Raw genomic sequence first — 142,791 nt, 5'->3', positions numbered from 1 at the left:
TTACCTAGCATTAGTGAGGCCACACATGGATTATGCGGTTCAATTCCTGGTGTCCTATTATAGAATGGACATAGATTCTTTGGAGAGAGGTACAAAGAAGAATGACAAAATGATCCATAATATTAGAAACCTTCCATATGAAGAAGAAAGACTGAAAAGTAGGCTTGCATTCATTAGAGAGGCGAGTCTGGGGAGATATGATAGAGGTGTTCAAGTGGGTAAGTGGGATTAACAAGGGCAAAATGGAAGATGTTCCCTGAAGCTCAGTAATAACGAAATAACTAGAACAAATGGCTTTAAATTAGATAAATTCCGATTCAGAAAGGATATAGGCAAGCACTGGGTTTGGTAATAGAGTACGGATATTGGAATAGGCTACCGAGTGCTATGGGTAGTAGGATCGGGGACGCCAGGGAGCTCAAGACGAAGTTATAAGAAAGTGGGATACAGGAGGCGACTGGCCCCATGAGGCAGATCCGCACCCATCCCAGCACTTCCATGTGCCTATCAACTTCGTCTTGAAGCTCCTAGCGTCCCCGATCCTACTATAGCACTCGGTAGTCTATTCCATATCCCTCTATTACCAAACAAGTGCTTGCCTATATCCTTTCTGAATCGGAATTTATCTAATTTAAAGCCATTTGTTCTAGTTATTTCGTTATTACTGAGCTTCAGGACATCTTCCATTTTACCCTTGTTAATCTCACTTACCCACTTGTACACCTCTATCATATCTCCCTAACTCTACGTCTCTCTAATGAATGTAAGCCTAAGCTTTTCAGTCTTTCTTCATATGGAAGGTTTCTAATATTATGGATCATTTTGTCATTCTTCTTTCTGCACCTTCCAAAGAATCTATGTCCATTTTATAATAAGGACACCAGAACTGAACCGCATAATCCATGTGTGGCCTCACTAATGCTAGGTAAAGTTTCAAGATAACGTCAGCAGTTCTGTTACTCACAGACCTAGATATGAACCAAGAATCCTGTTTGCCTTGTTGCGAACGCTAATACATTGTTTTCTGGTTTCAGTCGTTGCTAACAAATACACCTAGATCTTTTCACAAACTGAGTTTTCTATTTCCGTGTTACCTAGTTTATACTTAACGTTTGTATTCGTCTTCCTATCTGTAGTACCTTGCATTTATCAGTATTAAAATTCATTTGCCAGTCTACTGACCACTCATGTAAGGTATCTAGATCTCTTTGAAGGTGTTCAAAGTCACTGTCTGAATTTATCACTTCCCATTTTGTATCATCTGCAAATTTACTAATCCTACTAGTTATGCCTAAATCAAGATCATTAATGAATATAACAAACAGCAGAGCTCAATAAGATCCCTGGGAACCCGCTTTTGACCCAATCTCCAGTCTGACTTTAATCCATTTATGCTGACTCTTGTTTCCTACCAGTTAACCATGACCTAATCCATTTTAATACTGATCCACCTATTCCATGTGCTTCTACCTTCATATCAATCTCTCATGAGGACTCTATCGAATGCTTTACTGAAACCTAAATAAATATATATCATATGACTTATCATTATCTACCGCTTCATATACTTCTGAGAAAAAGCTAAGCAAATTTGTAGAGACAAGAACGTCCTGGTGAACCGTGCTGAAAAGAATGAATTAAGTTGAATGTTTCAAGGTGGCTTGATTTTTGTAGCAATAATTGACTCTAGCAACTTGCCTATGATTGACGTGAGACTAATGGGACGGTAATTTGATGCTATTGATTTATCACCTTTTTGAAAATCGGAACTACATTTGCAAGTTTGCTTCTGGCACTAGGCCCGATTCTAATGACATTAAATAAAACTGCTAATGGATTACTCAACTCATCTCTACATTCTTTTAATATTCTAGCATATACCTCGTCTGGACCAGGCGATTTATGAGGCTTCAGTTTGTTAATTACCTTACACATCGTTACTAGTAATATTGATATTCATCAACATATTTTCTATACTGTCGTTATATACCTTATGAACTTCTGGAAACTGTGCTAGGTTTTCATTTGTGAATACGGAGCGAAAATGACTATTTAACGTACTACACATTTCTAACTCATCATCAGTCATTTCTCCTGTCGTAGTTTTAAGGGGACCTATTGTATCTCTAACCTTTGATTTATACAGTTGATAGAAGCGTGGTTTAGTCTTGTTCAGTTTAGTTTAAATTGTGTTTAGGTTAGGTTGGGTCATGTCAGGTACAGAGTTTGACCAGGGTCAGGTGGGGTTAGGTACAGAGGCTGGCCAGAGTCAGGCATAGAGACTTTCCAGGGTAGGGTCAGGCACAGAGGCTGGCCAGGGTTGGGACAGGTAGGGAGGCTGGCCAGGGTAGGATCAGGTAGGGAGGCTGGCCAGGGTAGGGGCAGGCAGGGAGAGCCCGGGGGTGGCGGTAATGAGGGGAGGGGAGCCGGGGTCATATTGATCGTGAGGGCGAGGCAAGGCGCGCCGCCATCGCTGTCCCACGCCACCATCCCCCTGCCCACCACGCCCCCTTCTGCCCGCTCCCGACACCACGCCCCCTTCTGCCTATTACCACGCCACGCCTCCTCCTCTGTCTACTACTGCAACACCACGCCCCCTTCTGCCTACTACCACCCATATTATGTTAAAATATACGGCTTTTATGATCACTGTTTCCCAGTTCGCTCAATCCCAACATCTTTACTAGATTTTCATTATTACGAGAACCAAATCGAGGATATTATTTCTTAGTGGGCGAGTTTATGAATTGATATAAAACTATCCTGTACTACTTCTAGAAAAATCTTTCAGATTCATTATCGCTAAGTTGATTTTTTCCAATTTATGCCTGAAAAAGTTGAAATCGCTTCAGAAATACATACATTGTTTCTATCAGATGCCTTCTTTTATTTCCTCCCATAGCAATTTACCATCGTTCCTACTCAAATTAGTGGTCTATATATAACACCAATGACTACGGATCTCCTGCCGTCTCATACCAATTTCTTACCCAAATACTTTCATTGTCGCTATTTGTTTAATGTTTGATTTATTGCAGCTTTTTAGACGACACCCTGATATACACTGCTACACCGGCCACCTCTCCTTCCTACTCTGTCAAATTTAAATAGTTATATCCTGAATATGAAATTCTGCAAAAAATGCTTAAGGTTTGAATTTAGCCATGTTTCCGTTATTGCAATTATATTCATGTTTTCTTTACTAACAATGGCCCTGAGCTGGTCCATTTGTCACACAGTACTTCCTAATATTAGTATAATAAACACTCAATATATTTCTCCGTTTCTATCTGTTTACATTTATTACTTGATGCTCTGTTATTTATGACTAACTATATTTTCAGCATTATTCACTCTCTGTTTCAATTACTTCCAGGACCTCCTTGACTTATTTTCCCGACCCTCTCTACTGGCGAAACCCCCTTCGAGTGACAATTTTACGCTCCAGGGATGCAGATAACTCTTTACCCCTCACGAGACAAGTGGTTAACTGAGCCTTCAGGTCCACTTTCTAAGGTTAATTTTTGAAGAGGTTCTGATTTGGAGAAAGGAGGAGATCATTGTTAGGACAGTGTGGTGATTAGTGACGTGGTAACGCCGTACTCGGAAAAAATAGCACAAAAAAGTGGCACCAAAATAGGGCACAGAAAAATAGGGCAGTGGAAAAATGGCACTGGAAAAACGGCACAATTTTATACTAGGAAAAACGGCATAACACATTTCACTTCGACCCCCACGAACCACAAACGACCTCGGCAATTGCATGATGATGACCAGGTCCAAGCAGTACATCTGCGTCGCATCCCTCCACGGTACCCCAGAAATGTGGAACGTTCATGAAGTAACTCTCAAGTATAAATCACGCACGGATAACATTTGTGAGGGTGGAACAACCGATACAGCAGGTTGGTTGGGCATCATCATCGACAGCCATTGTTAGTCTATGCATAATGGTTTATTAAATCCTGAAGATTTTTCCGTAACTTAATTGATGGTATAGATGTGATCAGTTGTGGAGTATCTTGGCTGGTTGGAGTAATTACTTTTGTAAAGAGCTCGTAAACTAGAGGAAACAGGCTTATTGGTCGATAGTTTTAAATCTTTGTTGTATTCTTCCAGGCTTTTGGAACAGTGTGGGTCTGTAAACATTTTTGTAAAGAGTTTGACGAGTTTACCTAATACAAAATCTCCGCATCTTTGATCAAGTCAGTGGTTAAACCATCTTTTCCTCCTACTTTGCCCTTACTCATAAGCTTTCTTTACTTTTTACTTCCTCTACTTCGAGGTTGGTTGCCACAGCCACCCAACTATCTGACCATGCTATTGTATCATGTCACATCATCAAAGAATCTCTTGGTGAGCCACGGAAGCGCCAAAAACGTGTTACAAGAACCTCCAGAAAGGCTGAAGACCCTCTGCCAGGACCGCCAAGCTGGACGCAATTCATTCCAAGAGTTTTTGCAAGGCGCTGGCTATAGCATTCGTTGAAATCTTAAATAATAATATGCAATGTGACATTTTATATTTTTATTAATTTCTGTACGAGTTTCACTAACATACGGTAGGATGTTTAGTTAAAAGGTAATAAATGTTTTATGTTATGACGTTGATATAACTCTAAGTAAGTTTCAGTAACAACCATTATCAAATTTAAGCGAAAACATGTCATAAAATTAATGCGCCATATTTTCCTAGTCTGATGATTATGGCTTTTTTTCCGCTGCCACATTTTCTATTGTCATTTTCTCCTGTGCTATCCCACATTCGCGTAACGCCCGACCCAGCCGACCCGAACATCCCTCCCCACACGCTGCTGCTTCCGCAAAATAGCAATATTCTCGGCTCTCGAAACAATTTCTTTAAAGATCTTGAACTTTTTATTTAAAAGTATTGCCGTATTCTGCTTATAAATATGTTCTGTTTCAACCGTGAAAATTTTGTGGCAACTACTTAAAAGTGGTGGGTGCTGCCTGCCGTAGGGTAACCTGTAATGATTGGCCTGTGACTAGTTAATACTGGTGGGTGCTGCTTGCTGCGGGGTGACCTGTAATGTTGACCTGCAACTAGTTAATACTGGTGGTTACTACCTGCCTGGGGGTGACCTGTAATGTTGACATTGTAACTAGTTAATAGTGGTGGGTACTACCTGTGACAGGGTGACCTGTAATGTTGACCTGTAACTAATCAACACTGGTGGGTACTACCTGTGACAGGGTGACCTGTAATGTTGACCTGTAACTAATCAACACTGGTGGGTACTACCTGTGACAGGGTGACCTGTATGTTGACCTGTAACTAATCAACACTGGTGGACTACCTGTGACAGGGTGACCTGTAATGTTGACCTATATCCTTCACGTTTATCCAGTGTTGTTCTTAAAGCTTTGTTGCAGTTAATAGTAACACAACTAATAAACAACAAATTGTTCAAACTACTGGACAAATGTTCACTATCAACATGTAATAAAACATATCTTTAGCAGACTAATATAACACAAGATGAAGACAATGTCACTTACCTGTCTAAACACTTGTCCCACCATGCCTGTCTACACTTGTGATACTAGACAGTTACTGTCTACACCTGTGTTAATAGACAGTTCACGTCAACACCTGAAATACTAGAGAGCTACTGTCTACACATGTGTTAATAGACAGTTACTGTTTACACCTGTAATACTAGACAGCTACTGTCCACATGTTTAATAGACAGTTACCGTCTACATCTTTGATACTAGAGTACTGTCAACACCTGCAATGACAGTTACTGTCAACACCTGTAATGACAATTACTGTCAACACCTGTGTTAATAGACAGTTACTGTCAACATTTATGTTAAAAAGCAGTTACTGTCTACACCTGTGATACTAGACAGTTACTGTCAGTACTTGTAATCACAGTTACAGTCAACACCTGTAATACTAGAAACTTACTGTCAACACATGTGTTAAAAGACAGTTACTGTCTACACCTGTGAAACTAGACAGTTACTGTCAGTACATGTAATGACAGTTACTGTCAACACCTGTAATGACAATTACTGTCAACACCTGTGTTAATAGACAGTTACTGTCAACATTTATGTTAAAAGACAGTTACTGTCTACACCTGTGATACTAGACAGTTACTGTCAGTACTTGTAATGACAGTTACAGTCAACACCTGTAATACTAGAAACTTACTGTCAACACATGTGTTAATAGACAGTTACTGTCTACACCTGTGATACTAGACAGTTACTGCCAGTACATGTAATGACAGCTACTGTCAACACCTGTAATGACAATTACTGCCAAAATCTGTGTTAATAGACGGTTACTGTCTACACCTTGATACTAGAGTTATTGTCTACACCTTGATACTAGAGTTACTGTCAACACCTGTAATGACAGTTACTGTTAACACCTGTAATGACAGTTACTGTCTACACCTGTGATACTAGGCAGTTATTGTCGGTACATCTAAAGACAGTTACTGTCAACACACGTGTTTATAGACAGTTACTGTCTACACCTGTGAATACTAGACAGTTACAGTCAGTACATGTAATGACAGTTACTGTCAACACCTGTAATGCACATACAGTACACTGTTAAAACCCGAGTGTACACATCGTAAATTTTTTCATCAAGAAATATAAAACTTTTCAAAACCTTTCTAATATTTTGAAGCTTTACAGGACACAAAACCGACATTTACATGATGTCTTTCCATTGTTAACAATCAAGCGCTTAGTATATAATATAAATGAAATTCATCACATTACAAATGTTTGATAAACCAAGAATAATGTTGTGATAGCAATAGTAATATCGAATGATACTAAACCAAACGTTAAAAAGTATTTAAGAAAATTAAAACAGAAATATAAACCAACACTAAACATCACGCAGGAAATATCGAGAACTTTGGCAGACATTATTTCTCTGTCGCTTCCTATCTTCCAAAATAAGGTCTCAGGAGAGCAATAATACCTTGTGGCTTGAGGCTCACAGTCTGGGTCCAATGTTTCAAAGTGCGCAAGTGCAGGTCCAGATAACTCCAGTGTCTTGCCTTAACCCTTTCTACTACTAAATGTTGTTTTAATATTTACTTATAATACATTACATCTACTTAGTAATGAATGATGTTACGTTAGAGTTGTTGTATCAATATTTCTCGAAGGTAGACGACAAAACTTAAGTCTAAGAAAATGAAGCATAAGACAAACTCTCTCTCTCTCTCTGTGTGTGTGTGTGTACGCTGCTTGTGAAGTAAGTGAGGCTGCCACCATCAACAGCCAGAGGACCTCAAAGGTAAGATGACCGTCCGGAGACTTCACGAAATCCAAGTGAGGTTTCCATTCGACACCAGAGACGACCAGTGACACACTCTGTTTGAACCTGTACCATACACCATTATATCTACTGCATCATACACCATTATATCTACTGCATCATACACCATTATATCTACTGCACCATACGCCATTATATCTGCACCATACACCATTATATTTACTGCACCATACATCTTATATCTGCTGTACCATACACCATCATATGTCTCCTTTATATCTCAACCTGCACCATTGTGTTTCTCACTATAGACAATATTTTCCCGCGTTATTCACTAATATATGTTTCAATTATGCACCAGAATGTATTTTTGTAACAACCAACATTAAGTCTACTGGATAAACTGAAGGTGTAGGTGGGTTACTAGTGGGTTACCTGAAGGAGGAGGTGGGTTACTTGAAGGTGGGTTACCTGAAGGTGCTGGGGTTGGCTAGCAGGTCTGGTAGACATCCGGGTCTTCTAATACTTCCTTCAGCGGGCGAGCCATCGTGTCTGTGGGTAATATTGTGTTAACTCCCGTCTGGTATCAGTGTGTTAACTCCGTCTGGGAACAGTGTTAACTCCCGTCTGGTAACAGTGTGTTAACTCCCGTCTGGTAACAGTGTGTTAACGCCCGTTTGGTAACAGTGTGTTACTCGTCTGGTAACAGTGTGTTCACTTCTATAAACACAGTATTTCCACAGGACTGAACACAGTGTTACCATCAGAACTAAACCCAATACTTGGACACGGACCACCAAGAAGAGGACCTTAACAGTGTTACCAGGGAAGAATAAACTCATCATCATCACTTTCACCACTGACATCACCACCACAACCAAAATCACCACCTAGGCCAGAACTATGATCACTACCATCACCAACACCATTATCATCATCACCGTCATCAGTTATGCATTTGCATATTTCATATGCAAATGCATATTTACGTGATTTCTATGATAAGTGCATATTACCTAGATAACTGCATATAAATGCATATTTTGGTAAAATATTCATCTGGCAGTATCTCTTGTTGCCACTGAATGAGCACACGTGGTACTGGGAGGTGGTGAGGTGTGGTTAGGTGAAGTGAGGTGAGGTCACGTCGCTTTAATCTGTCGTTTCCACACCTGGTCATGACTCATTGGACTAGTGAGTTAGTCAGTCAGGAGCAGTGCTGCTGTGTGGGCTACTCTCTTCTGCTGCTCGTGAAAATGCCGAAAGTACAAAGAAACCAAAATGAAGTGCTGAGATCATATGTAAGGAATTTGATGCATTTACTACTGATGGAAGTGTACTGTTTTGTAAATATTGTGAAGCACAGTGACAGCGAGCAAGAAATTTCAAGTATATTGCTTAATAAACATTAACATTAGCTTATATTAACTATTTTGTTTCCGTATAACCTGCATTTTTGGCTTTATAAGTGACATTTTTAGTGCATATAAATGCATATTTCCCCTGTTTTAGTGCATATTTGCATGCATATTTCATGGTTTTTTAGTGCATAACTATCCGGGCCCTAGTCATCACTATTATCATGACTACCAACACAACTACCATCATCACGTCCATCTTGACTACCAACACCACCACCAAAACCACCACTCAGCTCTATTCATCATCACTAACACCACTACAACCAATCCTCCCACCATCACCATAACAAACACTACCCTCACCATCACCATTATCACTAGCACCACCTTTATCACCATCAATATCATTACTACCACCATCACCAAAACCACTACCACTACCACCACCATCACAGTTACTATCATCACCACTATCACCACCACCACCACCACCACCCACCTGCTTGTGTTAGAGTCCTGACAGCTCGACCCTCCACCACCAACACCAACTGTACATATATGGGCGTGGCTGCCGCCTTCCCTCTATATATGCTACTTGGTTGAGTGGGAAGGTGAGCAGAATGTGTCATGCGCCTCCTACGTCACTCCAGGTTGCTGGCTTCGTCTTTCAATCATTAACACAACGTAATGAATCATACAGTGAGACTCAGTATAAAGTCTCTCTTAATGAACAAGTGGAGTGTTGGTTTTGTTTATTAAGGTGTACAAGTTGGGACTTATGAACGTAATGTGTTCTCTCAGGTCCTAAACCCACGACTGCAGCCATCAACCACAAACCTCTAACGGAGAAAATTAAACCATAATACCAAATAAGAAAACCTAATTTTCCGAAACTTTATATAAAAATGTACATTATTTTGAACTTATTGAGGAACTAACTCTCTATATCTCCTTAATCTATGACCTGGCGATTTCTTATATGATTTTTGTCTGTGAACAAGATTATTCATATAAGAATACCAGAACTATAGGAAAAGTCTGATTTATCTCTCCACAGGCTTAAGTGCTTCACTAGTATGCTTCAATCCTGATCAACATGTTCATCATCTGGATCAATACCTCCAGTTTCCCAACAGTACAAGCTTGTGTACATTAATGTTAGTATTTCCACGTTTAACAGCACTCCAGAATATCAGTGTACTTAAAAACATCATATCATTTCAGCAAAAAAAAAAGAGACAAAATATTGCACTATAATGTACAGTTTCCTTCACTAGAGCGTTTACAGGGGTTCGTCATATAAACATTCCACAAATCATTATCTTTAAGATATTTGTTTTAATATTGTTTTGATTTCATTCCATAGTGTGTTTACTATTGCGAGTTTCCTTTTTGTCGAATGTAAACAAACACAGGCCTACCACACTGCACAAAACCTGACGACCCCCTGTAAACGCACTAGTGAAGGGGACCGTACCTTACCTAATGAAACATTTGGTCCCAGTGTTTCTAAGTTAATATGACAGATGTCACCAAACATTACCAGGTGCTTTGACGCGTCAATTACCACACTGACACACAGCAAAACCATCACGATGCTGCCTGGTGTGTCAACTACCACACTGACACACACCAAAACCATCACGATCGCTGCGTGTCAACTACCACACTGACACACACCAAAACCATCACGATGCTGCTGGTCAACTACCACACTGACACACACCAAAAACCATCACGATGCTGCGTGGTGTGTCAACTACCACACTGACACACACCAAAACCATCACGATGCTGCCTGGTGTGTCAACCACCACAGACACACACCAAAACCATCACGATGCTGCGGTGTGTCAACTACCACACTGACACACACCAAAACCATCACGATGCGCCTGGTGTCAACTACCACACAGACACACACCAAAACCATCACGATGTTGCGGTGTCAACTACCACACTGACACACACCAAAACCATCACGATGCTGCCTGGTGTGTCAACTACCACACTGACACACACCAAAACCATCACGATATGCGGTGTGTCAACTACCACACTGACACACACCAAACCATCACGATGTTGCCTGCGTGTCAACTACCACACAGACACACACCAAAACCATCACCATGCTGCCTGGTGTGTCAACTACCACACTAACACACCAAAACCATCACCATGCTGCCTGGTGTGTCAACCACCATTGACACACAGCATCCCCACAACCATCACCATGCTGCCGGTGTGTCAACTACCACACTGACACACAGACCCCAAACCATCACGATGCTGCCTGGTGTCAACCACCACACTGACACACACCCAAACCATCACGATGCTGCCTGTGTGTCAACTACCACACCGGACACACACCAAAACCATCACGATGGTGTGGTGTGTCAACTACCACACTGACACACACCAAAACCATCACGATGCTGCGTGGTGTCAACTACCACACTGACACACACACCACAACCATCACCATGCCGTCGGTGTGTCAACTACCACACTGACACACACACCACGACCATCACCATGCTGCCTGGTGTGTCAACTACCACACTGACACACACATCCCACAACCATCACCATGCTGCCTGGTGTGTCAACTACCACACTGACACACAGCACCCCACAACCATCACGATGCTGCCTGGTGTGTCAACTACCACACTGACACACACCCACAACCATCACCATGCTGCCTGGTGTGTCAACTACCACACTGACACACACCAAAACCATCACGATGCGGTGTGTCAACTACCACACTGACACACACCAAAACCATCACGATGCTGCGTGGTGTCCAACTACCACACAGACACACACCAAAACCATCACGATGCTGCGTGGTGTGTCAATCACTACACTGACACACACCAAAACCATCACGATGTTGCCTGGTGTGTCAACTCACCACACAGACACACACACCAAAACCATCACGATGCTGCGTGGTGTCAACTACCACACTGACACACACCAAAACCATCACGATGCTGCGTGGTGTCAACTACCACACAGACACACACCAAAACCATCACGATGCTGCGTGGGTAACTACCACACTGACACACACCAAAACCATCACGATGTTGCCTGCTTCAACTACCACACAGACACACACACCAAAACCATCACCATGCTGCCTGATGTGTCAACTACCACACTAACACACCACACCATCACCATGCTGCCTGGTGTCAACTACCACACTGACACACACATCCACAACCATCACCATGCTGCCTGGTGTGTCAACTACCACACTGACACACAGCATCCCCACGACCATCACCATGCTGCCTGGTGTGTCAACTACCACACTGACACACAGCATCCACAACCATCACCATGCTGCCTGGTGTCAACTACCACACTGACACACAGCATCCCACAACCATCACCATTGCTGCCTGGTGTCAACCACCACACTGACACACACCACAACCATCACCATTGCCTGGTGTGTCAACTACACACACCACAGCATCCCCACAACCATCACCATGCTGCCTGGTGTGTCAACTACCACACTGACACAGCACCCCCACGACCATCACCATGCTGCCTGGTGTGTCAACTATCACACTGACACACACACCCAAAACCATCACCATGCTGCCTGGTGTGTCAACTACCACACTGACACACAGCACCCACAACCATCACGATGCTGCCTGGTGTCAACTACCACACTGACACACAGCATCCCCAAACCATCACCATGCTGCCTGGTGTGTCAACTACCACACTGACACACAGCATCCCCACAACCATCACCATGCTGCCTGGTGTGTCAACTACCACACTGACACACAGCATCCACAACCATCACATGCTGCCTGGTGTGTCAACCACACTGACACACAGCATCCCCACAACCATCACCATGCTGCCTGGTGTGTCAACTACCACACTGACACACAGCATCCCACAACCATCACCATGCTGCCTGGTGTGTCAACTACCACACTGACACACAGCATCCCCACGACCATCACCATGCTGCCTGGTGTCAACTACCACACTGACACACAGCATCCCCACGACCATCACATGCTGCCTGGTGTGTCAACTACCACACTGACACACAGCATCCCCACGACCATCACCATGCTGCCTGGTGTGTCAACTACCACACTGACACACAGCATCCCCACAACCATCACCATGCTGCCTGGTGTGTCAACTACCACACTGACACACAGCATCCCCACAACCATCACCATGCTGCCTGGTGTGTCAACTACCACACTGACACACAGCATCCCCACAACCATCACCATGCTGCCTGGTGTGTCAACTACCACACTGACACACAGCATCCCCACAACCATCACCATGCTGCCTGGTGTGTCAACTACCACACTGACACACAGCATCCCCACAACCATCACCATGCTGCCTGGTGTGTCAACTACCACACTGACACACAGCATCCCCACAACCATCACCATGCTGCCTGGTGTGTCAACTACCACACTGACACACAGCATCCCCACGACCATCACCATGCTGCCTGGTGTGTCAACTACCACACTGACACACCAGAACCGTCAACATATTCCCTGAAGTGTTAACGAGAGCTTCCTGGTCACACTTATCCATAGAAAATTCGCCCCATACTATAAGAGTACATTAACCCCCTGCACGAGGTGGATACTAAACGAACTGATGTTTTTAAGTATTTTTTCTATTCTACCGGTTCTTGAAGTACTTCCCTTTGGAGATTTTTTTCCCCAATAAAGAGGTAATATCTCTACAATACGTGATGTTGTCTGTCCTGAGTCAACATACAGGGTGAACGAGTCTGAGATACCTTCCTAGTACCTCCAAACTCTCAATCCTTAGAGGACAGGCACCTCGGTTGCTTGTTCTGAGAGGAGACCTCCTCAGTCTTTCACACTCAAGAGTTATCGACTGTGACAACCTTAGAAAAGTCGTCCAATACCTCCCACCTACATTAAACACAGGAAGAGGAACAACTTCTGTGTCACGGGAAGGGCCAGAAGCAGGTGAAGGGACGAACTCATAATGGGGTCTACAGCCCGAACCAACTGTGAACTCAGAATTACCTCAACTCCTAGGAGCGCTGACAAGGAATCAAGGCTTCAGTATTATGTTCCACCTATGGTAAAAGAACAAGTTCTAAACCCTTACAAACCCGGATAATTATATCCCAAGGTATACATGAAGCTTACTCTTGTTTACTCCATTCTGTCATTATGGAAAATTTCAGCTTCTTTAGAAAATGTCGAGGATTTTCTCCACTACACAAAATATAATCAAGCGTCTTATCACAGGATCCACATTGTCTCGGGTCAAAGTAACTTACAAAGACGCAACTTCCATGAAAGGAACATTTGATGTGACAGTGATCATTATAGCGGTCGTTTATATATTCTGCCGCCAAGATTTACTTTAGCCTAAAATAAATAATTTCAACCTTTACGGTTTATAATCCCTTACCATTAATGTTTTCTCCAGCCGTTATTTCTCCCGTCCTAAGCTTCAATTTCCCGGCATTTTTTTTTTAGTGACTTTCCTTTAGTCTGTCTACATTTCTTATATTTTCGTTGTTGAGATTCCTTGCAAGCCTCACCTCTCTCTGGCCAGCTTTCTTATCATAATCATTTATTTTACAAACTCATTTGTATATTAAATTTTATCCTATTTTCCAATAGTTTTTTCCTCTCTACATCATTAATTTTCTTATACTAGATTCCACTGCTCAGCCAATAGGATCCTTCCTTCTATAATATCACTGCTATAGTCCTCATATTTTTATTCCAACCTCGGGCCTCTGTTTTCATCATTTGAAAAGAACAATAATGTCTTATTAATCTTGTAAATGTGACCGCAGCGTGAGACTGCAGGTGCTGAATAATTGGTTGAGGAAGGCGGTAGTCAGCGCAGCACCGGACAACTAATTACTTGGTTTAATGGAACTGTTAATATATGTAGTGTTGGTAATCAGTGAAGGTAGTGATTCCTACATTTCCAATCCCTCTTCAGAGAATAGTTTAAAGAATGAAGGAATAAATTAGTAGTTGGGAGCAGAGAAGCACGAGGCTGGTGCAGGTGAACACGTCAAGATAATTAACTAGAACTGGTCTTACCTAATATTAATGAAGGAATTTACTTGTCCTCGCCTCTATCTCACACAGGTATACGCTCTTTGTAAACCTCAGAGTTTCCTTCTACACCAGCTGCACCACTGACCTGCCTGCAGTATATTATTCTATCACCGCTGTCACCAGGTAAAGTACATGTAAACTGTCACCAGGTTCATGTAAACTCTCACCAGGTATATGTAAACTCTCACCAGGTGCATTGTAAACTGTCACCAGGTACATGTAAACTGTCACCAGGTACATGTAAACTGTTACCAGGTACATGTAAACTCTCACCAGGTACATGCAAACTGTCACCAGGTACATGTAAAGTGTCACCAGGTACATGTAAACTCTCACCAGGTACATATAAACCTCACCAGGTGCATTGTAACTGTCAATGTACATGTAAACCGTCACCAGGTATTATAAACTTCCTCACCAGGTACATAAACTGTCACCAGGTACATAAACTCACCAGGTATATAAATCCTCACCAGGTGTATTGTAAACTGTCACAGGTACATGTAACTGTCACTAGGTACATGTAAACTCTCACCAGGTGTTACGTAACCACACATGTAAACTGTCACCAGGTACATGTAAACTGTTACCAGGTACATGTAAACTCTCACCAGGTACATGTAAACTCTCACCAGGTGCATTGTAAACTGTCACCAGGTACATGTAAACTGTCACCAGGTACATGTAAATTGTTACCAGTTACATGTAAACTGTCACCAGGTACATACAAACTGTCACCAGGTACATGTAAACTGTCACCAGGTACATGTAAACTGTCACCAGTGGCGTAAACTGCCCACCAGGTGCATTGTAACCGTCACGGCACATAAACCGTCACCAACATGTGTCACCAGGTACATGTAAACTGTCACCAGGTACATGTAAACTGTCACCAGGTGCATTGTAAACTGTCACCAGGTACATGTAAACTGTCACCAGGTACATACAAACTGTCACCAGGTACATGTAAACTGTCACCAGGTACATGTAAACTGTCACCAGGTACATGTAAACTGTCACCAGGTGCATTGTAAACTGTCACCAGGTACATATAAACTGTCACCAGGTACATGTAAACCAGGGGTGGCCAACCTTTTGTGTGATGTGATCTACTTTTTCCACAGTTACCCTGACGCGATCTACCAGCCTAATATTCACCCATTGCGATAAAGTACTCCTCAATATCGAGGCGACTTTTTCATTACCAAATTCATTAATACAAGGTTTAACGTGTAATTGTAATCTTATAAAAGCAAATACCTGCCTAGTTTTAGCCTACAACTGATGACAACTTGCTGATCAGTTTCTTCGCCAGGAACCAGCAAGCACCGGCCCGTATGGACGCGAACACTTCCTATCAGGTTCCGCCACACACAGCATGGCACAGTCGGAGTTTTTTTGTATGTATCGCTCTGATGTGTCCATAATGATAATCTATTCCCAGAAAAAAATCTAAACAAATATAATATCCCAATGATTATGAGTAAAATTTGAAGAGGATTTTTGTATGGACAGCTTAAGAAGGATGGATCATTAAGTTTAACTTTGCCATGCGATCGACTAGAGAAGATCTTGCGATCGACCAGTCGATCGTGATCGACAGGTTGGCCACCCCTGTTGTAAACTGTCACCTGGTACATGTAAACTGTCATCAGGTACATGTAAACTGTCACCAGGTACATGTAAACTGTCACCAGGTACATGTAAACTGTCACCAGGTACACGTAAACTGTCACCAGGTACATGTAAACTGTCACCAGGTACATGTAAACTGTCACCAGGTACATGTAAACTGTCACCAGGTACATGTAAACTGTCACCAGGTACATGTAAATTGTCACCAGGTACATGTAAACTGTCACCAGATATATGTAAACTGACACCAGTACATGTAAACTGTCACCAGGTACATGTAAACTGTCACCAGGTACATGTAAACTGTCACCAGGTACATGTAAACTGTCACCAGGTACATGTAAACTGTCACCAGGTACACGTAAACTGTCACCAGGTACATGTAAACTGTCACCAGATATATGTAAACTGACACCAGGTACATGTAAACTGTCACCAGGTACACGTAAACTGTCACCAGGTACATGTAAACTGTCACCAGGTACATGTAAACTGTCACCAGGTACATGTAAACTGTCACCAGGTACATGTAAACTGTTACCAGGTACTATCGTGGACAAAAGTTCGCTCCCTGTAGTGAAACAGACACGGGAATGAGTCTCCGAACTGACTTACCCTGATTGTTATCTGGTGCGGGTGTGCTGTGCGGGTCGATACAGCTTCAGTTTGGGAAGGAGCGAACTTTTGCCCACGATAGTACATGTAAACTGTCACCAGGTACATGTGGTCAAGTGTCATCATCACAGTGTTTTTGCGTTTAGGTGTGGTCCTTAGAGTGAAGGTGTGGTCCTCAGAGTGTAGGTGTGGTCCTTAGAGTGAAGGTGTGGTCCTCAGAGTGTAGGTGTGGTCCTTAGAGTGAAGGTGTGGTCCTTAGAGTGTAGGTGTAGTCAGGTGTGGTCCTCAGAGTGCATTTATGATCGGGTGTGAACCTCAGAGTGCATGTGTTATCAGGTGCAGTTCTCAGAGTGTAGGAGGTATCCTCAGACAAATAGATGTGGTCAGGTGTGATTTGAGAGTGTGGTCATAAGAGTGTGGTCAGATGTACTAAAGTATGGATATAAAAAAGTACTGTAAATGTGGTCACTTGCGGCTTTCACAACTCCCTTAATAGCTTCATACACCATCGCAGCACATCATACTTCATCGGTGCCTTTTATTGTAACCAGACTGCCTGTGTCTCAGTCTTCCTTGACATCAAGGGAGCCTTTGACACTGCTCATCCTACACCCATTTTAGCTGAACTTACACGGCAAGGAGTTAAAGGGCGGCTTCTTCAATGGCTCGCCTTTTACCTTACTGGACGTCAAGCCCGGGATCGCGTTGAAGGTAATATGTTTCCTGTTCAACAAATGAATCTCGGCACCTCTCAAGGGGGAGTCCTGAGTCCCACTTTGTTTAACACTCTTATACTCAGTTGCATCTCAACCATAGCAGACAGGCGTTGTCCACTCAGGATATGCCGACGATGTCCTCCTCCAAGCCACTGGCCTCCCCAGCATGCAGGAAGCCCATGGTCTGGCCTCCAAAAACTGTGACTCACTTAGTGTTTGCCTTTTGACTGCTTTTGACTACGAAAACAAAAGCCATATGGCACGGTAGTGTTGCCCATCCTCCCATTCTCCTGTCTGGAAAGCTCCTGGACTGGGTTAATGAGTCAAAATACCTAGGTGTGTATGTAACTTGCAGACACTCTCAGATCCTTGAAGTCTGCTATTCTCGAGACCCCTATTTTCGACATCTAGCACCCGTCTCTACCATGAGCAAAGGTCGCCTTGGTGCAACCATCCCTGTGCTTCTCACCTTGTGCAAGTCCTTTGTCTGCTTCTGTGTTAGGTATGACGCCCCTGCCCTTGTTAACATTTGTCGGACTGCTGTCAACCGCCTCGAAGTTATCGAGAGGAAAGTTGCTACTATCATCCTTAGGGCCCATCAGTGGACACTTTTACTTATTTAACTTTTATCCTCTTCACCACTGATAGGCTCGTTAGGCGCTTGGGCGATCGATCACGCCTCTGATTACTTTTCCTTTTCTTTTATCCTCTTCACCAAAAGATCAGCTCGTTAGCCGCTTGGGCGACCGGCTACGTCTCTGTTATGCACTGTTGGCAAGTATTGGGCATGCACCGGCTCCTGAATGTACCTGAACCTGCTCCAGTGTTGGTCAAGTCTTGTCTTGAAAGAGCTCACACTAGGTGCCGTCACAACACTTTCTGGTAGATTGTTCCAAGAGTTCATAAGCCTCACTCAGAAAAAGTTTGCCCTCACAGTTTTCTGGACTTGCGGCTTCTTCAATCTTGAGCTGTGACCCCTTGTGGGGCGAGCGTCCGCCAGCTCCAAATAAGGACACTCGACTGAGTAGTGCCCCTTGAGATGCTTATACACCTCAATTAGGTCACCCCTTGCCAGTCTGTAGTATAAGCTAGGCAAGTTCAGGCGCTCCAATCTCTCAGGGTATCTGAGGTGCCGAAGTGCAGGCACCAGTCTGGTGGCCCTCCTTTGAACATTTTCAACCAACTGACAGTCCCTAGCATATCTCGGGGACCAGACGGGGTGACAGTACTCCAGATGGGGAAGCACTTCACTCTTGAAGAACGTTACGACCTTCTTATAAAACCCAATAATTTATATGCCTGATTTACCTTCTCGCAATGGCCAGAGAACTTCAGCTCATTGTCAACATACACACCGAGGTCCTTCTCACATTTAGTCTCAAATAGTGCAGTTTCTTCATCCTGTTGAGACATATGATACGCTTCCTTACCGTTGGTACGCCCCAGGTGCATCCTCTTACACTTCTGACATTGAATCTCAGCAGCCATTTCTTCGACCATTCTTGGTGCCATGGTCACGTTGACTGCTGATCTATTTGACTAATGATTCTTATTTAACTCCACGACCGCAAAACATGAGTGAGGTAGCGACCCCTGAGAAGACGTGTTTTTCCCGATAGACGCTACACTTGTGTTTCCCTCCTAGTTTGCCCAGCCTTTGTGAAGACAGTTATCAATGCGTTGTTTATTCCACTTTCTCCTGGGAAGCTCAATCTTGAATTAGTCTGTGTAAATCAACTCAAGTAATTCGCCAGACCTTTGTCAACTGAGGGTCATCCTTGAATGAGTAACAGTCAGGGTTGTTTGTAATTATTGTCATTGCGTGAGTAGCGATCACTGGCAACTCAGGGATATATATACCCAGGGATGAGGCAGGGAGAGCATCCCCTGACGCCGCTCCAATGTTTCTCCAGGTATGTTTATGTGTAGCCATTCAGTTTGATTCAGTCAATTATAGTGAATATCAGTGTTCATCAGTGTTCATGCTTTAACAGTTGAATTGTCATTCACCCAGTGTGAGAAGTAATATAACGTAAATATGTCTGTCGTCTAGACAAGAGAGTTGTTTGTGTTGTCATGCTTCCCAGTCCGTCCCCTGACGCCGCTCTAATGTTTCTCCAGATCCCATTGTGATTCTTGCATCGCTCAACAACTGCCCTGGATGTAATAGATACCCAGCAGGGACCATATATGAAACGATGGCACCGATGCGGCCTGATTAATGTGCTCAACTGTCTCGTAGTGTTGACCCCAGACTCGCCATGTGTCTGGCTACCACCGACCATAACACCGGTCGTGAATCTCAGTGTTCTACCCTGGGACGCACCCTGGAAGTATATGTCCACAAAGAGTGTTGTAACATGTATGTTAGGGATAATTAGTTGGAAATAATTATCCCACGTTGGGTAGTGGACCCAGGTATCGGCTGATGTCATTATTAACGTGTATGTTGAGTAAGGTCTTGTAACTGTACTGAGAAGTACCACTTGGATGTTGAGTAAAGTAATCTACAATGAGTGCCATGTACTATGTATTGTGAGTAGGGCCAAGGAACTGGTCCTGCCATGCCATGTAATGTAACACCAGTAAGGCTGTGTGCAGTAAGAGTGTAAGATCTGAGTAATTACTGTTGAGTAAAGAAATAAGAAAATAAGTAAATAAGAAAATAAGTAAAGAAGAAAGTACTGAGTCTGCAATAAGCCCAGGAGTTGAGCCTGGTAGTTATATGATTAATAATACATCTTTTCCCTTTGATTTCATATTTATAATTTTATTTTTAGAGTACTTTAGGTGTATTCATTTCTCCCACAGTATTTTACCTTTATTTCCGTCCAAGTGACTTGATACCAGAATTACCATACCCATGTGCCTAGACCCTCGACCATGCTATCAAAAGAATGTCCATGCTACCAAAAGAATGACCATGTTACCAAAAGAATGTCCATGCTACCAAAAGAATGACCATGCTACCAAAAGAATGTCCATGCTACCAAAAGAATGTCCATGCTACCAAAAGAATGTCCATGCTACCAAAAGAATGTCCATTCTTCCAAAAGAATGTCCATGCTACCAAAAGAATGTCCATGCTACCAAAAGAATGACCATGCTACCAAAAGAATGTCCATGCTACCAAAAGAATGTCCATGCTACCAAAAGAATGACCATGCTACCAAAAGAATGTCCATGCTACCAAAAGAATGACCATGCTACCAAAAGAATGTCCATGCTACCAAAAGTATGTCCATGCTACCAAAAGAATGTCCATGCTACCAAAAGAATGACCATGCTACCAAAAGAATGTCCATGCTACCAAAAGAATGTCCATGCTACCAAAAGAATGTCCATGCGACCAAAAGAATAGGTGACAGAACCGAGTAAGAGTAAGAACTAAGATAAGAGAAGTAAGTAAGATAAGGGTGGTGTAGGTGTTGGAAAAAAACACGCGCCCTCACATTGGAGCCCAAAGAGGTCCTTCTGCAGCTCTTCACAGTCCGCTTGGTTCTTGATTTCCCGAAATAACTAGGCGTCATCGGCAAACATTTGTATGGAGGAGTGTACAACGTCAAGCATGTCATTTATGAAACAAACAAACAACAGCGGGACCAATACACTGCCCTGTGGTACCCCGCTTGTGACAGGTACGGATGATACGGATGATGATTTCGTGCCATTAGTCACCACACACTGCTTGCGGTCATGTAGAAAGTCTTCCATCCACGCTAGGACATTTCCCCAAATTCCTTACCCTTCCAGTTTGATTTTCAGCCTTTCGTGGGGTACACTGTCGAAAGCCTTGGCAAAATCTAGGTAAACATTGTCGATATTACCACCCCGTTCCAGAATATGGGTCCAAATATGCAATACCTTGAGCAATTGTGTTAAGCAGGAGCGCCCCGGCATAAAACCGTGTTGGCAATCTTTTACAAGGTTGTTTCGTAGTAGACGTCCCATCGCGGCATCTCTGATAATACTCTCAAGTACTTTACATATTATGCTGGTCAGGCTCACCGGTCTATAGTGTTCGTGGAGTGACGATCGCCCTTCTTGAAGATAGGACTCACATAAGCCACTTTCCATTCACTGGGAACCTTTTGTTCATCCAGGCATTTACAAAACAGGATCTTCAGGGGCTCGGGAAGCTCGTTGCTCAACTCTCTTAGCACTCTAGGATGCACCATGTCAGGGCCGGGACTCTTATGGACCTTTAGCTTTGACAGTTTATTTCTAATACCCTCTTTTGTGAACACAATGTGGGTCAGTGCTGTGTCGAACCGTCTGTCCTCAAACGCAGGAAGGTTAATCGTATCCTCTCTTGTGAACACCGAGGAAAAGAAACTGTTCGACGCCTCCGCCTTGTCCTGGTCGAATCAGCGTAACTACCATTTTAAAGCCGAAGGTCCGAAACGGATGCATCACTGATCAGCGCCAAGTGCAACATCTCCCAGGCATTTTTTTTTACGGGGAATAGCCCACGCCGGCACAGATCATTAACCCACAACGGGGCCTAAGGGGCGAAAAAATAAGAATAAAAATAAAGTGTATGGGGGGAAAATTCCCTGGACAATTTATCTGTTTATGGCAAAGCGTGGCAGATCTCTAATAATGTCAAGTGGCAGGCCTGTCTCTAGGAGGAGGGATATGTGGACAGGAAGGGAAGAGGCGTTGGTAACAGGATCATCAGTGGTTTGTAGAAAGAAATTAAGAATATACAAGTAAAAGCTTATATAAATCTACACTTATATGAGGGAGTAATAGTTTCTTCCCCTATTATTTCTTGGATACACGCGTTACAATACACAGTCACAGTGGCGGCTCGTGCATAGGGCTGCAGAGCTGCAGTCCCCCCCAGACACTCACTGCCAGGCGTATGATTCCTTTAGAGAGACAGCTGAATAATACACTACCAACAAATATATCATTTTATATGTTATTTAATTATTTTCAATACGTTGCTAAGTGAATTTTCATTAAAATCAGACCAAAATTTAAGTTACTTTCATAGTTGCTGTCAATGCTGTACGATTCATGTCTGTTATTAATTGGCGCCGCCGCCGCACAATGAGCTGCACTTGAAGCAGCTCAGTCTCGTACAACGTGTGGACGGTGTGGTTAAATCGTGCTTTCTTTAATTACCCTTTGACGATGGAAAATCGAGTGAAGTATTTGCAAAACATCAACTTTTCCCAGCTGACATTAAATGAAAAGACTGAAATCAAAGCAAGAGGAAGACCTACACCAGTTTTATCCATTCAACAGAACAGTACAAGCAGGAACAAAGAATATACACGCCAGTTTAACATGAGTGTTTATCAGAAATGTGAATGGCTCTGTGGTTGTGACGAGGCAAATACTTTATTCTGCTTTCCATGCTTATTGTTTGGTGGGGATGTAATGGTCATGATAAGAGCTAACCTGAAAACCTTAAGGATTCATATTACGCTCAAACGTCCACAAAACCTTCCGAGTCCCCAGTGGAAACGTCCCCCGTTTTCTCTGTTTCCCCCGCCTTTGTCTATGGGAGCAGACGCTGTATGCTGGGACCTGTTGCCATCCATTCCTTTGTAATCAATTTAATTCTGCTTTCGATAGCTGAGTCAGAGCATTGTTAGTGAAGATAATAGTAGAGAATGAAAATGAGTTCATAGGCTCAATTTCAACGTCAGAGGGTACCGTAAATTAATTCATTGGAATAGGAGTAGCTGGACTCCCTGGTCTGGTTTGAGTGAGGGCACGCGGGCATTTTAACCGTTAGTAAGTGCCCGTCCCTTCATCCATACAGGTATGCCATTCCACGCTGTGTTGTAATTGCCCTTCTTTAAGTGATTTGACCCAATTAATAGTTGATTGTGCAAGTGTTACAGTAACGTAGTTGATATGTTCTGAGTAAAGTCATATTTACGTCTTTAACGTCCCCTGAAACGTGTTGTTGTTGTCACCAGTTAGTAAGTGCCCGTCCCTTCATCCATACAGGTCCCTAACGCAGCCTAGGCCGTGTCTGTAGGGTGGATGTTGTATCCACTATGTCTGGGGACATGTCCGAGGTCCAGTAGGATCAGTTACCTTCGTGAGACCCGGCCGTCAGACACTTCAGACCACCTATAGCCCCCATAGCTGGCTCGTCTGGCCCTAACGCTCGGTCCACGAGGTGACCCCGGACCACCAAGCCACACACCACTACCAGCCCCCATCATTGGTGGATGAGTGTCTACCTCAGTAGGGCTATATTTGTGTGGTGGAATTAACCCACTGGGATCTCCAGAGTTCGTCGGATAGTACTCCATGGTGGCTGGACCCCATGGCTGTTGCTTGAGTATCACTCCTGACGACTGAGTGTTGTAGTGGCAGTTGCTCTAATATGTATGGTGCTAAGTGACTATCCTAGTTGTGCTATTGAGCATGTCCACCCAGTAGGGTTGGAAGTGTATTGATTATGTCCACCCAGTAATGGTGTGAGGATGTTGTGCCTGAGGGCCTAGTACGAGATTTCGTCTGTTAGTACAAACCAATTCTTTCTTCTAATTTCATATTCATGTTTAAATAAACTTTGTATTTGTATAATTGTGTATATTATTTACCTACAGTATTTACCGTTATTTCTTCCCTATTGCTTGATACTATCATTACACCTACCCACGAGCCTCCTATCGTCACGCTACCAATGGTGATATATAAGAGTAAAAGGAATTGTTACTGGCACACAGGCCCTCATGAAGGGTGGCAGTAGCAGCCCTCATAAATGGTGGCAGCTCAGTGCCCTCATAGGGACTCGGCATGGACGAAAAGTGGTGTGACTGACTTGAGGCATTTGCCACAGAAAATAGTGAAACATGAGCAGTTAGCCAAACATATGAATAACATGATTAATTAATCGTTGCTGGGTAAAGTGAACATTGCAGCTCAGATTGACACAGCATACAAGCTCTCAGTTGCAAAACACAATGAACAGGTGAAAAAAAACAGAGATGTTATCCAAAATCATAAACTGTGTAAAATTTTGTGGAAAATTTGAACTCCCTCTTAGAGGACATGATGAAACAATGAGCTCTAAGAATCCGGGAGTATTTCGTGGATTAGTTGATTTTGCTTGTGAACTGGATTCTAGCTTAGATGCTCATTTAAAGACCGCTACAGTTTTTAAAGGAACATCTAAATCAATACAGAATGAACTTTTAGAATCAATGTTGGAAATTTGCAAAAATAAGATCAAGGAAGAAGTAAAGAATGCAGATTATTTGGCAGTTATGTGTGATGAGACAACGGATATTTACGATAACACACAGATGGTAATTGTTCTAAGGTATGAGCTACAAGGGAAGCCTGTTGAGAGATTCTGGGGATTTTTTAACCCTATCAATCAGACAGCAGAAGCCTTATCAAGTGTGTTTCATAAAGAGCTCCAGACTTTAATTGGTGATTGTCCACACAAGCTCATTGCCCAAACTTATGATGGTGCAGCTGCTCTAAGTGGAGTCAATAAAGGTGTGCAAACCAGAATAAAAGAAGTGTATATCAATGCCCACTTTATCCACTGTTATGCCCACCAACTGAACTTGATTTTGGGAAAGGCAACATCACAGAATACCAATGTTCGTGTATTTTTCAATAGCTTGTCAGGAATACCAGCATTTTTTTCTAAGTCTCCACAAAGAATGGCTGCATTGGAGAATGTTGCTGGTCATCGAATTCCAAGGCCATCTGCAACACGTTGGAATTTCAAGAGCAGAACAGTCAATGCTGTGCATGAAATGAAAGATGCACTGATTGAATGTTGCAGCACACTGGAAGCATCTAACTCAAGAGAAACTGGATCTGCAGCAGCTGGTATCAAAAGAATTGTGAATGATCCTGAATTCGAATTTTGGTTGGAATTTTTCTCCAAAGTAATGCCTCATGTTGACATCATGTTCTCTCAGCTTCAGTCTAGAAATATTGATGCAGCTAAGGCTAACGCCTCTTTAAAAGTTTTTAATTCCGCAGTTCAGAAGTTAAGAGACGAATGTGATGCGATGGTGTTGCTGTTGCCTCCTGAGCAGAAAAGAAGAAAATTTAAAACAGACAAATTAGCTGCTGCAAAGGAGGTCTGTGACGTAATTTTGCTGCAGTGCAGAGAGAGATTCAGCTTTACTAATCATTTGGAAGCAAGCAAGTTACTTTTAGTGAATAATTTTCCAGTGTATGCCAAAAATTTCCCGAGTAATGAACTTGAACAAGCAGTTGCAGCATATCCCATGCTTGAAAAAGACAAATTGAGAACTGAACTTACTGTACTGTACACAAGAGAAGGTTTGTGTAAATCAGAAAGTCTCATAGACTTGTTGGAGATGATGAATGACAATAATCTACAGTCAACATTTTCAGACACTCAAGTTGCTGAAAATTTTAATAACAACTCCAATGACAACGGCAGAAGCAGAAAGGTGCTTTTCAACTTTGAAGAGAATTAAAACTTTTTTGCGCAGTACCATGGTGAATGACAGACTGTCTGCTTTAGCAGTGATATCCATTGAAAATAAAATGATAACAGAAATAAAGGATTTTAATGAAATAGTAATAAACAATTTTGCTACATCGAAGAGCAGACACGCCGACTTTATTTTCAATTAATACTGGTCCATCACCACCTCGGCCATCCCTTCTACCACCAACACTACTACCATGCCCTGGGAATTCGTGGACATCAACTACAACTCATACCTGAGGTAGGTCAAATTTGTGTATCCTACTGTTGTGTGAGGCTTGCAGTCCCTCCATTTTATTTTTCACGAGCCGCCACTGGGAAGAGGTGTTGGTAACAGGATCATCAGTGGTTTGTAGAAAGAAATTAAGAATATACAAGTAAAAGCTTATATAAATCTACACTTATATGAGGGAGTAATAGTTTCTTCCCCTATTATTTCTTGGATACACGCGTTACAATACACAGTCAGTCTACATTCATTAAATTGCAAATGTTTGATGAAAGTTTTACTTTCGGACAACCTAAAAATTACCTAACCTAACCTAATCTCCCAACCGGGGGCCCCGTGAGGAAAAGGTCATGGAAGTGTCTAGAATGGTCTAATCTATTGAATATTTCGAAAAATTCCTAAGGTTCCATGTTGTCAGAAAGTACAATAATACCGAAAGTTTAGGTTCAGAGTGTAAAAGTGAATATTCCGCACGATATGGACTTTTTTTTATCTTTTAGTTAGAAATTTACAGTTTACATATACATACATACAGAGATATGTGGACTAGTACGTGTAAGTTACTGAAGGTAATATTGAAGTAACACGTCCACGACCTGTCAGTCTACCATGGCGTGAGCTTCCTTCGATTCCTCGGGTAGATCAAATTTACCACAAAACAATCTTATTTTCGACTGATCTAAAACTGATAATTATTAAAAAATTTTACTTAGTGTTATGTTTTAGCTTTTTATTGAACTCAAGCTAACAAATATTTCAATAATACAGCATCTTGTAAACGTATATACAGTACATAAATTTAATGAAGGAATTGAAACGCAGTGTTGACGTTAGACGGCGGCAGCGCTCGCCACCAGCACGTACGTTTAACTTTGTTTAAAAGGTTCCACCATATAGGTACTTCCTGGCGGCCGCTGTGTATCATAAATATAATTAAAAGCCACTGTCACTGTTGTCATGTGGTGGAAGACACAGTGGATGTCAAGAAGTGAGTCATAGCACACGGCGGTGAACAGTAACTGATAACACACTCTCCAAGTAAGTGGACTGTATTACCTAGTCCTTAGGTAATATGTAATACAAGTGGCATTATCCATACTGTATTGGTTTTTCGTCATGCTTTATTATTAGGAAGTATAATTTTAGTAGTAATTTCCATATTAAGAACACACTCGAGTCGTGAAAATTTTGCGTTGGCTTCATTAACACTACCATTCGTTAGTCCATCTGTACTACTACCTACACCCCTTCACCACTGTTAGTAAACCTTTATTGAACTATGTTTTAATATAACAGGAGCAAAGCAACCAGTGCTGGCAGAGCTTTGTGGGGTAATACTTCTCAGCAGTTGTTCCTCTTAAGTTCTTTAACCCCACAGCTTGAAATTAAACTAGAATATAAATGGTGTCTTATCGGTATTGTTGCGTTTACACTACCGTTCATTCCTACCACTAATCTATTATCATATTTAAATAAGACGTCTAATTATAAGATAATATTCATCTATTACATTACCGGCGGAAATGTATAATAACGGAGATCGCTTTTCCAAAAAAATTTCTATTTTCTTCCATTAACCTCCCGCCATTATCGTCTGCCTCTCCTCCAACACTGAGTGTCTCGTGTCTACTTCATAAATCATCACGCTCATGCGTTCCCGTACACGTCACACGGCCAATCAAAAGCCTTTTTATTTTGAAACCAATTAAAATGATTTTGGGTTTAATTTGCAGTATTTTTGGCCCAATCAAATTCGAGTATCATTTTGGGTCTCATATTTTGAAATTCAAGTTCAGTTCCGACCATGGAAGTCTGCGATAGGTGTCACTTAAAGTATATGGAGCTGATAGCGAGTTTTTGGAAAAAAACGTAGAAACTATAGCATTTTTTCGATCGCATGGTGTTCTTCCAACCTCAGTAAAGTGTACTAAGAGCAAGACAATGTAAATATCGCAAAGACCAACATATGTGGCGTTGGGTAAGAATCCCAGAATGTAACGACGAACAAGAACCAGGCCAATACGGTAAGAAATAAATGATTCCATCATAAGGTTAGTTTTTTGTTTTTCTAGTGTTTTTTGTTTTTTGTGTATTTTTGCCATGATTTTTTTCGGAAAATGTCCAACGAAAAAAAAATTGAAAAAAACCCGGCTAATTTCCCCCAGAAATGAAGGTCATATTCGGTCTAAGCACACACAAATACACTAGAAAATTTATTTTTGACTTTCTAACAGAGAACGGTGTGACAATGCAAATTTACCGTCTTATCTCTTGAAAAAAAAAGGAGGGGGGAGAATGATACATTAGTGACGATACTGGGAAATTAATAACCTTAATAGGCTTTTCTTATGTTTTTCATGGTAATTTAATAGTGGTGAAAGTGGAGGAGTACTAATTAGTTGGCAGGGCATGAAAGAACAATGAAATAATGGGATAAAAACATTGTGAACAGTGATCATCATATGCCAGTAATTTCACGTCCACATTCTTTGTAGGGGAAGAAATAAAATTTCTATGGTAATGTCTGACAACAGCTGTAGGTAATTTATGAGAACACCGTTACCACCAGAAGGAGTTGTTAGATTTCATTAATTTTCTCCACATATTTTCTTATTATAATATAATAATAATTATTTAAAAAGGGGCAACAATTACTCGAACCTAATAGAACCTGACCTAACCAACCAAAGAAACCTTCCTTTAGATGTGAATAAATGGAAGTCAGGGCTGAACAAATGGGACATTACAAAGGTACTCAAACTATCCAACCAGGAGCGAACTCGTAACAATGGTTTTAAATTGGACAAATTTAGATTTAGGCGTGAAATAGGTAAACAGTGGTTTGGAAATAGAGTAGTGGACGAGTGGATCAGGTTACCAAATATCATCATTAACTCGAAAATGCTGGATAGCTTCAAACATAGGTTGGATGGATATATGAGCAATAGGGGTTGGGTGTAAATGGGACTGCTCAGCATGGGCCAATAGGCCCGCTGCAGTTTCCTCCATTCTTATGTTACTAACCTTACCTAACTTCCTAATCAGGGGGCTGACCCCCCATCATATTAAACATAAATTACTTATTTTGAGATCTGATACTAATGAAATCAACTTTGTTGAAGCGTCATGGTGTAATTTTAAATTTTTTGTGTATGTGAGTGTACACTCGGACTGAGTGGGTCGGTTGTAAATAAATAGGGCAGACGACAAGACATGCTGACTCAGCAGATTTTTTGGAGGAGTACTTATGGTAAATAATTTATTTCTTCACATAAACGACACACAAACAACACTTACCGTCAAATGATCGCCTTTTGCCGTGTTTTACGTCACATTTTTCCTCATCCTTTGTGCTCTGCCCACTACGTAGATCATAGATACAGCGTATAGAAAACTAAAAAATAAACAAATAAAAATACTTTTAGTTAAAATAAAAGAGTTTTTATCTTTTAAAATACTAAATACAGTACAGTACAGTATAATGATAAGAACATATGTGGAAAAAATGAACAAACTGGAACAACTCTTGTGGTGGTGGCAGTGTTTTGAGACTTTATCTAAAATATTTACCATGGTGGCCATGTTTTGGTCCACATTGTGTGAGTGTCTGTGGTCTTTGTTTACATGTCAAGAAATGAAGGATGATCTCATGGGTCATGTTTATTACAATTAATATTGGATACAAATCATTCATTATTTCTAAAGATGTTTGGAAGATTGTCAGTAATGAAATTGAAATGACAATGCACAGGTCAGGAGGTCAGGTTCTAATGGGTTCTGTGCATTCTTGCTTCCATATCTGTGTTTGTTATCATCAAATAGTGTGTCCAGAAATTTTGGTTTAATTCCATAAGATTTTTCTAGTGCTAACAGTCTCCTCCACCTGTACCACCTGTACCATATATATATATATATATATATATATATATATATATATATATATATATATATATATATATATATATATATATATATATATATATATATATATATATATATATATATATATATATATATATATATATATATATATATATATATATATATATATATATATATATATATATATATATATATATATATATATATATATATATATATATATATATATATATATATATATATATATATATATATATATATATATTTTAAACTTAGATGTAGCACCTCTTCCTAATACGTTAACCAAGATTATTAATTTTTTTTTATTCGATGCAGCCATCTTCATGGAAGAAACATATTGTGAAGACCCTGAAGGGAGTGATGCAAGTGGTGCCACAGAAAATCAAGTAAGTTATGGTAACATTTTTAATGATCTTTTCTGGACACTGAGACATGTTCTCATACCATGGCTCTTGTACTTATCATATAGAGTACATTAAAGTACAGTTTTAGTCTTTGACTTTGTTATTTTATGTTTGCATAACCTAGATACCTGTATTCATGTTTTATGTACACCCACTCCAAAAGTATCTTCATGGACAGGATCGATCAATTTCACAATGAACACTGTGACTCCTGTTGTCTTGTTAGTGTTGTCAGAATCCTCCATCCATTATGTCAACTAATTTGCAGATTAATAGAAGTTGCATACAATTAGGTGTATAGCAGTGTAGAGGTGTGGCTGTCATTCAGAATCATTCAAGTATCTGCAATGGTGATTCTGATGTTACATTGCTGATATCCAAAACACTTCCCAGGCTGTTCGCACGATGCTGATGAAGGCTGTGTTGGTGACATAGGCTTCAATCTTGAGGGAGGACGGGGCTTGAAATATTGTTTTATGTGCTAAGGAATAAAATGTTTTTGTATCTTAAACAGTGATACTTTTCATAGATACCATTATAACAGCTTAAAATAAAAGAGTTTGGGATGCTAGAAATTAATATTTGGGCAGCAACATAACAGGCGATGTAACCAACACAGGTATTGTGTGAAGACTCAGGGGTGTGGGACTGTATGTGGCAGGAGAAACACAAAGGGAATCTGAACAGTTACAGGTCGAGCGGCTTCTGTCTGGATTAACCAAAATCTGGATAATAGGGATCTGAATTATCAAGGATTTACTGTATTGTATTCACAGTAGTGTCTCCTTTTTACAGTTTTAGAAGTTTATATTTTGTATACTACTTTGACAGGAATGTGATGTCAACTTCACTGCCAGACCCTACCAGGTAGAGCTGTTTGAACATGCAAAGAAACAGAACTCTATCCTTGTTCTTGGCACAGGATCTGGAAAAACTTTCATCTCCATTCTACTTATCAAAGAACTTTCTGATCAGGTAAGAATTCTGTCAAGTGAAAATCTTACAATATACATTCTCTCTATCTTCACTAGCTAAAAGTGCACTTAGAAGTCCAATACAGTATAAAGTAATATGTCCAGGTCCCACTCTGTAAAGGTGGTTTGATGATCTGAAGGGTATCCAGATGCAACCCAGACACCGTGCCATCAGTTAGTGACAGCTAACCCATGCAAGCATGAAAAATAGCTATAAGACGATGATGGTGGCTCACTGCATATTGATTGAAACAACATAAGTATTACTGGTGTACCTCCTTTAACTCTAAGGATGTCTGTATATTCTTCCCTAAAAGACGTCAATACTCCCTGGTCAGTTATTGACAATACCACTTAGCTGTGGTCACACTATGGTTTTTACCCAGAATAAATCACAATAGCATTGATTTTTCAATGAACTCCTCATGTTGTCTCTACAGCAGCAACTTATTTGTTGTCAAAAGTGGGACGATACAGAGCATCTGAAAATCCATGGTACAGTTGGTTGACATTTGGTATAGAGTGCCTATTGTATTAATGAAATTTACACCGTTCACATTTTTCTAATTAATGTTAAAATGTACAAAATATATGAAAAGTGTATTTTAATAACAAAATTCAAGCAAAAATGTCATAGTAGATAACAAATAATAATACAGTACAGTCGACCCTCGTTAATTTGGACTAATAGGGGGGGAAGGGTGTCTGTTTTAGCCGATTGTCCGAATTAACCGATTTAGGGGTTAATTTTGAATTATATTTCAAAGAAAATGCAGTGAGTTTGTCCTTAGCCTTGCATACCGTATAACTCGTCTATAACCCCCCCCCCTCGTTTATAGGTCGACCCTGATTTTTTGACCAAGAAATCGTTAATTTATGATATTCCTCGTTTATAGGTCGACCCACGTTGAGGGTAATGGAACAACAAAACCTTCAGTAAAAACGCTCTACGTCCTATAAACTGAGGCTCGCTGTGTCTGAAACACCGAGTGCCAAAGGCAAATTGTTTACCATTTATTATTACGACACTTTACACTGAAACGCGGGTAGTTTCAACAAAAATATTGTATATTTCCATTCAAGTATTTATTCGCGTCAATTAGGAGGGAATATTATTGTAATACAACAGTTTTTTAACTAAACCATTCGAAAAGCGATTACGGTAACATCTTTTGAACGAAAGAAAGCGAGTCAGTGTTTTCGTCACGATTTCATCCCACTTTCCACTGTAATACGTACGTAATTTCAGCAAAAATATTACATTTCCGTGAATGTATTTTATCAAGCACAGTATGAATAGAATACCATTGTAATATAACAGTATTTTAACCGAAAACTATTAAAAAAACGAATAACATCTCAAGAACATCGGAAGCTTAGGTAAGGTCTTTTGTTTCGTCATGTATTTTATCCTATTTTACATTGAAATACATCACGTTTCAGCAAAACTACTATTTATTTCCGAGAATATATTCATTCAGGCGCAGTTTAGGTAAAATATACATGTGATGTAACAGTTTTTTAACTGAAAACGATTCGAAAAACACGTGTACCGTCTAGCCTTGTTCAAGGAGAGGACTGGGAGAAGCTGTTTGGTGCTGCAGACGATGACAAGGAAAATGATTTGGATGGATTTTAATGAAAATATTCAGAAATATGGTATCGTAGTATTTATTCAAGTCAATTAGGATAGAATATTATTGTAATAAAAATTTTTTAACTGAAAACCAATCGAAAAGCGATTACGGTAACATCTTTTGAACGAAAGAAAGCGAAAGTCATTGTTTTCGTCACGATTTTATCCCACTTTCCACTGTAATACGTACGTCATTTCAGCAAAAATATTACATTTCCGTGAATGCATTATATCAAGCACAGTATGAATAGAATACCATTTTAATATAGCAGTATTTTAACCAAAAACTATTATAAAAACGAGTAACTTCTCTTGAACATCGGAAGGTTAGGTAAAATCTTTTGTTTTCGTCATGTATTTTATCCTATTTTACATTAAAATACATCACGTTTCAGTAAAACTACTATTTATTTCCCAGAATATATTCATTCAGGCACAGTTAAGGTAAAATATACATGTGATGTAACAGTTTTTCAACTGAAAACAATTCGAAAAACACGTGTACCGTCTAGCTGATACTCAACAGCTGGTGGTGCGTCATGCGTTGTTGTAAACAATAGGAGGTTGAAGTAGATTACCGGGTTAGCGTGGGTTAGCGCCAGGGTCGCCAATAGTGCATCAAAACACGACTTTTCCTCCTCTCTTCGTGTCTCCTCCCTCTGAAGTTCCATTTCTCTGCGTCTGTCGTCCATCCACCTCAGAATTGTGGCAATGTCCGTCGCTGGAGGTGGAGGATGAGAGTCTGCGCCCGGTGGAGGGGATGGTGGTGGGGAGTCGTGTCTTCCATCTTGACGTTGTCCCTTCTTACCGCCCATCTTAGTATGCTTGAACTGCGTTGTTTAGTATATAAAGTGGCGGCTTATCAGCTCGAACCACATATATATGACATAAACAGTACAGAAATAACGCATAGAGTCCACTGTTCTGTCCGTGAGTACGTGCGTGTGTGTGTCTCAGAAAGCAGAGCTTGGTGGTGGCTCGCGGAGGCAAGACCGTCAGTGTCTCCCCGGATGTCACACGAGAAGGGTGTACGCCTGCGTGCTCCGTGGGTACCACAAAAAAGAGGCCAATGCTCAACTCTCAGCTCTAGACACACTAATACACTGACACTAACACTGCCGCCGTCACTAGAACGCACTGTGACGGCGCAACACTGCATGTCGCGGCAAAACATGAAGGTTCCAAGTGTTCCCTGAAGAAGGCAGTGATGGGTAGGGAAACACCGGGTAACACTGAAGTCCATCTATTAACGGATAGGAGAAATACAAGTGGTGACTAGCGTGTGCCATGCATGAGGCACGGAGTCAGACTGAGACTGCCTTGCCATATGGCAGCCTCGGGGCAATGTTGCCACATAACATGTGCAGTGTTGCCACGTAATTATATACAAGGTTGCTACTCGGCACAGTAGCTTAGATACATAACCTACAGTTTTTATTACCGGTATTTTTTGGAGATCAATGAGAACCGTGATCAGGGCTGTGGAGTCGAAGACAAAACCTTCGACTCCGACTCCTCAAATTTTTATGCTTCCGACTCCGACTCCTTGGCCTATTTGTAACAACTATTTCTACCATCCTAATTGTAATTTGTATGTTGTAACCTGCATAGGTAAAAAGTAAAACACCGTGGCTATACTGCTACAGCTTTAGTAATGATCTGGACGATATTTAAGAACTACAAAAAGATGATAGGCTTGACTTTCAAAGTTTCAATCAAAAGAAAAATAAATTTATTAAGAATTCAAGATATTAACTAGAAAACACCATTTACATGTATATCTAAAAGTTCGATCTCAGCATATGAATTTTGTTTAAGCTCATAATCTGATGTGGATCTAAATGATGATCCTACAATTCCTTTTAAAGTAAAGTTATATATTTATGTACATTAAAGAAATGAATACCTTATTAAGGAAAATGGATAAACCTTACATGACTAAGTTATTAAATTAAATTTGCCTTAATCTCACCAAAAACAGGTTGTAGCTAATTGTTTTGTAGCTGAGAGCCTCTGTGCAGTTTTCAACGAAACAAAATTTGATATAATTCAAAATTTCAAATGGTAAAGAAGAGACTATCGTCCAAAATTATAGTGCTATACTGTGCCTGCTACAATAAATTCATAATAATGCTTATAAAATGGAAATAAATTCTTTTAATAATTTAAGAAAATTAGTGGGATCAGTGGAATCACTGCAATGAATATGCCTGAGTTCATATATTTGTTCTTAGGAACAGAATAGCTTGAGTCGGAGTCGGAGCCTGGACAATTTTACCGACTCCGACTCCGACTCCACAAGCCGAAATTTCCTCCGACTCCTCGACTCCGACTCCGACTCCACAGCCCTGACCGTGATACCGTATATGATATGATAAGTTAGCCTGTGCTAAGAACTTCAACATAGACGACTGAAAACACGTTGTAAGGTAATTTAGTCTATTGTAAGTTGGTGAGCTTCATTTGTTGAAGGAACTGCACAACTTTTCATTACTAATTGGTACATATTTTAATTTTCCATTGTTTACTGGCAGTAAATGGTAAATATTTTTCATGTCTGAAGCTAAAAGTTGCATCCCCCCCCACACTAGTGGTGGAGATGTTACATTTAACCAAAAAGACGCTGGTGTTTTATCCCAGCAGTGGGTGGACCAGCATTTTAGCTTAAGGTCTGCATAGGTAATATTCCTACAAATCTAAAAAAAAATCAGATTTGGTCCGAATTATCCAAAATCCGGATTAAAGGGGTCTGAATTAACGAGGGTCGACTGTAATAAGAATACATAACGACGGGAATTTCATTTGACTCTAGAGTACTTGTGTCACTCATAAACAATCATCGCTTAGACACTACAATCGTTTCTTTTTCGTCTTGGTCTTTAACAGGACCACACATCTCACTAAAGTGGTTAATGCTGCCATAGAAACATACAATGAAGCCATCCTGCTCTCCAACTGAGCTCCAACTAGCCACGCAAATTGGGTGCCTGGCCAATGGTACCTTTCGCCAGTGTAACCAGTGTGCAGATTGTACCATTGTCCAATTGCCTGTGGATGAAATGCTTTCGTAGATTTATTGCACGTTAAACTCTGATGTGACCGCAGCTGTAGTAGACACCCTAATACATAATGTCTATGCAGTACTTGTCTTTATACTGTATACAGTATGCTTTTTTTTTTCAGATCCGTGAGCCGTTCTCCAAAGGTGGAAAGCGTACAGTGTTCATAGTAAACACTGTTCCTCTGGTTCATCAGCAGGCTCTTGCTATAGAGACCCATACAGCCCTAAAGGTTGGCAAATATGAAGGATCAATGGGGGTTGACTTCTGGACTGCTGAAATGGTGAGTATTATTATATTTTGTGTTGATGGAAATTCATTATTTGTGCTAGACGTTTTTCTTTCGTTAATGTATAGGAGAATACAATTTCTTCTCTTATTTTTTGTACTGCTCTTGAGTTACATAAGAAAGTAAAATAGAAAAACATCCTTTCATTTCTTTTTTTGAGAACTCTTGAAAGTTTGTAACATTATGTACTGTATTTGCTGTCAACTTTGAAACAATAAAGAAGTTTAGAGCACAGTAAACCCCCAGGATAACGTTCACCTCTCTGTTATCTTGAGGGTTTTTTCATTAGGTTCAGGGTGTCTGTTAAAACTGGGTTCCATTATATTGTATACAGTGCTTGTTATACTGAGAGTTTACTGTACTGTTCTCTTGTTTCAAGGTGTATTTTGATGCCAAATTAGGGGTCACTGTGGTTCCTGATCAAGCTTACGGTAAGAAGTATATTGCTGACTAGTGTGTAGTTGTGCATTCAGATCATTGTTAATCTTGGAGTTATTGGAACTGGCACATTGGTCTTCTTATCTTGATACTGGACATTTTGCCATTTTTACAGGCTCTCTTGGTTTGTATATACAGGTTGACAACCCTTTATCCGAAATTCCGAAAACCGAAAAGCTCTGAAAACCGAAAGTTTTTTGTGGAGCAAGTTTTTTTTTTTTTTTTTTTTTTTTAACAGGTATTAGCCCACCCAGGCATAGATCACTGACCCACATCGGGGCCTGGGGGGTGAAAATGTAATAGTAATACTAATTATAATAATATTAATAATAATAATTATAATAATAATTATTCATAGTAAATAAAAGTTTTAATTAAAAAATACACCAAAATAAAATAATAATGATAACAATAATACTGTTTTAATAAAATAATAATAATAATAAAGAAATACAAGAATGAAAAAAAAATATAAAGTGAGTAACACGACCTAGACCTATGAATTATTATTATTACCTGTATTATTATTATTATTATTATTATTATTATAAATATTATTATATTTTCCCCCCCAGGCTCCAATGTGGGCTCAGTGACTTGTGCCCGGATGGGCTAATACACAAAAAAAAAGAAAAAAACTAACCATTCTGAAAACCGAAAAATTCCGAAATGCCTCTGGTCCCAAGGATTTCGGATAAGGGATTGTCAACCTGTACTGGTAAGTCTTACCAGGGCAAAAGAGGGAATCTTTCTTCAATGCTTGAAATCTCTTTTTGTAGCCTTTGTCATGAATGGATAACCCAGATTACTCTCCCACATCACGAGGAGATTCCTGTAGCTGAGGCGCTTGGTGAAATGCCGACGTGTGCATAAAAATCAAGTTTTGAGATAATCTAGGTTAAATTTGGTGTACGTTGTTTTTATCATTACTCCGTAACCACCCACACATTTTTAGTGATTCTGGTGTCAAAAGATATACTTGTACTTGTGAATACTGTGCCACTGCATGTACTGTAGTCATGGGAGTAGGTGAAGACTTTGGCACTCCACAAATTCATGGTCATTTGAACTCATAGTACTAATTACACAGAAAAAATGGAGAATCACTCACATGGTGTCTGATAATAGCAGGGGTCTGAGAAAGACCGCACACATCCTCGTATTCTGGACCCTAGGTTCAAGCTAACGTTACAGATAATCACTACTAGGTTCAAAGGTTCGGTCCAACAGATGAGTAGTTTATGATCTTTCTTCCACATGAGAAAGTTGTAATGAATAACTGAAATCCTATTGTGTGGTATTGGTAGACTGCCCAGTCCAGTTAGATCTCATGGTGCAGTCTGTTCAGATCATTTGCTCTTCTCTATAACTACAACAAGGGAGTCATTCCTCCCTCTACCATAAAATATCATTGTTGGTGTTACTGTATGGTTTGGTATGGGTACAGTATCAGCTGAAGGACTGTTGATTAATGAAAATGAATTGTAAATTACGAATATGCTACAGCAAGAGAAGAGAGTGAGTTTCTATATTTTGAACCGCAGAATGTTGTATTGTTGAAGTAACCCGCCAGCCTCAGACAGCCCAAGTGCAATGTAATTCTTGTCGAATTTATAAACAACAACTTTGAACTATTATGCCTATAGATATACTATCACTATTTACAGCTTAAGCAAAGGTCCCTCTGGAAGTAAGCATCTGACAGCTTTGTTGGCTGTCCTTGATAAAATTGTCTTACTGTTTACTATTGTTGTATACAGTGAGACCTCCACATAACAGACTATATGGGAGGGTCGTCCATTTTATCGAGGTTCATTATACAGTATGTGAAACCTCCATATAACAGACTACAGACACTTTTTGGGTTACGGATGGGTTCCGTTCCTGGAGGCTATCTGTAAGCCGAATTATCCATAAACTGGAAGTGACCCTTCCATAGGTAATTGTTGAACATAGTACACACAATGTATACAGTATACAATTACTATACAGGTATGGGACCATTTATCTGTATATGGGAGAGCACAATCTGTTATATCGAGGACCATTAGATGTGAAACTGCCATGTAAGAGTCTGTATCCATTGAATGGAGTTTCTTTTTTACTGTACTTACACTGTCTACTCTAGGCACATAGGAAACTATATACTGTACTCCCACTGCATACATGCACTGTTCACTTACATTGTCTATGCATGCTGACCGTATTTATATAAATGCTTACCCAATTATAAACATGTAAAGTAAGTCCTCAGTATATGCGAGGGATGCGTTCCTGAAAACCCTCGTATAAACTGAAATTGTATATAACGAATACTTGGTTAAACAGGGAAAAATCTGATGCTTTCCATAACAGAAAATTAAAATGTTCCAGACCCATTTTCAAGACAAATAAACCATGAAACTTATTAATACAATATTATTTTTAAAGTAATAGATAAAGCAAGTGTACAGTACAGTAGGCCCTTCTAATTTAAGGGGGTCAGGTTCTCAAAATGGCCGCGAATTGCCAAATCCACAAATAACATTTGCTATAAGAACAGCCCAGTCCCAACCATTATAAAAGTTATCAACAACTTGTAATGAACCAGTGTATGTATTCACTCCCATCCAGTCATACCCTTTTGCACTGTTACAATGTTGAAATGCACTGTAATATAACTTTCTCCCCACTTACTTATATATCATATGTGTATCACTTCTGTTATTTGTCAATCAAGTGACCTTTTCCCCTATTATGTAACTGTATATTTTCAGCCTTCCGATGACCATGCTCATTCAATAAACCATTAATTGTTATTAATATTAAAATGCATACAAATAAATAATAATGGGGAAATCCTTTCACAAATACCGTAATAAGAAACACGACAATAAAGTGTAATATAGAAAAAAATGCAAGTCTACCCTCGAGTCAACTCCGTGTTTGTTATTACAGTTGAGTTGGTCGAGTTGCCATACAATGCCAGCACCAGCTGGGCTGATACTGTAATTGTGGTGTAATACAGTACTTTTTCACAATAAGTATGTAAGATGGTGTGTGCATGTAAATGAGTAAAAATATATGAAGGTTACTTATATCTTCCCAAAAATACGAGTTGAAAAACCATAACACCTCAAAGCTTGGCCCAGTAGCCTGGTGGTTACAATGTTGAGCTAACCTGGCTACAATGACATGATTAATCACTGTTAAGCACTATTTTATCAGTAAACACTATTAATAACAGTAAATCCAGTGAAATATGGCAGGGAGCGAGGAGAGTTACAACTGCAGATGACGCGCTAACTAGCAGTCACTCCACTCCCCTTACCCGCTCCCGTTGCCAGACGTACAGTATGTATGGGAAATGCTAGGTGTACCTATGGAAGAAAATCCTATTTTGTAGTCTACTATGAAAATGGTTCGGGTTCAGTGATAAACAAATTATATAAATCGTTCATTTTCCTACAATAACATAATAAAAAACAACTGTTATAAAGAAATAGATTAACACTCATGCTGGCTGTTTCTGTAGATCCCATTTTCATCTCCCCTGCCACCGACGAATATCACGATGAATGATAATGATGGTGATTGAGGTCGTTTGGGAGCCATAACAAGCACGAGGAGCACAGTTATTATGAGAGAAGAGTAGCACATGAGCGAGATGTGCAAATGTTTAGCCCGGACTGTGGCGGAGGGAGCAGGGCGCGCGTGGGCCAGCCTTCCGGGACAAAAGAGACACCTTGTGGGATGCCACAAAACTCGTGCGCTCCCCCGTACCGGCCGCGAAAATGCCGGCAACTTTAAAACTGCCTGCAGACATTCTTGGGTACATCCAAGGTGTCATCCACGAATAATAGAGGACCACGAAATGAAAATCCGTGAATTATCCGGGCGTACTGTACAGTTTACTTAACAATAAAAACAGATACATCAGTTTGGGTAGATAAGATAATGGAGGTGATGGTAGAGGTTTTGCATAGTGGGTGATGGTGTTGGAGTGACATCTGCAGAGTCATCAGGGTTGGAAGCTATGTCAGGGAGGATGACATCTCATATAAGGCTTAATTTTGCTCATAGTAATTGAATTGTTGGTAGGAATAGTGTCTTCACATGCTGAACTTGCTATATCGAGGACTTCCTGTACAATATTACCTCAATAATCGCTAGGTTTCTGGGACATCCACAAATGTAGAATTTTGGAAATGACATTCTTAAATATCCCAACTTTAATATTATAGTGCTACCCTCATTGTAAGGGTTACTCGTGCCAAAATTTGAAACCGAGAAAATTGTGTTTAAAGTCTTTCCAACTTTCAACAAGCATAATTTTGTTTTGTTTTTTGAGATACAGCATTCATTTTTGATGCTTGAAGCTAAAGGACTGTACTTAGAGTTGGTAGGTAGTGCATCATGAAGTAATGTACTGGGTTGTTGCAATGTTGACTTAAAGCAACAAAATTCCCACCCGCTTATGGTTTTTTTTACTTTAATTGATATCAGAGTGTAGATCCCTCCACAACAAAAGAGAACTGAGGGAGAGGGGGATTCTGCGCTCATTGGCTGGAGGAGCTGTGGCATAGATAGCAGACACTCACTGTCATTGGCCGAAAAGGAGAGGAGGCACCTGACGATGCGAAAGTCAAGCCCATACTTTCCTGTCTGCCACAAATCGATGTTACACCCTATTTTCAAAGGGCTTTCAACCTTATTTACAGTCTAGTAAGGAGATCTTATCCACTACCATCATATAGAGCTAGGCTGAAAATAGTGCTTTCCAAAAAAAAAAATGGGTTTTGCCCAGGTGGTCTGAGTTACCCTTACGATGCGGGGGGCCTCAAATTAAGGACCAAAATTAAATACAACTAGAAATATATTTTTTGTTTAAGCCCTCTAAATACTGCACTAACGGGTGTCTACAGTTACTTTCTACACTTGTATTATGAGTTAATTAGAAATAAATTAAATGAGAAGCAAGTAATTGTGGTGTGATGTTAGGGAAGTCAACTGGATTGCAGTAGTGGCGACGAGTCATTTGCTGCCTGCCTCACACAGCCTGTACCCGCACCACCACCACCACCACCACCACCACCACCACACGCCTGACACGCAACGCTGTGAATAAAACGGACGTACATATTGAATATTCGGTTTTTCTGTAGGAAACTTATGACGAGGAAAAATGTATAATTTATCCCAGTCATAAGTGTAATATCAACATAATGGGAGAAAAATAATAAACGGTGTCACTTACGTACATAAAGTGCACTTTTCTTACCTTGCAATGAGCTGCTGTAGAAGCCTCAGTAATGATACTGAAGATATTACTGCTCCTCCTTTAAGACCTCTGGACTGGGATCATCCAGAATGTCAGATGAAGGGCTGGCAGGTGAATAATTTGTATCGGTGGAGTGAAGGGGAGAGGCAGGCCTTGAGGGTGACAGGTGGTGCAGACGACGCCGGGCTGGTTGTGAGGAGAGAGACGGTAGTGGAGGGAGGGGATGGATCTCGGCGTTAAAACATTGTTACTGTATTGGGAATTGTTTGGGTTTATTTTTTAGTTCTTTATAAATTTCTTGATACAGCTGTAAAACATTCTTGATATTCTGCTTCATTTTGATACTTAATTCCATTGATGGGTCATACAGTAGTTGTAATTATATACAGGTGCTCCCCAACTAACGACGGAGTTAGGGACCCAAATTCAGGTCGTAAGTCCGATTGGTCGTAAGTCCGACATAGATAAAAAAAAATAAAAAATAAAAAAGTATTTGTCAAAAAAAACATCTACAATTAAATACAGTACAGTAAAAGTAATAAATAATGAAGAATGGATACAGTGTGACTGAGCACTTACCTTTAATGTAGTCAGCTGAATCCACACGGGGCCCCCATAATTTTCTAATTATACATGGAGACTACATTAACTGGAAGAAGCAAAGGAGGAGACAGGGCTGGGTGGGTCATCAATGTCGCTTTCTTCAGACAGGTTTATGTACTGTGGAAACTTGCTTGTTGAAGGTATTGGATCATCTTGAGGGAGTGAAAAGGCAGCACTGGTGGGGCATGAGGAGACAGCACTGGGGGACTCAAGTCCCTCGGAGTTCCTGCACCTGAGCTCTTCAGTGTTTACACAACATTCATACTTCCCAAGCTCACCTATGCCTCCCCCACCTGGTCTTCCTCCCTAAATGCCACACAACGTAAACACCTAGAAAAAGTGCAAAAGAGGGCATGCAAGATTATTCTCTCCCCTTCCTACTTCACATATCAAGAAGCGCTCAACACACTGACCCTTTCGACTCTCACTGACCATCACCACGACCTCATCTGCAAATTTGGTAAGAAGCTTCTACACCATCCTCGACACTGGCTCCTACTACCACCTGAGATCCCTAGCCCGAGAATTGCTGTTCGACACCACAACCGCATCCAGCCCATACGTGCACAAACTGATCGCTATAAGAACAGCCCAGTCCCAACCATTGTAAAAATTATCAATAACTTGTGATAAACCAGTGTATTCACTCCCAGTAAACACTACTCCTTGCACTGTCACTATGTTGAAATGAACTGTAGTTTGAGCTTTTCCCCATCTAGTTATTATATATCTTATTTGTATCACTTATGTTACTTGTATATTATTTGTAATTCGAAACCCATTCCCCAAATATGTAACTGTATATTTTCAGCATTCTGGCTGCCAAGCTCTTTCAATAAACCGTTAATTATTATTATTATTATTATTAAAATAGATGTCCAATTTAGATTGCACAGTTTATTTTTTCTTTTCATTATAAATTTCTTTGTAGCAAGCAAGTGCATCTTGGATCATTCTGTCAACTTTGGCATAACGCTTATAATTTTGATCCATGCCATCAAACATTTGCATTCCTTTATTAATTGTAGCAAATGCCTCTGCTATTTGTTTCACTGAAAACTTTTCGGTGGGTGCAGGTTCTTCTTCTACATTTTGTCTCTCTTCTTCCTCTGCAATTTTCTGTGCATCTAGTTCAATAAGATCCTCATTACTGAGCTTACTGAGGTTGGATGTGAGTAAGGCGCATGGACCGGACGGAATACCCCCTCGTGTTCTGAGGGAGTGTGCTGAAGCCCTGACCCCTGTGCTTGCTCGCCTCTTTTGCCTTTGCCTCAAAACCAAAACTTTTCCTTCTTCTTGGAAGCATGCCTTGGTTCAGCCCATCCCGAAGAAGGGTGACCATTCTAATCCCTCTAACTATCGCCCCATTGCCCTAACTTCATCCCTCTCTAAGATTTTCGAAACTATCTTGAACTCCCATTTTCTCCGTCACCTTGAACGCCTTTCTCTTTTGTCGGATCACCAGTATGGCTTTCGGCAGGCAAGATCTACTGGTGATCTGCTTTATTGCACCCATCTTTGGTCATCCTCTCTTAGGGATTATGGGGAAACTTTTGTCGTGGCCCTCGACATCTCCAAAGCATTTGACAGGGTATGGCACAAGTCTTTGCTATCTAAACTTCCCTCTTTTGGTTTCTCCCCCCCACTTTGTTCTCTCATCTCTAGCTTCCTTGAGAATCGATCCATGGCAGTTGTTGTCGAGGGATCGATTTCCCGCTCTTTCTCTACCAATAGTGGCGTCCCACAGGGTTCTGTTCTTTCACCAACTCTCTTTCTTCTTTTTATCAATGATTTACTTCACACTACAACTAATTCTATCCATTCTTACGCCGATGATTATACTCTTCACTCTTCCTCACATTTTCCCCTTCCTCCTAACTCTCAAACTAGATCTGTTTCTAGAACTGATATCATTACTTCTATCAACGCTGATCTGTGCAGCATCTCTGAATGGGGAGATACAAACTTGGTTAAGTTCAATAGTAACAAAACTCAATATTTATCAATTACACTTTGTAAAGTAGACGATCTCCCACCAATTACATTTCAGGACGCTATCATCCCCCCAAATTCTGAAATAAATATGTTAGGCCTCACCATTTCCTCCAATATGTCCTGGAAATCACACATCCTTAGTATAACTAAAGCTGCCTCCCGAAAGTTGGGAATGCTGTACAGATGCCGCAGCTACTTCACTCCTGAGCAGTTGCTCCAAGTATATAAGGGATTCATTCGTCCTAACTTGGAGTACTGCTCTCATATCTGGGGTGGCTCTTCTTCTGTCCAACTATTAGATAGGGTGGAATCAAAGGCATTTCGTCTTATTAACTCTCCTCCTTTAGTCGACAATCTCTCTCCCCTTTCTCTTCGCCGCAATGTTGCTTCACTCTCTCTCTTTTACAGGTACTTTAACGGGCAATGTTCAGGGGATTTGGCATCCTGTGTACCGCCGGTAAGGCCGTGGGTTCGTAACACACGTCTTGCCCGCGGTGCCCACCATTTCTCTGTGGATATCGGTCACACGAGAATAACCCGTTATAGTACCTCCTTCTTTCCTCACACAGCCAAACTGTGGAATGCTCTGCCTTCTTCTGTGTTTCCATGCTCTTACAATCTGTCTCACTTTAAAAAGCTGGTTTTCCGGCATCTTCGTGGTGTAGATTATTACAGTATAACCTTTTTTTCTATATTTTCAATTTCTTTCCGTTCTTTCTTTTCGCCCCCCAGGCTCCGTTGTGGGTCGTTTGACCTGTGCCCGGGCTGGCTAATTCCCGTAAAAAAAAAAACTGTTCAACATCTTCATTATCAATTTCTAACTCCAGCTATTTAACTAACTCCACTATCTTGTTACTAGTATCCAAAATAACTTCATTTTCATTAAAACCTTTGAAACTGTTCACATATCTTTTCAGGATTTTCTTCCATATTCCATTCATGCAATGTTTTGTAACCTGATCCCATGCTGCACTAATGTTCTTTATACATGACAAAACTCTCTGAGCGTTTTCTCACCTTCAGTAGCAGCAACAGCCTGAGCGAAGGTCGTGCGTAAATAATACGCTTTAAAGGCAGCAATAGCACCTTGATCAATGGGTTGGATGATAGAGGTAGTGTTAGGTGGAATGTAGACTACCTTAACATCGGGGTGCATGCCGTCCAGGTGTGGTGGGTGTCCCGGAGCATTATCCAAAATCAGCAAAATCTTGAATGGAATCCGTTGTTGCAGATAATACTCCTTGGCTCGTGGAATGAAACAAGTCATGAACCAATCCTCAAACAGTGCTAAGGTCATCCAGGCTTTCTTGTTACTGCGATAAAACACTGGCAGTGTGTGCTTGCTGACATGTTTAAAAGCCCTGGGGTTCTCTGAATGATAGATCATGAAGGGCTTTAGCTTGAAACCAGCAACATTCCCCCCCAACAGAAGTGTAATTCTGTCCTTGAATGCCTTGAATCCTGGCATTGTTTTCGCCTCTTTGTGGATGTATGTCCGCTCAGGCATGCGCTTCCACAATAATCCAGTCTCATCCACATTGAATATTTGCTCAGGCAAATAATTCCCTTCCACAATCACTTCATCTAACTCCTCCTTAAAAGCTTCGGCAGCACCAACATCGGCATTAGCTGCCTCTCCACTCACCTTAACATTGTGTAGATCAGTGGTTCTTAACCTTTTTTGAGTCACGGACCCCTTTGAGAATCTGGTGAAAGCTAGCCCCCCAAGAAAAATGCTCAGAAGCACATAAACACAACTTTGCCTGCAATGAATATACTTTATTTTATTGAAAATTCATTGCCTCATACAGTGTACGACACACACAAAGTATGAATAAAGTCAACAATCTTAACAATTATGTTTCACACTTTTTTATGCAAAAATTAATGGCCACTCCATACAAAAATGAAATACAATCATCTTGTGCAAATTAAACAAAACAAAACTTTAAATCTGCTGAAAAGTTCATTTCAATGAGAAGGTTGTTGTTGCTTGGCTTGAATAAGATGATGAAACTGTAGAGTGGGCTTTGACAAGGTAACACGCATCTCATCTTTGACATCCAATCGATTTCGACTTTTCGTTTTGATAGAAGCAAGTGCTGAAAAGCCTGACTCACAAAGGTATGTAGTAGCAAACGGAATCAGAGCACCCATAGCTCGCTTTACCAGACGAGGGTAGGCTTGTGTCAACGCACACCAGAATTCTCCAAGGCTCTTCGAGTTGAATTAATTTCGTAACATTTCCTTTGTCTTCAGGTCAATGAGGTCATCTTTGGCAATGTCTTCATCACTGATACAGTCTGTGTCGGCAAGGAAAGGATTACGAATCCATGTTTCAACTTTAAGGTCACCTGAGCAGAAGTAACCTTTGAAAGAGTTCTGCATAGTATCCAGATGTCTGCAGAATTCTGCCTGCAGAGAAATTGACAGGGCCTTGTCACTCTCGGTTCCATCCTGCAGAAGCACTTCTTCTAACTTTGGAAAGTCTGCCTCCAACCTCCTCTTCCACAGTGGCAGCTTGATCAGAAAAGCTTGCAGTCTTTCAGCAGCATCCATAATGGGGACTCCAGGGCCTTGAATCGCAAGATTCACCTCATTCATATGGCCAAAAATATCCGCCAAGTAGGCCAAGCCATGAATGAACTCTTCACTGTCAAACTGTTCTGAGAGTGGGCTTTCTTTTTCTCTCAAAAAAAGTGAAACTTCTGCTCGAAGTTCAATCAAGCGCTTCAAGATTTGTCCTCTGGAAAGCCAGCGAACTTCTGTGTGGTAAAGTACTTCATACTCTGCTCCCATTTCTTGACAAAACTTCTTGAAAACGTGATGGTTCACAGCCCTGGCTCTGATGAAGTTGACGACTTTCACGCCAGTAGACAAGACTTCTTTCAGAATTGCTGGCAGAGTCTTTGACGCCAATGCATGCCGATGTAGAAAACAATGGGTTACGATGACCTGAGGAGCTTCTTTCTTCACCAAAGCAGCAAAACCAGATGTGTTGCCAAGCATTGCAGGTGCTCCGTCTGTGCACAGAGTACAAAGATTTTTCTTCCCAGTCGAAGTTTTGCTTGGCAAAGAAACTATTCACCATTTCTAAGATGTCGCTGGCCTTTGTAATTTCCAAAAGGGGCTCACAAAATAGGAATTCTTGATGGCATCAGCATGCATATAACGGACGAAAACCAGGGGCTGGCTGCACTGAGAGATGTCAGTAGTTTCATCCAGTTACATGCTGAACGGAAATGGCGTAGCTGCCAATTCTTCCATTACTTGCTTCAGAATATTAAAAGAAATGTCAACAATTCTAGAGTGGATGACATCATTTGACAAAGGCACTGCTGCAATTTTCTTCCTCTCCTCCAAGCCACAAACCAGCTCGACCATTTCCAGGGCACCTGGCTTTACCAAGGTCTCTCCAATCGTATGTGGCTTCTTTTGCTTGGCAATGTGATAAGCAGCCTTGTAGGATGCTTCAAGACAAGGCTTTTGTGTTGGGGCAAAAATCCAAGTTTTGGTAAAGTTCCAGCTTTCTCAAAAAAAATTTATGTAATTTATATGGAAAGCCGTAATTAATAAGCACGACAGGCAGACAGACAGACAGACCGACTGATGGACAAACCTTTCCAGACAGACAGAGAGACAGACAGATAACCCTATTTTCAGTAGCATATTACGGATTTCTCAAGGTTCCCCTCAGAAAATATATGAATGATACTGACTGATGACTTCGTGTTTTCCTCCCCTACTGACGCACCCAGACCCTAACTTTATCCATTCTCTCTCTATTTATGCATCCCTACTCTAACTACGTGCACCCAGTCCCTAACTTTGACCAATAAATAATAACAGACTTGTTGTGAATAATGGATAAAACAAATAAATACAGCGCACCAACCGTTCTTGCTTTTTCACAACACTCGCACACGCCTTTCACCATATGCTCCCACATACTCACAAACACATATTCACACACTGTACACCCATCACTCTTCAGCCACACTCTGAAATTGTGGTCAGAAGGCGGTCGGAGGTCTCCAACCTCGGCTGGTACAGCTGTAGTAATAATAATTAAGGCCCTCTTCGCTACCTTCACCAAAAACATAACCATAGGTAATTGAATATATTTAGGAAAAAGTATGTATTTGAAGATACTATGGCCCTCAGTTAAGCCTTACCAGTATATGAGAAGAGTCCCAAGCCGTGATAAACCGTGGAAAATGAGAAATAAGCACTTAATGTGGAGTGGCTCAAGATGGCGGTTGTGCAGAGAATGATGCTACCAATTTAAATGGTAAACATGGGCCACCAGAGACGCTTAGCGGTCAGCGCTATATGCAGTGGCAGGGTACGTTTTCTTTAAATTCTTTCAATGGGAAACCATTCTAGAAGTCAAAACCTGACGACGATGACGATTGTATGTTACCTGACCGTGTACAGTAGCATCCCATGCCACCCTACAGATTTACTGGTTTTCTTCAGTAACCAAAAATACATACATATCATCTGATATATATTGACAAAAATAGAACAACTTAATATAAAAATATAGTGAATATAAATGTTAAATTTTTATCTGACCTTCACGGACCCCCTGAAGCCCATCCATGGACCCCTTGGGGGTCCATGGACCCCAGGTTAAGAACCCCTGGTGTAGACTGTAGCGTTTTTTAAATCTATCAAACCACCCATGACTTCCTGTAAAGGTTTGATCACATTCATCTCCTGCCTGCTCCTTCAGGCTTTGGAACAGGCTTCTTGCTTTAGCCTGTATGGTTAGAAGGCTTAAGGGTACACGCTTCTGTATCTGGTCTTCTATCCATATTACCAATAATTTTTCCATATCGTGAATAGGACCTTGTCTTTTCTTTGAAATTATAGTTCCCTTTGTAGTATCTTGCGTTATTTAATGGGAGAATGACGAGTCACATGGTCTGTCTGGCTGGTCGTTTATTCTCTGTTCTTGGTTACCGCGTGCCTAACACATTTCGTGTTTACACAAGCCTAAACACTTTCTGACTTTGGTAAGAAGTAACATAATATATAATATATATATTCAATAAAGGCAGCATATAAACATACATATATATAATACTATTTCTCCCTTTCAAAAGAGAGCATGGCTGCTGCAAATCCTAAATAAACAAAACTTACAGAATTACATATGGCAGGGAAGAAGAGAATAGAACACAACAAATATAACTTCCTAACTAAACAGTTTTGAAAGGCCTGTTCACAATTCAGATAATTAGAGGTCTAATTTAATTACAGGTCTCCTAACTCTGTTTGATCTTCTAGGACTATTCCCTCCATCAAGTTTTACAGGGGTTTCACTTGCACTCTGTGCATTATCAGTGACAGACATATCATCACTACAATCAGTTGACACAGTGAGTGGATGCTGGGAAACATCATCTTTGACATGATGATGATGATGATCATCTGAAACTGTGTCAAGTTTATCATCATGTCCTGGTGCTACATTCATCTCGTCATGTGCCTGAATGATGTGATCCACATGAACATATCTCAAAGAGTTACCACATTTCACTAAATTGTCCTAGATCCACATACCTTGTCAATGACACCAGTTATCCACTTTGCATGTACAGTACCATAACCTTTAGCCATGTTCCTAACTCTCACCCTATCATTTACCTTGAACGCTCTTTCACTGGAACTCTTATCATGATACATTTTTTGTTGAGCTTGTTTCCTCTCTACAACTTCAAACAGACTTGGCTTAACAAAACTTAATCTTGTTCTCAACTGTCTCTTCACCATTAACTCTGCAGGAGTACATCCTGTCACACTATGTGGCGTGGTACTGTATCTGAGTAAGAAATTTGCTAGTCTGTGTTTCATTGATTTTCCTACAGTTCCTTGAATTACCTGCTTGGAAAGTGCTTCCTTTACAATTCTAACTGATCTCTCAGCTGCACCATTAGAGGCAGGATGATAGGGTGGGGTCAGTACATGCTTTACACCGTTGAATCTCATGAAGTTTTTAAACTCTGATGATTGGAATGGAGGACCATTGTCGGAAACTACCTCTTCTGGTATTCCATGTTCAGCAAATATTAATCTTAATTCATCAGTGGTGCTACCAGCATTAGTACTGTACATGTGCTTAACATCAATCCACTTTGAATGACTATCAATTAATACAAGAAATTTGTCTGTTCCCTGATCACAGAAGTCAATGTGTACTCTTTGGAAGGGACGGGTAGGCCATTTCCAGGTTTTCAAAGGTGTGCTGGGTGGCATACTCCTAACATTCTGACAAACAGAGCACTCACGTACCATCATTTCTATTTCACCATCCAGTTTAGGCCACCACACAAAACTTCTGGCCCGTGCTTTCATAGCACATATACCTGGATGTTCAAAATTCAGTTCATTCAAAATTTGCCCTCTAAAACACTGTGGAATTAACACCCTTATACCCCACAACACACATCCCTGTTCTACTGATAATTGACTTCTCCTTAAATGATACGGTTGAAAGTCTAAGGATGGACAAATCTCTGGCCATCCATTTAGTGTATACTCCAGGACTCTTCCTAATACAACATCTTTCCTAGTTTCATGAGCAATCATTCCGGAGGTAACTGGAAAATCTTCTGCTATCGTGGCTACAGCATAAACCTTAGGCTCTACTCCATCATTTGATCCATTACCTGGCAACCTTGACAAAGCATCTGCATTGGAATGATCATCTGAACGTCTGTACTGTATCTCATAGTCATATGCCGACAATATCAAAGCCCATCTCTGCATTCTTGCTGCAGCAAGTGTAGGAACAGGTGATTTAGGACCCAAAATTGCCAAGAGAGGCTTGTGATCAGTTATCAAAAACAAAATTCCTCCCATATAGATACTGGTGAAATTTCTTTACTCCAAATATGATAGACAAAGCCTCTTTCTCTATTTGTGCATAATTTTTCTCGCTTTGGGTAAGAGTTCTCGAGGCATATGCAATGGGTCTTTCTTCACCGTTATCCATTATGTGACTTATGACAGCACCTAATCCATAGCCCGATGCATCACAAGCAAGCTTTAGTGTTCTACTGGTATCATAGTGGACCAAAACATCAGTACTAGACAGAGCAGCTTTACAATCTTCAAATGACTTCTGAGTTGCACTGTTCCATTTCCATGGTATCCCTTTCTTTAATAGTTCATGCAGAGGGGCTAAAACTGATGAAAGTCCACTCAAGAACCTTGAATAATACTGTATCATACCTAGGAAAGCTTTCAATTCACTGACATTTTTTGGAGCAGGTAAATTTACTATGGCTCCTACTTTATCTTCTACAGGTCTCAGCCCTTCTGCATTCACTTTGTAGCCAAGATAAGTTACTTCTTTAGCTAGGAATGAACATTTGCTCTTGTTGAGCCTGACATTGTGTGCCAACAATCTTTCGAATACTGTGGCTAGGGTTTTGACATGATTTTGGATGTCACTGTCAACAATAAGGACATCATCCTGAAAACATAACACATTGGGAAGACCCACAAGAATTTTGTCCATGATGCACTGAAATAACTTTGGTGCACTTTTAACACCATAAGGCAACCTTTTGAACTTATACAATCCTTTATGAGTGTTGATGGTAAGGTACTGTTGACTTTCAGCATCAACAGAGACCTGAGCATATGCTTGGGACAAGTCTAACTTAGTGAAAATGGTTCCACCTGTTAGTGCAGCAAACAAATCTTGAGATGTGGGTAAGGGATATTGCTCATCCTCAACAGCTTGGTTAATGGTAACTTTATAATCACCACATAGTCTAACAGATTTATCAGCTTTAGGTACAATTACTATTGGAGCAGCCCAATTGCTCTTGGCGGTTTTCACAATAATTCCCTCACTCACAAGTCTGTCTAATTCCTTCTCAACCTCACCTTTCAATGCATAAGGAACAGGTCTGGACTTAGTTTATATGGGTGTAACATCTTTGTCAATGGTGATATGAGCTTCATAACCCTTTATACCACCCTGTCCCTTTACAAATAAAATCTTGTATTTTTCAAGCAATTTCTCAAGACCTAGAATACTGTTACACATTCTAACACTAAATATCTCCTTCCAGTCCATCTCAAGTTCACACAACCAGTTCTTACCTAACAAAGTTGGTCTATTCACATAACTAGCTATAATTAATGGCAACTTTAAATTCTGATTTTTGTAATTTACCTCACACTCTAATTTACCTTCTGTGTTCAAAATCTCTCCAGTATAAGTTCTCAACTTGACACCTGAGTCTTTTAAAGGCACATGCGCAAATAGGTTCTCATACATATCTTTACTCATTATGGAGAAATCAGCTGCAGTATCCATTTCCATGGTTACAGGTGTGTCATTAATACACAAGTCCACATTATACCTATGTTTAACTTTCTCTTCACGACTGGTGTAAATAGTAAACACATGGGCACTCTCATCATTATCAGATCCAAAATTACTAACACACTCATGAATACTGTTTTTCATTTCCTTCTCTCCACCTTCTACGGCATATACTCTACCTTTATCACTTCTACAGGCAGGAGCAATATGTCCAATACGTTGACAATTGTAACATTTTGAATTCTTGAACTTACACTGAAAGCTTTCATGTTTCCCTCGGCACCTCTTACATTTTAAATCAGCATGTGTTCCTTGTTTTGTGGCATACTTATTCCTTTTAGCTACAGTTACTTTACACACTGAGCCACTACTGCCAACTGTTTCACTACCAGCATTGGAAACAAATTCTCTGGTGTTTTTCTTGGCCAATTCCATGCTTGTAGCTATCTGACATGCACTTTCAAAAGTTAAGTTAGTGGTGTTCATTAACTTATTCTGTATTTTTTCATAATTCAGGCCTATTACAAACCTGTCTCTTAGAGCTCGGTTCAAGACCTGTCCAAAGTTACAGTGAAAGAATAACTTCTTCAAAGCTACTATATAATTACTCACTGATTCATCTTTACCTCTATCTCTGGTGCCAAATCTGTAACTTTCAGCGATCTCAAGTGGAGCAGGATCAAAATTTTGCTTCAGAATCTTGGTAATCTGAATCAGTGAGGAGTCTTTGGGTTTGTCTGGAGTAAGCAGATTGACCAGAGTAGAATAAACATTAGCTCCTACCTCTGTCAAAAAGATTGCTTTCCTTTTCTCTTCGAGGACTCTTTTTCTCTTAGCATCCCCACCGTCGTCCATTAATTCATTTGCCAGAAAGAAGAAGTCCATTCTCTCACAATATGATGTGAATCCTTCCTTGTCTGCATCATACTCCCCCACTCGTCCGATGTATCCACTGACGCCAGCCTTGGTTGCTCTCTTCACTTAAATTCTCCAGGTTCAGAGTAGCCTTCCCTTCAGTGGTCACTATCCTCTCTTCAAGGACTTCACCAACACTTTGTGAATCCCATCCTCGTCGCCAGTGTAGTATCTTGCGTTATTTAATGGGAGAATGACGAGTCACATGGTCTGTCTGGCTGGTCATTTATTCTCTGTTCTTGGTTACCGCGTGCCTAACACATTTCGTGTTTACACAAGCCTAAACACTTTCTGACTTTGGTAAGAAGTATCGTAATATATAATATATATATACAGTATTCAATAAAGGCAGCATATATACATACATATATATAACACCCTTTATAGGTGTTGTTCCTTTCACTACATCACGAATACGTTCCTTGTCCTACAGAATAGTGGATATAGTCGAGTGTGAGAAACCTAGGTCACTTGAGATTGTTGCTACAGTTTTTCCATTCTCATGCTGTGTTATTATCTTCATTTTCATCTCAAAAGTAATTGCCTGTCTCCTTTTCTTTGGAGCACCACCAGCACTCTCACTTTTATGCTTTCCAGTCAGTATAAAGTCAATTAAATACGATAATAACGAAAGTTCACAGTTCGATCAGTATAGGATACGATAGCCAAACACCAACTAAGCGCTGTACTGAGTGAGTGTACCCACGCAGCGACCCAAGCCGCGCCACGCTCTCGCCCGGGACAGAAACGTTTCGGTATAGAAAATGCGCGCATCATTTGAAAATATTTTTGGTCACGACTGCCGCGGTTGTATGTCCTGACGGTCGTAAGGTCAGAGCAGGTCGTTAGTACCGATGGACGTAAGTCCAAGCAGTCGTAAGTTGGGGACTACCTGTATGTTAAATTTTTGGCACACCTGACTCATGTCCTCAATCCATACACTTAACTCCTTCTCCATACCCTTATCACATATCTGATGTGTATCTTTAGTACTGTGTGGTGCACTGTTAACAGCACTACTTCTAATATCCTTGCCTTTCATCTTTATGGAATGAATGGTTGACTCATTCACTTCAAACGCACGGCCAACCGCTGACACACTCCTGCCGCTATCAAGTTTATCTAAAACTAAAATTTTCTGCGTCAGAGTAATGACATTCTTCATTCTCTTTGCACCAGATGCACTACCAACAGTTAATGGCCTTTTAGGAGCCACAACAGTTATAATTAATGTTAGATTTGCTCTCAGATGAGACTGGCGGGTGATGTGGGAGAACTCAGACGAGACTGGCAGAAGTGAATGGCCACGCAGGATGCAGCATGATGCCATGATGTCATATCATGGTGGATGCCTGTGGTTTCTAAAATGAGCACCTTACTTTTTAATGTTTTTTAAAAGAGGTCGTTAAGGGAAGTCGAATTTGCAAGAGTTGAACTCGCATATGTTGAGGTACTGGTGTATGAATTTTACTGAATAAATTATATCCTCATTATTATAATGCTAACTTGTTCTGACTGACTCTATTTTGTATTACAGTGGAAGGAGGAATTGGAGAAGAATGAAGTGCTAGTATTTGTTGCCCAGATCTTTCTTGACCTAGTTCTTCACGCCAGCTTGCCGCTGTCAGCCGTTAACCTGCTCATCATGGACGAGTGTCACCATACCGTAGGCAACCACCCCATGCGAGAGATCATGAGGCAGTATGAAGGCTTGAAGATACAGTCCCCAGAGAAATGTCCAAGGATCATGGGGCTAACAGCTTGTGTCATTCACCGTAAGTGTAGGAAGTCGGAAGTGATGGATACCATGAAGAAACTGGAAGCTGCGATGGACTCTGCTTTAGTGACCACTACTTATCAGAAGGAAGTTGTGAAGTGCAGTACTGCTCCAAAGGAAAAAGTAATTTGCTATGGAACTGATGAAATTTCTGAATATCAAGAATGTATTATTGCACAGTTAACAGGAATCTCTGAGGAAGTAAAGGAACGCGATGATATACAAATCAAGTACAAGAAATTGGTGAGGAAGAAAATAATTAATATTATAAACATCATGACAACGCTAGGAGATTGGTGTGTGGCCCGGGCAATTAAATATGAGATGGATCATTTTGAAGATATTAAGAAGATTGAGGATGTGCCAGTTGTTCGGGAGTTGATGACATTGCTCCAAAACAGGTTACAAGAAATTTATTATATTTGTGTGGTTGAGGAGACAAAGATGGAGAACCCCATTGATTATGTTACCAAGAAAGTTAAGAGGTTATTTGAAATATTTCGTGCATGTAATAGAGAAGTATACGGAATAATTTTTGTTGAGAGGAGAAACACTGCCAAGATCCTATATGACCTGCTGTTGAATGTTGCTGATACTAATGAGGACCTTTCATTTGTAAAGCCTTTGTACGTCGTTGGTTCAAATGCTTATACCGGCACTGACATCCGATTGGCTGAACTAGAACTTCGCAAACAGAGGGAAACATTGGACAAGTTTTGTAATGGAGAATGTAATTTCATTGTTTCAACCAGCGTCTTAGAAGAAGGTGTGGATATTAGAAAATGCAACATAGTCATTCGTTTTGATGAGCCAGCAAATTATCGTGCATTTGTACAATCAAAAGGGAGAGCCCGTGCATTACCATCTAGGTACTTGCTCATGGTGAACGAAACAAAACTGCAAGAGCTGAAAGACTCAATTGATTTATACAAGGAAATTGAAAAAGCTTTAACTCTTCTCTGCCATGATCGCCAGTTGCCAACATTAGAAGAAATCCGTAAGCATTACGTAGAGGATGAATATATTGAGCCATACTTACCATATGGACCTGATGGTGCCAAAGTGACCTTAAATTCTGCTATATCACTAATTAATGTCTATTGTGGGAAGTTACCTCAGGATAAGTTTACAGAATTGACAGCAGAAGTTGTTTATACAAAATATGAGGAAGGAGTGAAGGCACAGATAAAACTACCAATGAATGCCCCCCTGAAGGTTCCTGTGATTGGTGACTGCATGGTAAACAAAGAACTTGCCAAAAAGAGTGCTGCCATATACCTTTGTAAAAAATTGCATCATATGGGAGAATTAGATAATCGGTTACGACCAGCTGAGGTATTGGATGATAGCATACTGGAAGGTTTAGTGGAAGTTCCACCTGAAGAAGCCTTAAAAGACGATGCACCTGACCCTGGTACAAAGAGCCGACGTCAAGTGTACACCAAGGAGGTGTGCTCAGCCTTTACCCATAATTATGAAGGAAACTATCAGCTTTATTCAATTGTTATTCATCCCAAAAGTAATCCACCAAAAAATCTGATTATTAATTCTGATAAAATGGATTCTACAATTGGATTCATATGTAAGGGAAACTTGATACACTGTCCATTCCCACTATATTTTTCCAAATGGGGAGAAGTGGAAGTTAGAGTTGAGCATATAAAGGAACTGACAAACCTTGGTCTAGAGCTATTTTATAAAATTGAACACTTTCACAAACTCACTGTTGAGATGCTTTTACATATCAATACTTCTCTGTTTGAATTTAGCTCTAGGGATGCAGGTGTATTTATTGTGCCAGTAAAAGAAAAAAACATTAACTTAGACATTCTAAATCGGATAATGCCATTAGCATCTTTAAGGTCACCTGTGGTGAACACAACAGACTCACAGAGTTTCTACTTTGAGAGGTCTAATTTTGAGGATGCCATAATTTACCCTTTGTATGGACCCCAACCTGACCAACTGTTTTATGTTACACAAATCATGGATGACACAAATCCACATTCAGAATTTCCTGATTCAAAGAAACAATACAGTAGTTATGCAGAGTACTTCCTCCTGAAGTACGAATTGAAAATAACTAATATACAACAGCCTTTGATCGCTGCAAAGCATTTACCAAAGGAACTCAAATACTTGGAAATACCAGCAGTTCCTTTGAAAAATAACACAGGAAAGGTTGGACGGGATCCCCCCAGATTTCTTCCCGAGTTTTGTGGTGTATTACCTTTAAAAGCATCCCTGTGGTGGCAGATTATGTGTGTCCCTTCCATCTTCTACCGTCTTAATAGTTTAAACTTGGCTCATCAAGTGAATACTCTGATGAACATTGCAAAATACCAAATCAAAGCTGCAGAGCACACTACTGTGAATTTTGGTTGGCCTGAAGAGTCTGTTAACAGATTATTGGGTCCTTTTGGCAACAATTTGGCAGCTTGTTTGTTAAGAAAGAAGAGTAACTTTATCCATCCTTTCATGTTAGTACATGCTCTCACACTTCGTGGAGCTCATGATGGCTTTGATATGGAAAGACTTGAAGTTCTTGGTGACTCTTTCCTTAAGTACATTACTGCAGAATATTTATTTTTGAAGGACAATAAAGATCATGAGGGAAGACTTTCACTGCGTCGTTGCAAACTTGTTTGTAACAGAACTTTATATTCTTTGGCAAAGCAAAGAAAATTGCCAGAGAAAATCCAGGCGATTAATTTGTCACCTCAGACAAATGGTTTCTTGCCAGGATTCTCTGTTAAACCCATGATGGATCGGAAGCTGAGAAGTTGGAACATTCCCCATAACAAATGGTCACAACTCCCTCTCCTCGATCACCCAGAAGACATACTAGAGGTATATATGTGTTAAACAGTCGTATTATAAGCTCTTTGTTTCTGTATTTTTATCTTTTCACTCATCTCATAATATTAGGATGATTGATATATGTACAAACAAAGTAAATACAGTATATAAGTAAATTGTAGCAGTGTGTGGTAACAGTGAGATATATGTGAGGGTGAGTGATTGAGGGGTGGGGAGGGGATGAAAGACTGAAGTGGCAGTGAAGATATGATGTAGGATGACCTCTGCTACACTTGATCAAATAGCCATAGTAGGCATATGGAGATGGGGAATAAACACATGATATGACAGAAACAGAAATAGGATTTAAGTGACAAAACACTAAAGATATAGGAATATTAACAACAAGAAGAGAAATACCGGGGTACCTCCCTCACTGTGCTGCCAGACCACATACAGCTAAATAAGTTTAATAGTGTTCTTCTTTCAGTTACTTTAATTTAGCAATATAGCCTTAATTATTGAAGCTCCTCCTAAATTCTGTGTCAATTGTATTTTGGAGAGAGATATAAGTCATGTGTATCAAGCTACCAACACAGTGAAAAAGCCTTCCAAATTATTACTGAACAGGAACCTCATATCACCAGGGTTGTGTGCTCCTTGAAGCTCATTAAGTTTTGAGATAGCTGTCCATGGACCTTGAAAAGTAGCCACTACTCCTTGAGAATAGAGTCTTATGTTCTTGAAAAAACAGTTTAACCAGAATATAATTTTGCATTTGTTACAGGAAGTTAGCAATTTGTGGATAAGAGATGCAGAAGATGATGTAAGCTACAAAGAAAGGGGGATCATGTTACAACCCTTGGACACATACAGAGTTATCGGATAAGAGTATAGCAGATTGTGTTGAGGCGTTGATTGGGGCTTATTTACTTATTGGTGGTAGTGAGGCAGCCATCAACTTTCTTCACAGGAGGGCTTGGTGTATATAATGTAAGTATTTGTTTTTATTTCTCCTGACTGTATGGAGAAAAACATGTACAGTCGGGTCAAAAGTTTACTCACTCCCAAACTGGGAAGCAGCATTGACTCCAAATGAAATAAAACAGCACATCTGCACCAGACCAGAGTCAGGATAATTCACAGAATCCTTCCCATGACTGTTTCACCACAGGGAGTGAACTTTTGTCCTTGACTGTACAATATTTTGTAATTGCTGGTTGTGTAAATGGTCTAAGACCTTATCGATGTACCACCAGGATAGTCAGCGATGTCTGAATGCTGTACGATGTGGTTGGATGGTCGCATGTGTGTGCAGAAGATGCTTGAACTTTACAGTACAGTGCTCTCGGTTATGAACACAATTCGTTCTAGAAAGTTGGGTTAGCAAACCATTGTTTCAATGGGATTTTGGGTAATTGGTTCCAGCTCACCGAAAATTACATACAAACTAAAAATAAATGCAGTAAAGTACACTTACTTTGAGGTGTGCATGTAGAAGGCTCCTGGTTGATGATGATGATGATGATGATGGGAATTAGAATGGGACCCATAAAATTTTAGTTCACTTGGTGTAATTCAAGTTATTTTTTGAATCAACACTGCACTGCATTATATACAGTATTGTCAATATGTAAAATATATTTCAAAATGACCAATAATTTGACTGGAAACACAGAAAAAATGCATTTTTATGTTGAAGAGTCTCAAACAAGATGTTCCTTCCTCTGAACTGGTAAACAAACTGGCATAGCTTGGTGTGTTGAGTGGCTGTTTGGCGGCATAAAACTAGTTTCCTGTACTTCAATTATGTTCAATAATTGTTAAAATAACGAAAAAAATTTAAATAAACTTTTAAAATTATTGAATAGTACAACCTTCTTGATATTTACTAAAATGGTAAAATTTAAGCCCTAAAACCGATTACTGTATTGGCGGACTAATACTACACTGGTGGAACCAAATGCAGGCGACTATGTTGGAAAAAAAATTAGTGAAATTCGCTAACGAGGTTGCGTTAACAAGTAAGAAATCTTGGTAAATAATGCGTACTGGCGCTCGTTAACCGAGGGTACTGTTCTGTGACCAAGACTAACAGCTGGTGAGCAACATGGCAGAAAAAAATTAAATGAAATTCGTTCCAAAATTTTTTCGTTAACCGAAGTGAAGAATCTTATGGAAGGTAATTCGTAAACCGAAATTTCGTTAACCGAGGGATCACTGTGTTAATATTTTCCATTAAATGTAAATATAAAGTAATAATTGTTACATTCAATTTTCATATGTACCAGGAAATAAACAAGCAGTTGATTGTTCAATGTGAGAATGTGAGGGGTGGAACTGCTCTACGATTTACGTCAGTAATTTTTTTTATTACTGTCATTTTATTTATTTTTTTATTTTTTGCCATCCATTGCCAACCAAAATGAAGTCAGTGTCTGTTGCTCAAATGGTGTTTTTTAGAAGCTATCTGCAGTGAGCTCCATGAACCTTTTTTGAATGTGAGAGGTTATTTGACATGTGGTGAGATTGATGAAAAAGTTCCTATATCCACTTAAACTGCCATCTGGTTAGAAGTATCCCTGCTTATTTTCTGCTCCTGCTAGGTACCACCTGTGGTGCATGTACCACTATTGATTACTTTGGATAATGAAGAAGCATTAAACTTTGCTTTAAACCTGTTGACTACTTACTACAGTACACAAACCAGAAATGTAAGTTCCACTAATCCAGTTAATTTCTTACTCTCAGAAAGAATCTTTACTGAAGTTAAAGCAGTACCTTCACCTGTGATGATTGAAACTCTGGGCAAGTGATGAGATCTCGAGACTCTACAAGAAAGCTTGTCTTGATCGTTTGGAAGATAAGATTGACTACAAATTCAATGATAGAAGTTTCATTGTACAAGCAGTAACCCACAGCTCATACTCTCAGAATAAGGTAAGGCAATACTGTATATGGCAATGCTTTGTCACTAAACACACGCACACAATGCAACACACACACACCACACCACACACACACCACACCACACACACACCACACCACCACACACACACCACACACACCACACCACACAACACACAACACACCACACACCACCCCACCACACACACCACACACACCACACACCACACCACACACACCACACACACCACACCACACACACACCACACCACACACACACCACACACACACACACACACCACACAACCACACCACACAACAACACACCACACACACCACACACCACACACACACACACACAACCACACACCCACACACACCAACCACACACACCACACCTGACACACCACCACCTGACCACCTGACCACACCACACAAACCCCACACCACCACACCACACACAACCTACACACAACCACACACACCCCACCCACACACAACACACCTACACCACACACACACAACACCTGACACACACACCTACCACACACACACACACAACACACACACCACCACACACACCACACACCACACACAACCACACCTGACACCTACACCCCACCACACCACCACACACACACACACACCACACACCACACACACCACACACACACACACACAACCACACCACACACCTACCTCCACACACACACCAGCACACACACACTGACACACTACCACACACACACACACACCAGCCACACACACACACACCACACACCACACCGACACACACACACACAACCACACACCTGCGCACAACACCACACACACACCTGACCCACCCCTACACACACACACACACCCTAACCCCACCCCACCACACCTAACACACACCTGACACCACACCACACACACACCTGACACACCACACACACCAGCCACACCACACACCACACCTGACACACCACACACACCACACCTGACCACCACCTGACACACCACACACCACACACACCACACCCACAACCACCTGTACACACCACACACACACACACACACACCAGCCTACCACACACCACACAACACCACCCACACCACCCCACAACACACCCCACACACACCACACACAACCACCTGACACACACACACCACACACCACACACAGCCACACCTACACCTGACCACACACCACACACACCGCCACACACACACAGCCACACCACACACCAGCACACACCCCACCACACACACAACACCTGCCTACCACCCCACACCACACACACACAAGCACACACCTGACACCACACCACACACACACCAGCCACTGTACACACACCACACACAAACCCCACCACCTGCACCACCACACCACCACACACACAACCAAGCCCTGAACACACCACCGCCACACACAGCCACCCGCACCACACACAACACACACCACACACAACACACACGTACCACACACACACACCCACCCTGAACCCTGACACCTGACACACACAACTTACCTGCCTAACACACTGACCTGACACACACAACCCACACACAACCACACCCACACACACAACACACACACACACACCACCACACACAACACACACAACCCCACACACAACCACCTGTACAAAACACACACACAGCACACACCAGCCACACTACACATACACACACCACACTGACACACCACACAAGCACACACCACACACAACCCACACACACAACACACACACCACACCTGACACACACAACACACACACCACACACACAACACACCAACCCCACACCACCCTGGCCACACACCACACACCTGACCACACCACACTAGCCACACACCAGCCACACACCACACACACACACACCTGACACACACCACACCTAGCCACACCTGCTACCACACCACACACACAACCTGACACACACAACACACACACACACACACACACCACACACACCACACACAACACACCTGACACACACACACACCTAACACACACACACCACACACCACACACACCACACACAACACACACACCACACAACCCCCAACCCACACCAACCCCACACCTGTACCACACCACACACAACACACACCAGCCACAACACACACACACAACACACACAACCACACCACACAACCACACACCACACACACCACACACACACCACCTGTACACCTGACACACCTGAACACACACCACACACAACCACACACCAACCTGACACCTGACACACAACACACACCACCAACACACACACCACACACAACACACACACCACCACCACACACACAAACCACACACCTGGCAACACACCCACCACCACACCCCCTGACCACCCTGCACACACAACCGCCACACAACCCCTACACACACCTGACACACAACACACACAGCACACACAGCCACACACAACACCCTGACACACACACAACCCCACAACCTAGCCACACACACAACACACTGACACCAACACACACCAGCACACACCACACACACACTAGCCACACACACACACACACACACAACCACACCGCACTGCCCCACACCCCAACCCACACCACACCCACCACACCAGACACACAACCCCACAGACACCTGACCACCTACCGCAACCTGCAACCCCCTGCTACCCTGACCACCTGACACACAACACACACAACCCCACACACCCCTGACACACACAACACACACACTGACCCCCTGACCACCTGCCACACACAACACACTGACCACACCACACACACCACACACACCAACCGCAACCACACCCCTGGCCACCTGACCTGCCTGGCCACACACCACCCAGACCACACACACCACACACACACAAACCCCACACACACACCACACACACAGCACACACACCACACAACCACCTGACACACCCTGACACACACAACCACACACAACCCCACACACCTGGCTACCCCTGACCACCTGTACACACACCACACCTGGCCACACACCACACACAACATACACCTGAAAGCACACAACCACACACCACACACCATACACACAACCCCACACACCTGACCTGCACCTGACACACACAACCACCAACACCCACCACACACCTGACACACACAGCCACACACAAACACACACAACACACACACACAACACCTGACACACACACCACACACACCTGACACACCAACCACACCAGCACACACACACACACCTGACACACTGACACAACACACACACCACCACACCTGACCACCCCACACACACAAACACACACAACCCACTGGCCACACACCACCCTGACACACACCAACACACTGACACTGGCCACACTGACACACAACACACAACACACAACACACACAACACACACAAACACTGACACACAACCACACACAACACACTGCAACACACACACCTGACACACACAACCCACACACAAACCCTACACACAACCTCCTACAGCCTAGCCACACACCACACACACACAACCACGCCACACACCTGGCCACCCCTGACCACACACAACACCTGACCACCTGACACACAACACACACAACCACCTGACCCCTGACCCTGGCTTACCCCACCGACACACAAACACACACACAAGCTCGCCTGACCACCTGACACACAAGACCTGACACACACACACACCCCCTGACACCCTGGCCACCTGACCCTGGCCACACACCACACACCCCTGGCACCACACACCTAGCCTACCCTGTACCCCCTGACCCCACCTGGCCACACCTGAGCCCACAACCCCACACCACACACAAAACACCACCTAGCCTGACACACACACCACACACCTGAAACCACACCACACATGACCACACCACACACACACAAGCACACACCCTGACCTGACACACAACCTACCTGAAACCCAGCACACACCACACACCTGACACACCACACACTGTACACACACCACCTGACACACACAACACACATACACACACCTGCACAACCCACACCCTGGCTACCCTGACCACCTGTGCCCACCTGACCACACAACACACACACCAGCCACACACAACACACACCAACCTGCCTGAGCACACTGAGCCTGACCACACCAGCCCCACGCACACACAACACACAAACAACACAACACACACCACAATAATAAAACACACAACACACACAACACACACAAACACAACACACAAACCACACACACAACACACAACACAATAACACACACACACACACAACACAATAATAACACACACAAACACAACACACACACAACACACACAACACACACACAAACACAACACACACAAACACAAACACATAAAAAACACAAAACACACAAAACACACACAAACACAACACACACACAAACACAACACACAACATACACAAACACAACACACACAACACACAACACACAAACACAACACACAACACACACACACAAACACACACAACACACACAAACACAACACACACACAAACACAATAACAACACACAACACACAACAACACACACACACAACACACAACACACAATAAACAATACACACAAACACACACACACACAACACACACAAAACACACACAATAACACACACAACACACACACACACAACACACACAATAACAACACACAACACACACAAAACACAACACACACACAACACACACAACACACACAACACACAACACAATAACAACACACAACACACACACAACACAATACAACACACACAACACACAACACACAACACACACACAACACACAACACACACAACACACACACACAACACACACACACAACACACACACAACACACATACAACACACAACACACAACACACACACACACAACACACAAGACATACAACACACACACACACACACACACACACACACACACACACACACACACAATACAACACACCACACACACACACACACACACACACACACACACACACACACTGAATATTTTTTATTCTGCATTTTTCTTAATACACAAAAGTCATGAATTAAACTTAGTTACTAAACACAATGTTGAACAGTGTTGGAAGTGGTAGTGTATCAAGTTTCTCATAATTGGCTTTATTCATCAGAGGGGGGTGGGGGACTGCTAGGGCACATGGGGTATGATACATATGCTGATATCCAACTGTCGCCTGAGTATAGAATATCAACAGGGCACTGCCAATGCATGTATTTCCACTACAGGGCTTCAAACAACCTTTACCAAATTCACATACACCCACAATGGAGATGCCACTTTTAATATTTTATTTGACTAACACCAGACAATTTTATTCAGCTCAAAGGGGATCCCATACACAAGGGGTTAACAAACACTCGCTAATCACTTGTGGAAGAACCAATAGGTTGGGGCCGAGGTCCTTTCAGGATGAGGGAGACAACTGCTTTCTTCAGAATCTGGACTGGAGTGTAAAATTTTTTTACCTAAGAGTACTGAGATTCAAACCCAGACCACCTTGAGCTGCAGATGAGTAGCTCAGGAGGGGTCCAGTGAATCTGTCTGACTGCTAACTTTGGTGGTCCAGGTTCAAATCCTGGCACTCATAGATAGAATTGTTTGCATTTATTTACTGTACTTGTGTACATTACAGGTTCTCATACAGGCATATGGAACATAGTGCTTCCTCTGCTTTTTGGGATGGTATTTATTTGACTTTGTCTCAAGACCAAAGTTTACTTTCCGATGGAGAATGAGAGTGAGTTTCCTCTGTGTGGTTACCCTGTCTTTTATTGCTTTGGGCAACCCTGGCTTTACCTGTTATAGGAAAGCCTCCAATAATGACAGTTCTACTAATGATGATTCATATTTAAAACCCTGGTTACTTTAGGACCCGATTCAATTTACACCGTCATTTTACTCATATTTATGACGAAAATGGAATAAAAAGTATAATAAAATTACACATAATCAATATTATGTGTTAAAGGAATATCCTTCCTTCCTTAGGCTTTAGTAAGCCCCTTTATAATATTTATACTGTATATACTTTTCACACTTGCCAGATGCTTCTGGTGTCATTGTACAGGGGTACCTAGTGACAGCACTAGGATCCCGCTTCCTCTATCAAGGAATAAACAATTGAAATTGAATTGAATTGAATAAAATTACAATTACATATAAATAATAACTAAATCCCGATATGGAGAGGGATAACATTAACAGGAATAGTATCGAAGGTTTTCTGTCTGGTCATACTGAACAGGATTCAAGAATCCTTAGACCGAAGGCTAAGAGATGAATAGGCAGGGTTCAGAAAATCAAGAAGCTGCAGTGATCATATATTCGCACTACGTCACATAATGCAGCAGTGTGTGGAGTTAAGAAAATTGTTGATAATGGCATTTGTCGATTTTGAGAAAGTCTTTGATAGTGTACATAGACCAACTATGTGGAAAATCTTACGGAACTATGGAATGCCAGAAAAATCGTTCATTTGATAGAAGAAATTCATAAGGGCAGCAGATGTCGAGTGAACGTTGATGGCCAACTTTCCCCAGAATTCAATGTCAAGAGTGGGATGTTGCAAGGTAATGTTTTGTCTCCATTGCTGTACTTATTGATTTCGGAATGAAACAAACAGTGGGTGATGAAAGAGAAGGGATCGAATGGGTCGACAATACAGTTAACCCTCACTTTACGCGGTCCCACATTCCGCGTTTCCACGTTTACGCGGTGCCCTGCCGGAACCCAGGATGCTCACATTCCGCGGTGCGTGTACCCCTTTACGCGGAGAGCGGCTGGCGAGCCGCGCCATTTTTGGATCCAAACCTCCCGCCATCCGCCATGTTGTGTAAGCTGCGCGAACATGGTGCGCACAAGGTCGCCCAGTCATCAAAACATTACCAGTTCTTCACCCGCCACCCACCACAGCCGGCCCAAGTCAGTGATAGTGATAATTATGGTGAGGATATGGACTTATATGGACTTGGGGGAGTTTGACAAAGAGGCCCTGCAAGCCTCTGTGGTGGATAGTGATACAATTGATACAAGTGACACAGGTGAGGGCCAATAATCTGCCCTCTGCCTCGGAACCAACCGCCCATCCCCGTGTGCCCAGCCATTTTTTCTACTAATGTAAGTGTTAAAAAACCTAATATTATTGATATTTCTCTTAATTATTAATTGTGTGTGCATACCATCATAAAGTTAAGATAATATTTTTACTACAACATAGTTGTGTGCCGTCAAAAAGTGGAGTTTGGGGATCGGCCCGGACTCCATTTCAATTCATCCCATATGTTATGTTATTCACTTTACGCGTTTCTCACTTTACGCGGGACCCTCCGGGTTACATTAACCGCGTAAAGTGAGGGTTAACTGTAAATACCTTGCAGACGATGTACTGTAGTACTGATGAGCAGATCCATTCAGAATTTGCAAACTATGGTTAGCAGACTGGGGGAAAAGGGAAGAGGAGCTGGATTAACGATTAATGTTAGAAAAACAGAGGTTATGAAAACAGACCAAGAAATTGAAGAGAACATTCAGGTGGAGGACCAAATAATGGAAGAAGTTCCTGTGTTCAAGCACAGGCATCTGGGGACACTCGTCAAAAACGATGGATCACCTGAAGATGAGTTTCAGGACAGAATAAGAAGAGGTTATGGGTATACTGGGCAAAGTGTGGAAGTCACATAGAATAACAGTCCATACCAAACTGAGCAGTGGTGGGCACAGCTAAACGAAAAGTTAGCTTCGCTAACCGCTAATCTGCAAACTAAAAAGTTAACTTTGCTAACGCTAAACAGTTAAAAAAATTAGCGGGAGCTAACGCTAACCGCTAACTTTTATTATATGAATTTAGCTTCTTTTTTGGGGGGGGGGGGGCTCTAAAACCCTTAAAAACAGACCTAGAGAGCTGAAATTTTCATATGTTGTCTTGTAGCTTAGACATATAGCTTTCCAAAAAGGTATAGCATGCCAAGATCAGATGATGATCAAGGTGTACACAAATAATTAAATGAACAAATGAAATTAAACATTAGTTTACATTCAAGTTTCAACATACACTTTATAATCTTTATTTACTGTACGAAAAGACAGAAAGTATTAAACGAATCCAAAAACTATAGTACTGTATAGCATAGGTAGCAAATAGCATCATGCCAAGATCAGATGATGATCAACTTATCAAGGTGTACACTGAACACAATTTCACAAATAATTAATTTGCATTCTCATACAACCTATCAGCCTTATTCATTATTCATGTAAATATGCAATACCAACCACACACACATTATACCAGTGCATTTTTATATAACTTCTTGTTGTTCTTAGTCATTATACCAGTGCATTAGGCAGGGCCAGCGCCAGCCTATTTGGCGCCCTTAGCAGGACTGCAGCTGGCGCCCCCACCCACCTCCCACTTCACAATTGGGTTTGACCACAAAGTAATCAAGGTACCATATTGAAGAAACTGTTACCTTATACTGATCTATTCTAATTTGCAAATACAGGTACTCCCCGACTTACGACGGGGTTAGGGACCCAAATCCAGGTCATAAGTCGGAATGGTCGTCAGTCCGACATAAATTAAAAAAAAAAAAAAAAATCTACAATGAAATGCAGTACAGTAAAAGTAATAAATAATGAGGAATGGATACAGTGTGACTGAGCACTTACCTATAAAGTAGTCAGCTGAATGCACACGGGGCCCCCAGAATTTTCTAATTATACATGGAGACTACATTAACTGGAAGAAGCAAAGGAGGAGACAGGGCTGGGTGGGTCATCCATGTCGCTTTCTTCAGACAGGTTTATGTACTGTGGAAACTTGCTGGTTGAAGGTATTGGATCATCTTGAGGGAGTGAAGAGGCAGCACTGCTGGGGCGTGAGGAGACAGCACTGGGGGATTTCTTAAAATAGATGTCCAATTTAGACTTCACAGTATGCTTTTTCTTTTCATTAAAAATGCAATGCCTCCTCATTATTACTTTGTAATTCAATTGACAATAGGAACATTATAAAATCCAGTCTCATTAAACATACCGAAGCAGTCAACATGAATTTGAGTAATGGCATGTACAAACTGGACAATTTTGTAATTAAGAAGATTTGTAACCAGGTGAGAAGGTTGGGTCACCTTACCCTCTGACCTGACTACCGACCGTTGCCGTGCTATTTAAAGATTAGTAGGGTCATTACCTAATACCTGACCATTGTGGACCTGGTCTCACCCTCCTCTGTATATAAACACCTTGTTTTGTACTTTTCTCTTTAGTCTGTACTCACCCCTGAAGATGTGAATTACACGAAAGCGCTTGGGAACTTCGTGTTTTCTTCTTTCCTTGTGGTTATCAGCATATACCTAGATCACGCGCACCTACAGTGATTTACTTGCATATATATATTTATATTCATATTTATAATATATTATATTATATTATATTATATTATATTATATTATAATATATTATATTATATTTAGGTGACTGATTGCTACCAAAGGCTGGAGTTCCTGGGAGATGCTGTGTTGGACTACCTGGTGACTGGGTTTGTGTTCTCTCGCCATGCTGCCTACTCTCCTGGCCAGATGTCGGACTTGAGGTGAGAGAAGATGAAAACTGTTTCTAATTTTTTTTGTATCAAGAGGCAGAACACATTACTGTACTTTCTATGGATTATCATTATTCGTAGGTTCAGCTTTTAATATAGTCATTGTTCTTTTATATTTGTGATTAGGGTGCCCCCCCCCTTCCTATATTCAGTCATACCAGGAACCTAAACACACCCCCCCTTTTTTTTATCATGGAAGTAGTTTATGCATTCAAAAGGTTGTTAGAAAGAACCTATCTTCTGTCTTTATCAAGGGTCTACTGTAGTACTTCACCAAAGGTTTGTCCTCTGTAATTTCAGTTTTTCTTAAGCAGGGTAATGATAGATCCTGTGAAATCTTCTGTTAAGGTAAGAGAAAGAATAGATAGATACCTGACCTGTCTTCTTCCCCACAACCATTCTTTAGCTGGTCGACTGATCTGTCCACTTACAAACAAACATATTATTGTGACTTAACCCTTAGGCTTCGGGCCATGTCATGTGACATTTTAATGTTTTGCGGGCCTGTTTCTATCCCCCCAACCTCCAAGCACATGTCTAGTACTGTATTGTGGTCAGTTATTGGAGCAGTAATAATGATAATTGTATAAATTGTAATAACATAGGAAAACGAGTGTCCTGTACCTCATACTGTATGCGAATTAGTGTTGTTTACCTCGTACTGTTGCGTCACACACTCAACTCTTCCTAGCCCGTGTTGTCAACCTGTGGTAAAGACATTTATTTATTTCCTGTTTATATCTTGCATGGCAAGTTTGTAAGACTCGAACTGCTTTTTATTTGTTTTTAAATGTTCCCAAATATCCCTACATTGGGGGGGGGGGTGATTAAAGAACCTTAGATTGTTTAATTAGTCTCAAACTCCATTTTACCTATTCCTTCAACAAAGTGTGCAACATACTTTTTAATGAATTCCATGTGGCTTGCTTGTGCAGATACTGTAGGCTGATTAGAAACAGTGCTTTGCAATTGACAAGATACTTGGTAGGAGGCAAAGTATAGCATCAGCCTCTCCTAAATACAGGAAATTTACAGGGTTATTCCTTACTCTGCTTACTGCTGGTAGTAGGCAGCTACCGAACAGGGAGGTACTACCGCCTGGGAAGATATTGGAAGCATAATGTGCTGCCATATGGCATCACGAAAATTGTGACCAAGTCCCAGGTTGCTGAGCTGACTTTCTGCCTCATTTACACACAATTGTAGGGTCTCAATTGTTTCTATTACATGACAAAACAACATACATATATAGCGTTTCTCACTGTTGATTTTTTTCATTCTTGCATTTCTTTGTATTTATTATTATCACAGTGTTGTTATTATTATTATTACTGTATAATATGGACACAAAGTAGTACCTTAAGCTGTGTATCCTTATATTACTCTTATTAATTATGTATAGTAAAGTATTACAGAACATGTATTAATCTTATGTAATATTTCCATTTATTGTGCACCATGTTATGTATATGAATTATCATATTTATATTTTATGTATTCAGCTTGTGAATGCTGGCATCTGTACAGGCCAGCGCGCAGTGATACATGGAGTGGAGACTACCAGTCCCTCAAGTGCGGAAGCGAGCTTCTTGGTCCATTTGTATATATCTCCCGTACGAGAATAAGAACCTATCTTTTAAGATAACAAGTGTTTGTGTATGCCCTCCGTAGTGTAGAACATTTTGGAGGTACCAAAAGACGAACATAGATGGCGCAGTGGATAGTTCTCAGTGAGATACAGTGGACCCAGCCTTCCCGCCTGGACTGTGTTAATGGCGTCTCGTCTTCAGCTTCACCAAGGATTTACAGCAAGACTACAAGCCTCTAGACTTACAGTGTTATGAAGTGCTATGCTGTGTACAGTGCTGTGCTGTGAAGTGAAGTGCTGTGTTGTGTATTTTAATCAGAATTGTCTGTGCAAATTGCGGTCAGATGACTAAGGGAGCGGCCCGACAGTACGTGCTCTCCCGCCTCTGGTCTGAGGGTAACTGAGGGACCAGCGAACGACTCTGCCCAGTTGCCAGCGCTCGCCAAGCCTCCCCTCCCGCCATACACACACACACACGCATTCACAGACCCACCTTATATTAAATTCTTGTGAGTTACTTCAGACTTCTGTAATTCTGTGCATAGATTACGAGGGGCTGACCCGGTCTTTTGCACAGATAGAGTACGGAAGCTGTCGGCATGTCTCACAGGGATCAAAATGATACCCTGGACGATGGGGTTATGAGTATAAGTCTGGGAGACCTCTCTCCACCCACACTCGGCCCCACGCTCCCCACAGTGACAACGCCGAATTACCCACAGAATCTCCTCGTTCGTCGCGAGCAAGCTCTCCTGCAATGCATGCGTCCACAGATCTCCTTCAACTGATTAAGTGGATGGAAACTTCTCGACGCCAGGACGATATTGCAAGAAGAGAAGAGGAAGAAATTCGGCACAGACAGTCTGAAAAACGGCGCCATGAAGAGGAACAAACACGCAGAGAACTCGAAGATATACGTAGAAGCGAGGATGACCTGAGAAGAAGAGAGGATCAAGCCAGATTTGAAGTCTTGATTTCTCTGTTAGCCTCCCCACAACGATCTACTGTACAAGATTCGTCTGCTACTACTAAAGCTGATACGACTAGAGGTACGGGTACCTCATTTCCCAGAGTCGATTCAACAATTCCTCAAAAGGCTGCAGCACAAACGCCTCCCTCTCTGAAGTCTGACGCTTCCTATCAGATATTTCGGGAATGGCGTCGACGTTGGCAAGACTATGCAACAATGGTTGACTTGTCAAGTTTACCACAGCCTAAACAGATGATACAGCTTCGTATGTGCTTGTCCCTAGAGACACAACGTACTCTCGAGCACACACTTCAAGTGCCTCCTACGACAACTCTGACTGTAGAGGCCGTTCTCGACAAGTTACAAGAACATGTTAAGGGACAGTGCAACGAAGCACTCAGAAGAAGAGAACTCCTCCAATGTAAGCAGCTTGATGGAGAATCTTTTGATGCATTTTTTGTAAGACTCAAGAGATGTTCAGAGGAAGTGGATGTTTGTCCTGGAAATTCTCAAGTCTGTGAAGAGACACAACTCAAGACAATCGTTTTAACGGGTGTTCGAGATGAAGAGCTAGTTCAGCGTCTCATTTCACTTGACCCCACTTCCTCCCTTCAAGACGTTGTTACAAAATGTCGAGCGTACGAGGCCGCCAGGTGTGCGACTTCAGCTTTATGCTCACAACCTAACCAGGTGAGGGCGGTGTCTTCCTACAGAAAGGGTAAGAAGCAGCAAGGTAACCCCACCCCTCACCCTCCACCTACACCTTCAGCAGCAGCTTTGTGTAACAGCTGTGCGAGACAGCATGATGCCTCCCAGTGCCCAGCTGCTCAAAGCGTATGCAGAAGTTGCGACCGCCAGGGTCACTGGGCTTACACAGTCAAGTGCCCTGCTAGCAAAGTTCAGTGCAGACTTTGTGGTCGTGTGGGCCATTATGACAAATGTTGTCGTAAGAAGACACAGAAAGGACACCACCTAGGATCCAAGAAGTCATCCTCAGGTAGTGCTGGTGCGCCCTCTCCTTCTGGCAAGCATCAAGACGCTGTGTCCAGTCGTTCCTGCCGTCGTGTACATTGTTCCACAGACACGACGCCCCAGCACATCAATGTTGTCATTTCTTATGGTAACTTGTCGTCCAGTCTTCAGATGTTACCTGACACCGGTGCTGACGTCTCAGTAATTGGTCCACAACACCTAGCAAGTTTGGGAATACCCCAGAGCAACCTACAGCCCCCTCCTCAGACAACGAAACTGACAGCTGATGGTTCCAAGATGGCTCCAGCTTCGGGCTCTTTCTGGGCTACTCTTACCTTTGGTAAGCAGTCTTGCTCAGCCCGGATTGATGTTCATGATGGTATCCCGACTCCGCTTTTATCATATGGCCATTGTCAAGAGTTGGCCATTATTTCCAAGGAATTCCCCAAACCTATTTTAAAGATCACCCATGTCAACAGGTTGAAGGAATTCCCTATCTCTACTAACACGTCCCCTTCTGATGCAAGAGCTTACCTTCTCAAGGAGTTTGCTGACGTGTTGGTTACGAAGGAATCTTTGGGATCCACACCACTCAAGCCGATGGTGGGTCCACCTATGAAGATTCATCTTGAGGATGGTGGGTCCACCTATGAAGATTCATCTTAAGGATGGTGCCACACCTTTTGCCATCCACACCCCTCGTTTGATTCCTCACGCCTACAAGGAGCTAGTTAGACAAGAGCTTGACTCCATGGTTGCTCAGGGAATCATCAAGCCGGCCGGAGACGAACCTTCACCTTGGTGCCACCCTCTCGTCCCCATCGCCGAACCCCGTGGTGGAGTACGAATCACCACCGATCTACCAAAACTTAACCAGCAAGTTTCCCGTCCAGCCCACCCTTCACCCACACCCTTCGCAGCTGTTCGAAATGTGGACCCGAAGGCGAAGTTTTTTACAACAATGGACGCCTTATGTGGTTATTGGCAGATCGAGTTGGCCGAAGAAGACCAACATTTGACTACATTCATCACACCGTATGGAAGATATCAGTATTGCAGAGGCCCCATGGGATTTGCCGCTACGGGCGATGCATTCTGTCAACGTGGTGATGCGGCCCTTCAAGGAGTCACGAATTGTGTCAAGGTGGTCGATGATATATTACTCCATGACGAAGACTACTGTGCCCACCTCTCCCGAATTTATGAAGTTCTCACCAGATGTCGAAAATACGGGATTACCCTCAACGCTGACAAGTTTGTAGTCGCCGCACCATCAGTGAACTTCTGTGGGTACACTCTCTCAGCATCAGGTATCGCAGCTGACCCGGAGAAATTAAGTGAAATCAGGGATTTCCCAACCCCTGCCAACCTGACAGACTTCCGTTCTTTTTTGGGTCTGGTTAATCAGTTGGCTGAATTTTCACCTGACATCTCCGCCGCAGCCCAGCCGTTACGCCCCCTGCTGAGCCTCAGGAGGACATTCCTGTGGACCCCAGATCATCAAGAGGCCTTCCAGCGAGTCAAGCAGGCCCTCGTAAGTCTACCTGTCCTCGCCTGTTACGACCCAGCCCTACCCACCGTCCTCCAGACTGACGCCTCCAGACTCTACGGCGTTGGTTACGCCCTTCTGCAGGACTATGGCGGTGGACAACTCCGCTTAATTCAGTGTGGATCCCGGTTCCTGACGGACGCCGAGACCCGATATGCCACGATTGAGCTGGAGATGTTGGCTGTTGTCTGGGCGATGGCAAAGTGCCGCTTCTACCTGATAGGACTTAAGCACTTCACCCTCTTCACGGATCATCGCCCTCTTATACCTATTATCAATCACTACTCTTTGGATGCAGTAGAGAATCCTCGCCTTCAATGTCTGAAAGAGAAGCTCTAGCCTTATCTCTTCACGGCTGTGTGGCGTGCGGGTAAGCTGTTGTGCATCCCGCATGCCCTGTCCCGCGCCCCTGTCAGTCGCCCCACCCCAGAGGACAAGATGTTGTGTTCTACAGCTGCTGCATCCCTCAAGTCAGTAGTCTCAATGAAGGCCGTCTTCACATCAGAAGAGTCTACAGTACCGGATGCAGACAAGACCCTTGAAGATCTCCGCACCGCAGCCCGGGCCGACCCTTCCTATATCCGGCTCGTCGACTGTGTGTCCCAGGGATTTCCATCTAACCGATACGACCTTCATGAATCGCTACTCCCATACTGGAAGATACGCGAGGACCTCTATTGTGACGGAGACCTCATCTTGTATGGTCCACGAGTAGTCATTCCTGCTGCCCTACGCCGCCGTACCTTGACCCGCCTAAACGACAGCCATCGAGGAGTGGAAGCCACCAAGCGACGGGCGAAGCAGACTGTATTTTGGCCCGGAATCGACGCGGACATTGCAAGTACCGTCCGTGCCAGTGAGCCGTGCCAGACTCTGCAACCCAGCCAGCAACAGGAACCTTTAATGTGCGACGATAACCCTTCAAGACCCTTCGAGTCTGTGTCGGCCGACTTTTTTGCAGTGGCAGGGAAGTCCTTCCTCGTCATTGCCAACCGATTGTCTGGATGGCCTGTTGTCATCCCCTGTGGTAGTGATACAACGGCTACTGCTACCATCCGCAATTTCAGGCATTACTTCAGAGAAGTTGGTGTTCCCCTCCGCCTCAGGACTGATGGAGGACCCCAGTTCACCAGCCACGAGTTCCGGGACTTCATGGACCGTTGGGGAGTCCGTCATGTCGTGACCTCGCCCCACTACCCCCAGGCGAATGGACACGCTGAAGCCGCAGTCAAGACTGTTAAACACCTGATCCTTAAGGTGTCACCCTCAGGAAATATCGACTGCGAGGACTTCGATCGAGGTTTGTTAGAGTTACGCAACACCCCGAACTTCACCGGACGCTCCCCAGCCCAGGTCCTTTATGGACATCATCTCAGGTCTTGTGTTCCTGCCCACCCGAAGTCTTTTTCTCAAGAATGGCAAGCCAAGACTGAAGAATGTGACCGCCATGCAGCAGAACGAGCCGCAGATGTCGCTGCCCGGTACGACTATCGTGCCCGCCCCCTTCCCAGGTTGAGTATCGGCCAGCAGGTCAGGATTCAAGATCCGGTATCTCACCGCTGGGACAAGGTTGGGGTTGTCATGGGTATTGGCCGGTCCAGGGACTACCAAGTGCGTCTTCCTAGTGGTAGAGTATGGTGGAGGAACCGTCGTTTCCTCTGACCTGTGGAGCTGCCTAGTGTTGACCCTTCCCCAGTTAAGTTGCCTAATGTTGATGTCTTTACAGTATATCCATCCCCACCTTGTGTTGCTGCCCCGGTTCTCCGCAGGTCCGAGCAACTCAGAAACAAAAGGTCCGCTCAAGATGAAACTATGAGCGTATAGGGGGGAGGGAGGTGTATAATATGGACAAGAAGTAGTACCTTAAGCTGTGTATTCTTATATTACTCTATTAATTATATATAGTAAAGTATTACAGAACATGTATTAATCCTATGTAATATTTCCATTTATTATGCACCATGTTATGTATGTGAATTATCATATTTACATATGTATTCAGCTTGTGAATGCTGGCATCTGTATTGCGTCAGATACATAGAGTGGAGACTACCAGTCCCTCAAGTGCGGAAGCGAGCTTCTTGGTCTATCTGTATATATCTCCCGTACGAGAATAAGAACCTATCTTTTAAGATAACAAGTGTTTGTGTATGCCCTCCATAGTGCAGAACATTTTGGCGGTATCAAAGAAGAAACATAGAATTACCATTAATATTTTATTTTACTTTTTATTATAAATTTTATTTACTATGAATTATTATTATTATTCAATCTCCCCCCCTGATGTGGGTCAGTGACCTATACCCGGGTGGGCTAATCCCCGTAAAAAAAAAAAATTTCATAATCTGAAGGTGACATCTTTTTTATTATTCCCACTCTACAGATCTTATTATGTCAAGAATGAAACTCTGGCTACTGTTGCTGCAGAGAAAGAACTTCACAAACACTTGCTCTACATGGCTCCCAAACTATCAGCTTCTATTGATAAATTCTTAAAAATATTGGATGCTGGTTATGAAGAGGACACTCTTACTATTGAAGAGGATGAAATGGATCACGAGGTAAGAAACTTGAGTGGTGAACCAGGGAAGCATCAACATATTCATTAGTACTATAAGTAAAAGTCCAAAAATCCGGATGTCAAAAATCCGGACCACCCGAGAATCCGGACTTTTGGAAAACTAATTATTATTATTTTTTTTTAGCGGGCTTTTGTGTGTATGTGCGCATGCGTGAGCGCCACAGCGACAACAAGCGACCACGTCGTCTCCACTTTAAAACGAGCAATCAAACTGTGACAACATACCGTATATACTCATCTATAAACCCCCCCTCGTTTATCTGTCGACCCTGATTTTTTGACCAAGAAATCGTTAATTTATGATATTCCTCGTTTATAGTTCGACCCACGTTTTTGAGGGTAATGGAACAACAAAACCTTCAGTAAAAACGCTCTACGTCCTATAAACTGAGGCTAGCCGTGCAAGAAACACAAGTGCTGAAGGCAAATTGTTTACCATTTATTATTACGACACTTTACACTGAAACGCGGGTAGTTTCAACAAAAATATTGTATATTTCCATTCAAGTATTTATTCAAGTCAATTAGGAGGGAATATTATTGTAATACAACAGTTTTTTAACTAAACCATTCGAAAAGCGATTACGGTAACATCTTTTGAACGAAAGAAAGCGAAAGTCATTGTTTTCGTCACGATTTGATCCCACTTTCCGCTGTAATACGTACGTCATTTTAGCAAAAATATTACATTTCCGTGAATGCATTATATCAAGCACAGTATGAATAGAATACCATTGTAATATAACAATATTTTGAGTCCTACTCTTTCCATTTACAGAGTACTGTACAAGCCCATAATATTGACTCCTAAAGTAGATAAACTTCGTTGTGTGAAGAGAAAGAAGAACACGTTGAAATTGAGTGACAAACTTGAAATAATTAAGAAACTAGACCGTGGTGTGAGCAGTACTGTTCTAATGGAAACATACGACATTGGAAAATCTACAATTTATGATATAAAAAAGGCAAAGAATAAAATTCTAGAATTCACAGCTTTTTCATTAAAACTGCTCGTTTTGATAAATGAAGCATGCTATATTTGTTAATGAATAAACTATCAAATGTACCTGTTCATCTCTTCTTTATTCCTCCTTAAATTTGAATTTTAAAAGTACTGCCTGAGAATCCGGAAAATCCGAAAATCCGGATCGACCCAATCCCCAAGCAGTCCGGATTTTTGGACTTCTACTGTACTGTGGTCCCTCGGTTAACGAACGGTTCGATTAAAAAAATTTCGGTTAACGAATTAGCTCCCATAAGGATTTTCAGTTTGATTAACGAACAAAACTTCGATTAACGAAATCCTTACGACAAACACTTTTTGTTGTGTGGATGAGCTGATCGGCCAGTCCGCCAATCAGTAATCAGTTCTATGTTTACATTCGTTTCCAGTGGAGTAAATATCAAGAAAGTTGGTCTCTTGAATATTTCTGCATTTTTTATATTAAAATTATTGGTCATTCTGAAATTTAGTTAACATATTGATAATATAAACAGAACTGTACAGGGAACAGTTTTTGTGTGCCAATCAGCAGATTGAATCACCCAACAATGCTTCTCAGTTTAACTTTGTATACAGTGGAGTGAACATCCAGTTTGTTGGTCTCTTGAATATTTTTGCATTTTTACATTGAAATTATTGGTCATCCTGAAATTTAGTTAACATATTGATAATATACAGTGCAGAAATTATTATGAAACATGAAGAAGGCATTAGAACCAATGCACTCTGTAAAGAATATGGCATGTCATCATCGACTGCCTCTACAATCAGCTGTTTGATATGTAAACAAAGCTGCCGGGAATATGACATACACACCTCAAAGTAAGTTAAAATACATTATTCTATTGTTTTTTATTTATTATAATACTGTATGGTATACTGTACAGTACAGTACTGTATTTAGTTTATATTTAATGTTTTGTTAATTCTATTGCTGGTACTGTATACAGTGCTTTGTATGTATACTTTTTCTGTGAGTTGGAATCAATTACCCAATATCCCATTGAAATAATATATTCGGTTAACAAAATTTTCGGTTGATGTGTTTGCTGTATATTTGAGCTATGTATTTTACCCTAAAGATGATATTTATATCTACTGTATATATAATAATGAGGAAATAAAGAATAAGATACACATGCCAGTAAAACTTGTTATCCAGTGGAGTAAAGTAGAATATATATCATCCCCAAAAGTTAACAGTTATTTGGGTAAACAACGATGGCAGCATCAGGTGAGCAGTGCACCACTACAAACTATTCAACATGATAAAATATTATTCCTGATTCTTATTGGATTTCTAGGAGAAATTTTGATGAATGAGAAGAGTTTCAAAAAATTAAAATAGCCATATATTGTGACAAACATTTATAATTCTGATAAAATACTGTAAGTAATATTTAAGTAATAATTTCATGCTTTTCAACTTTTTCATTGCAGGATATAGATATTCCCAAGGCTTTGGGTGACTTGATTGAATCCATCATTGGAGCTGTGTACCTGGATAGTGGTAGATCTCTTGAGGTTAGTTCATTCTCTAAGATAACATCTACATCTTGCGTTCTGTACTGTACCATACTCAAACGAGGAACTCTCCGATAGACGGAATTTTAATTTTCTCGGAAAGTTGTTCCCAGGGCCTTACTTTTTCGGAAAATTTCGGCTTTGGGAACAATTTTCCGGAAAATTCTGAAAAAAAATCCCGATACCCGGAAAATTCCGGGGATGGGGGAGTTTTTTCTGGGTTTGAGAGATGAAAATTGGGCGCATTTTCTGGAAATTCTGAGAAAAAAAAATTTCCGTTACCCAGAAAATTCCGGGTATGAGGGATGTTTTTCTTGGTTCGAGAGATGATGTAATGGGCAATTTCTGGAACTTCCGAGAACATTTTTCCGTTGCCCGGAAAATTCTGGGGATGAGAGATTTTTTCTGGCTTTGAGAGAATTGTCTCGTTACCCGGAAATCTCTCACTCCCAGAAGTGCTCTGAACCAATTGTTCCGGCTAACAGGGATATCACTGTACTTTATCACAATAAGACCGGAGAATGTCAGTATATGAGGCGCTCCGCATCAGAAGGGGTTGAAGTGTCAACTTCAAAAACCCTAGAAAAATGCGTTTAAAGATTTTCGAAGTTCAAACAAACATAACTTTGTTGTTTTTTAAGCTAGAGGGTTCATTTTTATTATTGTGCAGCTCAACCCCTCTCCTAGTGAACTGTGAAAACTGGAAGTTAGTACTGTGAATAGTTATTATTTTATCGCGAGTTGAGTGAGAATAACTAACCGTCATGTACATTTGTTTGAGCTTCAAACCAACAATAATAAAATTTTTCTGCAGATTTTTTTTTATTATTGTGGACTAATACTGTAAAACAAGTTAATGATCACCAAAAACAACACTTGTCTGAAACCCCCAAAAAAAATGAAAATAATAAAAACACTCATTTGCTTATTAATTTATCTTTCTGTCTATTATTTGCCAAAAGATTTATAATGTTATTAAGTATAATAATAAGGAAACACCACTACACTCATCCCCCCCACCATTAACCTCCCCCCCCCCAACATTATTAAAATACAAATACAAAGGCGGAGAAAGTGTGCATAATCTTTGGTAAAAACATTATTATGACAATAGTATTACAATCTTACTTTGTTTAGTTCCTTCATTTTATTATTCCTGAAGATCGTAGCAACTTGAAGTGCGTATAACTTTAATGGCCTCGTCATTATCAATAAGGTACTGATCAAAGTCTTTCTCTGCACTCTCTAAAAATCGCCACACAGATTCTTCATCGACTAAATCATTGAATTATTGATGCCGGCAACAGTTCAGTTTCATTATAAGACTGTCCACTTTCAATTCTGGCTATCGGAGAGTCCTTGTTTGAGGGATTGCGGCTAAGGGAGATATTACTGTAATTCAATATTGTCAATTAAATAGCTAATTTCGGCCTACCAAATTAAGTATGAAATGTCTCGCATTCAGGCCTCCTAACCGTCGCAAGACAAAAGGAATGTTCAGTTGGAAAATCATTGGACCCCACCTGTTTGGTAGTTTTTACCGAGTGTACCTTAACATAATGCTGCCACACCAGACGCATTACACCACCCTATACCCACGCCTTGCACGCATAGCACACACACACACACACACACACACACACACACACACACACACACACACACACACACACACACACACACACACACACACACACACTTTATTTTTTTTGCATCTATCCCATAAATCCTATATCTGGCTGGGTAGTAAAATTCACTCTCACATAACTCTTTTTTTTTTTTTTGGTCATATTTTGCATTAATTTTCAAATGATTTTTTTATCAGATAACATGGAGAGTAGTAGAACAGCTAATGGGAACCGTCATCAAGAAGACTGTCTCTGATATACCAATTAGTTCAGTCCGTCAGCTGTATGAAGAGATGCCTGGTGGGGTGAAGTTTGAGAAGGTACCACGTATGGAAGGTGACCTTGAAGCCAAGTATAAAGTGCAGGTAGGTGTTCAGTGGTGTACATTTATTGAAGCTGATGATGTTAAGTGATAATATATTAAGTGCACAGCAGGGATGGGGGTGACTGTGATGTTTAATGGTTGTAATTAATTACAGTACAAATTATTTAGTAATCGTAATTACTTTAATTTTTTTTTTTTAATGCAATTGTAATCAGTTTTACTCGAAGTGATAATATAATTGATACAATATTACAGCAAAATTTCAGGGCCTCAACAAGTATAGGTTGATGTTTTATGAAAACTTTTCTACCTGTACTGTTATATCTATTGTGCCAATGGTGGATTTAGGGAGCAGTGTCAGATCCAACTAAAGCTTAAGGGAAGAATTCAGGAAAAAGGTGCCACATATCTAACTTTTTTGTGTGTACGCATTATCAAACATGACTGAACACTACACTTAGTGACATAGAAGTGATATAGAAAAATATATCATTACTGTTTATGGAGGAATGTGTGTATAGACTGTATAGGTAGTCCCCAGGTTGCGTAAGAATTCCAGAATGTTCCTACTGTCGTTCTTAAGTTGAAAATGTACCTAAGTCAAACCACATACTCTATGTGCATACTGTACCTCCAGAAAAATGTTTAATATCCCATTATATCATAGCCTAATCCTTATTATACATCTAAAACCACTTACCCCCGTATATATACGTGTATAGCTCGAGATTTTAAGACCAAATTTTTAGGCAAAAATTTGGGGGTCGACCTATACATGGGTAATATTTTGGTTAGGTTGAATCCGTGCATGATGGGAAGGGCGAGGAGCAACTTTTAGCTTTAGACATGAAAAATATTTTCCAGTTATTGCCAGTAAACAATGGAAACATAAAATATGTACCAATTAGTAATGAAAAGCTGTGCAGTGCCTTCAGCAGATGAAGCTCACCAACTTACAATAGGCTAACTTACCTTACAACGTGCTTTCAGTAGTCTATGTTGAAGTTGAACCTGATGACCGTCATCTGAGTAAAAACTCGCACAATATTCATTGACTGTCCTTATGTCTTGGACTTTACCACCATTGTTGAATAGAATTTTAGTTTTACATTCATAAATATTATTTAAAACATATATGAACAGTAAATAAGTGTTGCTTTCATATTCATATGTAGAGAAATGACGATATGTTTTCACATGTACGCACTTACTGTTCATACGTTGGTGTTCCCAATCGTCTCGCCTTATTTCTATACCATTAGTGGTTAGCTACTTCTAGTGTTCCATTTATTAACATTAAATAGCATTACTTAAAACATACATACAGGTATTCAATTTTTTTTTAATTAAGTTCACTACAGCTACAACCAGGGTCTTATTTTCTTCAGTTTCTTATGTAGAACCATCGCCACTCATGAAAACAATGCCGTCTTGTCTCCTCGTGTGTGTTTTAATATTCTACTTATTATTTATGAATTGCATTGTTCATTTCACATATATAAACATTAATTCAATGAAATACATATTCAGTAATAAACAATAATGAAACTTTTGTACATATTCCTAAGATAAATGACTGTTTCCTTGAGTGTGCACATATACATTGGGTGTAAACTCTGACAACAATGTCATCTCTTATCCTCTTGTGTGTTTTAATATTCTACGTATTAATGAATTGTATTGTTCATTTCGCATATATAAAGATTAATTAAATCAAATACATATTCAGTAATAAACATTAACAATCTTTTGTATATATTCTTAAAAAGATAACTGACGTGGTATCCTTAAATGCGCACGTATATGTTGCGTTTCTAATCCATATCTTTTTTTTTTTTTTGCCATTACTTTCGCTTTCTTTCGTTCAAAAGATGTTACCTTAATCGCTTTTTGAATGGTTCTCAGTTAAAAAAACTGTTGTATTACAATCATATTCTCTCCTAATTAACTTGAATAAATTGTAGTGGACTTCTCCCCTACAACTGCGTATCCGCATTCCAATGCGACAGTATCCTAGCAACCAAACGAGCGGCCCAGGGGGGGGGCGTCACCAGCTACTACCGTATCCCAGCAACAGGTCGAGAAACTGGCGAGTTCCCACGGGTTTACTTCCGGCTGCTGTGTATATAAGCTTTGTCTCTCCATTAAGATTCATTCTGGCCTCGGTTCCTGAACACGCAACACTTCCTCCAAGCAAGCTCCTCGCTGTCCAGCTCTCATTCAACCTGGAGGCCAGCAACAGGCAACATCTCCTCTAACGAAGCTCCTGCACATCTACCTCCTACAGCACGCTACTCACCGAACATGTCTACTGAGCAGCTCCTCACCACACGGCATCTCCAGCACCAGACTATCTTTCATATAATTTATATTATATAAGAAAACCACCACCTAGAGTTTCCATCAATCCCATCCTGAGTGCTAGAAAACATAATATCACGTAACCCTACAAATGGTGACTCCCGGAGATTCGCACTCACACAGGATGGAGGAGAAACTGATCACGCTCCCACCATCAAGCAGCATGGAAGACTGGCTTATCCACACAGAAGCAGCTCTCATCGGCTTTACAACTACTGTCTCTACACCGCAGGTTAGACACCCTAGAGCAGCTCTGCTACTCTAAGCAGACACCAGCTCCTCTTCCTGCCCCAAGCACCACGTCCTACCGACCCCAGCACACCCGTCCTGCCTCAGACGCCGACCCCGGCCCAGCAGTAACCCCTGCCGCCCCTGATGCGGCCTCTGTTCCTGAGTGCGGACCCACACACCCCTCTTTTCTCCCTCAGGTACTCCCTGCTAATGTCCTGCACCCTGCTGCTGTCGTGGACCCAGCTGCTGTCACGAGCCCTCATCCGCTTCTGCTGACGCAGCCCCTGCTCCTGACCCAAGCCCACACACCCCAGCAGGCGCATCTGACGACTCTGTACCTGCCATGAGGGAAGCACATCATTCATCGCCTCCACACACCCTTTTTCTCCCTCTCTTCTCCCACAGATAGTGTGTATATAGACAGTTGTATACAGCGACCGGCTCATCCACGCCATCGCCGTTGTCTCACATGAGGCATGCACCGCCCGTTCTGCCTCACATGTGCTAAGCAACTCTGCAGACAACAAGTCTCCTACACCGCCTGGAGGGAAGGGGGAGTATTGTAGTGGACGTCTCCCCTACAACTGCGTATCCGCATTCCAATGCGACAGTATCCTAGCAACCAAACGAGCAGCCCGGTGGGGGGGGGTCGAGAAAACAGCGAGTTCCCACGGGTTTACTTCCAGCTGCTGTGTATATAAGCTCTGTCTCTCCAGTAAGATTCATTCTGGCCTCGGTTCCTGAACACGCAACACCTCCTCCAAGCAAGCTCCTCGCTGTCCAGCTCTCATTCAACCTGGAGGCCAGCAACAGGCAACATCTCCTCTAACGAAGCTCCTGCACATCTACCTCCTTCAGCACGCTACTCACCGAACATGTCTACTGAGCAGCTCCTCACCACACGGCATCTCCAGCACCAGACTGTCTTTCATATAATTTATATTATATAAGAAAACCACCACCTAGAGTTTCCATCAATCCCATCCTGAGTGCTAGACAACATAATATCATGTAACCCTACAAAATACTTGAATGGAAATATACAATATTTTTGCTGAAACTACCCGCATGTCAGTGTAAAGTGCCGTAATAATAAATGGTAAACAATTTGCATTCGGCTCTCGGTGTTTCAGGCACAGCGACCCTCAGTTTATAGAACGTAGAGTGTTTTTAGTGAAGGTTTTCTGAAATGAGTTTTATATGCCATAAAATATGGTGCTTTATTACCCCAATTTGTTGTTCTATTACCCTCAAAAACTTGGGTCGACCTATACACAAGGCATATCATAAATTAGGGATTTCTTGGTCAAAAATCAAGGTCGACCTATACCTGAGGTAGAATTATAGACGAGTATATACGGTATTTTAAGAGAAAATAAGAAATATAATAACAAAATACAGAAAGTGAAAGAAAAAAATGGGTCATCAGGTAAATAAAATACAGTGGTCCCTCGGTTAACGAACACAATTCGTTTCAGAAGGTCGTTCGTTAACCAAAACCATTGTTTCAATGGGATTTTGGGTAATTGGTTCCAGCTCACCGAAAATTACATACAAAGTAAAAATAAATGCAGTAAAGTACACTTACTTTGAGGTGTGTATTTAGAAGGCTCCTGGTTGATGATGGGAATTAGAAGTGGGGGGTCGGGGTGGAGGAGAAGGGAGAAGAGAAGGAAGTGTGGTGGAAGAGAAATCGCCCCATGCTTCATGCCGTCATTTCACCCATAAAATTTTAAGTTTACTAGGCGTAATTCAAGATTATTTTCTTTAAATCAACACTGCACTGCACTATATAATTGTCAATATGTTAAATAAATTTCAGAATGACCAATAATTGTACTGTAAAAACATAAAAATAGTTTATGTTCAAGAGAGCCACAAGCAAGATGTTACCTCCACTGACCAGAGATACAAACTGACACCTTGCTGGGTGAGTCAAGTGGCTGATTGGCACACCAAAAACTAGTTTCCTGTAATGCAATTATGTTAAATAAATGTTAAAATGACAGAAAATTTCAATATAAAACTTGGAAAATTATTGAATAGTACAACCTTCTTGATATTTACTCAAATGGGAATGAATTTATGCCCTAAAACCGATTACTGTATTGGCGGACTAATATTCCAGCTGGTGAGCAAGTGAAAACATGTTGACATGGTTTGGTAAAAATTTCATTAATCAAATTTTTGTTCATTAACCGAATTGAAGATTCTTATGAAAGGTAATTCGTTAACCGAGGGATCACTGTACTGTAAATTTAAAGTTTAACTTTACGGGACCTCGTTCGTCTGGTCAGATGTTCGTAAGTTGAACATAAGTAACCCAGGGACCTACTGTATGTGTTTAATAACTTTATGTAACAATAATGTAAAAACTGTCCTGTACTATAGATTACGTCCCCAATGCAGGGTTGTGTTCATGTACAGTACAAGTAGTTGTATTTGAGGACACAATTTCTCAAGTACCTGAGGTAAAAATTTCATTTTTATATGCATTTCAAATAAATTCAAGTACTGTACATGTACATTCTGTTGAGTTATAACAAGTGATGGTGATGGACAAGGGCTTGCTGGTCAACTTGTGCCAGGACCAACTCCTACCAGATTCATCACATAAAATTGTTACACAAGTACCGTACAGCATACACATTCTTCGTTATACAATATAAGTTATACAATATAAGTAATAATTTATTTGTCTATGTGTACAGTCATATTTGATAACATGCACACACACAAAAAAAAAATTATATATGGCAGTGTTTTTCATGGATTCCTCCCTTAAGCTTTAAGCAAAGCCAGAAGAATTGTCAGAGGTGGGAAACCCACCTTTGGAATACTGGAATACTGTGTCTAGTATTGGGTCTGGATACATATGGAGGCTCCTTGCACGACAGAAATGCAAGGCTACAGCTTTAGTATATAATTTTGGATAAACTATTTAGTGTCAGTTAACTTGTAAAGTTTAAGTGTAATTACAGTGAACCCTCGAAGATCTGGACTAAAAGGGGGAACCACCTGTCCGAAAAAGCCGATTGTCAGAATCTTCCTGTGAATGTATAAAAACGATAAATAATGATATAAAAAACACCAAAACTACAGTACATATCCTGACTACTTGGGTTAGTTATACAGACTTTTTCCTGTGAAAAAGCCATAATTTTGAGCAACATATTACTGTACTCACTTTGTGCTCAAATGTACTTCACTAAAGGAATTTTTTTTTAATCTCATGCAAACTATGTGATGTCTCCATTCAAATTATTTGCTATCTTGCAAGGATTCCAGCAATGCAAGTTATATTCTGCTCAGTTTAGTCTATGACAATTTATAAGAAAAACCTTTTAAGTCTAAAACTACCTTCACCCTGTTTTGGGAATGCTTCTTAGCCCAGAACCCCCAAATTTTTTGTCCGAATCTTCCAAAATCCGGATTTACCGGGTCCGAATCTTCGAGGGTTTACTGTATCTATATTCTTTTTTTTTACTGTAAAAAAAATTACTGGTTTGATAAATAAGCAAGTGAGAATGAGTTCAAAATAATATTGTAAATTATCTATCTTAAGGGTAATGAATTATATTTTTCTCTAAACAGATAAGAGGGTTGCCACCTCTCTGTGGTTCGGGGAAAAACTACAGGACGGCAAAAAGTGCAGCTGCAAAATTCGGTCTTCAGAAGTTACGAGAAGCCCAAACGAAGAATGATCAACCACTTGGGCAATAGCCAGACGTTACTGTGTTGAAATTAGTCCACGTGGTAACTGCGGAAATAATGTAATTATTTGTGTTTGTTGATTTATTGTGATTACAGTATTTTATATGCTTGTTGATTAATGTATACACCCACCAAAAAAGGTACTGCAAACCTTGCAGTACTTTACATTCTGGAACACAGGATGAAGTGTCTTGATATACCTACCCTGGGTATGCCTTTTCCCCTTACTAGATACAGTAAACTTTTGATAACTTGGATTATATTGGACTATAACCATTGCAAGTTAGAAAGGCTGGGTGATGTTCACTGAACCAGTACGAGAGAGAGGACGCCAGACTTAGCACTGTAAGCGGTTAGTTTTCAACTCGTAATTTGGAGTAGACGTTTTTTTTATATACAGAGTATACTGTACTCTGTTACATGCAAATGCAATATATACAATCTTTCATATAGAATGTGCAAAAATAAAAAAATAAATATCAGGTCAAAATATATGAGGAATAAACATTTTGTATGTGCAGGAGAGTTATCATAGCGGGGGAGCAGCGTGGGGGATCTCTTAGCTGTTCGCGGTCTCGTGTCCTGTGTGTAGTGAAACCATTGCCAAAGAGCAATGGAATATTTATTATTTTATGATATTTATTGGTATTATTTTTATTTATTCTTCACATTTACTGGTGCAGTAAACACCCAATATAACGGATCTCGGCTTTTAACAGACTCTGGCCCATTCGGACTAGGTACATATATAAGAGCATAAGAATGGAGGAAACTGCAGTGGGCCTATTGGCCTGTACTGGGCAGTTCCATTTACACCCATACCCTATTGCTCATATATATCCATCCAACCTATGTTTGAAGCTATCCAGCTTATTCGAGTTAATGATGATTTTTGTTAACTTGTTCCAGTCATCCACTACTCTATTTCCAAACCAATGTTTACCTATCTCGCGCCTAAATCTAAATTTGTCTAATTTAAAACCAGTGTTACGGGTTCGCTCTTGGTTGGATAGTTTGAATACCTTTGTAATGTCACCTTTGTTTAACCCTGACTTCCATTTATACACCTCGATCATATCGTCTCTTACTCTTAGTCTGCCATTTTTCAGACCATTTGGAAAAATTGGTTTAGATCTTGCAGAGTTCTCATCAGATTTAATTACACACCCTATTTTAGTGTCTTCAGCAAATTTACTTATGTTGGTGTCTCTGCAAAGCATTAGAGAGTATAAATAAAAAGTTATTGAACGACTTACAGGATTAAGTATTTATATCAGTCATACAGATGATAAGATGTTTGATTGACATTTGACATTACAGGTGAAAGAATGGCAGGATGTAGAGGAAAACAGTGCAGATTTTTTTTTTTTTTTGACAAGTTGGAGAGTTTTCTGCTTTATAGACATTGAGAAAGTATAACTTGTAGTTATTAGGAATTAATTTTATACATGTTTTACTTGTGGCTAAGATGGAAGGTTGATGAACTATGCTCTTGAGTAAATAGTTTCTACAAAATTTGGATTGGAGAATAAATGTATAATGTACAATGGGTGTTGACTGTTGTTATGAATGGGATTGGATTCTTCTGTTTAAAGCACAGGTATTGTTAATTGTTGCATCTTTAGAAGATTTAGGAGATCGTCCAATTGTTTAAGGGAAGCTTATTTTTAATCTTAATATAAAATGTAATATACAGTACATGTACAGTGGGGGTATGCTATAACGAATGGATTCTACTACGAATATTCCTATAACGAACGGTTTTACCTATAAAATTGAGAATGCTATAACGAATGAAACTGTTACAATGAATTTTTTTTTTTTTTTTTTTTACTAATTTATTGTTTTTTTATTACAAGTATTAATGATATTCCTTATATCAGGGGTTTAGATGCATATTTATGCACTTTATTTTAAATTTTTACAATTTTATATTATATTTTTCAGTGTTAAGTGGTTGTATTTGGGGGCCTGGAACGGATTAATCCTATAACGAACGAATGCTATAACGAACAAGGTTCTAGAACCAATTAGATTCGTTATAGCATAGTCCACTGTACTGTAATTATTGGATGTTAGTGATTTTAAGATACTTTATTTAAGAACTGTTGTAAAGAGGACACATTGTAATGAATTAGTTTCCCTTGATACTATATTATGATGCTCATGTCTGGATATTTTAATCTGTATTTGTTAATTTTGTAAAACATAAGACCGTGTTTTAAGGAGAATATTAGTATATTGTGTGTTTTATGGGGTAGGAAAATATATGGAATTTTATTTGTGCAGGAAAGCTGTTTAAATAAATAATATATATTTTAATAAAGATATTAGGGTGCATTTTACTAAAGTCGTTATATTATACAGTTAAGGTATAGTGTCTCAGGCACCTGTCCAAGCTTTTTTAACAGTTACTGTATTTTGATATAAATAAAAAGAACATATTTTATGGACTTACAATATTTTATTAAACACACACACACATTGATAGATAGATAGATATGGTAACTGGGTCACCAGAGCTGTGCCCATCCCCTGGTCTCTGCTGCAATCTATTTGGGCTGCCGTGCCTAGACATCCTGCCAGTACTTGTACAGTGGTCTTTCGGTTAACGAGCGCCTCGGTTAACGAGATTTCGGTTAACGAGTTACCGTCCATAAGATTCTTAACTTCGGTTAACGAGCATTCCCTCGATTAACGAGTTTCTTACGAGCCGACCCCAACATGTTTTTGCTTGCATTTGGCGGTCCACCAGCTGTAGTATTAGTCCGCCAATACAGTAATCGGTTCTAGGGCTTATATTCCTTACCATTTTAGTAAATATCAAGAAGTTTACAGTATTCAATAATTTTAAAAGTTTAATATTAAATTTTTTAGTAATTTTAACAATTATTGAACATATTTGAAGGTAAAGAAACTAATTTCTGGCGCGCCATCCAGCCTGGCAACACACCAAACAGGCGTTAGTCTCTCTCTCTTTTCAGTGGAGGTAACACCTTGCTTGAGACTCTTCAACTAAATACTTTTTTTCTGTGTTTCCAAGCAAATTATTGGTCATTTTGAAATATATTTTACATATTGACAATATACAATGCAGTGCAGTGTTCATTTAAAGAAAATAATCATGAATTACACCAAAAGAACTAAAATTTTATGGGTGAAATGGCGCCATGGGGTGACCAATGCCTTCTCTTCTCCCTTCTCCTCCACCGCCATTCTAATTCCCATCATCGTCATCATCATCCAGAAGCCTTCTATATACACACCTCAAAGTAAGTGTACTTTTCTACCCTTTTTGTTGAATTTAGGCAATTTTCGGTGAGCTGGAACCAATTACCCAAAAACCCATTGAAACAATGGTTTCGGTTAACGAGTTTTCGGTTAACGAGCAACCTTCTAGAACGGATTATGCTCGTGAACCGAAGGACCACTGTACTTGGGTTTGTAGTTTCTAGTTTTACCCAACAGTTGTCGTCAGGTAACCCACAAGCATGGAAAACAGCCGTAAAATGTGATGATATTCCTGGCCAGAACATACAGTATGAGCTCCAACCAAACATCACTGGTTTTCTCAGGGTACTGTGCTCTGGTTTCCACCTGTTCCAACCCTAGACAGTCTAGGTCAGAGGTTGGGGAACGGGGGTAAATTACCCCAAATGGGGTAAATCTAAAAATTTTGGGGGTAATGCATGCGGTATGAGAGACACTTCCATCAGAGCCTCAGTTTACAACCAAGTTGCTGTGACATCAAAAATCCCTGATTTTGATGCTCTTGTATCACAAATGAAACAGCATCATTTTTCCAAAACCTAAATTGGAGATGATTTGAATGAAATTCTTCAGTTCTCCAATCCTTTTTACTAATTTTGTTTGTGTGCTACTCTTATGCCAGAATGTGTAGCCTTTTTTATTTCTCCTTGATAATGGATCCAATAAACATTTTTTTAATTTGAATTTTTTGTATATATATATATACCATATCCAACAATTTTAGGAGCAAATTGGCTTGTTTTTGTATTCTGTACTTTTGAAATCTGGGGGTAATTTCATTTTATTCAAAATTTTTTTTGGGTAATACCCAAAAAAGTTTCCCGACCCTTGGTCTAGGTCATAACAAAGTCGAGTCACTTATCTTTATGTATGTCTTGGGAATACAATCCCAGAATAATGAATGTAGACTGTACTCATCTTAGGTATACAGTCGACCCTCGTTAATTCGGACTAATAGGGGGGGAAGGGTGTCCGTTTTAGCCGATTGTCCGAATTAACCGATTTAGGGGTTAATATTGCATTATATTTCAAAGTCATTGTTTTCGTCACGATTTTATCCCATTTTCCACTGTAATACGTATGTAATTTCAGTAAAAATTTTACATTCCCGTGAATGTATTATATCAAGCACAGTATGAATAGAATATCATTGTAATATAACAGTATTTTAACCAAAAACTATTAAAAAACGAGTAACTTCTCTTGAACATTGGAAGGTTAGGTAAAATCTTTTGTTTTCGTCATGTATTTTATCCTATTTTACATTAAAATACAACACGTTTCAGCAAAACTACTATTTATATCCGAGAATATATTCATTCAGGCACAGTTAAGGTAAAATATACATGTGATGTAACAGTTTTTTAACTGAAAACGATTCGAAAAACACGTGTACCGTCTAGCTGATACTCAACAGCTGGTGGTGCGTCATGCGTCGTAAACAATAGGAGGTTGAAGTAGATTACCGGGTATTATATTAAGTGTGAAATATCGAAAAGGTTTTTATTACCGGTATTTTTTGTAGATCAATGAGAACCGTGATACCGTATATGATATGATAAGTTAGCCTGTGCTAAGAACTTCAACATAGACTACTGAAAACACGTATGGTAATTTAGCCTATTGTAAGTTGGTGAGCTTCATTTGCTGAAGGAACTGCACAACTTTTCATTACTAATTGGTACATATTTTTCGTTTCTATTGTTTACTGGTAGTAAATGGTAAATATTTTTCATGTCTGAAGCTAAAAGTGCATCCCCCCCCCCCACACTAGTGGTGGAGATGTTACATTTAACCAAAAAGACGCTGGTGGTTTATCCCAGCAGTGGGTGGACCAGCATTTTACCTTAAGGTCCGCGTAGGTAATATTCCTCCAAATCTAAAAAAAAAAAAAAACATATGTTCGTTCAGATTTTGTCCGAATTATCCGAAATCCGGATTAAAGGGGTCTGAATTAACGAGGGTCGACTGTATATATAGTACTGCATAAACTTTACTGTCAATTTCCCCTCCCTGATGGTTAACAACCTCAACCTAACCTAACTTAACTTAACTTAACTTATCCTAAGTTTGGATCTGGACCCCATTCATGTAATTGTCAATTAATTCTGGCTCATTTGGAAGCCCCCCCTGGACAGCTTGGGGGAGATGAGTGCCCCCTGCCTCCCCCTAAATGACACCCCTGCTCTAACTGCTTCCATTTTGGAGTTATGGGTGGGGGCAGGCACTCGCAGACATATCCTTATATTATAATAGTTAAAAAAAGAATGTGTCTGTGGCTATTTCAGCCATAGGACTAGAATGAAAGCAGTTAGAGACCTGAAACTTGACACACATGTTACATGGGTCCCAAAGTTATGCACCTTTGTAATACTATTTACCACAGACCCTGGGTGTGTCTGTTCCAGCCATAACTCCAAAACGGAATCAGTTAGAGATCTGACTTTACACACACATATTACATGGGTATTACTATTGACCATGGCCAAACTGTGAGTCTTCGTTATGATAGGTAAGGTTGCATTGGGTTTCATTAAGCTAAGTTGAGGTGGTTACCTGTGTCAGGGAGGGCAAAATGCGAATCAGGTTAGGTTAGGTTACATAGGTTTAGATTTGGTTATGGTCAGGAGGTGTCAGATAGGTTAGGTCAGGTAGGGTTATGTCAGGTTAAGTCAGGTAAAGATACAGGTAAACCTCGAGATACGATGTTCTGCTTTAACGATGGTCATAAATTAAGACCATCACGCTATATACGATCAAAACAACTCACTTTAATGATATTCATCAAATATCCATTGGTTGGATATTACTATTTTATCTCTAGTGCAAACTATGGGTTGTATATACTCAAATTAATTGTTGTCTTGCAAGGATTCTAGTAATGCAAGTTATATTTTTCATCATCAAGACTGACTTTTATAAAGAAACAATATTTTACCCTATGGACCACACATCTCTACCGTCACTTGTAAGCATACTCGTGGGCCACTACACGGTCAACCCGCACACTACAGCCCAGTGTTTGGTTCTTTATCGATTGTAAACCCACCATCGCATGGCTCCTCGATTATAAGCCACCATCTTACCTTGTACTTATCATGTTTTTTTTCTTATATAGTGAAAGGACAGCACTAACATTTAGATTGAACTGTGTTCAAAGAATTCTGGCACAACTACAACATCAAGCATGCCATATAGAACATTGAGAAGTCATGGAAAGAGGTCACACAGAGCTGCATGAACGGTGTGTGGAGGAAAGTGTAGCCCGAGTGCATGCACGACTTTAGCGGCTTCACAGATGTTGTAGCCGTACTCCGCGACATCGCCAGCATCTCCCAGGAAGTCGGCTTTCAGGAGGTCGCCGAAGAGAATGTGGTTGAGGTCTTGGAGAGTCACTCTGAGGAGCTCAGCACAGAGGACCTGCTGCTCCTGGAAAAGTAGCAGAGAATGAAGGAGTCAGTGGGTGAGGAGGCCAACCCTCTACCCATGATGCTAACACTGAATGTGTTGAGCACTGCCATGGACCACATGAACACTACCATGGAGCTCCTTACTGAGATTGACCCCAACATCAACAGGAGTTCATCTGTGAGGGCAGTGGTGAAGGGCATGCTCTGCTACAAGGAGACAACAATCACCTTTTTCAAACCCCTGCCATAGTCAGAGCCACAACCCTTGACTTCTGACACCTCTCCAGTCCCACCTGGGAACTTCAACCTTTTTAAAGCCAGGCCAAAGTCTGCACCTCCAGCCCCCTTCTAAGACTGTCTCCAGACTCTCTGAACTCCCCTGAGGTTGTGTGGGAGTTAGTGATGTCTCCACTCCACCTACAAGTCCCCTTAGCCTCAAAGGGGACAATGGCCAGGCTTATTCTTCAGGATTTGGTGAGTGTTGTTTAATTGATTTGTACTGATAGCAGTATTGTAGGAATTGTTTTGTTGGTGATACATGTGTATTTGGGGACTGGCCGGGAATGTATTCCATTGAACCCCATGTTATAATGCTCCTTATCTACGATAATTCACCTAATGATGAGTTTTTCAGGAACATAACCCCATCGTATCTCGAGGTTTGCCTGTATATTAGAACACTATAGGTCAAGAGATATCAGTTTGGTGAGGTATGGTCACAACAGTTTAATATGGGAGGGCAAAGAGAGACCAGAATAGCTCAGACTAGGTTATATTTTGCCTAAAAATACGAGACAAAAATATGTTACATGAGGTTAGTTTATGTCAAGATAGGTCAGGACAGTTCAGGAAGCATCAGTTACGTGAGGTTATGTCGGGTAAGGTATAGATTAGGTCAGTATAGGTGATCAGGGGGGTGACAGTGAGGCTAGGTTAGGTCAGGGTAGATCAACTATCAGGAAAGGATAGATTAGGTGAGAACAGGTCAATATAAGAGGTCAGAATAGCTCAGGTTAGGTCACTTTTTGCCTGAAAATACCTTACGTTAAGTTAGGTGAGGTTATGTCAAAATTGGTCTGATGAGTAAAGATTAAATCAGAAGTTCAGAACATATTAGTGTACGAGGTCTGTAGGTGTCAGGTAGGTGAGGTTACTTATTACTTTTATCCTCTTATCCTCTTCATCACTTGTTAACTGCTGGGGCAGTCAGTCACATCTCTCTAACACACTATTGGCAAGTACTAGACTTTACTGTACTGGTTCCAGAATGTATCTGTACCTGCTCCATTGTTAGTCAAGTCTGGTCTTCAGCGAGTTCACATTCAGTGCTGTCACAACACTGGTAGATTGTTCCAAGAATTTACAATTCTCACTAAAAAAAAGCTTACCTTCTGGACTTGTGGCTTCATCAACCTTGACCTGTGGCTGCCTGTGACCCTTTGTGGGGCAAGTATCCTCCAGCTCCAGGTATGGGTACTTGACTGAGAAGTGCCCTCTATGATGTTTATAGACTTGCCTGTCTATAGTACAGTATATGCTAGGCAACTGCAGGTGTTCTAATATCTGAATAACTGAGGTGTCGTAGTGCAGGCACCTATTTGGTGGCCCCCCTTTGGAGATATTCAGTTAACTGACAGTCCCTAGCATATCTCAGGGATCAGATGGTGTGACAGTACTGTACTCCAGGCAGGGAAGCACCTCACTCTGGTGTCTTATCTTGGATGGCAGCAGCAGCTTGTACAGCATCTTTCCAACTAAGACATCTGATAATATGTTTGATAGTAGATCATGCTCAAGTGGATGCAACTCTATGAATTACATTTATATGAAAGGGGAATTTTGTTCTTAATAGTATAGCGAATCTCGACATTGTACAAGAACTAATTCAAGCACTGTACTGTATGTTAGCAGCTTGAAAGTCAGTTAGATATAACAACTGAAACAGTTCAAGAAGTCATCAGTGTTGTCCAGAATTTGATGTGTGTTGTATAAGGGAGAGAAGGACGTTTGGAGCCTACCACCCACTGAAGACGCATTTGTCCACCATGTAAAGCAAGCTACACTGTCTTACAATCATGTATTTAGGTCAAGGCTGATCAACCACAAGCTGTCTTTCCAGACCCATTCAAGTTTTGTTGGTTTTCAGATGATGAAGTCAAACTAATGTTGACCACAGTTTCACCAATACCAGAAATCCTATCTGCATCTTTGTACTGTAGTTGCAAGGGACGTCGTACAAGTCCCTACCATCAACATGGGTCGTGTGAGCTCATATATGTGGACAAGGACAATATTGATTTTTAAGCCATTAAGCTGGAAAGAGTATTTCTTGCAAATTGTAGATTATATTTCATATCTGGTACCTGACATATATATATAGTATATGTATAGCACAGGTAAAAAAAATGCATACAGTGGTCCCTCGGTTAACGAGCGCCTCGGTTAACGAGTTACCTTCCATAAGATTCTTAACTTTGGTTAACGAGCAATCCCTCGATTAATGAGTTTCTTACGAGCCGACCTCCACATGTTTTTGCTTGCATTTGGCGGTCCACCAGCTGTAGTATTAGTCCGCCAATACAGTAATCGGTTCTAGGGCTTATATTCCTTACCCTTTTAGTAAATATCAAGAAGTTTATACTATTCAATAATTTTAAAAGTTTAATATTAAATTTTTTAGTCATTTTAACAATTATTGAACAAAATTGAAGGTAGGGTCACTAGTTTGTGGCGCACCATCCAGCCTGCCAACACACCATACAGGCGCCAGTCTTTGTGCCTTTTCAGTGGAGGTAACATCTTGCTTGAGACTCTCTTCAACTAAACGCTGTGTTTGCAAGCAAATTTTTGGTCATTTTGAAATTTATTTTACATATTGACAATATATAATGCAGTGCAGTGTTGATTTAAAGAAAATAATCTTGAATTACACCAAGAGAACTAAAATTTTATGGGTGAAATGGCACCATGGGGTGACTTCTCTTCCACCCCAATGCCTTCTCTTCTCCCTTCTCCTCCACCCCCATTCTAATTCCCATCATCATTATCATCATCATCCAGGAGCCTTCTACATACACACCTCAAAGTAAGTGTACTTTTCTACCTTTTTTGTTGAATTTAGGCAATTTTCAGTGAGCTGGAACCAATTACCCAAAAACCCATTGAAACAATGGTTTCGGTTTACGAGTTTTTCGGTTAACGAGCAACCTTCTAGAACGGATTGTGCTCGTTAACCAAGGGACCACTGTATTTCATTTCAGTTAGATATTATCGAATATTAAATGTTTGGAGTTGTTTTGTTTTGTTTTTGATTGTACCTCTCCACCCCTCCACGCCCCCCTAGGGTCGTTGGTTCGAACTTTGTGATTCTGTTGGTTTGAAGCTGTTTCAGTCTGGGTTGACTTGAGTGTTATTAACTTTGATCATGAAAACTTGCTCAACTGATTAGTTTGTTTCCAGCAGCGAAGTGTATAGGTGACGGACTCAGTGCTCTCCAATCTCACCTCCACCCCTACCTTGTAAGACTCATTTTGTGTGTGTTGTTACGACCGTGTCGTATTTTTCTATTTTTTTTTTATATTACAGTGACCCCTCGTTTAACGAACGCCTCGGTTAACGAAATTTCGGTTAACGAACTGCCTTCCATAAGGATCTTCAATTCGGTTAACGAACAAAAATTCGGTTAACGAATTTCTTACGAACCGACCTCAACATGTTTTCGCTTGCACTGACCGGGCAACCAGCTTTAGTATCAGTCCGCCAATACATTAATCGGTTCTAGGGCTTAAATTCCTTACTATTTTAGTAAATATCAAGAAGTTTATACTTCAATAATTTTAAAAGTTTAATATTCAATTTTTTAGTCATTTTAACAATTATTGAACAAATTGAAGGTAAAGTGACTAGTTTAATGCATGGCATCCAGCCTCTTAACACAGCAAACAGGCGTTAGTCTCTCTCTGTTTTCACTGGAGGTAACATCTTGCTTGAGACTCTCTTCAACTAAACGCTTTTTTTCTGTTTCCAAGCAAATTATTGGTCATTTTGAAATATATTTTACATATTGACAATATATAATGCGGTGCAGTGTTGATTTAAAGAAAATAATCTTGAATTACACCAAGAGAGCTAAAATTTTATGGGTGAAATGGCGCCATGGGGTGACTTCTCTTCCACCCCAATGCCTTCTCTTCTTCCTTCTCCTCCACCCCCATTCTATCCCATCATCATCATCATCATCATCATCCAGGAGCCTTCTACATACACACCTCAAAGTAAGTGAACCTTTCTACCATTTTTGTTGAATTTAGGAAATTTTCGGTGAGCTGGAACCAATTACCCAAAAACCCATTGAAACAATGGTTTCGGTTAACGAACTTTTCGGTTAACGAATGACCTTCTGGAACGGATTGAGTTCGTTAACCGAGGGGTCACTGTACATGCTTCCATGTTCCATATTATTCCTGTAATGATGTGTTGTATTTACTATTATATAATCTAGTCACCTTAACCCTGTGCTGTTAAGGTTTTAACTGTTATTATTTGTTCAAACCCATTTTGTATTGCAACAAGCATTCTTTGTTCTCTACGACCATCTGCATTGGTAAACGACCCACCGGCGGGTCGCGTGGCGGGAGCCGACCTTATATATAGGACCCACCAACTGACAGAGTTAGTTCAGTCCTCTTGTCATACAGTCCACATCCTTTGAGTGACTCTCGTCACCTGTTACTTATACCTAATTTATTTGTGTTGTTCCTGTCGCCACCAATGTGGTATATCTATGTGAGTACCTATTTATGTCTCTATTTATGTCCATCAGTATTTGCTTAGTTACATTTAAGTAATTCAGTGTTGTTTCACGTTAGTTAATTTCAGTGTTAGTTTTTATATGTTTATGCAGTGTTAACGTAATCCAATGCTTTATTTTTATTCTTTTGATGTTTCGATGTTTAGTATCATTTATGTCTTAAAAGTTTCGATGGTGAATCAATTTGTTGACAGCCTAAGAGGCTCTTTATTGTGTTAATATTTTATTAATTAAATTCTTAAAGGTTTACTTTATTTATTTTTATTCCCTTTTAATTTACTTCACTTTTTTTGTTTGGTTACGCCTAGAACCTGGATATTTAAGTAAATTAAGAGACGGCGTAACAGTGTGTATCAAGATAAACCTTAGCGGGAGTGAAGCACTACTCGGATGGGACAACAAAGCACCAAGCGGATTATATGGTAAGCTATTCTTTGGTAAGGGCAGGTGAATTTATGGTGGGAGGATCAAAATAAGATATACAGATGATAGTACTGTATTTAAATTTTTTGCTTAGATGTAAAAATAATTCTTCTCAGATATTATAAGACAAAGTTTTCTTCTCTCTGATGAGGTAGATAATCTGTGAGGTGTTGAGTTGCCTTTGAGAATGAGAGACTATAAGATACGTCTATGTTAGACTACAGAGGTCAGAATTTGGGACGTTTATTTCTCTTTTTCACAGATTGTCTACTCCTCAGAAAGAAGAAAACTTTGTCTTATTATAACAATATATGAGAAGAAATTTTTATTATTTTGGCCAAAAATTTAAAGATCATCTGCATATCTCGTTTTGACTTTTACAAGATTAGTTAAAATGTAATGATTTTACCATTAGTATAACCTTTAAAGAACACGCAACATAACTTTCCATGATGTAATATATTTTATTGACTGAGAATATCATCCAAAGATGACATTCGTGATACAGAAAAAATAAGAATATTTCAGATTAAGAAATTCATGGTTGTCGAATATTTAATAAGATGACATTTGGAAGTTATCAGGACAGGATCTCATACAAATATATGTAAAGTGATAAAAAGAAAGACAAAATTAAAGGAAACGACAGTAGTCCATTATACAGTACTGGCAATTATTAAATCGATAGAATGTTATGAAGGATTTTCTCATCTGTTTAATTACTTCACAGTCATCACAGACTGTGAAAATACATATATCTTATAATATTAAATTCTTTTACTTAAAGCACAAAACTGGTTCTGTGATGATTTATAAACTTATTTCTCAAGAATTTTAAGATACAACTTTACTGTACGTACTACTCGCCCCCAAAAAGTATCTTCACGGAGAGGTTCTATGAATTTCACAATGAACACTGTGACTCCTGTTGTCTCGGTAGGGTTGTCAGAATCCTTTGTCAGTTGTGTCATATTGTCTCACAAAGAATCATAAAGATACTTTTTGGAGCGAGTGCGCCGTTCAACCATTACCTCAGAGATAAATTTTTACGTATGGAGGATTTCTTGATAACTAGGCTAGGTAGGGTTAGCCAGGGTGGTCCTTTTCATCTTGAACATTAAAATCAGCCTTTTGCATCAGCCAAGTGAGCTTCGCTTGTCCTCCACCACACAAGCTAAGGTAGGTCTGGTCTGTCTCCCCTGTTTTGTCATATTTTTGAAGACCTGGGTTTTTACAGTAGGCTGAAGGGTAAGTGTTGACACTAACTGTGTTAATGGTTATAGGTTATAGAAACGGGAAAAAATTAATTTTTAAAGTTATTTATCTATGCTAACTTGTTTGGGGGTAAGTGTTGACTTTAAACCTATCCTTAATTTGCATGGCAAGGAATACCTATACTGAGATTTGTCTACTTCCATAGATGTATAAGCCCCTGTCAAATAGACAGTAATACTTATACAAATGTGGGCTACATATATTATGTTTATATAATTCCATCACCCACGGTAGCTAGACAGTGGTACATGTGATAGTGTTTTTCCACTGTCTGCCCCACATCTTGACTGCGGAATCATCAGTAAGTAGCCGCCTTATGGCAGTCTGTATCCCGTCTCTCACCCACGTAAGACGTCTGTTCACGAAGCTCGTTACACATACGCTTCGTCCCTTATTAACGCTCGCAGCTCATAGCGTTAATTACGGTGATAACCTAGTTATTGTGCAATACAGTGATACCCCGATTTACGCGGTCAATTGAACCCACGGGGTACCAAGTAAAATGAAAACCGCGTAAATGGAATAACAGAACATATGGGATTAATTCAAATAGAGACTGGCCCGACCCCCAAACTCCACTTTTTCCGACACAATACCTATGTTGTAGTAAAATGACATCTTAATTTTATGATGGTATGCACACACAATTAATATTTAAGAGAAATACAGTTGCCAGGTTAATGTCTATTCAAATAATGGACTCAACTCCCCCCCCCCCTCTTCCCACTCTCACTGGTTCCTCCCTCTCTAAGAAATGTTTGGGTGAAAACTAGATTTTAAGGTATAGTAATACAGTGGGGTATGCTATAACGAATCTAATTGGTTCTAGAACCTTGTTCGTTATAGCATTCGTTCGTTATAGGATTAATCCGTTCCAGGCCCCCAAATACAACCACCTAACACTGAAAAATATAATATAAAATTGTAAAAATTGTAAAAAAGTGCATAAATATGCATCTAAACCCCTGAAATAAAGAGTATCATTAATACTTGTAATAAAAAAACAATAAATTAGTAAAAAAAAAAAAAAAAAAAAAATTTTTTTTTAATTATAATGTTCGTTGTAAGAGTTTCGTTCGTTATAGCATTCTCAATTTTATAGGTAAAACCGTTCGTTATAGGAATATTCGTAGTAGGATCCGTTCGTTATAGCATACCCCACTGTAAATAATACCTCAGACTAAAGTTAGGATAATATAATTGACATTTCTGGATTCCTTGCAGGCTAGGGAATATTTTGAATGTAAACTTCATATATTTTGCACAAAAGATACAGTATTTGCTTTGTGTAAACCAAATTATTACTTTAGATCTAAAATTTGTATGTCTAATGTAAAATCCATAATGTTTATATTCATAATGATCATCATATTGTAAGAATTCTAGCATTGTAAATTATATTCTGGCCGGGTAATTTGTATGAATTTTATGAGCTAAAACAAATATCTTCACTAAATAAAAAAATATACTTCACCCAGACATTATCTGTCAATCAAAATACCCCACCTCCGGCTACCCCCCTCTTCCCACGCTCGCTGGGTCCCTCCCTCCCTCCCTACCCCCCACCCCCCACCTTCCCTCCCTACCAGAGAAATGTTTGGGAGAAAACAGTATATTTAAATTTTTAGTAATATATAATACATCAGACTAAAGTTAGGATAATATAATTGATATTTCTGGATTCCTTGCTGGTCAGGGAATATTTTGAATGTAAACTTCATATATTTTGCACAAGAGATAAAATATTTGCCTTGTGTAAACCAAATTATTACATTAGATCTAAAATTTGTATGTCTAATGCAAAATCCATGATGTTTATATTCAAAATGATCATCATATTGTAAGAATTCTAGCATTGTAAATTATATTCTCGCTGGGTAATTTGTATGAATTTTATGAGCTAAATAAAAAAATTATACTTCACCTGCGTATATGAGTAGATGCACTGCGTAAAATGAAATTCCGGTTCTGGCGAGTTACCGCGTAAATGTAGAATCGCGTAAAGCGGGGTATTACTGTAGTTTATTTTCTTAATAAATGGAAAAAAGACCATTTGGGTTTGAAAACTTAACGCATAAACAGTTATGAATGTTACTTCCAGTGCACCTTTAATACTAGACTCTTCATCAGTGATTACAACAGATAAATGGAAGGTATAGTAGTAAATAATATACAGTTGTGACTCTGTATTCATTAGTCCTGATGTAGCCCAACCTTGGAATCAATACATCTTCTGTACAGTGAACTATTGGACAAGGACCCTTTACACTAATAAACCATCAAATATTGAACCATTGGGATAATGAACCATTGGGCTAATGAACTATTGGGATAATGAACCATTGGGATAATGAACTATTGGGATAATGAACCATTGGGATGATGAACCTTTGGGATAATGAACCATTGGGATAATGAACCATTGGGATAATGAACTATTGGGATAATGAACCATTGGGATAATGAACCATTGGGATAATGAACCATTGGGATAATGAACCATTGGGATAATGAACCATTGGGATAATGAACTGTTGGGATAATGAACCATTGGGATACCGAACATTCAGATAATTGAGCCATCCTGTTAATTAATATTCGGATAATGAATATTAAGATAATGAACCATTGGAAAAATGAATATTCTGATAATGAGCCATTGGGGGTAATGAGCCTTCAGACCTACGAGGGCTTGAATAAATGAACCATCAAACCAATACAAATTAAGAACATGTGAACATTCCTTCACAACATCCTGAATATAAAAATATATTGTTGTCTCCAGATTAAGATATGTTTTTTCTCATCCAATTCTTCTAAGTCATTTCATATGTATTTGAATTATATCTTTTTTTAAGGCTATGTTTGTGGCATCGTGTGTGTGTGTGTGTGTGTGTGTGTGTGTGTGTGTGTGTGTGTGTGTGTGTATATAATAGAAGGGCACACTATGTTGCAGCCAGTTGCACCTAAAACAATATGCGGTAAACATCTCTTCTGTTCTTGAATTTTATTTTAATTACCATACCAGAACGGTTCTTTTTTATATTCTACTGCATTCTGTATATTTTAAATCTTCTCTTTTTCACATAACAGTCAAACGCTTTTCTCCAGTGGGTGTGATGTGAGGATAATGTTTGTAGTCTTCTTATCTTCCTATGCACATCTCAAGTGAATTTTCTGTTGAGCATGAGAGTGGTGGGATGGTTGCGTGGGTGAAGAGCCACCTAACTCTGCTGTTGAGGATGTTAACTTGTGTATACTGTACCTGAGATTCACAAGTAACATGATATTGAATGATCTTCTGCCTCCTTCACCCACTGTTAACATCTTCTCTACACACAAAGGCTCCAAAAAGTGAATCTTAAACATCGTCACGTAAAAGTTTTCTAATCCGAAGCCAACAAGGCTGTTCTGCGTATGATAGTCTATATAACAATTTTTTCCCGTAAAATATTACCTATTGTAATATAATTAGCATTATACCTTTTTTTAAGATTCACCTTACTACAGAAGACAACCTGGATGACCCAGAGGTGAAGCCAAACTTTCGTGAGAGTGAGACAGTGGTAGGTCCTCAGGATGGATCAGCTGCTCAAGTTCCTCACTGTCATTCTCGCAGGTGTGTCAGATAAGTACAAGTGTACAGACTTTATGGATGATTGTCTTATTAGTTCCAGGTCGATAAACTTGTTACTCTCTGTCTTGAAGTGTTTATGACCATTAGAAACTGGTGTAATTCTCAACGATGCCCCACTGAACAGAAAGAGGTTACAGGACTCGGGAACATTGTATCATATTGTCATGGGTTGCGTTAGGCTTACCCACGCAACCAACTCCAAAGTTTGTTTTACTAGAGATAAGACACCCGGCGAGGCATAACTGGGACATGTATTTTCAATTAGGTATGTTAGCCAGCCTTTAGGGGGGTGGGCAGTGAAACAGTGTTGTACTGTTCGTCGCTTCACACCCAAAAACCTCATTTTAAATAGTATCCCCTGGACCATGGCATAGTTAAGACGTCGTCTCCATCCTCTCCCTCCTGAAAGGGGGCGGGACACCACACCACACCACACAGAGTACTCCACCGCCACTCCGTCCTGTGAACCGTCGTCGACACGAGACTAAGTGTGTTAACCTAGGTTGTTATCCCCGTGGAAATATCACGTGTGGATGCCTGGTTGCAACAAGAGCAATCCAGGCTGGCCTATCAAACCTACAGTAAATGGTTAATTAATTCACGCTTACAGAGTTCTCCTGCACGACACCCGTCTACAGTGACTGTCAGTGACGCGAGACTATGTGTGGTAACCCAAGAGTACCTTTTGTTGTTATGGCCGTGGAAAGAAGTTCTTGTGATGAAGCCTGGTTGTAACAAAGCAATCCAGGCTGGCAGTAAATGTATCACTTGAAGAATTAAGGCTCTGTTAAGTCATACCCACAGTAGAGTAATCACATGTGTCTTCAAGTTGAAAATTCCCTCTTTTAGAAGAATAATTTTATTACAGCGTGAACGTGAGTGAATCATATATCCATGCAAATTGTAAATCATTGTATGGAAGCTTGACAAATAAATGAAAGTGCAATTATCTGCCCGTATCTGTGATCCTATCTTATTATTACTAAAGGTAATGACTGAAGTATAACCATAACTGAGATAGATGTTGAAAATTAAACGAATTCATTAAATCATCATTTATCGAGTATAAATCATGGAATGTCGAGTGGTGGAGTGAACTTCTACGTAGATACGCCATAATCTCCTTTAAGTAATCAGTGTGAAGGTATCGAACTCTACGGTAAGAAATAAGAAATACGACATATTATTATCTTTATATAATATAATCCACTCATACTACCACCGACCTTACTTAAAACCATGACAATTGGCGCCCGAACAGGGACACAGACCGCGGATAATTGCACTCTTGTCAGCAGTTGTGCAAATGCACATATTGTACTACGAAATGATTACCAGTACATTTGAGGGGACTATAAGAAATTTTGAATCTGAAGTTAAAGATGGAAAATATAGAAACAGAAGAGGACTTGTGATGTTTGCCAGAACCAGCGACGGAGGGCGAGTTCTACCTGCACCCCTGTGGCCTCTCACAGTGATTCCCGAACCCTTGAGAGGGTGGCGGCGGACATTGTGGTCAGCAAACCCAGTTCCACATCAGCCAGCTGATTCAGTACGAGGCGGTGGACTGCACACCCAAGGGTGATTGACGGGAAGAGTACCTCCACACCTTTGGGGCTCCTCATCAATGGAGGAACCCAGTTCCACCTCAGCCTCCCGATTCGCTACGAGGCGGTGGACAGTAAACCCAAGGGTGAGTGACGGACAGATTTACATCCTCATCTTGGTGGACTTCAGCATGAGGCGGTGGACAGTAGACCCAAGGTGTGAGTGATGGGCAGAGTACACCCTCACCTTGGGGGTCCTCAGCGACAGAGGGACCCAGTTCCACATCAGCCGGCTGGAGGAGTCCTTCTCTTCACCACCGGGGGAAGTTCATTCGACATTGCAGAGCGTGTCTAGGACCTGACCTATGTGTGGGAGTGTCCATATGTCCCGGTCAACTCGAACCTCAACGCATCTGACGACTCTTCAAATGTTATGTAAACCTTTTCACACCTCTCTACACTTAAGAACATAACACGACACCTGTACCACCTAAACAATGTCTACATACCCTACACTACACAAGACGTTGCTGTAACATAAATGTAGCGTGTTTACGCTTAGCGTGAACTATTGCTCGGGAATTGTTACCCTCACCTCGGAGTTTTCCTCCAGCCTGAAAATCTAAAGTACTGTAAATGTTGAGGTTTTCCCTCAGTGGCGATTGGCGACTACATCCCGTTGCAGTGTTAGTGTCACACACACACCACAGTGTGAATGTTGAATTGTGTTTCTGGGCTAGGCATTTCTCTTGATTGTATACAGGTGCTGAAATTTTTATTCTCCGAAGAAAATTTTTTCTTAGTAGGGGCGATTGTCATGGGTTGCGTTAGGCTTACCCACGCAACCAACTCCAAAGTTTGTTTTACTAGAGATAAAACACCTGGCGAGGCATAACTGGGACATGTATTTTCAATTAGGTATGTTAGCCAGCCTTTAGGGGGGTGGGCAGTGAAACAGTGTTGTACTGTTCATCGCTTCACACCCAAAAACCTCATTTTAAGTAGTATCCCCTGGACCATGGCATAGTGAAGACATCGTCTCCATCCTCTCCCTCCTGAAAGGGGGCGGGACACCACACTACACCACACAGAGTCCTCCACCGCCACTCCGTCCTGTGAACCGTCGTCGACACGAGACTTAGTGTGTTAACCTAGGTGGTTATCCCCGTGGAAATATCACGTGTGGATGCATGGTTGCAACAAGAGCAATCCAGGCTGGCCTATCAAACCTACAGTAAATGGTTAATTAATTCACGCTTAAAGAGTTCTCCTGCACGACACCCGTCTACAGTGACTGTCAGTGACGCGAGACTATGTGTGGTAACCCAAGAGTACTTTTTGTTGTTATGGCCGTGGAAAGAAGTTCTTGTGATGAAGCCTGGTTGTAACAAAAGCAATCCAGGCTGGCAGTAAATGTATCACTTGAAGAATTAAGGCTCTGTTAAGTCATACCCACAGTAGAGTAATCACATGTGTCTTCAAGTTAAAAATTCCCCCTTTTAGAGGATTAATTTTATTACAGCGTAAACGTGAGTGAATCATATATCCATGCAAATTGTAAATCATTGTATGGAAGCTTGACAAATAAATGTAAGTGCAATTATCTGCCCGTATCTGTGATCCTATCTTATTATTACTAAAGGTAATGACTGAAGTATAACCAATAACTGAGACAGATGTTGAAAATTAAATGAATTCATTAAATCATCATTTATCAAGTATAAATCATGGACTGTTGAGTGGTGGAGTGAACTTCTATGTAGATACGCCATAATCTCCTGTAAGTAATCAGTGTGAAGGTATCGAACTCTACGGTAAGAAATAAGAAATACGACATATTATTATCTTTATATAATATAATCCACTCATACTACCACCGACCTTACTTAAAACCATGACAATTTGTCCCGCCCCCTTTCAGGAGGGAGAGGATGGAGACGATGTCTTCACTATGCCATGGTCCAGGGGATACTACTTAAAATGAGGTTTTTGGGTGTGAAGCGATGAACAGTACAACACTGTTTCACTGCCCACCCCCCTAAAGGCTGGCTAACATACCTAATTGAAAATACATGTCCCAGTTATGCCTCGCCGGGTGTCTTATCTCTAGTAAAACAAACTTTGGAGTTGGTTGCGTGGGTAAGCCGAACGCAACACATGACACATATAATGTATATAATATTAATATAACTTAATGATGTGAATTAGAAATTTTAGGGTTGTCACCAGCGGTTGAGTGTCGGGTGAGCCTTCCTGTCCTGTACTACAAACACAACCATCTGGAGGTTATGAGATGTTGGAATGAACCGCACACTCAGGAGATCATTATGACTGCAGTAAATATAGTTAAAACGACGCCACTCAATGATCTCTACGTCACCTTCCAGGACGACTCGGGTAATCTAGCATCTTATATGTATTAAGAATTCTATGCAGTAGTTTTATTATTTGTGTATTGTTCCTTTCCCTCACTGATCACCTGATATACTTAGATGTCGATCCTGAATCCTAACTTTCAGTTGATTCAGTTGTTGTAAAAGGTCAAAGTGCCGTCTATGTTTATTCTTGTGGCATGTTACCTTTGTTATTATGAAGTATAGAGACAGATATAATAGTTCCTCTTAACTACCTTTACTCTAGCTCATCAGAATAATATATTAAATCCTTTTAGAGATAACCTTGGTGTCCAGGTGAGTGAGTTTGAACTTCCACTCCATGTAGACATTACTGACCATACTGTACATGATTTAGAGAAGAATTAAATAAATTTACATCTGCAGGTAGTTGCCTCCTGAGAGCACTATGGGAAAGTGGTGTGAGGACTAAGATAGTGTCGTCGAAACACTGGTGGCAAAATCTGCAGCAGTTATCCTACGGCAGCACCTCCCAGCACCTGGTTATTGGTCAACACATCTGGATATTACAGGCAATATTACAGGCAGGTGTTTAGACTGTTTCTCTGCCACTGTTCCACCAGCTGCAGGAATATTTTAATCATTACCATCACCCAACCTAACCCCACCAGATAGCATATAAGGTGTTTAATCATGAGGTGAAAATTAACTACCGGGTGGGCCTAATCTTCAGGTGATATCATTTTTCTAGTTATTATTTATGATTTCATTGTTTCTCTTTACAGTATTTCTTCTTCATCATCATCATCATCATCATCATCATCATCGTGGAGGACATTACATTTCTTTTAGTTTATTTTTCTACAAAATCATGTATTGTTTCCTACATAGCCCTGTTTCTTTAGTTTCCTTCATGATACAATACAATACAACAGCTATAGAGATGTTGGTAGATAAATCCTAGAGTCCATTGATTTGTTTAACAGATTAAGTCAAAATTTACCATAGCAATAAATCCTTAAGCTTGAGTGAATTACAAGTACATTTTCCATCTCTAATTATCTTTTCTTACTGCATTCCCTTTTATTCCAGGCAAGGCAGCTGTTTGAGGCGAAGGAACTCAATACGGAGGTGAATATTTCCTATTATGATTATTCAAACATCAGTGGGATTATGACTGTTTCTCTCTCTCTCTCTTTCTCTTTCTCTGTATTGAGCAACTTATTAACAAATTATACGTAGACACGTAAACATTGTCTTTAAAAAGTCTACTGTAATTAATATTCTTGTTACAGAAAACTCGCTGGATATGGTTTGTGACCCCAAACGACCCATCTGACCCTGTCTTTGATTCAGGCATCTTTACTTCCAATGTCAGTTCAGTTTCTGTCTTGTCTTACAATTCCTCCTCCACCTCTGGTTCATCATTGCCACCGAACACCTTCATGGCAACAGCGAGAGAGATATCGCATTTAGTGGATGGAATGATGGTGGGTGTGTTACTCTACGGCGACCAACGAGACTCCTCACTATCTCCAGTCTCTTCATCGTCGGATTTAAAAAGGTTCAGAGGCTGTGATACCATTCTGTTTAAAAGCTTCTTATTTATATGACAGTATTCCTCACTCAGGGATATTCTTTTATTTGAAAGAATGAGGACAAGAGATGTTCCCTGTTGTAAGAGAAGAATTGTACAGTCAGGGAAAAAAGTCCTGTCAGTCCTCCGTCCCATCCATGAACCCTGAGATTCGTGAACCTGTGAATGCAAAACATAACACATTGTTGAGCCCATAGATGGTGCATTAGTTTATTCTCTTTGTCAGACATCAATAAAGACATAAGTTTAGCTGTCAGACATCAATAAAGACATTAAGTTTAGCTGTTTTCGTCAATAGACATCTAATGTAAGATATGATTAAATTATTAGTCATAGAGGCAGAAGTAAATGATTACACATACACCCTTGTAATTGATAATGTAACAACTACTAGGCTACCAGGACCTAGTTGATGTTGTCCTTCAGTTCCTATTCAACTTTAACAGTTTATTCCATATTAAAGGAAATGGGATCCTAGTATGTAGTCATTCTGGTTTTCCTTCTCATTTCTAAAGAGGATTAAAATGTGTCTTTAGTCAAGAGGCAGATCACTAATGGTGAAAAAAATGGGTTGCAGCTTTTCTATAAGAGGACAAATTATAGACGAATTTCAGCTCCTCCATACACCTGCAGACTGAGGCTGGGTTCTGGTGAGAGGGAAGGTCCTGTGGTTATTTTCTTGGATAACCTTCAATGCGATGATGACATTTATCTACCAATTTTTTTGACAATTTTCTACAGTTTGATCTTTTAATGTTTTATGTGTAATTATATTATAATACAGTAATAGTAAACATATACCATGCTGGTGTTCTCATGCTCTTGTATTTACTGTGAACATGATTGCTTGCAGATGGGTGAGCATTGGAGGTGTTGTGTTCAAGGAAGATGGTTCCTGGCAGCTACAGCTGGCGGCGACGGGCATCAACGGTGCTCTCAGGCTCCTCAAGCCTCTCTGGCCCCAGCCAATATATAATTTTAAGGGCCACAATGTCAACATTGCATGTTTGGAGGTCAGTGTCTCATCACCGAGTTGGCTGCCTGCGCAACGCGAGAAGTCCGAGTATCATTTAAATAAAAAAAGATGTGAACATGCTGTAGAATATACAAAAACATCAAGAGTAATTAATTATATGAAAATTGTGACAAAAATTTGTAAATAATTCTGCACCCTTCACTATGGAGACGCCACTTTTAATTTTTTATTTGGCTTACACCAGACGATTTTATTCATTTCAGGGGTGACTCCTTACTGTACACAAGGTGTTAAGGTTCATGTTCATTGTTTCCAGGGCACAGAGACATTTCCTGACTCTTGTTTTCAGCTAAATTAACACAATTATGAAAATTTTCACCAATATTCTTCGACTGAAAACTCATTGGCAATTGTTGTTCACTTCTCATCTTCTCAACAGAAAGCTGGAATTTTTGAATTAAACAATGGAAAAGATCTTGAAGGAGCCTCTGGGTTCATAGCAGAATTGTTGAAGGTTGTGACGAAGCATTTGAACCTGACGGTCACTCTGGTGCCCACCCAGGGGGCCGGAACTGTTAATTCTGATGGCTCCTGGAACGGCGTTGTTGGAGTCATAGCTCGAGGCGTGAGTACTGTACTGTATATTCTTTACCATCTGTTGTATGATATCACACACCTTCAATAATCAAGGCTTTATTCAACTCATAAATCCATATACATCTGCAATAGAACGAAACAAAACCCAATTAGAACAAGAGAACATTTAGAGTAAAGGTAAACACAAATATAATTTATTCCATAATATGACATTATCCATGACATGATGCTTATGCTCGGTGTAAATCTCTGTTTCTTCATCGCCAGCTGCGCTTTAGTAGGCGGACTGGGTGTATTATATACAGTCAAGGGCCAGATATTAGTAAGCGAGACTAAATAATGTATAAACTAGTATGACTCCTCACACTCACCGCCTGAGAAGGGAGAGAGTAGCTAACGTTTCCCTCACGGATGATGGATGGCAGGAGACCTGAACGAACTTCACTCAAGCTAATGCACACTTGGGTTTTGTCCCGACTCTTTGGAAATTCTCTGGTGTACTTTGAAAGAATAATTTAGGATTTTCTGTACTGGAAATGGTCTGAGGGACTTTTGGAGAATTCCACATCTGGGTTATGTGGATCCATGTGTTATAATTTCTTCCAAACAAATATTTTAAGAACTTTTATTTGGTTTTATAATAAAAAATGCAGGAAGCCTTCAGGGATCAGTGAACTGGTTTGTACCGGATAGGATCATTAACTCACTCCAAAAAGTATCTATGATTATGTGTGAGACAATATGACAACGGACGAAGGATTTTGACGACACAAGTCGCAGTGTTCATTTTGAATTCATCGACCCTCTCCATGAAGATACTTCTTGGGGCGAGGATACTGGTCTGTCAAAACAAATGTTATAAATTCACAGTATTTATTATTTATTTTTACTTTTATTCAACCTAGGAAAACTATGCATAGATATATTATAAAAAAGTCAATCCTTCAGTCTTCGATTGGTTCCTAAGTGTTACTCTGAACTACTCTGTACACAGGAGGCGGACATCGGGGCGATGGACTTTATGCCAAGCTTGAAGAGAGGTGAAGTTATTGACTTCTCTGTGAGCATCGGTCAGGACCCCGTCATCATTCTGTCGAGTGCGCCGCTCATCCTCACCAAACCATTCCTCCTCCTCCAGATATTCTCCACTCAGGTAAAGGCAAAAAATACCACTCGTATATAGTCTACATATTTACATCCATAATGAGTATTAACATGAGAGTCAAGGATGGATGTACACTGTACAGTCACAGGAAAATTCTTCTATGTAGACTTTCAAAATCTAAAGCAGTTTAGGTGTAAGAATGGAAAATAATGTGTTCAATTTATGACGGTAACGTTGTCAAATTGTTAATCACGTTGACCACAGCTCTAGTTCTGAAGCATTACCTAGGCCCCATTGTGGGTCGATGACCTGTGCCCGGGAGAGTTATTCCCCGTAAAAATAAAAAAAAGATAGTGAGAAGTGTTGTGTAGGTCAGTGGTCCCCAATGTTTTGTAGGATTTGGGCCACATTTACCATTGTAAATATAGTGGACAAATGTGCATCTCTCTCTCTCTCTTTCTCAAAAGTTGTATCAAATTATAACATATTGTATGTTCATTAATTTTACTCTTACAAATAATCCCCAAAACAGTAGTTAACAATTTTGTAATAAACCTTTGTGGGCTGCATAATATGTTTCTGCCTGCAAACTACAAGTTGGGGACCACTGGTGTAGGTACTCACTCCAAAACGTATCTTCATGGAGAGGTTCGATGAATTTCAAAATGAACACCTCGACTCCTGTTGTCTCGGTAGGGTTGTTGAGATCCTCTGTCCATTGTATCATATTGTCTCACAAAATCATAAAGATACTTTTTAGAACGAGTAGTTTTGTCTTTATATTTACTTAACAACTATATAAACAATTGTCCTTCTCTTAAGGTGTGGGTGGTGATCGTGATGACGGTGATACTAGGAGGCATGTTTATTAGCTGCTTAGCATTTGCTGAATCAGGGATCGACTTGGTGTATAGTGACGATGCCCTGATGCACACAGCTTCTGCCTTCAAGATGTTTGTCTTTCAGAGTGAGTGTTGGTATCAGGTAGCAAAGGTAAACATTGGGCAAAGACCAACCCAACCCAACCCAACCAATACATGAACGCATCTGAAGTTATCGTTCGTTTTTTATACCCTTGCACCCTGAGGTCTCGATACTTTTTGGATTGGCCATTCATATTGTTTTTTTGGTGTTTCTTGATTAACTTCTCTAGAAGTACTGTATTATACACCAGACTTGAATCATTTTAACCCTTGGCTGCGGAGGTTACCCTAAGCCGAATAAAATCATCTGGCGGTAGCCAGAATGAAATGGCAAGTGCGTGAAATGCAGTGAAAGGGTTAAAAGTATAAGAAAGTTATAAATGTTTCACTTTATAATGCATTGAAGGAGAATTATATAGTAACAGCTGTCTTCCATCACTCATCTGTTACCTTAAGCATTGTCTCTAATTCTTTTCCTTCCCCGTCAGGCATCACTCGGCTGCCACTTGGGTCAGGTGGACGGGTCACGGCAGCCTTCCTCCTGCTGGCGGCGCTGTGTCTGGGGTCTGTATACACGGGCTCCATCACCGCCTTCCTTGTTATTCCCTTCAAGTAAGTACATTGGCGAATCCAAGAGGCCAAAGCCGGCACTGCAAACGGCTTCATCTTTTGAAATTTATGCTGCCTATGAGGTGTGGGTCTAGGGAGACAGGAGGAAACGCTGTGTTCAGTGTGACGTACAGTAGTTATTGAGTTAGGTGATGACGGTCTCTTTGTTATGATAAACAAGAAACATAAGTGGAGGAAATAATGTTTCTTAAGTTGATATTTATTGTTTTTGTACCAGCTTGTTATTCATAAGTTAAATGTTAAGAGAAATGGGGTAAAGGAGACAGCGGCATGTGTTTGTTAGTACAGGAGAAAACTGGAGTACCTGGAGGAAACCTGTGATGCTTGGCAGTGAGGGTCACACTGGATAACACCCTTCTCACGTGTGTCCTGGTCAAGCAGGACTCCAATCCTTGACATATCGGTGAGAAAGATGCATGTAACCGCTCTACCACTCTCTCTTCTTCAGGTCAACACCAATCAACTCCATGGAAGATCTTTTGTCCTCAGATGTTATCCCCACCGTGAGGAGCAAGACCAACACCATAACTTATATTGTAGTAAGTGGATAATATATACAGTACTGTTATTGAGGTTAATGGTAGAATTCTTAATGAGTTTGCCTGTTGCTACTTTATTTTATTTCTTCAACAATGCTACTGTACCATGTTAGTTGAGAGGGTTTACATTGGTGTTACATTCTTAAGATAAAGCCTGGGTGGTGGCAGCTTTGAGTTGTAAGTAATTACAAGAGTGTAATGATAAACAACGATGTGGTTCTGCCAGGTTAACCCACAGAAAAAAATATAATTAAATAAAATGGAAATAAACAAATAAGTAAGAGACACTAAAGAAATACAGTAAGTACTTTGAGAAAATGAATTAGAAATTAAGAAAAATAAAATATTTGAAACAAGAATAAAAGAGATATAACCAAGAAGGTTGAAGAAATAAAATAAAGTGACAACAGGCAAACTCAGTAAGAATTCTCCCCAGTACAAATGGTGGCTAATTTTTACAGTCTAATCAGTGTTCGAGTTTGCAATGCATCAAGTAAATTGAAAACATGTCGTAGGATGGCAATCACTCTTTGTGGTGAACAAGCATTTCACACACAGAGTCCCTACTCATATGCTGGTCATTACATTTCAAAGTAGTGAGCAACTGACAGGTTTCTCTCAAATGATTAACAATTTTCTTAAATACAAAACTGACAATAATTTCAATACAGTCATCATATTCTCTGCTGACTGTGAATCAAAGCAATATGGCAGAAAAAGGATTCTCACAAGCATTGTTCACTCTAACTCTCAACTCATTTGACAATTTCACTACAAGTAAATACAGGTGAAGCTTTCAGCATCACTCTCAATGGATCTTGAATGTCTTGGCTATAAGCAGGTATATATATCTTAGTAACAGTAACAAGCACGCATTCATTCGTAATTTTAAATTTACAACAACATGACGATAGAGAAAGCGGACATAGGTTAGGTTAGTTTAGGGTGGTTAATCATTAGGTTAAATAAGTTATGTTCACCTGAGGAATATCAACCCTAACAGTAATGCTATTTGGGGGATAACTTTTCTGAGTGTGTAACACTGGTAACAGTTTCAAGTGTTAGAGTGCACACACACACACACACACACACACACAAGTAATGACAGAGCTAAGAGTATGTAGGTCAGCTGTTGTTTGCATTTACTCCTATTAATATTTTTTTCCTACATCAGAACCAGGAAGGAGGAGCCTTATATGATGTTCGTGAGAGTGTGTTGGTGCTTAGCGGTAAAGAACTTGGTACCCGAGACTTCCACAACAAGATGGCTCAAGGCTCCCATGCTGTTATTGGTATGTGTTCATGTGAATAATTCCTCCTTGGGATCATCTGAAGATAAGCACTCGAACTTATTTCACCTGATGATTAAACACTCTAATGTTACCTGGGGGGGAGCATCAGGTGAAGATAACTGGGGTGTATAATCTTGAGATGATGCTTTCCTAATACAGGTAGTCAGCTCACCTAATTGTTAACAAGGATTATTCGCTGTATATTTTGAACCATTAATGGTACCTCACACAATACTTCATCAGTCCTACTCCATTGTCTGGCTTGCTGTGGTAGAATATAATGGAATTGGGTCCCAAAGGTCTGATGTTCTCAGTCCCAGAAGAGAGAAAGGGAGGGAAGGCAGGGGTAGGTGGGGACTCGGCATGTCGCATAGAGGTGGTGGTTAAAAGTATGGGATTTTCTCTTCACAGACAGACAGCTTCTAATAACAATGTGTTGTAAATAACTCAATACACCAAAACAACCACAAAAATGCCCGTAAAAGTTGAATGTTTAGGGAGATTTCTCACTGTTCCCACAATGCGACCTTGTCAAGTCTTCACCTACACCCCGCTACCCTCCCTCTCTCCTTGCCAAATTATCTTTGTCCATAACTGTACATTCATTTATATGTCACCTTATAAATTCAGTTGTTCTGCACTAACCATATTTATTGCAGATGCGTTTAGTGGAGCTATGGGTCGAGCCAATAAATATTCTCGAAGGGGAGAAAAGTGCAAGTATCACATCAGCCGTGATACTGTGCAGGTCAACTTGGATGCTCTAGGAATGAGGAGGAACAGTCAGTACCTCATCCAAGTCGATTATATGTATGTAACTTTCCTCCGTCACTAGAATTACTCTATTAAACGTACTTGCAATGATAGTCTTTAATGTCACCTAAATAACGGGTACTTCTTTATTTTATTACGAGCATATGAAGCTGATTCTTGTCTTTTTCTTACAGAACTTTTCCAGCTTTCTTTGACAAATAATGTTTAACATTTTTATATTGTCCTGTTTAGTTTTATTATTTTGTAATAATTTTTTAAGAGCTGAAGCTATTAGACTATGCATAAACCTTACAATAATTGTGAGTAAGTATACAGCAACAAGTGAGAAAAGAAAGAATGATTATTTAGTAAAGTCTTATTGTTTATCCGTGATGTTACAGATTGAGGCGACTACAATACTTTGGTATTCTTCAGTTAATGAAACAGAAGCACTCGCGAGTCTTGTGTGAAGCAGAGTTTAAACAGAGTGGACCAAAACCTATGGCGATAATACAGGTTGGTTGTTTGCCAAGTTTATCAACACTCGGCATACCAAAGGACATGAATGTGATGTCTCTAGTTAAATTTAATTAATGTTCTTATAGGGTGTATAAAATACCAAGGGCGTATGTCTAAATATATCACATCAGCTCAATTTCTCAGCTGTATTGTACCATACTGGCGGGGTATCCATCCGGTGAAAGGCACTTGGTATTGAACACCGCTTACGAATTCTCATAAATTAGCATAATCGCCTGGTATCTTCATGCAGGACAACTACGAGTATTTGCCTGGTAGCCATCGGATAAACTTAAAGGCTGTAATGACCACGATGTCGATGGACAGTAAACCAAATGAACGAATGAAATGTAATAGTGTTCTCATTCTTGTCCTTTTCTGCCAGGTATTATTCCTTCTTACTCAATCTGAACCTTTGTCCTCATTATCTTCCCACAACCTACATTATTTACCGAGTATTTACAATATTTGCGAATCTGAGCACTGAACAACCACAAACATAGACAAAAACAAGCACACTCAACAAATTATGTAATAACACATGGATAATAACATTGAAATCCCACCGTGAAAGGTAAAACAGAAAAACAAAACCACTGCTGAAGAGGAGGACCATAGATTACAAGTGAAATACAGTGTTCTTGTTTTCCTGTGTTTTATCTTCCACATAGGGATTTCAGTTGGTCAGTGTTCTATATAATGCTACAGTTTTGGAGACAGCTGAAATTTAGTGCTGAAGTGCCCATGTACCCCACAAGGTAACCAAAGGTGGAATATTGGGGGGGCTGGCTTGGGGTGGGGGTCAATGCCCCGTACCGACCTGCCAGATGAGGGAGCACCTCACCTACCCCTGGATATACAGTACTGTAGGTAATACCAAATATATACAGCATCGAGGTCTACTTCTGCTCGGGGTGAATGATTGCTTAATGTAATATAGTGATGTAATATAGTATAAATTAAATATACTTTTCTATTTATAGAGCAAGAAACATTTCCATCCTAAGCCATGATTATTCCCCTATTTGCTTTTATAATAACCTCACATTGATAAAGCATTCAAGACTATTGATTTGGGATCCTCTTCTCTTTCAGGCACAAGGTCCATTCTTCGTGCTCAGCGTGGGTCTGCTGTTGGCTGCTGTCCTCCTTATTGGTGAGGTGCTGTACGCTCAGTCCTCCTTCTTCCCTGGCTCCTCTCCACAAATTACTGGCCACCAGAGGAATTGTTTTTAGTGAAAATAGATTTCTCTAATCATGTAAAATGCAATGGCATTAACTGTAGCTCCTTATATGACTCACATAAGTAAATTCACCACTATATATATATATATATTGTCTTAAAGTACAGTACTACAGTATATTAAACTAAAAATTACCTTACTTAAATGTTGTAAAAAGTATAAAAAAGTACACAGATATTTGCAAGAATCACATCAAACACAATTCACATAATATAAAAGTAACTTAACTAACCAAATAATAATAAAGGAACCAGCTTGAGAACTGAAACATTACTGCAGTTTGCTTTTGTAAGAGGAATAATACGTGGTGTGTGTTTCTGAAGAGTGGAGAGGTTTACTCAGTGTCTGCCGTTTGAGGCTGTGCGCGATTGACAGTGTAGCTCCTCCCAACATCTGGCAGCCTGTTACTTACCGACACTTGTCACAATGCAGTTCATTTCCAAAACTATGCTCATTATAGTGCACTTTAAGTTATGTTACTCCTATAAGGTATTGCTGCTTGTCAACAATAAAGTTTCCTAAGCATGCTCAGTATTTTAATATTAGATAATTCACTAGACATGAACAATTGTGTTGTAAATTAAGAGACGCAGCTCTAGTGAACTGTGATAACCTTTTTTTGTTGTTATCATTGATCTAACTTGAAGGAACTTCTTGTAAATACTGTATGGGCAATTTGATACAGGAAGAATATTGTACTGTATAAATTCAGGTTTTTGTTCATTGGAAAGAAACAGAGGTACAACACATGACACAGTACAGTGTTTCTCAGAGGTTTAGACAATAAATATTCCTCCTAACTGGTTAATTTTTGTTGAAACATAAAGTCATCAAAATAATTGTCTGGAGTGAGGTGAATATTTGGTTGTGACCCGGGTGGTGCAGGCCAAGGATAAAATATTAGTACAGTAGTGTATTTATGTGATGCTAACTACCTTTAATTACTATACTGTATTACAAAAAATTAAAGAATAACTAGATTTTCCCTACAAAAGTCAGGTGTGCTGAGACAGTAATCCTGACTGTGCCTTGCCAGGACCTGTTTCTCAAGTGACTTTTACATCAACAGCTACAGCAAACATCTGGCTGTGTTGAGGATGGCACTCACCTTACATATAATTACCTGAAAATCAATGGTCATAGTACTCGAGGGATGAAACACCCGTATATCAAGTTTTGTTGAAGTCTAATCACATATGACAGGAGTGTAATGGACGGACGGACATGCCAACAAAGTAAACTCTACTTCATGGCAACTACTAGCTGTAGTAACAGAAGCTGGAACACTGGCAGTAATCCCCACTGGGCATGTACTGTAAGCTTAATAGTACTGTACCCAGATTCGTCAGTAACTCTTCTCTATAGACGAATAACCAAAGACAGGTGATGAACCACCTAATACAAGTTCCCCTGTATTACTATATGCCACTGTCAATATAAAGGAATTTTTTGAGATAACTGATGCTGTAGAAGTCCTTGAAGGTTCATAAGGACACGGATTAATGACTTCTTTATACGGTTACCAAGAGTCCTTCAAAAAGTCTTGATACAATGGCTAGTTTTTGAAGATACAACTCCTACTGTCTTCCTGTGCCTAGTCGTAGTCCTATAGATGTCTACTTGGTCCTTCATGGGAACATGATATTGTAGCTATTAAAGAATTCCTCTGGTTGTTGATGGCCTCAACCTCCATATATCTACTGAGAGTTCTTGGAAGTTATGAGGAAGTAACTGTTGAAGAAGGACTCCACCTCCCAGTCCTCACTGATGTCCAGAGTTTCCAGCACCCTCAGTCTCCATGAAGGTCCTGCGGGAGGATAGTCACGTTAGATGAGACGTGATGGGTTATGAATTGTGTTGACCGCCATAGTAAATTATAGTTGTTGAATGATTTAATATTCTTGGCACAATGTTCTTTATATACCTCAAGTTACACCTGCCCCTCCCCCTAACCTACTCCACTCCCTGCCCCTCCCCCTAACATACCCCACTCCCTGACCCTTCCTCCTAACCTACCCCACTCCCCGACCCTCCCCCTAACCTACCCCACTCCCCGACCCTCCCTCTAACCTACCCAACTCCCTGCCCCTCCCCCTAACCTACCCCACTCCCTGACCCTCCCCCCACCTCCTCCTCACTTTCAGCTCTCACCAAACTCTAGCTTTATGGTCCTGAAGGAGACGGAGTTAGGGATGCCGGTAGCTTCTGGGGGCCCGTCATGACACACCTCAAGGATGTACCTGGAGTCCTCCTTCATCGTCGCCATCACCACGTCCACATACCTGAAAGGCGGCCACACTGTTACCTGAAGGGTGACCACACTTACCAGAGGTGTGACCACACTGTTACCTGAAGGGCAATCACACTGTTCCTAAAGAAACTAATTCAGTATGATGCATTTAAAGGAAATTAACCAAAATTATAAGAAATAACTAATGGAAAGTCTGATTTATTTCGGTGAAAGTATAACTTAAGAGGAAGTTTTTTTAATAAAGTGCAACATTATAAAACATGACTGAGCTGTTATCATCATCACCTCGCTGGACGTCGGCCACAACTCCACGATGCAGAAGCAACAACATTGAGTGACTTAATTGTGTTATCCCAGTATAATACAGACCACCTGAATTAGTTTATTAAAGATAAGATAAAGATGTTATAACTTATTACAACTTGACATTGCTTGTATACAAACTTATAAGAATGTATGGCAAACCTGTGATAATAATGAGCTGCAACTGACAGGTACAGTGATGCTCATATTTTCTGCAAAGTCAACCTAGTAGGAGTCTAAAAGGTGACTCACTGCATCCTGGAGAGTCAACGAGCCTAAGAGATTCACTTCGTGTCAATAAGAAGCCATAAGCCATAAGAAGTTGGAAGTCTACACTAAGGAGGTTGATTGTCTCTGATGTCGTGAGGGTAAGTGTTCCTGTGCGACTTGTTGAGCTAAAGCTATTGGTGGATGTTCCCAATTGGTTATTACAGCTTGGTGTTGCACTGTGATGTATCAGGAGGTGAAATAACAGTTCAATATCAAGATTAGCCGACCATCTGGTAACATCGGTCACCACAATATAAGGAACACCATCCATTAACATCGGTCACCACAGGATATAAGGAACACCATCTATTAACATCGGTCACCACAATATAAGGAACACCATCCAGTAACGTCGGTCACCACAGGATATAAGGAACACCATCCAGTAATGTCAGACACCACAGGATATAAGGAACACCATCCATTAACATCGGTCACCACAGGATATAAGGAACACCATCCAGTAACGTCGGTCACCACAGGATATAAGGAACACCATCCAGTAACGTCAGACACCACAGGATATAAGGAACACCATCCAGTAACGTCGGTCACCACAGGATATAAGGAACACCATCCAGTAACGTCGGTCACCACAGGATATAAGGAACACCATCCAGTAACGTCAGTCACCACAGGATATAAGGAACACCATCCAGTAACGTCGGTCACCACAGGATATAAGGAACACCATCCAGTACCGTCGGTCACCACAGGATATAAGGAACACTATCCAGTAACGTCGGTCACCACAGGATAATAAGGAACACCATCCAGTAACGTCGGTCACCACAGGATATAAGGAACACCATCCAGTAACATGAGACACCACAGGATATAAGGAACACCATCCAGTAACGTCGGTCACCACAGGATATAAGGAACACCATTCAGTAAGATACTTCAAGAGTTAAGAGAAAAATACCCATTTAAGTCAGACAAGTGTTGTCCTCAACATCTGGTATGCAACACTGACTTCTCTCTCACCCAAGTTGGATATTAATGCCCGCGTTTTACCTTACCTATGAGAGCCGAGTTAAGAACATAAGAACATAAGAAAATAAGGAGTCTGCAATAGGCCGGTTGGCCTGTGCATGGCAGCTCCTGTCGAGAGTTACTACCACTCTCTATCATCCAAGAATCTATCTAGCCTCCTTTTGAAACTTTCCAGAGTTCCCGCACTTACTACAAAGTTGCTAAGCTTGTTCCACTCGTCCACCACCCTATTTGTGAACCAGTTTCTTCCTATCTCCCTCCTAAACCTAAACTTATCCAACTTGAATCCGTTGCTCCGAGTCCTATCCTGCTCGGATATTATAAGAACTTTATCTATATCCCCTTTATTGATTCCTTTCACCCACTTAAATACTTCTATCATGTCTCCCCGCACTCTTCGTCTTTCTAGGGAATGCAAGTTAAGTTTCTTTAACCTTTCCTGATATGGAAGGTTTCTAAGTCCCGGAATCATTTTTGTCATTCTTCGCTGCACCGACTCTAGTGAATTTATATCCATTCTATAATAGGGGCACCAGAACTGAACCACATAATCGAGGTGCGGCCTGACTAGCGCAAGATATATTTGCAATAAGACCACTGCACTCTTGTTACTTACACTTCTAGATATAAAACCCAATACTCTGTTTGCCTTATTTCGAACATTAACGCACTGTTTTCTAGGCCGTAGGTCCGGGTTTACAAGTACCCCTAGGTCTCTTTCACAAGTCGACTTCACTAGGTTGATGTTGTTAAGGCTGTATACATTATAAGTATTTGTTCTTCCAATATTAAGTACGCTGCACTTGCTGGTGTTGAATTTCATTTGCCATTTTTCAGACCACCCCTGCAGTTTATCTAGATCCTCCTGTAATGCATTTGCATCCTGCCCTGAATTAATTTGCCGCCCTATTTTGGTGTCATCCGCAAACTTGCTTATGTCACTGCTGATCCCAGTATCTAGATCGTTTATGTAGATTATGAACAAGAGTGGGCCTAGTACTGACCCCTGGGGAACCCCACTGGTTACACGGCCCCACTCAGATTTAACACCATCTACGCTGACCCTCTGCGTTCTATCAGTGAGCCAAGATTTTATCCAATTTAAAACTTTCCCCTCGATACCATGAGCCTTGATTTTTCTCAGAAGCCTCTGATGCGGTACTCTGTCAAATGCTTTGCTAAAGTCTAAGTAAATAACATCGTAATTTTCGTCATTATCTACTACCTCGAAGACTTTCCTAAAAAACGTTAGCAGATTTGTTAGACAAGAGTTACCATTTATGACGCTCTATTTATTCACTAACATTTATTACAGGAATTCCACGAGCCAACAAGTTAAACAGTTTACTATATATTTCTAAAGGAAAAAATAATGTAGTAGTGTGAGGGAGTTTAGTGTGTAGCAGTGTGAGGGAGGTGTAGTGTGTAGTAGTGTGAGGGAGGTGTAGTGTGTAGTAGTGTGAGGGAGGTATAGTGTGTAGTAGTGTGAGGGAGATGTAGTGTGAGGGAGGTGTAGTGTGGGGGAGGTGTAGTGTGTAGTAGTGTGAGGGAGGTGTAGTGTGTAGTAGTGTGAGTGTGGTGTGTGTGTGGTGTGGGGAGGTGTAGTGTGTAGTAGTGTGAGGGAGGTATAGTGTGTAGTAGTGTGGGGAGGTGTAGTAGTGTGGGGGGTATAGTGTGTGGTGTGAGAGGTATAGTGTGTGTGTGTGTGGGAGGTATAGTGTGTAGTGTATAGTGTGTGTGGTGGGGAGGTATAGTGTGTAGTAGTGTGAGGTATAGTGTAGTAGTGTAGGTGTAGTGTGTGTGTGAGGAGTAGTGGAGTGTGTAAAAGTATGAGGGAGGCATAGTGTGTGTGGTGTGAGGAGGTGTAGTGTGTTAGTGTGAGGGAGGTGTAGTGTGGGGAGGTGTAGTGTGTAGTAGTGTGGGAGGTGTAGTGTGTGTGGTGTGAGGTGTAGTGTGTGGTAGTGTGAGGGAGGTGTAGTGTGTGTAGCAGTGTGAGGGAGGTATAGTGTGTAGTAGTGTGAGGGAGGCATAGTGTGTAGTAGTGTGAGGGAGGTGTAGTGTGTAGTAGTGTGAGGGAGGTGTAGTGTGTAGTAGTGTGAGGGAGGTGTAGTGTGTAGTAGTGTGAGGGAGGTGTAGTGTGTGTAGCAGTGTGAGGGAGGTATAGTGTGTAGTGTAATGATTGATTGTCAGACCAAAGCTTACAGCCCAGAATTATGTCACATATAACAACAAGTACACTACAGACCTCGTGGTACCACCACATTCCGGGTTGACACACCTCAGTTCGACCCAAGGGACTTGACCTCGCCCGCTAATGACGTGAGTTAGCCGGGTGACCTACAACCCACCTAACCAAGACACCTGGGCAGGACCACACCTGCACACAGCTATCCAGATCAAACCAGTTTAGTGATAATTGGTTAGAGGAGAAGCCGGCTGGGCCGACCCCATATAAAGGCCCTACAGTCCCGTCCACGGGCATTACCATTCTGATTATCATTCTGATCCTGGTTGTCATTTGAATATTCTGAGGAGACGCTCATTACTCTGGAGATTCTCAGAGTCAAGCCCACCCTCTACCCAGGTCGGGAAGGGGACTTCCCGACCAGACCCCAGCTAAGCAGAAGCCTCTCATAGGAGGCAGCCCAGCCAAGCATCCACTGGGCCTATGTCAGGGTACACGTGAGTCTTGTCAGAACGATTCCTAGGGTGAGTTACCTACTGTGGGTAGTGTATTCATTCAGGTGTGTCCGAGAGTCAGTGTCGAGTAACGTAAAACATAATGTGTTAGTACCCCGATATAATAGTGATATTAATGTGTCCATGTCATTGAGTGAATTTATAAATAGTTGTATCGAAGAGGTGTTTAACAAGTTGTCCCTTTAAGAAGTAATATATGTGTATTGACATACAAGATAAGATAAGCGTATTGACGCTGAGTAAATAACATCCCAGCCACGCTACCAAGTTTCCTATCTTTACATCCTCCTCTCTGTCCCATTATATTGGTGGCAGCGAATTATAACGTTAACCCAGGCCCTCCTCGTCCCTTGTTATTGGTAACAGTGTACTTAACGTAAACCCATGCCCTCCCTCGTTTAGCCATAACACCTGGCTCGTTGTTTGAGCATCATTCGTAAGTGTGTAATAAGAAGTTCCTGCGTAGTAGCGTGAAAAGTGTCCTAGTGTGTCACCGTTACAGCTCAAATAAATGTCTCTCGTCGTGGTATGCGCGAATTTTTACTAGAAATATGTTCAGTGCTTCACGTAATTTCTCAGTATTCCCCGCGATCTGTGACATTCTCAGTAGCCCAAGTGCAGTTTGATTGTTGGTCAGTGTTAAATGTAGCCATTGTGTTTCAGTGATGAAAGCGGTGTCTGTACTAACTGTTATAACTTAACATGTCTTTTAACCTACATCCTCCTCCCTGTCCTAATCCTCACCTCACCCTCCTTACCCTTCCTCCCATCCCTGCCCCGCCCTGCCCCGCCCCGCCGTTCCGTGCCCCGCCCCGCTGTTCCGTGCCCCGCCCCGCCAAGCCCCGGCCTGGCCCGATCAACCACGCCTCGGCTCCTCCCCACCTCACCCGCAGCTCACCGGCCTGGCTTGGCCTGGCCAGCCTCGCCTCGCCCAGCGCCGCCCCGCCCCGCCTTGCCCCACCCCGCTCGTATGACCTCACGTCCTTCTGACCCGCCCCGCCTCGCTTGATCACACTAATCCCCCGTCTTTTGTCCCGTAAGCTATGTGTTGATGATGATGGTTAATATAAAGTAATATTGCGATGAATGCAGAGCTTCACTCAGTGTATTTTTATGCTATTATGATTTGTGATGTACTCTTTGACACGTAGTGATAAATGATATTCTGTGCAGTGCGCAGAGCTTCATTCCCCGACCCAGCCTGATGAGAACATCGTCGTGACGGAAATAATAGTTGCCAAACATTGACGTAACGTATAAAGTGAACATTTTTTTTTGCGAATGTACTTCCAACTGATCCATCATCCCTTTAGGATTGTTTACCTGTCAAATATCACACACAGTACGGCCCCATGCCCAGCTGGACTTCAACCACAGTACATATGAGCAGAGAAGAAGCAGAGTGATGAATGCAGCACCCACCACACACCACGTCACTTCTTTCAAGTCCTCCTTTGGTCTAGGATTAAGAAGATTTTATATTTTTCTACTTTAGGAAGTTAAGGAGTGTGGAATGCAGCGCCACACAATGAACCCTGGTGAGCCCAGCCAGGGAGGGATTCACCACTGTGGAAGGTGTTAGACAGGACGGTTTTTGGTCTCGCCGACACTCACGTACGGAGGGCGAGCCCTGGTTCGCGGAACCTGCCTTACGAGTCATCTAAGGAGATGACAGCCCAAGCAGTGGACCGGCCTTCATCCCGGCCGGAGGGGGCAGATGAGCAGAAAAATTCGTCTGGAATATGAAAATAAAGATGTATAAAGAAATGCAGATGAACAGAAAAATCGTCTGGAATATGAAAATGCTCTAAACATAGAGGAAGCGCAGATGAACAGAAAAATCATCTGGAATATTATAGAAACCAGGAGGAAGTGAGAAGAAGTCAGATGATGTGGTGACAAGACCTACAAAGTGCGGTATTGAAGAAAGAAAAACGTGCTATGTGAAGAAAGAAGACAGAAGACGTGCTGTGCTGACATCAGAAGAAAGTCGCCGATGACAAGGTGGATGATAAGAAGGACCAACCGACTACCGCTGTTGTGCTGCCGGCATTCCCTATTTTCAGATACCAGCTGGATGGAAGACGTGAGCTATGCCTGATCCAACTAATGTACTGATGTTGTTGATGTTGTTGATGTATAATAAAAAGATATGAAACCCCTGACATGTGAAGTAGGAGCATTTTTTGTGTATTTTGAAGTATTTTCTCTGATTTTTGTTATTATTTTTTACAAAGAAGGTTTTCATTTAGTCACTTTTTCTATGCGTTAATTTGATCAATGTTTTGCACTATGAAACACGATGTTGTAGCTATATTACTGACTGAGATGAATTGTTATTTTGACATGGGCTGATAAGGAGATGTAACACCTGTTGTTGTTTTGATTTGCAAGTTTGGTTCGGATACAATGCTAGATATGAAGGATGTTTTTCAGTCTATGTTAACTTGCTATGTTTCCTTTTTCTCCTGGCATAGAAGCTTTGATCTTGGCGGGAGGTATAGTGAGCTGTGTCAGATCAAACTAGTGCCAGTAGAAAAACATACACCTATGAGATTGTTGTTTGTAAATGTGAGACTATGTTATCGCCCCAGGGATTATCTTTGATACCACACGTGATGTTGCTGTCTATATGACACCAGTCTCTGTGGTGAAGCTTTGGTCTTGGCGGGAGGTGTAATGATTGATTGTCAGACCAAAGCTTACAGCCCAGAATTATGTTACATATAACAGCAAGTACACTACAGACCTCGTGGTACCACCACATTCCGGGTTGACACACCTCAGGTCGACCCTAGGGATTTGACCTCGTCCGCTAATGACGTGAGTTAGCCGGGTGACCTACAACCGCACCTAACCAAGACACCTGGGCAGGACCACACCTGCACACAGCTATCCAGATCAAACCAGTTTAGTGATAATTGGTTAGAGGAGAAGCCGGCTGGGCCGACCCCATATAAAGGCCCTACAGTCCCGTCCACGGGCATTACCATTCTGATTATCATTCTGATCCTGGTTGTCATTTGAACATTCTGAGGAGACGCTCATTACTCTGGAGATTCTCAGAGTCAAGCTCACCCTCTCCCCAGGTCGGGAAGGGGACTTCCCGACCAGACCCCAGCTAAGCAGAAGCCTCCCAAAGGAGGCAGCCCAGCCAAGCATCCACTGGGCCTACGTCAGGGTACACGTGAGTCTTGTCAGAACGATTCCTAGGGTGAGTTACCTACTGTGGGTAGTGTATTCATTCAGGTGTGTCCGAGAGTCAGTGTCGAGTTACGTAAAACATAATATGTTAGTACCCCGATATAATAGTGATATTAATGTGTACATGTCATTGAGTGAATTAATAAATAGTTGTATCGAAGAGGTGTTTAACAAGTTGTCCCTTTAAGAAGTAATATATGTGTATTGACATACGAGATAAGATAAACGTATTGACGCTGAGTAAATAACATCCCGGCTACGCTACCAAGTTTCCTATCTTTACACCCTCCTCTCTGTCCCATTATAGTAGTAGTGTGAGGGAGGTGTAGTGTGTAGTAGTGTGAGGGAGGTGTAGTGTGTAGTAGTGTGGGGGAGGCATAGTGTGTAGTAGTGTGAGAGAGGCATAGTGTGTAGTAGTCGTGTGAGGGATGTGTAGTGTGTAGTAGTGTAAGGGAGGTGTAGTGTGTGTGTAGCAGTGTGAGGGAGGTATAGTGTGTAGTAGTGTGAGGGAGGTGTAGTGTGTAGTAGTGTGGGGGAGGCATAGTGTGTAGTAGTGTGAGGGAGGTGTAGTGTGTAGTAGCGTGAGGGAGGCATAGTGTGTAGTAGTCGTGAGGTATAGTGTGTGTAGTAGTGTGGGGAAGGTATAGTGTGTAGTAGTGGGGAGATATGGTGTGTGAGTAGTGTGGGAGGTATAGTGTTTAGTAAGTGGGGAGGTGTGGTGTGGGGAGGCACAGTGTGCAGGTGTGGGGAACAGCAGGTGTGTAGTAGCGTGAGGGAGGCATGGTGTGTGGTAGTCGTGTGGGGAGGTGTAGTGTGTGCACTGGTGTGAGGGTATAGTGCGTGAATTGAGGGGGCTGGGTGTGGCAATGAGTGTGTGAGGAGATATAGTGTGTAGTAGTGTGTGAGGTATAGTGTGTGTAGTAGTGTGAGGAGGTGTAGTGTGAGGAGGTGGTGTGTGGTGTGGGGAGGTGTGGTGCGTGGTGTGTGGGAGGTGTGGTGTGTGTGGTGAGGTGTGGTGTGTGGTAGTGTGGTGTGTGTGATGGTGTGTGGAGGTGTGGTGTGTGTGTGTGGGGAGGTGTACATGTGTGGTGTGAGGTATGGTGTGTGTGTGGTGTGGGGAGGCATGGTGTGTAGTAGTGTGGGGAGGTGTGAGTGTGTGTAGTGTGGGGAGGTGTAGTGTGTAGTAATGTGAGGGGTATAGTGTGTGGTGTGAGAGAGGTGTCGTGTAGTGGTGTGGGGAGGCATAGTGTGTAGTGAGTGTGGGGAGATGTGGTGTGTATGGCTGGTGTGAGGGGTATAGTGTGTGAAGAACAGGGTATAGTGTGTAGTAGTGTGAGGACGGTATAGTGTGTAGTAGTGTAGAGGGAGGTATAGTGTGTAGTAGTGTGAGGTGTGGTGTGTGTGTGTGGGGAGGGTATAATTGTGTGGTGTGGGGAGAACAATTGTGCAAGTAGTATGGGGGAGGTGTAGTGTGTGTGGTGTGTGGAGAGGTATAATTGTGTAGTAAGTGCTGAGGTGTAGTGTGTAGTAGTGTGAGGGAGGTGTAGCGTGTAGTAGTCGTGTGAGGGAGGTGTAGTGTGTAGTAGTGTGAGGGAGGTGTAGTGTGTAGTAGTGTGAGGAAGGTGTAGTGTGTGGTAGTGTGAGGGAGGTGTAGTGTGTAGTAGTGTGAGGGAGGCCTATCATATGCTGTGTCCTGCCTAGAAGGAGAGTTGGCAGTGAATGGTTGTCAAGGACAGTTGGTGCCAACGACTGTCTTGACAGATATTGCAAGTCAATATCAGTCCCATTCATTGACAACTGGGACAAGTTCTATGGCAGAAGGGACCTTTATGCTAGGGATGGGGTGCACCTGTCTAGGGATGGAGTAGCAACCCTGGCTGGGGCTCTAGAGGGGGCAGTTCAAAAGATATCCAAGTCTTTAAACTGCGAAGAGAACATATGGGCACGGGGGTGGAGGAGACTGCAGTGGGAGCGGGTAAACAAGGTGAAAGATTACAGGGAAATAGTGTTAGGAATGATGACAAAACTAAATTAGACAGGGAGTTTAAAACCAAACGCGGTAAGGGGAGGACTCAGAACACGACTAACTTAAATGCATACTACGCGAACAGTAGAAGTATGAGAAACAAAATGGATGATATTAGGGCCTTGGTATGTACCGAAAAAATCGATATAATTGCATTCACTGAAACATGGATCAACCTAGAAACACGTGAATTACCATTCGAATACCAAATTGCGGGTTACAAACTGTTCCATACCGATAGGCAGACCAGGAAAGGAGGTGGAGTAGCAATCTATGTTAGGGATAATCTGAAGTGTGAAATAAATAAGGAAATAAAAACTGAGAGGAATACAGAAACAATTTGGATAGAATTAAGCGACGGGCGGGAAAAATTAATCACAGGAGTAATATATAGACCCCCCAATCTTGATAGCGTCAATGAGCGACTTATCTGGGATGAAATCATGGGAGCTTCCATACACAACAAAGTCTGTATGAGCGACGCTTATGGCCAAATAAGATTGGACTGACTACGGGTAACTCAAGATCAGAGGATTTTCTCGAGAGCCCGATCCAGGACTGTTTCCTAAGTCAACCTTAACCGAACCCTGCGGGGTAATATGCTGGATTTGGTTCTGTCGAACAGAGAAAACCTCATTAACAATATCGAGTAGGGAACGAACTTTATGAGCAAGCGATCACAAGAAATTCGATTCCAGTTAGATTTTCAGGGCAGACGTAAGGAAAATTCCACTAAAGTACCAGATTTCAGAAGGGCAAACTTTGACAGTTTAAAGAGGCAACTGAGAGAGGGGGTGTCGCGCTTGGCCATGAACCTGACAGATGACACTGACCTGATAACGAGATCTGAGATTGCCGAGTTCCACGACAATTTAAATAGTGAGTTACTTAATGCACAAAGGCAGAACATACCATACAAAAAACTCAGATCAGACAACAATGACCCTAAATGGATAAATAATTATTTAAAGAACATCTTTGGCCAAAGGAAGGCTATAGGTAGAAGGATAAATCGTGGCGAAATTCACCTACGGAACTATTATAGGGTATTGGCGAGTAGGGTTAAAACCGAGATAAGGAAAGCAAAGAGGAATAATGAGGTAAGGATAGCAAGGGAGGCAAAGACAAACCCCAAAGGATTCTACCAAATTTATCAAACTAAAACACGAGAAAAGATTGGACCAATACGGTCAGACTCCGGCGAGCTCACTGATAACGACGGAGAAATGAGCAATAATTTGAATAAATATTTTTCAACAGTTTTCACCACCAAACATGATACCCGAGGCACCGACTCTATTCAGAGATAGTGAAGAAAACAAATTAAGTGAGATAGTAGTGACTAGTAACGATGTTAGTAAGCAAATAGACAAACTAAAGCCTAATAAGTCACCTGGTCCCGATGAGATATTTGCCAGAGTATTAAAGGAATGTAAGGAAAAACTTAGTATGCCCTTAGCAAAGTTGTTTAACATGTCCTTAAAAACAGGTGTAGTACCAGAATCCTGGAGGATAGCGAATGTAATACTGATTTTCAAGAAGGGGATAGATCACTATCCTCTAACTACCGCCCAATCAGTCTAACATCAATAGTAGGCAAATTACTGGAAAGCAATCATTTCAAACTCTATTCGAAATCACCTGGAGAAGCACCGATTGATCAATGATTCCCAGCATGGCTTCACAAGCGGACGTTCTTGTCTAACTAATCTATTAACATTCTTTTCATCAGTTTTCGAATCGGTGGACGAGGGGCACAATTATGATGTGGTATATCTCGACTTTAGCAAAGCCTTCAACAGAGTCCCCCACGAAAGACTAATTAGAAAGGTAGAAGCTCATGGCATCAAAGGTAACATCCTTAAATGGATTAGGGCATGGTTACAGGACAGGAAACAGCGAGTGAGCATTAATGGCACTAAGTCCCATTGGAGCAACGTCACAAGTGGAGTTCCCCAAGGCTCAGTACTTGGACCATTATTATTTATTATATACATAAACGACATAGATATCGGCATAGACAGCAACATAAGCAAATTTGCTGATGACACTAAAATAGGACGTGTTATTAAATCTGACGAGGACTCAGCAAAACTACAGGAAGTCTAAACAAATTTTTCGAATGGTCTGAAAAATGGCAGATGAAATTCAACGTCGACAAATGTAAAGTACTCAGTATAGGAGATGTAAACAGGGAAACCAGATACCAGATGAACAACGATGCCATAGAGAAATCCGACTGCGAGAGAGATTTAGGAGTAATGATAAGTAGGAACCTTAAGCCAAGTAAACAATGTGTTTTTGCTCGTAACAAGGCTAATAAAGTACTTGGGTTCATACAAAGGAGTGTTAGTTACAAGACTAGCGAGGTCATCCTAAAACTATATCTTGCTCTTGTGAGACCACATCTGGATTACGCAGTTCAGTTCTGGTCACCGTATTACAGAATGGATATAGAATCCTTGGAAAGAATTCAGAGGAGAATGACAAGACTAATCCCGGGCATTAGGAACCTTGAGTATAGAGACAGGTTAAATCATCTTAATTTGCACTCCCTTGAGAGACGTGGAGGGAGGGGCGACCTGATAGAGGTGTATAAGTGGAAGGCAGGGCTAAACAAAGGGGACATTACAAAGGTACTCAAATTATCCAACCAGGAGCGAACTCGTAACAATGGTTTTAAATTAGACAAATTTAGATTTAGGCGTGAAATAGGTAAACACTGGTTTGGAAACAGAGTAGTGGATGAATGGAACAAGTTACCAAATATCATCATTAACTCGAATACGCTGAATTGCTTCAAACAGAGGTTGGATGCTCATATGAGCAATAGGGGTTGGGTGTAAACGGGACTGCCCAGTATGGGCCAATAGGCCCGCTGCAGTTTCCTCCATTCTTATGTTCTTATGTTCTTAGTGTGTAGTAGTCGTGTGAGGGAGGTGTAGTGTGTAGTAGTGTGAGGGAGGTGTAGTGTGTGGTAGTGCGAGGGAGGTGTAGTGTGTGTAGCAGTGTGAGGAAGGTATAGTGTGTAGTAGTGTGAGGGAGGCATAGTGTGTAGTAGTGTGAGGGAGGTGTAGTGTGTAGTAGTGTGAGGGAGGTGTAGTGTGTAGTAGTGTGAGGGAGGCATAGTGTGTAGTAGTCGTGTGAGGGAGATGTAGTGTGGTGTGAGGGAGGTGTAGTGTGAGGAGGTGTGGTGTGTAATAGTGTGAGGAGGTATAGTGTGTAGTCGTGTGAGTATAGTGTGTAGTAGTGTGAGGAGGTATAGTGTGTAGTGGTGTGGGGAGGTGTAGTGTGTGTGTGTGAGGGGTATAGTGTGTAGTAGTGTGGGGAGGTGTAGTGTGTGGTGTGTGTGAGGGAGGTGTGTGTGTGTGTGGTGTGAGGTGTAGTGTGTAGTAGTGTGAGGGAGGTGTAGTGTGTAGTAGTGTGAGGGAGGCATACTGTGTAGTAGTCGTGTGAGGGAGGTGTAGTGTGTAGTAGTGTGAGGGAGGTGTAGTGTGAGGGAGGTGTAGTGTGTAGTAGTGTGAGGGAGGTATAGTGTGTAGTAGTGTGAGGGTGGTATAGTGTGTAGTACATAAGAACATAAGAACATAAGAAAGTGGGATACTGCAGGAGGCCGACTGGCCCATGCAGGGCGGATCCCTTTCACACCCATCCCAGCACTTCCATGTGCCTATCGAACTTCGTCTTGAAGCTCCCTAGCGTCCCCGATCCTACTATAGCACTCGGTAGCCTATTCCCCATATCCACAACTCTATTACCAAACCAGTGCTTGCCTATATCCTTTCTGAATCGGAATTTATCTAATTTAAAGCCATTTGTTCTAGTTATTTCGTTATTACTGAGCTTCAGAACATCTTCCATTTTACCCTTGTTAATCCCACTTTCCCACTTGAACACCTCTATCATATCTCCCCTAACTCTACGCCTCTCTAATGAATGCAAGCCTAAGCTTTTCAGTCTTTCTTCATATGGAAGGTTTCTAATATTATGGATCATTTTTGTCATTCTTCTTTGCACTCTCTCCAAAGAATCTATGTCCATTCTATAATAAGGACACCAGAATTGAACTGCATAATCCATGTGTGGCCTCACTAATGCTAGGTAAAGTTTCAAGATAACGTCAGCAGTTCTGTAACTCACACTCCTAGATATGAACCCAAGAATCCGTGCTGAGAAGAATGAATTAAGTTGAATGTTTCAAGGTGGCTTCTGATTTTCGTAGCAATAATTGACTCTAGCAACTTGCCTATGATTGACGTGAGACTAATGGGACGGTAATTTGATGCAATTGATTTATCACCTTTTTTGAAAATCGGAACTACATAGTAGTGTGAGGGAGGTATAGTGTGTAGTAGTGTGAGGGAGGTATAGTGTGTAGTAGTGTGAGGGAGGTGTAGTGTGTAGTAGTGTGTGGGAAGTGTAGTGTGTAGTAGTGTGAGGAAGGTATAGTGTGTAGTAGTGTGAGGGAGGCATAGTGTGTAGTAGTGTGAGGGAGGTATAGTGTAGTAGTGTGAGGGAGGTATAGTGTGAAGTAGTGTGAGGGAGGTGTAGTATGTAGTAGTGTGAGGGAGGTATAGTGTGTAGTAGTGTGAGGGAGGTATCGTGTGTAGTAGTGTGAGGGAGGCATAGTGTGTAGTAGTGTGAGGGAGGTGTAGTGTGTGGTAGTATGAGGGAGGTGTAATGTGTAGTAGTGTGAGGGAGGTGTAGTGTGTAGTAGTTTGAGGGAGGTGTAGTGTGTAGTAGTGTGAGGGAGGCATAGTGTGTAGTAGTCGTGTGAGGGAGATGTAGTGTGTAGTAGTGTGAGGGAGGTGTAGTGTGTAGTAGTGTGAGGGAGGTGTAGTGTGTAGTAGTGTGAGGGAGGCATTGCGTGTAGTAGTCGTGTGAGGGAGGTATAGTGTGTGGCAATTTATCCTTCTAGTTTGCCTTCATATTTTATTTATTGCTTATCCCTTTCAGGTTTCAATCTCCCTCTCCTTCACTTTGACCAGAATATCTTTATATAATTTTCATCTACCACACCAGAGAGAGAGAGAGAGAGATAGAGAGGGAGAGAGAACATAAAACAGGTGTGTTTCTCAGGCAACTGAACAGAGATAAAACCCTTTACAAAGACTAACAAATATTGGAGTCCTGTAAAGTATTCCCAGGAACTTCTTATCAATTTCATCAATGTTTATACTAGACATAAAACTTTTAATAATACGCGTGAATTCGGTCTTCTGGACAACGTGTGCAGTGGTAAATTGTTTAACAGTCAGTGCTCGGGGCTGTGTTACTGACAACTGTGGCCTCTACATAATAATGCCTTAAATACAGTAAACTAAGCTTTGAATGTACAGTAGGAAAAGGCACGTAGTATTCATACTCGTGGTCATAGAAGTGTTAGAAGAGGTGATGTCTGAAGGAACAAGAGTATTTACTATCCCAGGTACTGCATTGTCTGTATGAGGAAAGTAAACCTAGATCCAGCCACTTGCTTGCTATCAAAACTCTTACCAAACTAAGTAATGCGCTACTCCCAAACACCAGCTTATTTTTTGTTTTTATAATCTCAAGCAGTAAGGGACTTAACTTGAGAAATCATAAACGAATTAGTTCCTTGAGGTTAACTAAATGTCTTCATAACACACATGAGTTATTCTTTATGTTTGATTCATTTTATCATCGTATTCATAACTTATTTTAACATGTATTATTATAGTTATATTTTCTGCTTGGTAGTAATTTCCACTGTATCAATAATTAATTATTCATATCATTATTATCTTGAATAGTTTAACGAAAGATAAACTAATCTTTGCCTGATATGAGTAGATCATGGTAGTCTTCTCATTTCATATCAGACACTGAGGGGAATTCCAATCTCATCTCTCAAACAATATCTCAAAATAATCACAAACATCCTAAGAAAATTATGACAGGCTATGTGATCAAACTTCTCTTTTTTTGTCGGTTTAACAAGTTGAATATTCAATAGCCTAGAATTACCATATGTTTGGTGGGCTTAGCAGGAGGGACAGGGTAAAGAGGGCGTATACAGCGGCGAAAACAACACACGATAACTCACATCAATTGCTGAATTCTGAGGTTTGTTTATTTTCTTAATGAGCAACAGCGAGGCTAGAAATATATGCAGACAGACGAACCAATATTGGAACTGTTTTACCCACAGTTGTCGGAATAGTTTGAGATTTTACATCAATAAAAAAATCTTAAAACGAGCAATTATTTGTCTATGTTTAATTGGTATATTAAGATATGAACGAGTAGACAAAATGTTAAGTATAATATTAGCCTTCCACATTTATAAAATTCAATGGGTTGCCTTTTCTGACCACACGGGCTGCCGAGTCACGGCTTAACACGGTCAGTGCCCTACATGTTAATCTTCGACTTTAACCAATGCATTTTGACGCTTTTAGCTTTGGTCATAATCATAATGAGTGCTTTTAACATAAACTTGACCTTTGAGTTTCCAAAATGACCTTGACCTTCTTTATTAAGGATAAAATATTACAGCAATCTCAAACTTATAAAAAAAAGCATATTTACCTCCAATATCTTTGAATTTTAAACAAACTGCTGTGACATCATCACCAACGGGTGTGACGCCACCACCAACGAACAGTGCTAAATCCGATTGGAGTAATGTCACTAGTGGAGTACCCCAAGGCTCAGTACCTGGACCATTATTATTTCTTATATACATAAACGACACAGATATCGGCGTAGACAGCAACATAAGTAAATTTGCTGATGACACTAAAATAGGGCGTCTAATTAAATCTGACGAGGACTCCGCAAAACTACAGGAAGATCTAAACAAATTTTTCGAATGGTCTGAAAAATGGCAGATGAAATTTAATGTGGACAAATGCAAAGTACTTAGTCTAGGAGATGTAAACAGAGAAACCAGATATCAGATGAACAACGATGTTATAGAGAAATCCGACTGTGAGAAAGATTTAGGAGTAATGATAAGTAGGAATCTTAAGCCAAGTAAACAATGTGTATTTGCTCGAAACAAGGCTAATAAAGTACTTGGGTTCATACAAAGGAGTGTTAGTTACAAGACTAGCGAGGTCATCCTAAAACTATATCTTGCTCTTGTGAGACCTCACTTGGATTACGCAGTTCAATTCTGGTCACCGTATTACAGAATGGATATAGAATCCTTGGAAAGAATTCAGAGGAGAATGAAGAGACTAATCCCGGGCATTAGGAACCTTGAGTACAGAGACAGGTTAAAGCATCTTAATTTGCACTCCCTCGAGAGACGTAGAGTGAGGGGCGATATAAATGGAAGTCAGGGCTGAACAAAGGGACATTACAAAGGTACTCAAACTATCCAACCAGGAGCGAACTCGTATCAATGGTTTTTAGATTAGACAAATTTAGATTTAGGCGCGAAATAGGTAAACATTGGTTTGGAAATAGAGTAGTGGACGAGTGGAACAAGTTACCAAATATCACCATTAACTCGAATACGCTGGATAGGTTCAAACATAGGTTGGATGGATATATGAGCAATAGGGGTTGGGTGTAAATGGGACTGCCCAGTGTGGGCCAATAGGGCCGCTGCAGTTTTCTCCATTCTTATGTTCTTATGTTCTTAAGAACTACAGTATATCGGAAAATAACCGATATTATTATCAGACAAATAATAGTTCAACTGTGGCTTCTTTCCCCATAACAAACAATTTCGAATCGTAAGCTGTTACACCCAGCATTCTGAAGTCATTATTTTTTACGATATGGTTATACCTCTAAGAGTGTTCTGTAATGGAGGACTTATGGATTAATTTTACCCTCTGTTTGCGATAAAAGAAATTTCGTTATGTTTGCCTATTCGAAAGACAAGATGTCAATTGAAACCACAACAATAATTTGGAGAAGATTTGTTGATTAAGTTGAGGATGAAGACCGTCTGTACAAACATCTGTGTAACACTTTATTTTAACAAACATTTTCTTAAATTACAAAAGTTGTCTCAAAAATTAGTTATTGTAAACAATGTGTCACTGATGTTGTTACTTAAGGTTCCTTACGCCGAGATAAATGGTTGAATTGTGGTATTTATAATGAAGCACAGAGGAAGACCATCTCCCTAATGGCCTCTCTCACTGTTATCTTAAACACACTGACAAACAACAAAACTTGGTGATAACATTAGTTTTTAATGAGAGAAATGTATCAAGTTTGGCGATAAAACCTGAGCATGTTGACACTGTAAACTAAACTTACCATCACCACAACACTGGCATTACTCACCATCACCACAACACTCGCAGTACTCACCATCACCACAACACTGGCAGTACTCACCATCACCACGACACTCGCAGTACTCACCATCACCACGACACTGGCATTACTCACCATCACCACAACACAGTACACCATCACCACGGCACGCAGTACTCACCATCACCACAACACTGGCAGTACTCACCATCACCACAACACTGGCAGTACTCACCATCACCACGACACTCGCAGTACTCACCATCACCACGACACTGGTACTCACCATCACCACAACACTCGCAGTACTCACCATCACCACAACACTGGCAGTACTCACCATCACCACAACACTGGCAGTACTCACCATCACCACAACACTCGCAGTACTCACCATCACCACAACACTGGCAGTACTCACCATCACCACAACACTGGCAGTACTCACCATCACCACGACACTGGCAGTACTCACCATCACCACAACACTGGCAGTACTCACCATCACCACGACACTGGCAGTACTCACATCACCACAACACTGGCAGTACTCACCATCACCACAACACTGGCAGTACTCACCATCACCACTACACTGGCACTATCCACAGGTAAAATAGGAAAAGGAAATGATTTTACTGACGTTTGTTTCGTCTCGTTTGTGTAATTAACAATGACAAAAAGAATCATACAACCTATGTACATTTTTGGTTTCGGAATTTTCATTTCGTTTAAAATTTCCTATATAGAAAAATACATGTATGTATTCCACAGCAAGAGTTTGTATTTATTGAGATTGATGCGAATTTGATATTTACTCACATATATATTTTGTCACATTGCCAGGTAAGAGAACCTGGGGCCCACAGTGGCTGGTAGACTTTTGTGTCCCTCTGGCTCTTGTACGGTGAGTCATCATCTCTGGAAACAAGTTAATCTTACCTGGAAATTAATGTAATTGTTCCTCTTGTCATTTGGATGTTTACAACTGGAGGGGGAAGCAGGAATTTGATGTCAGTTGTGCCGAGGAGGTGCGTGTTGCAGGCGGTCGTCTTGGGGGAAATACCGTATTGTTTTGATGTCTGACAGAGCTAAGGATATGTTCCATCCTGCTGGCATAACAACGTCTTCACTATTGAACGCGTCTGTATTCTTTTTGAGAAGTCTATATTCAATTTTTAACGCTAGTTTGGCCATTTATATTTGACGTTTTCATCAGTCAACAAGATTAACTGATTGATTGACTGAGTCAACCAGCCAACTGTCAACTGCGTATAGGCATTTTCCGTTATTAAAAAACGCCCAATAGGTATTTTCAACTCTTTCTTATAACGTTTTAAGGATCATAGTTAAAGACCAAGTTCATCTCAGATGATTTAGGATGTTTGACAACTTATTCCACTGCAGTAGTTGTGGACTACTGATTTTAACTTTTAGTCACAGCTTCAGTATTATGTCTAACACTGATCCGTTTAAGGAAGGAATTACTAAAATATATATATTTTTTGTTCTTATGTGAGAGTGATTTTCAAGATCACTTATCTGAGGCCAAATTTAGAACCAAACTTATACTTTTCGGAGACCCTCGCAAGAGTCTTTTGTAAAGTCACCTACGAAAGCTAAACTTTAAGGGACGTTTTCCAAGACCAGTTTTGGGAACAAACTTTTCACTGGTCTTCTCAGAAAAAAAAATCATGAGAGATATTTCAAAGCACTACCAGGTAGTAGGTAGTAGGCAGCTATCAAACAGGGAGGTACTACCGCCTGGGAAGATATTGGAGGCATAATGTATTGTCTAATGGTAAACCCTGCTGCCCTATGACATCACGAAAATTGTGACCAAGTCCCAGGTTGCTGATCTGACTTTCTGCCTCATTTACATACATTTGCAGGGTCTCAATTGTTTCTCTTACTATTGACAACACAACATACATATTTCGTTTCTCACTATTGATCTTTTTTCATTGTTGTATTTTATTATTATAATTGTTATTATTATTATTATTATTATTATTATTATTATTATTATTATTATTATTATTATTATTATTATTATTATTATTATTATTATTATTATTATTATTATTATTATTATTATTATTATTATTATTATTATTATTATTATTATTATTATAATTATTAT

At 40.9% G+C, this 142,791-nt stretch overlaps 3 protein-coding genes across 4 annotated transcripts; all 3 read left to right on the top strand.

Annotated features, from left to right (window-relative positions):
* Nucleotides 1-24,791: 24,791 nt before the first annotated feature.
* On the top strand, nucleotides 24,792-27,802 carry LOC121876350 (zinc finger MYM-type protein 1-like). The gene is made up of 2 exons (XM_042381419.1): nucleotides 24,792-26,037; nucleotides 27,738-27,802. Exons 1-2 carry the CDS (start codon nucleotides 24,792-24,794, stop codon nucleotides 27,800-27,802), a joined length of 1,311 nt encoding a protein of 436 aa, XP_042237353.1.
* LOC121876348 (endoribonuclease Dicer-like) lies at nucleotides 27,265-90,626 on the top strand. Its single transcript, XM_042381418.1, has 12 exons — nucleotides 27,265-27,479; nucleotides 30,660-30,730; nucleotides 31,580-31,723; nucleotides 36,542-36,700; nucleotides 55,805-58,894; nucleotides 59,631-59,720; nucleotides 61,640-61,783; nucleotides 71,180-71,298; nucleotides 78,770-78,947; nucleotides 81,411-81,494; nucleotides 83,320-83,487; nucleotides 89,634-90,626. Exons 2-12 carry the CDS (start codon nucleotides 30,668-30,670, stop codon nucleotides 89,760-89,762), a joined length of 4,368 nt encoding a protein of 1,455 aa, XP_042237352.1. The 5' UTR covers nucleotides 27,265-27,479; nucleotides 30,660-30,667; the 3' UTR covers nucleotides 89,763-90,626.
* Nucleotides 90,627-106,056: 15,430 nt separating this feature from the next.
* On the top strand, nucleotides 106,057-121,181 carry LOC121876291 (glutamate receptor 1-like). 2 transcript variants are annotated; one of them, XM_042381338.1, is made up of 15 exons: nucleotides 106,057-106,560; nucleotides 110,355-110,522; nucleotides 110,906-111,063; nucleotides 111,572-111,610; nucleotides 111,775-112,043; nucleotides 112,930-113,089; nucleotides 113,492-113,677; nucleotides 114,644-114,802; nucleotides 115,577-115,721; nucleotides 116,166-116,289; nucleotides 116,756-116,846; nucleotides 118,021-118,138; nucleotides 118,798-118,948; nucleotides 119,293-119,407; nucleotides 120,506-121,181. In XM_042381338.1, the coding sequence occupies exons 1-15, from the start codon at nucleotides 106,521-106,523 to the stop codon at nucleotides 120,644-120,646; spliced, it is 2,064 nt and encodes a 687-aa protein (XP_042237272.1). In that variant the 5' UTR covers nucleotides 106,057-106,520; the 3' UTR covers nucleotides 120,647-121,181. The 2 variants fall into 2 exon arrangements, with proteins under 2 accessions (XP_042237272.1, XP_042237271.1); XM_042381337.1 differs by having other exon boundaries at nucleotides 110,334-110,522.
* The last annotated feature ends 21,610 nt before the right edge of the window (nucleotides 121,182-142,791 follow it).

This window comes from Homarus americanus, unplaced genomic scaffold (assembly GCF_018991925.1).
Source record: "Homarus americanus isolate GMGI-L3 unplaced genomic scaffold, GMGI_Hamer_2.0 scaffold34921, whole genome shotgun sequence".
Lineage (NCBI taxonomy): Eukaryota > Metazoa > Arthropoda > Malacostraca > Decapoda > Nephropidae > Homarus > Homarus americanus.
This window is presented reverse-complemented; position numbering and strand designations above follow the sequence as displayed.

Coding starts and splice junctions, on each gene's coding strand:
- LOC121876350 (XM_042381419.1), top strand. CDS start 24,792: ATGAGCTCTAAGAATCCGGGAGTATTTCGTGGATTAGTTGATTTTGCT. Junction 26,038..27,737: donor TGTACTGTACACAAGAGAAG/GTTTGTGTAAAT, acceptor TTAATATAACAG/GAGCAAAGCAACCAGTGCTG.
- LOC121876348 (XM_042381418.1), top strand. CDS start 30,668: ATGGAAGAAACATATTGTGAAGACCCTGAAGGGAGTGATGCAAGTGGT. Junction 31,724..36,541: donor TCAAAGAACTTTCTGATCAG/GTAAGAATTCTG, acceptor TTTTTTTTTCAG/ATCCGTGAGCCGTTCTCCAA. Junction 59,721..61,639: donor AACCCTTGGACACATACAGA/GTTATCGGATAA, acceptor CACCTGTGATGA/TTGAAACTCTGGGCAAGTGA.
- LOC121876291 (XM_042381337.1), top strand. CDS start 106,521: ATGGATCAGCTGCTCAAGTTCCTCACTGTCATTCTCGCAG. Junction 111,611..111,774: donor CGAAGGAACTCAATACGGAG/GTGAATATTTCC, acceptor TTCTTGTTACAG/AAAACTCGCTGGATATGGTT. Junction 118,139..118,797: donor AGGCTCCCATGCTGTTATTG/GTATGTGTTCAT, acceptor TATTTATTGCAG/ATGCGTTTAGTGGAGCTATG.